This window comes from Mesoplodon bidens, assembly GCF_964165515.1.
Source record: "Mesoplodon bidens genome assembly, chromosome: X".
Lineage (NCBI taxonomy): Eukaryota > Metazoa > Chordata > Mammalia > Artiodactyla > Ziphiidae > Mesoplodon > Mesoplodon bidens.
This window is the reverse complement of record NC_138163.1, coordinates 106,875,811-107,019,989: the sequence shown is the minus strand read 5'-3', so window position 1 is coordinate 107,019,989 and position 144,179 is coordinate 106,875,811. Positions and strand designations below refer to the sequence as shown.

Below are 144,179 nucleotides of genomic sequence, written 5' to 3'. Positions count from 1 at the left end.
GACATAAAGTTTATGCAATCTGGTTAATTTCCCAAAGGGGTCAGATTTATTCTTTCTTTTCTAGTTTCATTATTACCTACTCAGGAAGGGCTCAGGTTTAAAATTTTGTGACTTAGCAATTTGTTCCTTTCGAATGTCTGAAAATAAGCTTGGATGGCCAGGACGAAGGATTTCACCCACCGTGTTCGCATATTTCAAACCTATATTCCTTATCACTCACCTGTTATGCACAATTACTTCATATTTGGCATACAATTCCAGTTTTATTACCATGTTCGCTCAAGGGTAGGAGTCTGTGTGTGATGGATATGAGACAAAATTTACTGAGCATTTATTATATATAGAATACTGTTGTATCAATTGTTGGGGGTTAGACGGTTGACAAGAAAGAATAGAAAGTGTCTCTATGCAGAAGGAGCTCAAGCTAGCTAGAAACATGGCATCCACAGTGTAGGATCACAAACAGAGGACCTCCATTAACCGGTTTCAAATTGATTAATACTTGATGCTGAGCCTCTAAGATCCAAAAGGGTATAGCACAATGGGATGATAAGCAAGCACCAGGTCAATCAAGAAAGAATGTTTTTTGGAGAGAAATTTTCAAGTGTGCGGATGAACCACACTTTAAAAGACACTTTCTATATTTGCAAATGAAGCAACTGACAAAAGATTAATCTCCAAAATACACAAGCAGCTCAATATCAAAAAACGAAACAACCCAATCCAAAAATGGGTGGAAGACCTAAATAGACATTTCCCCAAAGAAGGCATAGAGATTGTCAACAAACACATGAAAAGATGCTCAACATCGCTAATCATTAGAGAAATACAAATCAAAACCACAATGAGGTATCACCTCACACCAGTCAGAATGGCCATCACCAAAATATCTAAGAAACAACAAATGCTGGAGAGGGTGTGGAGAAAGGGGAACCCTCCTGCACTGTTGGTGGGAATGTAAATTGATACAGCCACTATGGACAGCAGTATGGAGGTTCCTTAAAAAACTAAAAGTAGGGCTTCCCTGGTGGCACAGTGGTTGAGAGTCCGCCCGCTGATGCAGGAGACACGGGTTTGTGCCCCGGTCCGGGAAGATCCCACGTGCGGCGGAGCAGCTGGGCCCGTGAGCCATGGCCGCTGAGCCTGTGCGTCCGGAGCCTGTGCTCCGCAATGGGAGAGGCCACAACAGTGAGAGGCCCGCATACCACAAAAAAAATAAAATAAAAAAATAAATAAAACTAAAAGTAGAACTACCATATGACCCAGCAATCCCACTACTGGGCATATACCCTGAGAAAACCATAATTCAAAAAGAGTCATGTACCAAAATGTTCATTGCAGCTCTATTTACAATAGCCAGGACATGGAAGCAACCTAAGTGTCCATCAACAGATGAATGGATAAAGAAGATGTGGCACATATATACAATGGAATATTACTCAGCCATAAAAAGAAACGACATTGAGCTATTTGTAATGAGGTGGATAGACCTAGAGACTGTCATACAGAGTGAAGTAAGTCAGAAAGAGAAAAACAAATACCGTATGCTAACACATATATATGGAATCTAAAATCTTTACCTCTCAATAAAATGTTTGCATTCCTGTGTCTCAGAGTCTGCCTCTCAGAAGACCCAACTAACACAGTGGGGCTCTTTAGCTTTACCCCTTCTGTCCGTCTGTCTGTCTCTCTCTCTCTCTCTCTCCCCCGCCACCCCAAAGATTCACCCTCTCTCACAAACTCCCTGTGATAAGTTCCCCAGGAATGATTTCCCCCTGCAAGTGGGAGGCTGCGTTCTCAGACATGCTGTCAGGAAGGGAGGTTCTGGCGGACTCATTATGGCCATATGTTCCGTTTCATTGTACAATTCAGTCTTAGAGTGACAAAGCTGATATTTTTCTCTCTTATCTATTTGATTCTTGTGTCTTATGTTTCAACTGGTTTTTGGCTCAAGAGGGAAACAAAGAGCTGATTTATTTATTCCCTTGACTCCAGCATGAATAGAAAAAAAATTCTTACCTGTAACTTGGAATACTTGAATGATTTCCTGGAGGCCATATAGGGCATTTCTTCTACTCCTTTGTAATGAATTCATTAAAGAAAAACTCATCAAAGGCATGGTCTTAAAAGGTGATGAATATTTAGCAGGGTGACAGATGGAACTGGGTACATCTCCAATTTCCTCACTCTCTTGGAGGAATGATTCTGCAGCATGATCCTCAGTCTCTCAGAGGGTCCCTCGGAGAACTGAGCTCCATAGCAATAACTCACTTATTAACACCTCTTTTATTGAATTTCCTCCCTTTCCTCTCTGTGCTTCCTGTTTTCACTCCAAAAGTATACTACTTGCATCCAACACTTTTCTTAGCATACACTTTGGGTAGAACTCAAACTAAGACACCACCACCCTGGTCCTACTACACTTTCTTCAGGAAATTAGAAGAATGAGCAAGTTGATGAGAAAACAGGAAGAAGCAGACATGGGGAGTGCAGTCAAATCACAGAAATTGTGGAGCTTTCATGTGAAGGGCCAGGAACTCCTATAGTGACTGTTTCCAAAAAGACCTTGACTACAGAACCCCTCTCTAGTTCCAGCTCCCACGAGGCTCAGTCCCATGTCCATGAGTTCACCTGCTGCTAATTTAAGTATGTTTCTGTTCCTTGCAGGTTAAATAGCTTTGACTCAACCGCAAGGCCACATAAATTCAAGCTTGCTCCAAATATGTCTCTTCAGGTCAAGGTTATTCTCATGTGCAGTGCAGAAACTGAGGTTGCTAGCAGGTCCCTCATAAATGACAGTCCTTTTTAACCATCATATTCTAAAATGTCGGAGAAGCTCCAGTCCCAACAGCAATTCATTATTAAATCATTTTGAAGTTGGGAAGGTAAGCCTGGCAACATTTCTGCAGAGAGCTGCTTGGTTATTTTGTTTTGATTACTGTTAGTTTCTGATCAGCCCCTCAAGAAGGGAGAGTATCCGATTTGAAGGTCCACAGTCCCATATAATATCACCTTTCTTAGACAGCCCAGTGATCACTGATCAAGAATGAATACTTCTTGATAAAATATTCAAGTCAAAACTTCTTAAACGTTATTCCAGCTTAGTAAGAGGAAGGGCAGGGCATTGGAGTGGGTAGCAGGTAGGACCTACGTCACAGAGAGGATGCTCCTCTGAGGAAGACAATCACAACCGTGTTTGTGAAGATCCCTTTTCTTCAGCTAATTACCTCAGCAGAGGAGAGCGTGAAGGAACTGAGTGGGGAAAGGAGGTCCCTGCAACCACAGGCACAGCTTTGGGAAAGACATTCCTTGTAGTCGTTATCATTGCCCATTTCATAAATAAGCCCAAGGAGGTAAAGTCAGCCTTGTTAACCAAACATCTCTACAACCAATCAATAAAGGGCTCAGGTGATGCAGACCATATTGTTTCACCCAGCTCGTGTAGTTTTGGATTTTGAGATAATGCTTTGTGAGTTCCCTTCCGCTAAAGAGATATCTATGTAGTGTGGCTTCCTAGGAAAGAGACTCAGCAGGCCCCATCAGGGGTTGCCATGTTAGTGCCGCAGACTGTAGGGTTTGGCAGAAGGAGGCCTGGAGAAACTATACAAGTTGAAACCTTTGGTCCCTTGGCTGCAGGGCTAAATCACACTGGCCAACGCTACAAGGAACCATACTTAACCCCAGCTCTTGCCAAGTTTTTATCTAGTCCAGGTCACAGAGGGATTTTAGGTACCTCCTGCTGTGCAAACTTTCTTGATCCTCATGCTGTGCTGAAAATGTCCTAAGAAAACTGGAAGACCCCACTTAACCAAGTGTCAAAGATGTTATTACCAACAGCAGATAAACCAACATCGTGTGCCTCCTGATGTGATGCTCGAAGAAGGACACAAAGCTACTTATGTAGCGCTTCTGCCAGAAGAGTACATAAACCAAATCTAATCACGTGGAAACATCAGACAAACCCAAACTGAGAGACTCCTCCACAACAGCCAGCCTATATTCCCTAAGCATATCTGTGTCATGAAAGACAGAGGCCAAGAGCTAGTCCATATTAAAGGAGATTAGAGAGACAGGACAGTTAAATGCAATATACATAAACCTGGATTAGATCTAGGGGGAAAAAAGAGAATTGCCAGGACGGCATCGTCGGGACAATTGGTGAAAATTGGATGTGGACTCTATATAAAAAATAGCATTGTATCAAAGTTAGATTTCCTGAATTTGATATTTATACTATGGTTTTGTAAGAGAACTGCTTGTTCTTAGGTGATATTAGCTACACCCAACTACCTCTTCAACTTGAAATAATTAAGTACATGTGTATACACACAAACGCACAAGGTGGGAAAATGTTAACAACTGACATATCTAGATAAAAGGTAAAGTTAGGGAGTTATGTGTATGATACATGCAATTCTTCTGTAAGTTTTAAGTTATTTCTCAATACAAAATTTTAAAGGCCAACTTTATGAATATTCTTTTATTAAAAATAAATAACATAGAGAAAGGTTTTTTAAATACCTTGATGCCACAGTAAAGTGGAAAGAGAATGGGCCTGAGGAGCCTGAGAATTCATTACTCTGAGCTCCACCAACAAATAACCGAGCATTTTGGTAGAAAGTCACTAAATCGTTCTGAGACTCAGTTTTCTATAAAATGAAAGAGCTGGTCTAGATAATCTCTAGGATGAGTTCTTGTCCTCACACTTTACAGGACTCCTCTTTCCACATCTTCCCTCTAACAACACCACGTCACGAACTCTTTTTCGAGTATATTTATTCTTTATTAAGTATAGCAGCCTTCTTCCTGAAAGCAAAGCCACAAACCGGCAACAATGACCGGTTTCAATATAAATGGTCTGCAAATGCAATTTAATGCATATTTAAATAGAAGTGCACTCACAGGCAGTATAATTAATTCAGAGGCATTCTTCCCCAGGATTTTGGTATAGGTTCATTTCATCCATAGACTCAAGAGAACATAACTGAGGTATATAGAGCATCAGCACATTTGACACATTTTAATAGGGAAGATACAGTTGGTATCCTAAGGAAATAAAGAAATGACCAAAAAATGAATAGTCTCATCGACAGATTATGACATTATCTGCTGGCAATATTAGTCTGACTCCTACTGATGCAATATAAGTCTGACAGCCAGCTATAAGAGTAATGAATCTGAGCAAAAACTGATTGCGAAATGTTCTTGGCTTAAACCTGGAGTAACCATCCTGCTGACCTAAGAGAAATCCATGCAGTAAATCGCTTCAGGAGGCATAAGGATCCAGAAAACTCTGCCTGTAAAGGGTAAAGCATCATTTTCATTTTGAGACCTACTTTTAGGTACTAAATTCAATTTTAGATGGCCTCAGCTTTTTTTTCCTGTCTCTAAAAGACCCAACTCACAAATTTGTCATGCTTTCAGTTTCAGAAAGCTGGCAATGGTAGTCTTTTCTCAGATGAATTTCAAGGCTTGTTCAGCTTGGTGAGTTAATTACAGTCCATTATGAAAAATACCAGGTCACCTTACTTCCATTTTTTGCAGAAGAGAGCAAGGTGTGAATGTTTAGCCTGGTCATTTAGTATTCAGCAACTAACGCTGGCTTTATACTGCTTGGCGGTGACATTGGTAGAGGTCAACTGCAAAGCACTGAGCAGGCAGGATAGAGTAACAGGTCAGGAATGTGACAACTGCATAGTGTTACAGCACTGTTTTTCCCTTCAACACAAATGCACTGAGCCACTGCCTCACCCCCAATGCTGTCATCTTGGAAAAATGACCTGACTTCTCTGTCCCCAAAATGTTCTATCTGTAAAATGGGGATATGATTTTATTTCTTGAAGATCAAGGGCTGCACTCTCTCCTTAGGAGAACAAAGAGGTCCTACTTCAGAAGGAACTTTGAAGCTGGTAATCTAGGACCTTCCTTTGTTCCTTCCCAAAGCTCCATTGAAACAACAAGAAATGGAATTTTTTAAAGATAGAAACCTGAAAGGATAAGTACAATAGAAGATAAGACAACAGTTCCCGAACAAAATTTGGAAACTGGAAAGCAGTAAATGATTTAGAAAACCTGGGAAATCTGAATCCTAAACTGGCAGCAGGGAAAGCTGAGAACCCATCTGATATACCCAGCCAGCACCTTGAAAAGCTTGAGACTGGGGGTGAGGGTGGGCCTAAAAGCAGGAGGATCTGGTGAAATTCTTTCTATGAAGACTTTAGATTCCAGATCCCCTACTTCACTATGTGCAGCATTTGATTGCACTGTCTGTACTCTGGCACTGACTGGGGGTTGGTCTTTGGAGAGGATAGGAGACTTCTGGCCTGGAGAACACCAGCTACAGCTGAACTCAGGAATACCGTATGAAAAATAGGGGATTAAGTCAAAAAGTACACACTGAATTTGATATGCTACTTCTCTTAGCCCTCTTCTTCCACTCAGACCCTGCAGCAATGGCAGCCAGACTTGTGCCTCCCAGGCAGGTTACTGAATAATACTTTTTTGTGGATGTAGACATCAAATGTCCCCCAAGGGAATATGCCAGTCATGTCACCACGTTACCATGTCACCCACGTTCAACAAGACCCACCTACTCCCATAGAGCTTCCAGTCAGCTTTTAAGTACTTCATTCTCAAGTATGAACTGAAGAGAGCAACCTTCTAAGGAGAGCCTCTAACCTGAAAGACTGAAGCTGAACAGAACAAAATGAAACCTACAAACAGAAAAAGGAGTGTGGTGGGGGAACTGAAATTGCAGGGAGAAGAAAACTTTAAGGAAGAGAATTCCGTTAATATCCCTAAAGAGAAAAGAGAATATTGCATCCATGAAATAAGAAGAGGGTGCTAGTAAAGGAACATTCAGAGAACCAAAAAAAAAGACAGGTATTATAGAGATGAAAATTATGATAAGAGAAATAAAATGTTTGGTGTATAAAGTTGAAGGAATCTTCCATAAAGTAAAGCAAGAAGACAAAGAGATAGTATGGAAAAGATAAGAAAATTAAAGGACCAATCCAGATGGTTCAACAGCCAATTAATAAGAATTACAGAAAAACAGAACAAAGAAAATGGAGAGAAATAAATTATTAAAGAACAAGTAATAAAATGCCCCACAACTGAAGGACCAAAGGTTTTAAAGGGCCTATTAAGCACTCAGCAAAATTTATAAAAATAGACCTACACCAAGACATATCATCACGAATTTTCAGAACCCTAGGGAAAAAAGAGAGGATCCTACTTGCTTCCAGAGAGAGGAATAAACTGTTTCTATTCAAAAGGCCAAAGATTAGAATGACTTCAGTCCTCTCAACAACAGCACAGTACCTAAGAAAGCAATGGGGAAATGTCTTCAAGATTCTGAAGGAAAATGACTCTCAAGCTAGAATTCTATTTAATTACCAATGAAGTTTCAGAGGGCAATGAAAATATTTTTGAACAAGTAAAGTCCCCCCAAATTTGCTTCTTTAAAGCCCCTTCCCAGGAACCTACTAGAGATGAGCTTCATTATAATGAGGGAATAAATAAAGGAAAAGGGAGGTAAGGAAGCCAGGCAACTGTGGATGCAACTAAAGAAGCCACAGAAATTCACAGGCTGAAGGGTGAGGAGAGATCACAGCATGGCAGCTGTGCCCAGGAGTAGAGACCCAGCAGTCCAGGTTGGAGGTGGTCAGAAGACTTTAGCTTTACTATTCAAGATGTTGAAATGGAGAGAATACCTGACGTATCAAAATTGTTAAGAGGAGATTTAGACAACTAATGGAGAGCTGGGGGGGTTGAATTGGTAATACGAATGTAGAAAATTAAACAAGCAAATAAACATTGGTGATCATCAACTCCAGGTAAAAGAAAAAGTTGTGCAAAAATAGAAAAATAACCATAGTATTGTATGGGGCTCAGTTGTGAATAGAATTTACATAGTCAATGAAAATACAATACTGAACTCACCATAATTATACTATAACTAGATGAAGATCTCAGATGATGAGTGCATGGGGGGGCGGAACTGGAAGGGTGAAAGGGAGCTAATCCTCTTCATTAGCAATGGAAAGTCAATAGATAAGGCTGAAAACTGAAAACAAGAAAGGGGGAAGCAAGTTATTTAAAGATATCAAACTAATAAGCTAAAATAATTGAAAACTGTTGCCATTAGAAGGGGAAATGCAGAAGTGATTTGACTTTTTATACTCTGTGCAAACAGAACTTCGCTATAAATAAAAACTCAATTATAAGAAAGATGGTATCAATAAGAAAAGCAACAATAATTAAAGCACATCAAATATGTTTAAAATTATGTAAGGAAAACAAATTTTTTTTTTTTTACTTTTATATATGTTGGAAATTTTCTATAGTAAAAGAAAGCTGGAAAGTTTTGAAAGCTGGAAAATAGCCTTTCCTATACACACTGTATGGCAAAGTAACCAAACAGTTGATGAAAGAAATTTTCTGTTTTAGAAGTATCCCAGCAAGAAATGAAGAAATGATAGAGTTAGAATATTACCATTTTGTGACTCTAGTGAAATAATGGATCTGGAATGTGATCATCAGTGTCTGCTAACTACACAAAAAGCAAGAAAATATTATGAGCCTCATGATGGAAGTACACAACCCACATATGATGTATTGCCAAAAATTCAAATTAAGCAAAACAAACCTTTAGAGAAATCTGAACACTGACTGATGATATGAAAGAATTGTTATTTAATCATGTCAATGATATTGAGATTATTTTTCCTAAGTGTTCTTATGTTTTAGTAGAGGGGTTCTCAAACTTGAATGTACATCAGCAAGATTAATTTAAAAAACAGGAGGTGAATTAAAAAACAGATGGCTGAAGCCCCATCCCCAGAGTTTTTGATTCGGTGGATCTTTGGGAGAGCCTCAGAATTTGCATTTATGACTAGTTCCCAGATGATGCTGAAGCTGCTGATATGGGGACCACAAATTGAGAACCACTGTTTCAGAGATACATGGTAAAGTATTTACAGATGTAATTATATAATGTTTGAGATTTGTTTCAAATAATCTGGGAAGGAGAGAAAGGAGTAGGTAGGGGGTAATGCACTGTAAATATTAACCATGAGTTGGCAATTGTGGATACTGGAAGATTAAAACATGAAGGTTCATTATACTTTTCTGTTTAGTTTTATTTATGTTGGAAATTTTTTATAGTAAAAGTTTTTGTTTTTTTTTTAAGGAAGGAAGAAAGAAAGGTAAGAAGACAACCAAAATGAAATAAACTAAATAAGGCAAAATGTTTACAAGGATTTTCTTCGGGTGCTTTCAGATTTTTTAAAGAATGACCATGTACTACATTTAGTATTCAGAAAAATTATTAAAATTTATTCACATCTTAAAAATGTTATTGATCTGATATATTATTAGAATGAATAAAAGAGAGTTCAGCAAGGTTTCTGGATGTATGGGCAATACACAAAAATCAATTGCATTCTTACACACCAGCAATAAAGAGTTAGAAAAGGTAATTTCCAAGAAGGACTATCAATATTACAATTAAAATATAAAGTTCCTTGGGAGGGATAAATCTAACAGAAGTTGAGTAAAACTTCTATGCCAAAAATTTAAAAACTACTCAAAGATGATAAAGGTCTAAGTAAATGTAGAGATAAATCGTATCAATGGATAAGAACACTTAATATTTTAAAGATATCCAGTCCACATATTAATCAATAAATTCTATGCAATTCCAGTGAGAATTTCAACCACATTTTCTTGGGACTTTAGAAGTTGATTTTAAAATTAACATGGAAGAACAAAGGACCAAGAATAGCCAGGCTTATTTTGAAAAGTGCTAGAGAGAAAGCCTTGCTTTGTCAGATATCAAGGCTTATTAGAAAGCTATAGTATCTAATACACAGTGGCATTGGTTCAGAGATAGATAGACAAATGGAACTGAGCAGAAAGAGTTCAGAAACAGACCTGTGTGTATATAGAAACCTTATATATGATAGAAGTAGTACTGCAATTCAGTAGGGAAAGGAAAAATGGCTTAATAAATGGTATGGGGCAATAGGTTAACAACAGATAAAAAATTGAATCCATACCCCATGGCATACGCCAAAAACAATTTTGGTAGATTGTGGTATTTAAATGTAAAAAGTAAAACTTTAAAATTTTTAGAAGGAAACTAGAAGATAATAATTTTTTATGATTTCAGGGAAGGGGTTCTTAAACAGACATTAAAAGTATCAACCGGGCTTCCCTGGTGGCGCAGTGGTTGAGAGTCTGCCTGCCGATGCAGGGGACACGGGTTCGTGCCCCGGTCCGGGAAGATCCCACATGCCGCGGAGCGGCTGGGCCCGTGAGCCGTGGCCGCTGAGCCTGTGCGTCCGGAGCCTGTGCTCCGCAATGGGAGAGGCTACAACAGTGAGAGGCCCGCGTACCGCACCAAAAAAAAAAAAGTATCAACCATAATGGAAAAGATTAGTAAGTTGGAAAAGTTTAACTATATTAAAATTAAAAATGTCTATGCATTGAAAGATACCACAAAACAATGACCAGACAAGACACAAATTGTGAGATTTTTATAATTACATATAACTGACAGGATTAGTTATCAGAATATATAAAAAGCTACTATAAATAAATATAAGAAAGACAACCCAATCAAAAGTGGGCAAAAGATGTGAACAAGCAATTCATAGACTAGGAAAACTCATTGACCAATGAATAGAGTAATGATGCAATAATGTGGGAGATCATGAGATACCATTTTATACCCATCATATTGACAAAAATTAAAAAGTCTGATAATACCATGGGTTGATGAGGATGTAAACCACTGCAACCTCTCAGTTATTGCTTATAAAGATTGTAAGTTGCCTCAACCATTTTGTTTAAAATTCGGCATTATCTAGTAAAATATATGACATGCGTATCTTATGACCCAGCAATTCCAATCCTATGTATAGTCCCTAAAGAAACTCTAACACAAAGAAATGATTAGACATTTACAGCATTATTTTAGTAGGAAAAAGAGTGAAACAGCTCTAATATTCATCAGTGTAAAATGGATAACTATATTATGGTATAGCATGGTCATACAATGAAATATCAATAGCATACAGCAATGAAAATCAATGAACTAGAACTACATGTATCAATAGAGATAGATCTCAAAAACCTATGTTGATCAAAAAAGTAAGGTACAGAGGGTATGTACAAAATGATACCATCTGTGTACAGTTTATCAACATGTATATATACATATATAAATTATCTATAGGGCATAAAGTATACAAAGATATGAATAAAAATAAAAAATAGCAAATTTAGGATTGTGGTAAACTCTATAGTGGGAGGATACATAGTGTCCAATAAGGATATAGTTTTAATATCATCCAACTAAAAATAATAGTAACAGAATGATTATAATACCATTTTCAAAATCTCACCACTGATTACTTTATGTACATTAAGTATTCAGGGAATTTTAGTTAAGTGATAAAGTCACCAAGTTCTAGCCTGAGTAAATTGTAAAAAGCCATCACTAGCACCCTATGAAACTAAACAATGAGAAATACTGTTCAATCATTGCTACAATAAGAAAGATGACAATTCCTCCTTCAGACAACTCAGAGCAAACCTGATTGCACCTTCTCTGCCAAGGCTATTTCCATCCGTTGGCTTGACCTATTTTAAGTATCTGTCCAGTCTTGAGCAATTTCTACATATCTCTTTGGCAGCAGTCCCAACATCCAAATTAGCAACTAGATGTATGAATAACCAAGCAAGATAAGAAATTGCTGTGTGCTAAGCCCCATTTGTCCAAAGGGAAAGTAAAATCCAACCTATTAACAATAACAAAAAGTATTCCTGTATCATAACTTAGTTGTGCTGCCAGTTATAGTTATATAATTTTCATATTGAGACTTCACTATAGGTCTTTGCTTTTAGAAATGAGAGTGTGAAAAAATAAATAAAATAGAAATGAGAGAGTATGGATCCAACCCATTAACAATAACAAAAAGTATTCCTGTATCATAACTTAGTTGTGCTGCCATTTATAGAGTTATATAATTTTCACATTGAGACTTCACTATAGGTCTTTGCTTTTAGAAATGAGAGTGTGAAAAAATAAATAAAATAGAAATGAGAGAGTATGGCAGTCTAGTAAAACATTTAATTTAGTTATTTAAGTACTGCGGTGATATATACTATGATGAACCACTCTGCCAAATAAGGGGAAAGGATATTATGTCCCATACTGACTTACAAAAAATAATTAAATACTAGATAAACAACAGTCTATGAATGTAGCCATTAAAATTATATTTTAAGGTACTTTTTTTTTTTTTTTTTTTTTTTTTTTTGCGGTACGCGGGCCTCTCACTGTTGTGGCCTCTCCCGTTGCGGAGCACAGGCTCCGGACGTGCAGGCCCAGCGGCCATGGCTCACGGGCCCAGCTGCTCCGCGGAATGTGGGATCTTCCCAGACCGGGGCACGAACCCGTGTCCCCTGCATCGGCAGGCGGATTTTCAACCACTGCGCCACCAGGGAAGCCCTAAGGTACTTTTAATAGAAAATACAGCACTTTCACAGTTTAAAAAAATCAAGACAGCTGTGTAAATGCATAAAATTTATGAAAGGAATATATGAAAATGTTATATTTCCCTAGGTGTTGGGTTATGGGTTATATTTTTCAAATTTCCTACCATGAGCACATATTGCTCTTCTAAGCGGAAAAATATTTTTACTGAGAATTCAGTATTATAATGTATGTAAGTATTTAAAGGACATATTTTCAATCCTAACTGCTGAGTTATTAATAGAAAGCCTGAATGATTGACTATTGCAATATGAAACTTCATTTGCATGTCTTGGTAATTTTTGTTCAAATATGTTAAGTGTTCTATTCCAATCAGAAGCAATGGTTCTTCCATTTTCCAAAATCATCTCTTAACAAATTTTTTTCTCCTCTGAATGGTACTTTCTCTACATGCCAGAAATTCCCCTTAGTCATTTGCCTATGCAGTTATAACTAACTGTGGTGGCTCTCAATTTGTGCTGCTTATTGGAACCACCTTGGGAATTCTAAAAAAATTCTAATGCTCAGGCCACACCCCTGACACATTAAATCAGAATTTATGTGGGTGGAATCCAGGCAGTATTAGTTTGAAGAGCTTCCCAAGTAATTCCAATGTACAGCCACTGCTGAGAATTAGTGAACTGGCCTTATTACTCAAAGTATGGTCCATGGACCAGAAGCATTGGCATTACCTAAGAACATTTTTTTAAAAAATAAATTTATTTATTTATTTTTGGCTGCCTTGGGTCTTCGTTGCTGTGCGCAGGCTTTCTCTAGTTGCATCGAGCAGGGGCTACTCTTTGTTGTGGTGTGTGGGCTTCTCATTGCAGTGGCTTCTCTTGTTGAGGAACACGGGCTTCAGTAGTTGTAGCTAGTGGGCTCTAGAGCACAGGCTTAGCTGCTCTGCGGCATGTGGGATCTTCCCGGACCAGGGCTCGGACCCGTGTCCCCTGCATTGGCAGGCGGATTCTTAACCACTGCGCCACCAGGGAAGCCCTAAGAACTTATTAGAAGTACAGAATATTTGACCCCAACCCAAACATACTAAATCAGAATCTGCATTTTAAGAAGAGCCTTAGATTATTTACATGCGTGTTAAAGGTTGAAAGAGGTGTTCTAGAGTCCTCAAATTAGTGACCGAGATTAATAAAAGCAAGGTCATGAGTGTAACCCATGTTCTACTCAGTAGTTTGGCTGTGTTTGAGATAGGTAATCCCTGGCATTTCTGTTTAATATTCTCTGATTTTAGGGTCATGTGAGTGGATAGTCTTTTGTGTCCACTGGTAGATGCATGATTGTAATGACTTCCCAAAGTAAAGGATTTTCTGTTCCTTGTTAGGAGATCCTTATTAAGCCAGTGAAACCGAGCAGGACCATGTGGGGCCCTCCTGGGTCCTAATCCTTTCTGTGTCCCCCATTTCTTCTTTATAGGAAGAAGGCTTCAGCCTCCTAGGCCTTCTCTGAGTTCCAAAGGGCAGAGTCAAACAGTTGCTAATCAGGGAAGTAAAGGAATGCAGAAACAAAGGAGGAGCAATCAAGAAAACAATAGTGCACCATTAAAGCAGGATCCTGGTTCCTGCTGAAGGAATATATCAATACATAATATCTTTGAGTTCTTCTGCTGGAACTAAGGCTCCCACCCAGGTGGAGGATGACAACTTCAGGCTGAGCACAAGAGTCCTGGAGCACCGCCCTGTTACCCCACAATCAGAAGAAAGTCACACGCCCTGCAGCCCTCACCCCAAGTTTTGCCTATCAAAATTTCTACGTCCAAACCATCGGGGAGTTCAGAGGTTTCTGAGCATGAGCCACCCCTTTCCTTGCGTGGCCCTGCCATAAACCTTTCTCTGCTCCAAACTCTAACGTTTCAGTTTGTTTGGCCTCACTGTGCGTCGGGCACATGGACTTGCGTTCAGTGACAACAGGAAATCAATGATTTAATTACTCTGACAACATTTATGAATCTCATCACACAAGACGTTTCACCATCAGATTCTACCTCCTCAGTTACATTCCTGCTGGACCCCCAAACTCTTTCACCATGTTGATTTACAGTGCTAGGCACAGAGGAAGCCCTCAATAAACGTTAGCTAGATATTATTGTTATTCCTGCCTTCACATGGCCAATATCCCTGACTAGAATATCCACTTCCCTCCTTCCTCTCCTGGTATATGCAAACTTAGCATACAAATACCAACACAGACATCCTGTGTAGCATCCCCCTAACGCCTCTAGTAAAGAGACTCTCCTGTGTGTGTGGCCTTCTGCGATTATAATTCATCTGCAGTGAGGCTGTAGCTCCTCCTACTCTGTGTGCTCCTTCAGGGGCGGGACCAGATGTCCTTGAACTCCTAGGGTTCCTAGGCCTATAACCGAGCAGGACCCCATGCGGGGCTTCCCGGGGACAGGGCTTCCCCCATATCCTCTGCTTTAGCTCCTCTCTGAAGCACCTAGATAATAGTATTTGATGCACATTTCCTGAGTTGTTTTGCAGATGTGAAAACCCCACCACCAAATGGAAGATGTTAACTACTTGACAACCATGAGCACATAGCCCCAGGCCTCCTGGAGCCTAAGGACTGGTCATGTTAACCCCTGTGACACCACCCTGTTACCTCACCATCAGCCAATCAGAGAATTGTGCACAAGCTGATCACATACCCTGTGACCCTCCCCTCCCTCACCTGGCTTTTAAAAGTGCTTTGCAGAAAGCCTTAGGGGATTTCGGGGCTTTTAGGGCAGGCGCCGCCCTGGCTCCTTGCATGGCTCTGCAAAAAACCCTTCTCTGCTCCAAACTCCGATGTTTCAGTTTGTATGGCTTCACTGTGCGTCAGGCACATGAACTTGTGTTAACAGGCCCTCCACAAATGCGTACATAATGAATCAATAATTAAAAGATAGAACCATCTTCCCTCACAGAGATTTGCCAAGTGCATGGCAGAGGTTCTATGCAGGCAGAATAGAAAACCACTAGAAAGCATCTGGTTTTGAAAATGATAGGGTTATGAGATGTATTTTTTAGGAGGTATTTATTGCTTAAAGGAAAAATTTTAAATATTGCATTCTTTAAGTCTTGAACAATCAATAGTCTCTTATTTCATGTACAGGGCTTCAAAGGAAGCCTGAAAATTTTCCAAGGAAAATTTTATGTTATGAGACTTGGATTTTTATCTGCTCCTTGTCCATTGATTGATTGATTCATTCATTCAACAGTAAGTCATTTTAAATATCTACTCTAAAGCATTATATGTTTTAATTGTCTACAGAAGGGCATAACAATATGAATGTATCACCCCTTAGCAGGATTTATTATCATCATATCATAATATCTTACAATAGGAGATGATGTATATTTTACAGTTAGGCAAAACATCCCACACTTCCTGTAGAAGGCACAATGATCCCTTTTTATGGATTTTTGTGTGTCTCTGACTCAACTTTGGTGTGCTTTCAACAGCCAGACCAATACCTGCAGCTCTTCTTCTGGAAGGAGACTCCCCTCAGGCTACTGGAACTGCTTTGCAATGATTGTGGATGTGGAAGTATGAAAACAATCAAGTTGGCATGATTCTGAAGTGTAACTTACACTCCAGAGTTCCTTCATGAAAACAGGAAAACCCTCTATGAAATTTGGCCTAAAATGGAACCCTTACTTGGCTTTCTCTCTTTTCCCTTTATACTTCTCCCACTCCCATTACTGGAGCCTTCCCCCAGCTCCCCTACTTCATCCCCCACTCTGCCATGGGAACAGGTCCTTAATAAATCACTTGCACGCAAATCCTCTTCTCACGGTCTGCTTCTGAGAATCATGACCTAAGGCAGTTTTTTTATGCTGTATTCCTATATAAAAACACACACACAGAGTTTAATACACTCAGCACTCTTTAGCCTATATTTTATTCTGCCTTTATCAATTAGTCATTTATATTATTTATATATCTGTACTTCTCTCTGGGTCCTTGAGAATGTGAAATGCTTTATTCCCTGTGTCCCTTTATCTCTTCCCTCCCTACCCCGACAATATGTCACAGACCACCCATACAGAATACGTGATCAATAATGTTGTTTGTGTTTTTTCAAACCAGATGGGATTCACATACATTTTATAGACATGTACATTAAGAATAGTCCAAAAAAACTTAAACCATATGTTATTAAAGGATTCTTTTTCTAGGCAGGCAGAACATATATTTTTAAAAGTCTTATGACTTAAAAATAACCAAGGGAATTTTTCTTTAAAATGAATTCATCATCAAAAGGGATTTAAAGTAAGAAATGGTGAAAATAATTACACCACTACAGAATCTGTCTTTTGGACCATTTTATGATTAATTCCTGCTAAAATTACTCAAATATAATCTGACACAAATTTTTCAAAAAGCCATAATTAGAAACGAAAGAGGGGATAAAAGGTTTCATCAAGTCTCTTTTGCCATACAATCCAGTCCTACCCAATGCTTTTTCCCTAACACCCTGCAGCTAAGCCCATTTGGGACACTCACATGCAAAATCCTCTCAGCAGGCAAATGAGCTCAGCAACCTGGCTGCCCTGCAAAACACCCCTTCTTGTCATCTCCCAGAAACGACAGTCCCCAGAACAAGGGAAGCGGCCCTTCCTAAGTCTGTTTGCTTTAACTCAGTTACCTATAATGCCTTGGAATGTTCCTTCCATCAAGCAGTTGTACATTAAATTTCAGAAGTCATCTTATTAGAGAGAAAATTGATCTCCAGCTTCAACCAATTTCCATGTAAATTAGGCTTGGCTAAACATGTAGCCTGGAAAAAAAAGCTGTTGCAAAAATTCCGAAAACCTGAAGTATTTTTCATCACTTTGGCACATGTAATAAACAAGTCATTTTTCCATGGGCTTCCCCATGGCTGAGTTGCTGCCTCATGCCAGCTCTTTACAAAAGTCCACAATTGTTTCAATGTGGCTGTTGTTATTTTAATCCTGTAGTTCTTCATTCATTGTCATGGTTGGCCCTTATTGCCAAAGTACCAGAAAATGTTGCTGAAGGAGAACATATTTCCTAGCATTAGGGCATGTGGATAGAGGTATGAAATTCTAAGCCAAGGCCAAAAATGATGGTGCCTCTGTGCAGACAAAAGTGCTTCTCAATTTCTTTTCTTTTTTTTTTTTTTTTTTGCGGTACGCGGGCCTCTCACTGTTGTGGCCTCTCCCGCTGCGGAGCACAGGCTCCGGACGCACAGGCTCAGCGGCCATGGCTCACGGGCCCAGCCACTCCGCGGCATGTGGGATCTTCCCGGACAGGGGCACGAACCCACGTCCCCTGCATCAGCAGGCGGACTCTCAACCACTGCGCCACCAGGGAAGCCCGTTTCTCAATTTCTTTCAAGGATATCCCATGCTCTTGGAATGGAAGAATTAATATTGTTAAAATGGCCATACTACCCAAAGCAATCTACAGATTTAATGTGATCCCTATCAAATTACCCATGACCTTTTTCACAGAAATAGAACAAGTAATCCTAAAATTCATATGGAACCAGAAAAGACCCAGAATTGCCAAAGCAATCCTGAGGAAACAGAACAAAGCAGGAGGCATAACCCTTTCAGACTTCACACGATACTACAAAGCTACAGTAATCAAAGCAGTGTGGTATTGGCACAAAAACAGACATATGGATCAATGAAACAGAATAGAGAGCCCAGAAGTAAACTCATACACCTATGGTCAATTAATCTTCAACAAAGGAGGCAAGGATATAAAACAGGAAAAAGACAGTCTCTTCAGCAAGTGGTGCTGGGAAAGTTGGAGAGCTGCCTGTAAATCAGTGAAGTTAGAACACACTCACACCATGCACAAAAATAAACTCAAAATGACTTAAAGACTTAAATATAAGACAAGACACCGTAAAACTCCTAGAAGAGAACATAGGCAAAACATTCTCTGACATAAATCATACCAATGTTTTCTCAGGTCAGTCTCCCAAGGCAACAGAAATAAAAACAAAAATAAACAAATGGGACCTAATAAAACCTACAAGCTTTTGCACAGCAAAGGAAACCATAAAAAATACGAAAAGACAACCTATGGAATGGGAGAAAATATTGGCAAATGATGTGACCGACAAGGGCTTAACTTCCAAAATATACAAACAGCTCATAAAACTCAACAACAACAAAAAAACAAACAACCCAAGTGAAAAATGGGCAGGAGACCTAAACAGACATTTCTCTAAAGAAGACATACAGATGGCCAATAGGCACATGAAAAGATGCTCAACATTGCCAGTTATTAGAGAAATGCCAATCAAAACTACAATGAGGTACCATCTCACACCAATCGGAATGGCCATTATTTAAAAGTCTACAAATAACAAATGCTGGAGAGGGTGTGGAGAAAAGCGAACCCTCCTACACTGTTGGTGGATATGGAAGTTAGTGCAGCCACTGCAGAAAACAGCATGGAGGTTCCTCAGAAAACTAAAACTAGAGCTACCATATGATCCAGCAATCCCACTCCTGGGCATATATCTAGACAAAATTATAATTCAAAAAGATACATGCACCCCTATGTTCACAGAAGCACTATTCACAATAGCCAAGACATGGAACAACCTAAATGTCCATCGACAGACGAATGGATAAAGAAGATGTGGTACATGTATACAATGGAATACTACACAGCCATAAAAAAGAATGAAATAATGCCACTTGCAGCAATATGGATACAACTAGAGATTATCATACTAAGTGAAGTAAGTCAGACAGAGAAAGGCAAATACCATACAGTATCACTTATATGTGGAATCTAAAAAAAAATGATAGAAATCAACTTATTTACAAAACATAAAGAGTCACAGACATAGAGAACAGACTTGTGGTTACCAAGGGGGAGGGTGGTGAGGAAAGGATGGACTGGGAGTTTGGAGTTAGTAGATGCAAACTATTACATAGAGAGTGGATAAACAACAAGGTCCTACTGTATAGCCCAGGGGACTATATTCAGTATCCTGGGGTAAGCCATAATGGAAAAGAATATTAAAAAAGATTGTGTGTATTTGGATATGAGTCACTTTGCTGTGCATCAGAAATTAACACAACACTGTAAATCAACTATACTTCAATAAAAAATAAATTTTAAAAAAAGAACCACCTAAATCAGAATCAGTTGGTAAAGCACATTGAAAATGCAAATTTCCAGGATCCACCTTTTGAATCCTAACTTCTAGAGATAGGGCCCTCCCTTTTATCAAGCTCCACCTGACCAACACTGATTGGCCCAGGAGTGAGCCCATCACTCAGAGCCAATCAGAGCTCTTCCTCAGAATGTTAAATTTGGGGCCCCTGGACTAGAAGTTCCACGAGGAGCAGAAGCTGTTTTGTTCTCTGATGTATACCTAGCATTTCAAATAGTATTGGTACATAGTAGGAGCTTATTAAGAGTCTCAGTTTCCCTTTGATGGTGAACATTGTGAGCTGTGAGGTTGCCATATTCCCCTAAGTTTGAAAGAAGTATAGAGACAGAATGAGATTGTCCTAGAAATACTCAAGTCCCTAATTCCAGTTGTCCCTGAAGTCTAACTATCTCCCTGTCCTTCCCTTAGTTTTGTGAGCCAATAAATTGCCTGAATTTATTGTCCAAATTTGCTTGATTTGGGTTTCTGTCACTTGCAACCAAAAATATTCTAATAAGTACAACCAGGATCTTAGAGTCTATTAATTTTATTTTAATTATTTTTATTATTGGTGGAGTTGGGTCTTCATTGCTGCGCGCAGGTTTTCTCTAGTTGTGGCCAGCAGGGCCTACTCTTCGTTGCGGTGCATGGGCTTCTCCTTGCAGTGGCTTCTCTTGTTGCAGAGCACAGGCTCTAGGCGTGCAGGCTTCAGTAGTTGTGGTGCATGGGCTCGGTAGTTGTGGCTCATAGGCTCTGGAGCTCAGGCTCAGTAGTTGTGGCACACGGGGTTAGTTGCTCCGCGGCATGTGGGATCTTCCCGGACCAGGGATCAAACCCGTGTCCCCTGCATCGGCAGGCGGATTCATAGCCACTGTGCCACCAGGGAAGTCCCTAGAGTCTCTTATTTGTAAATTATTTTATGATATTTTACCACACTTTAGTCTAAAGCAACCTCTGAAATAGATTTTAAAAATTGAGATACAAACAGGTTGAGAAGACTCACCTAAGGTTATATGCTAGTGTGTGGCAAAACCAGGACTAAGATTTGTATTGATGCTTCCTTCCTGGTGGAAAAGAAGAGATAAAACTTGGGAGAGATTGAGAGCCTTGAATTGTTTTTACCTCTAATGCTTTCCAATTAACTTAATATTATAGCATAACTGGTTCAGTGAAGAGGGAGAGTTTCAGCCACCAGGTACTTTCAGAAATCTCATTCTACTACACATGAAATATCTGATAAATTCTTATTTAGCCCCAGTGAAAGTTTCATCTGTCAATGGAGAGTGAGGGTAACAAGGGAACTGTTGCTTTTGATTTAATTCTAATCACAAGGAAGAATTGGCTGGTGATGGTGGTGCTGTAGAAGTGTTAGGAATCTGAAGAATATTGCCTTGTTGTTTTAGAAATTGTCTGACTTAGATGACCCTGGATATATCTGTCTCGATATTTGGTAAGCAGAGATTTCAAAATTTTAACAGAAGAAAAACAGGAATAAACTCTTTTGACAGTTGTGTTATAAGTGTGGGGGTGAAAGACTAAGAGATTGGGATGGTTTTTTTGGCCGGCATCCCTCTTCCTTTGCTGTGACATCAACAAACAGCCTATTATATATATATATATATATACACACACACACACACACACACACACACACACACATAAATACATATTATTTGGTCATACATATGACCAAAGTCTGAACAATCAGATTTGTTCTGGAATGTGACCCAAATCAGGCCAAAGAGAGCCAAAACTTTGAGAGAAGCACTTTTTTTTTTTGGCTGAGCCACACGGCTTGTGGGATCTTAGCTCCCTGACCAGGGATCGAACCTGGGCCCTCTGCAGTGGAAGCATGGAGTCCTAACCACTGGACTGCCAGGGAAGTCCCCAGGAAGCACTTTTATTAGGGTGTTAATTTGTACCACTTAAGCCTGTCTCCACTGTCTGATGGTGGCTATTTTGTCAGTGTAAGAAAAGAGCCTGCTTAAGAAGGGATCCAACATGGGGAGTGGAGAGGGTGAGAGACGGGGAGGGAGGGGGAGGAAGGGGCAGAGAGAGAGGAGGTATCTTAACATCATTATTTTAGCACTTGGTTCCAGCCATGCCAGGATATTTTGGTTCTGAGACTTTTGGCAAAGCCCAGGTAGAAAGGTTGAGCTGAGTTCTGCCTAATTCAGAGGCATCTAAAGAATCCAATGTAGTTGCACAGTGCATTTGCTGAGCAACGAATATTTTAGAAAGACAAAGACACGATGGAGCAACTAAACAAACATGAATATGGAGGAGTAGCATGAAGGTCTAAGGGAGGCATCAGGAAGACACAGAGAGAGTTTAGGTCATTAAGTAAGTGTGCAAAAATAAGATACAATCCTTTTTTAAAAATTATTTTCTCAGCAAGAAGATATAGGAAACTATAGGAGTATTTGTTGGGTCATAACAGATGATAGAAGGAAAGTTAAAACTATTCCACTTCTGTTTCTATTGTTTTTCCACTGAGGAAAATTATTCTCAAATTGAAAATGTCAGAACAACAAAGATCAGGAGAAAATGAAAACCAGGAACACTTACAGAGACTGGAGGTTATTTCAGTTGAAAACTTTGGCTGATTTGAACAGAAAAGTGATTTATTAACAGGAAATTGGGTAGCTCATAGAAACTCTGGAAGGGGTGGAAAGCTAGGCTCAGAGACTAAAGGCAGGGACACTGACCTAAATGACCTGACAGAACAGCCTACTGAGGACTCAGCTGTCACAATTTCTGAGCAGTGGATACTATAGTTTGTGCCACAGCTACCACAGTATCGGACATTACATGCTGCCACTAGGATCCTGTCTCTGCTGCCCTGAGATCTCTATCTTGACACAACCATACTTTCTACCCAAGATAAATCTCCACAGCTACGGATTTTGTGCATGGCTGACTTCAATCCAAAGTCTGAATGGACTGACAAATGTATCTGAGTAACAGAATGTAGTTATGTACTTACATCCTAGCTGCAAGGGATGTTGGGAAAAATCTGAGTGTGGTATTTTTTTATTCTATAAGAGGAGGTAGATTCTGCCTCTCACTAAAGCTCACAAAATGTGAATTCCTCAAGCTTTTCATATATAGCTGTTAATGTGTTGATGTAAATTCCTTCTATATTTACCTTGTTCAGAATTTTTATCATGAAAGGGTGTTGTATTCTGTAAAATGCTTTCTCGGCATATATTGAGGTAACCATGTGATTTGTATCCTTAAGTCTGTTAATGCTGTATCACATTTATGGATTTGGGTATGTTGAACCATCCTTACATCCCAGGGATAAATACCACCTGATCATAGTGTGTGATCCTTTTAATGTGCTGTTGAATTCAGCTTCCTAGTATTTTGTTGAGAATTTTTGAATCTATGTTCATCACAGATATTGACCTGTAGTTTTCTTGAACTGTCTTTTTCTGGTTTTGTTAGCAGGGTAATGCTGGTCTCATAAAAAGAGTTTGGAAGTCTCCCCTCCTCTTCAATTTTCTGGAGGAGTTTGAGAAGGATTGGCATTATTTGTTCTTTAAATTGTTTGGCAGAATTCACTCATGAAGCCATCTGATCCTGGGCTTTTCTTTATTAGGAAGTTTTTGATTACTCATTTAATCTTCTTACTAGTTGTAGGTTTATTCAGATTTTTTATTTCTTCATAATTCAGTTTTTTGTAAGTTATATGTTTCCAGGAATTTATCCATTTCTTCCAGGTTATCCAAGTTCTTGGTGTATACTTGTTCTCAGTAGTCTCATAACCCATTTTATTTCTGTGGCATTGGTTCTAAGGTCTTCTCTTTAATTTCTGATTTTGAGTCCTCTCTGTTTCTTAGTTTAGCTAAAGGTTTGTCAATTTTGTTGTTCTTTTCAAAAGACCAAATCTTATTTTGTTTTTTTCTATTCGTTTTCTATTCTCTGTTTGATTTATTTTTGCTCTAATCTTTATAATTTCCTTCCTTCTGGTATTTTTTGGGCTTAGTTTCATAACTGAGCAGGACTCCATGGGGCCTTCCTGGGAAAGAACCTCCCATGTCCTCTGCCTGCCTCTTGTTTGTAGAAAAACTTTACCCCCTAGGCCTTCCCCAAATTCCAACAGATAAATTTAATCAGAGGAGTAAGAAAGTACAGAAACAAAGGAAAACAAACAAGACAAAATAATAGTTTAGCCATTAAACAAAGTCAAGGACCTTTAGTTCCTCCTCAAGGGCTATAGATAATATTCTGAGCCAAATCCTTTGAACTGTTTTGAAGAGACTGAAACCCCCACCAGGTGGAAGAAGTTAACTATGTGCTGACCACAAGCACATAGACTTTAGACGAGTTGGAACCAGAAGGTTGATGATGTTGACTCCTGATTACCTCACCAACAACCAATCAGAAGAATGTCCATAAACTGATTATACGCCCTGAAACTCTCCCCCTTCCCCCTTTTTTTTAAAATTAATTTATTTATTTTCGGCTGCATTGTGTCTTCCTTGCTGCACGCGGGCTTTCTCTAGTTGCTGCGAGCAGGGGCTACTCTTTGTTGCGGTGTACGGGCTTCTCATTGCAGTGGCTTCTCTTGCTGCAGAGCATGGGCTCTAGGTGCGTGGGCTTCAGTAGTTGTGGCACGTGGGCTCAGTAGTTGTGGCTTGCTGGCTCTAGAGCGCAGGCTCAGTAGTTGTGGCGCACGGGCTTAGTTGCTCTGTGGCATGTGGGATCTTCCCCAACCAGGGCTCGAATCCATGTCCCCTACATTGGCAAGTGGATTCTTAACCACTGCGCCACCAGGGAAGCCCCTCCACCATCTTTTAAAACCTTTCCCTGAAGGACTTCAGGGAGTTCAGGCCTTTAAGCATTAGTCACCTTTACTCCTTGCTTGGTGTCCCATAGTAAATGTTGCACTTTCCTTCACCACAACCCGGTGTTAGTAAATTGACTTTACTGCATGTAAGCAAACTGACATTTGTTATTTGTAGACCTTTTTGATGATAGCCATTCTGACAGGTACGAGGTGATACCTCCTTGTAGTTTTGATTTGCATTTCTCTAATAATTAGTGATGTTGGGCGTCTTTTCAAGTGCCTGTTAGCTGTCTGTATGTCTATTTTGGAAAAATGTTTTTTCTCGTCTTCTGCCCATTTTTTGATTGGGTTCTTTGTTTTTTGATATTGATTTGTATGAGCTATTTATATATTTTGGATATTAACTCCTTGTCAGTTATATCATTTGCAAATATTTTCTCCCATTCTGTGGGTTGTCTTTTCATTCTGTCAATAGTTTACCATACAAAAGCTTTTAAGTTTAATTAGGTCCCATTTGTTTATTTTTGCTTTTATTTCTTTCGCCTTAGGAGACAGATCCAAAAAAAGTATTGCTGTGATTTATGTCAAAGAGTGTTCTGCCTATATTCTCTTCTAGGAGTTTTACGGTTTCAAGTCTTACATTTAGAACTTTAATCCGTTTTGAGTTTATTTTTGTATATGATGTGAAGAAATATTCTAATCTCATTATTTTACAGGTAGCTGTCGTTTTCCCAGCACCACTTGTTGAAAAGACTGTCTTTTCTACATTGTATACTCCTGCCTCCTTTGTCACAGATTAATTGACCATAATGTGCATTTCTGGGCTCTCAATTCTGTTCCATTGATCTATGTGTCTGTTTTTGTGCTAGTACCATAATATCTTAATTATTGTAGTTTTGTAGTATAGTCTGAAGTCTGGGAGGGTGATACTTCTAGCTTTGTCCTTTTCTCTCAAGACCACTTTGGAAATTTTGGGATTTTTGTGGTTCCATATGAATTTGGATTATTTGTTCCAGTTCTGTGAAAATGTCATGGGTGTTTTGATAGGAATTGGATTAAATTCCTATCAAAATAGATTAGATTGCTTTGGGTGGTAATGCCATTTTAATAATATTAATTCCTCCAATTCAAGAGCTAAAGGTATCTTTCCATTTCTTTTTATCATCTTAAATTTCCTTCAGTAATGTTGTTGTTTTTTTTTTTTTTTGCGATACGCGGGCCTCTCACTGTTGTGGCCTCTCCCACCGCGGAGCACAGGCTCCGGACACACAGGCTCAGCAGCCATGGCTCATGGGCCCAGCCGCTCCATGGCATGTGGGATCTTCCCGGACCGGGGCACGAACCTGTGTCCCCTGCATCGGCAGGTGGACTCTCAACCACTGCGCCACCAGGGAAGCCCCTCCTTCAGTAATGTTTTATAGTTTTCAGAGTATAGGTCTTTCACCGCTTTGGTTAAGTTTATTCCTAGGGGTTTTTGTTTTTTTTTTGGGGGGGGGCCATGCCACATGACTTGGGGGATCTTAGTTCCCCAACCAGGGATTGAACCCATGCCCCCTACAGTGGAAGTGCAAGTCCTATCCACTGAACTGCCAGGAAATTCCCCCTAGGTATTTTCCCCCCCTGGGTATTTTATTTTTACTTTTTGATGTGATTTTAAACAGATTTTTTTTTTTTACTTTCTCTAATAGTTCATTGTTAGTATATAGAAAAATAACATATTTCTGCATATTAATCTTGTATCCTGCAACTTTGCTGAATTCATTTATTAATTCTAACAGTTTTTGTGTAAAGACTTTAGGCTTTTCTATATAATGTATCATGTCACTTGCAAATAGCGACAGTTTTACCTCTTCCTTTCCAATTTGGATGCCTTTCATTTCTTTTTCTTGTCTGACTATACAGGGAAGTATAACCATCATTTCTTTAAATAAGCTTTCTGCCTCTTTCTCTCTCCTCCTTCTGGGACTCTCATAATGCATATATTGGTCCTCTTTTTGATGTCCCATAATTTCCTTGGGCTTTTGTCACTATTTTTCCATCTTTTGTCTTTTTGTTCCTTTGAGTGGATAATCTCAAATGGCCTTTTCTTCAACTTTGCTGATTCTTTCTTACGCTTGTTCATGTCTGGTTCCTCTAAGGAATTTTTTAATTCAGTTATTGCATGCTCCAGCACCAAAATTTGTTTTTTCTTTTTTATATTTTCTCTTTGTTGAAATTCTCATTTTGTTCATGAATACTTTTCCTGAGATGCTTGAGCATCTTTATGATAGTTATTTTGAATTCTTTGCCAGGTAATTCATATACCCCTGTTTCTTTAAGGTTGATTTCTGGAGATTTATTTGTTCCTATGACTGGGCCACTTTTCCTTGTTTGTGTTCTTTGAAATTTTGTGTTGGTATCTACACAATTGAAAAAACAGTCAACTCTCCCAGTCTTTATAGACCAACATCATACAGGGAAAAACTTTCACCAATCAGCCTAGTTAGAGATTCTGGGGGCCTCTCAAACCTTTTCTGTAGATGTCTCTTCTCTAAACTTGGGCATGTAAACCGCTAATTAGAGGGATTTGCTGGTTTCTTTTTTCAGTAGTTTGTAATCTCTTGCTCCCTCTGTTGTCTGTCTGCTGTACTGCGGGCTCTCTGAAGCAGCAGCATGCTGGCCAGCTCTTTTTTTGTTCTCAGCGGGCCCCCAAGCAGTACAGAATGCCAGTTCCTGTTTATGCTCTGAGACAGGTGAGACAGAAGCTAGTCCTTGCATAGCCCCCTGAAAAGCCAGAATGTTGGATGCACACTCCACTCCTTTCCCCCTGAGGGAGAGGCCACCAAGCTGTATCAGCCTTTGTCTACTGTGGTTCCCCTGGAGCTCTAGCATGCCATCCAGCTCAGCAACTCCAGGCATCTAGAGTGTGCTAGTTCACATAAGTGTTCCAAGACAGGTGAAACAGAAACCAGTACTTTGGGCAGCCCCCTAAAAGTCAGAACATTGAAAGTAAGGTCTAGTCTTCTCTTTCACTCCCCAGGGAAAAGCCAGGAGCTAGGAGTTTGATCCAAGATTGCATAGCACCATAGCAGGGAAAGAGACTACAGCAAGAGATTGTCACAAATTTTCCTATGGACTTCAGTGTGACCAGTTGCATGCGTGAATCAGTATTTCCTTGGGAGGAAGGAAGCTCTGGGGCTTCTATTCTGCCATATTGCTGACATTACTCTCTATACCTTTGACTTTTTTTTTCAATAGGAGAGAGAAATAAACTTCTACTGTACTTAGAATTTTCTCAAATATATTTTTTCTTTATAAGCAGCTAAATATAATTTGAATGGATGCAGATAGATGCCTGCTTTGGATGGTAGGTAATACTAGATGAAGTCTTAAAACTCTACAAATCTAGGATGATCCAAATCTAAGATTCCAATTATTTTTCTTCTCCCAAATATTTTATGAAAAAGAGGAAATTTTAAGAAATGATGAAAATGAGAACAAACAAAACCTAAAGTCAACAGAAGGAAGGAAATAATAAAGATCAGAGAGGAAATAAATTTTAAAAAGAGATTAAAAAACAATAGAAAAAGTTAATAAAACCAAGATCTAGTTCTCTGAAAAAATAAATAAGATTGACAAGCCTCTGGCCAGGCTCACCAAGAAGAAAAGAGAGAGAACCCAAATAAACAAAATAAGAAATGAAAAAGGAGACATAACAACTGATACTACAGAAGTACAAAAAAACCATAAGGGAATACTATGAACAATTATATGCCAACAAATTTGACAACCTAGAAGAAATGGACAAGTTTCTAGAAACATACAGCCCACCAAAATTGAATCAAGAGAAACAGATAATTTGAACAGACCAATCGCTAGAACTGAAATAGAATTTGTAATTTAAAAACTCCCTACAAAAAAAAGTCGAGGACCAGCTGGCTTCACAGGTGAATTCTACTAAACATAACTTATACCAATCCTTCTCAAACTCTTCCAAACAACTGAAGAGGAGGGAATACTCCCAAGGACATTCTATGAAGCCACCATCACCCTGATAACAAAACCAGAAAGACACCACCAAAAAAGAAAATTACAGGCCAATATATTTGATGAATATAGATGTGAAAATTCTCAACAAAATATTAGCAAACTGGATCCAACAATACATAAGAAAGATCATACACCAAAACCAATGGGATTCATCCCAAGTTCACAAGGATGGTTCAACATATGCAAATCGATCAATGTGATACACCACATAAACAAAAGAAAGGACAAATACCACATGATCATCTCAATAGATGCAGAAAAAGCATTTGAAAAAATTCAATATCCATTCATGATAAACTCTTACCAAAGTGGGTATAGAGGAAATATATATCAAAATAGTAAAAGCTATTTATGACAAATCCACAGCCAATATAATACTCAATGGTGAAAAGTTGAAAGCCTTCCCACTAAAATCTGGAACAAGACAAGGATTCCCACTCTCCCAGCCTCTCTTCAACACAGAATTGGAAGTCCTAGCCACAGCAATCAGACAAGGAAAAGAAATAAAATGTAACCAAATTGGAAGGGAAGAGGTAAAACTGTCATTATATGCAGATAAGATACTATACATAGAAAACCCTAAAGACTCCACACAAAAACTACTAGAACTGATAAACAAATTCAGCACAGCAGCAGGATACAAGGTTTACAGAAATTGGTTGCATTTCTTTACACCAACAATGAAATATCAGAAAGGGAATGTAAAAAAACAATACCTTTTAAAATCGCAACCCCCAAAATAAAATACTTAAGAATAAACCTCACCAAGGAGGTGAAAGACTTATATGCTGAGAACTATAAGATATTAATAAAGGAAACTGAAGATGATTCAAAGAAATGGAAAGATACCCCATGCTCTTGGATTGGAAAAATTGATATTGTTAAAATGGCCATACTACCCAAAGCAATCTACAGATTTAATGTGATCCCTATCGAATTACCCATGACCTTTTTCACAGAACTAGAACAAATAATCCTAAAATTTATATGGAACAATAAAAGACCCAGAATTGCCAAAACAATCCTGAAGAAAAAGAACAAAGGAGGAGGCATAACCATCCCAGACTTCAGACAATACTAAAAAGCTACAGTAATCAAAGCAGCATGATAATGGCACAAAAACAGACATATGGATCAATGGAACAGAATAGAGAGCCCACAAATAAACCCACACACCCATGGTCAATTAATCTTCGACAAAGGAGACAAGAATATACAATGGGTAAAAGACAGTCTCTTCAGCAAGTGGTGTTGGGAAAATTGGACAGCTGCATGTAAATCAATGAAGTTAGAACATGTCCTCTTACCATATAGAAAAATAAACTCAAAATGGCTTAAAGACTTAAACTAAGACATGGCACCATAAAACTCCTAGAAGAGAACATAGGCAAAACATTCTCTGACATAAATCATACCAATGTTTTCTTAGGTCAGTCTCCCAAGGCAATAGAAATAAAAACAAAAATAAACAAATTAGACCTAATCAAACTTACAAGCTTTTGCACAGCAAAGAAAACCATAAAAAATACGAAAAGCCTACCTATGAAATGGGAGAAAATATTTGCAAACGATGCGACCGACAAGGGCTTAACTTCCAAAATACACAAACAGCTCACACAATTCAACAACAACAAAACAAACAACCCAATCGAGAAATGGGCAGGAGACCTAAATAGATATTTCTCCAGAGAAGAAATACAGATGGCCAATAGGCACATGAAAAGATGCTCAACGTCACTAACTATTAGAGAAATGAAAATCAAAACTACAGTGAGGTACCACCTCACACCAGTCAGAATGGCCATCATTAAAAAATCTACAAACAACAAATGCTAGAGAGGGAGTGGAGAAAAGGGAACCCTCCTACACTGCTGGTGGGAATGTAAGTTAGTGCAGCCACTGTGGGAAACAGTATGGAGGTTCCTCAGAAAACTAAAAAATAGAATTACTATATGTTCCAGCAATCCCATTCTTGGACATATATCCAGAGAAAACTATAATTCAAAAAGATACATGCACCCCTATGTTCATAGCAGCACTATTCACAATAGCCAAGACATGGAAACAACCTAAATGTCCATCAACAGATGAATGGATATAGAAGAGGTGGTACATATATACAGTGGAATACTACTCAGCCATAAAAAAGAAGGAAATAATGCCATTTGCAGAACCATGATGCAACTAGAGATTGCACCAATGCAACTAGAGATTATCATACTAAGTGAAGTAAGTCTGGAAGAGAAAGACAAATACCATATGATATCACTAATATATGTAATCTAAAATATGACACAGATGAACCTATCTATGAAACAGAAACAGAAACAGGGACATACAGAATAGACTGGTGGTTGCCAAGGGGAAGGGGGGTGAGAGAGGGTTGGATTGGGAGTCTGGGATTAGCAGATGCAAACTGGTATATATAGAATTGATAAACAACAAGGTCCTACTGTATAGCACAGGGAACTATATTCAATATCCTGTGATAAACCATAAGGGAAAAGAATATGAAAAAGAATGCATATATATGTATGACTGAATCACTTTGCTATACAGCAGTAATTAACACAACATTGTAAGTCAACTATACCTCAATAAAAAACTTTTAAAAAGAAATGATGAAAATGCATAAAAGTGTAGTTCCCAGGGAAGCAAGTCCTCCTCTTTGATTTTTTTGTTGTTTTTACCCATAGGAAAATAATGGCTTTCATGCTGTTTTGGTTAATTAGGAAGAACAGAACAGACATCCAGATGTTAATCCCTCATACTCCACATCTTTCTTTGGTGTGGAAACTGTCTGCATCAGAAACCCAAGTCAGCTTGTATTAAATAAATGGTCTCATTTTATTTATATTTAACCAGTTGGTAAACGAAATAAAGCCATTAGAAAAGATAATAGACCTCAGATTTAAAAATAAACGTTGAGACGAGATAAATATCTCTGCTTTTCCATGACATTTATCTGGCAGCAGGAACCTATTAGACTGTCATGATATTCTATTCCACTGACTTATTGCCAGGCTCCCTTTTACAGAAGGCCAATCTTTCAGATGCTTTTACACTCCTCATTTATATATACTTACCTATTTATCTCTTTTGCATTTGCTAGTACTCTATATCTGAATTCCAATTTTGTATATCTCATGCGAAACTTAAAGTCCAAATGTACGGTGTTCTTGACAGAAAAAAGGCTAAATGTCCCCATCTGAATAAAAACCAATTTTACTGAGTAGTGGTGGCCTGAAGGTTCAGTTATGTGGAGGTTCTAATTGTGAATTTCAAGTGACCATGTAGGAGCCACTCTCACCCGCATGTTCAACAGAAAGAGAATATTGACAGTTTTCTAGAACATTTAATTGAAAGAGAAAATATAATTAAAGACTGAAAATACTGATTTCTTTTCTTAACTAAGTTTGTCTTGTACAACTTCCAGCCAATAATAAAACCAAATTTCTCTATCAATCTTTCCAGAAGCAGCTCAAATAACCCAAAAACCCAAAGATATCTTGCAGGTTTTCTTTTAAAAGTTGTGAGACAGGGCTTCCCTGGTGGCGCAGTGGTTGAGAGTCCGCCTGCTGATTCAGGGGACACGGGTTCGTGCCCCGGTCCGGGAAGATCCCACATGCCGCGGAGCATCTGGACCCGTGAGCCATGGCCGCTGGGCCTGCGCGTCCAGAGCCTGTGCTCCGCAACGGGAGAGGCCACAACAGTGAGAGGCCCACATACTGCAAAAACAAAACAAAACAAAACAAACAAAAAAAAAAGTTGTGAGACAGTGATAAAGTAAGGAGAAATGGTGGAAATCTTCCATTGTATTTAAAAGATCGAAAACCACTGAGTCAAATATCCCCCTCATGTAGTGCCCGCCTACCCCTCTTTGCAGACATGCTCACCAGCATGGCTTTATGTCACATGTTTTTACTTTCCTGCCCACTCGTACCACTGTAGAAACAGAAAACCTCGAAAAAGATTAATTTTATTCTGTCTTATGCATTAGCAACAAAATTTGTCAACTTGAATCTTTATTACCGGCAATCACATCAAAGCTGAAAAACACAGCATAATCTCTCTTTTCACCTTAGAAGGTGAATTTGTCGCACTAAAAAAAAAATTCTTTAAGCTTGTAAATGGAACATGTTTGATTTAGGAATCACTGAGAAAGAATAAGCAAAACAACCCCCCACCCCTGCCCCATGACTCTCTTCTAAGGAGAACCAATTTAGAAAAAGACAAAGATACAAGAGGTTAGGTGGTAAGCAGGCAGTGGGAATTCACTTTTTGAAGCAACTACATGCAGAATATTAATGACTGTGGACAAATGCTAACATTTACTCAGTGTTAGACAACAAGTTATACCCTTTATAAGCTTTATCCTAACCATTTTGTGAGGCAGATTCTATTATCACTACCAATTTCTAGATGAGAAAACTGAGGTTTAGGAAGGTTAAATAACTTTCCCAAGGTCACACAGTTAGATTTGGCGGGGCAGGAATTTGACATCAGGTCTCAAATGTAACACCTCCACTAATTCATTTCTCAAGAGCTGTTCTCAAAAAGCTCTTATTCTCAATCATCTCCTCCAACATGACTTCTACAACTGTTTCAAACATTTTCCCTTGCTCCTCTCCCTACCTACCCAGCTCCTCTAAACAAATCACGGCAAACTACTTTAAATGATCAAAAACCCGAATCAGTCCAGACCTCTTTCTTTTGCAAATGACAGTCACCCGCTTGAGCAAAAGAAAAAAATGTACTGGGCCTTATAACTGAATAGTCCTTCAGATAAGGCCAGGTACAGGCATGCCAACAATGTCATCAGGTCACACTTTTTGTCCATTCCTCAGTTCTGCTTCCCACTGTGTGGCTTATCCTCGGCTTGATAGGATGGCCACCAGAAGCAGTAAGTTTAATCCTTTTACTTTAGCAATGCCAGCTTTCCCAACGTTTCTAGCAGAGAAAGCTCAGAATTACTTCTCCTAGAGCAGGCCTGGGATATATGCTTCCCCTTGGGGACATGGAAATCGTTTCGCTCCACTCAAATCACACGTTATGGTTATGGGGGATGGTTGTCTTTCAAAGGAAACTCAAGATATTATTGATAGAATGTAATGGAAGCTGGGTTGGCAAGCACAGCAGACCTCGTTCTGACGTCTAGCTGCACGCCTTTTCCCATATTATCACTATATTATCCCATTTCCAAAGCTTACCTCCATCAGCCTCCTTTAGTCAGTCTTACTGAATTTTGAGTGCATCTTCAGGACTTAAGTGCTGAAATTTTATATCTATATATCTCCCATAAAAAGACTATAAAGTCATACTCAACAGTTTCAAAACTGTATTAGCCATTGTCCTTCCCCTCCTGCCCCATACCTATTCTACTACCTGTATCCTTTGGCTTGGTGTATAGCACCTCCATTGGCCCAATTGTCCAGAGCAGAAAACAGCCATAATCTCTGACTCTTATCCTACATTACTCCCACATCTAGTTGGTCATCAAGCCCTGTAAATCCTATCTGCATAATATCTCTTGACCCGTTCTAAGTCCCTCCATATTTCCTGCTACAGACCTAGCTCAGATTTCCTCATTTCTTGACTGTTCTACTTACCATCCCAATACATCTTACTCCTTTCACATATGTTGTCCAATTTTCCAGAAAAATAATCTTTCTAAATCACAGATATGATCCCATCACTCTCCTCTTTACAACCATTCAGTGACTCCCTGTTGTATGACTGCCAGGGATCTCAGTTTCCTTATTGTTAAAGGAAAGGATTAAATTAATGATCTCTTGGATCCTTCCAGCTCCATAATTCTTTTAATCTTTGCCAACCTAAAGCAGTTATTTTTCTTTGGCCATCTGGTAATGGCTTTTTCTGCCTTTTGGATTATGGGCTAAGACTCTGGTTCTTTCTGGGTATCACTCCTTACTGCACCTCATAGGGACGCTGGGTCAAGCTATCTTGAGAAGTCATCTCACATTGAGAACAGCTGGAAAAGTGTAAGCATGGGCATTGCAGAGTCAAAATCAATATAAATTATTTGAGACATATCTGATTCTTTAACTACCACCACTTACATTCATGAAAATGTCTAGAGACTGACTGTATCCGAGAATAAACTATGTTATATTTCTGATATTGGAACTTCTTGCAACAATGAGAACTATATAGATGCAGAAGTAGAAATATTGGTTTATCATAAGATGAAGAGCAGAAATGTTAATGCATTATTCATTACTACGTTATTATTTGACATCTGTTGAACTATATACCACCATAGAGATCTTTAAGCACTCCTTTCCTCCTAATATCCTGAATATTGGAGAAAACCTTGGAAATGACTACATGTAGGAAACCATTATAAATGTCAAGTTAAAAGAATTTACTCTAACCAAATGAACACCTCCATCTCCACTTGCCAATTTAAGGTAACAACACAGATTCATCAATTTAAAATAGAGGCATACAGGGACTTCCCTCGCAGTCCAGTGGTTAAGATTTTGCCTTCCAGTGCAGGGGGTGTGGGTTTGATCCCTGGTCGGGGAGCTAAGATCCCACATGCCTCGTGGCCAGAAAACCAAAACATAAAATAAAAGCAATATTGGAACAAATTCAATAAAGACTTAAAAAAATAATAGAGGCATAAATTTGCTGTACACCTGAAACCAACAAAACACTGTAAATCAACTATACTCCAATATAAAATAGAAATTAAAAATAAAATAGAGGCATACCTGTTTTAGCACTGTCCCATACAGCAATGATTTACTATATTACATTCAAATCTTATATACATACACACACATTACAGTACCCATAGAAAAGCAGCAAATATATTTTTCTCACATCCAGTACAGTAGGGTGTGCATTATTACTTGCTCTTGGACAATGTGACTGATCAAACTGGGCTGCCTCTCCTTCAGATGGAGCAATGAGTGCCAGTCCACTTACTTATTGCACCTGGTTTCTAATTCTGCCATTACAGTGTGTGATTATGTTTGACTTATAATGGCTAAAAAAAAGCTTCAAATTGATAATACTGGAGGTACAGAAAAAGAGACAAGAATCAAATCCTATGTTAAAAATGCACGTTTTTATGGCTGCCTGTGCAGAGGAGCACAATCAGGAAACTGGTCAAGAAAGCAGACAACAAAGCTCAGCCATCAGTTAGGGATCGGTGGAAGGTTTTGATATTATCAAGGGTATCACAGACATCAATAAATATCTACTGAGCGAATATTCTGTGCCAGGCATTAATCTAGATGCTGGGGATAAAGCAGGGAACAAGAGAGATGAAGATTCCTGCCCTCATGGGGATGACATTCTAGTGCAGGGAGACAGAAAAGAAAAAACATAAATCAGTAAAAATTTTTGGACACTAAGTAAATGCCTTTTAGACACTAATGGTTGGGGGAAGGGTTGTAATTTAAAATAAGAAGTCCGGGGACTTCCCTGGTGGCGCAGTGGATAGGAATCTGCCTGCCAATGCAGGAGACACGGGTTTGATCCCTGGCCCAGGAATATCCCACATGCCACAGAACAACTAAGCCCATGTGCCACAACTACTGAGCCTGCACTCTACAGCCCGTGAACCACAACTACTGAGCCCATGCACCACAACTACTGAAGTCCACATGCCTAGAGCCCGTGCTCCACAACAAGAGAAGCCACTGCAAGGAGAAGCCCATGCACCGCAACAAAGATTAGCTCCCACTCACCACAACTAGAGAAAGCCTGTGCACAGCAATGAAGACCCAATGCAGCCAAAAATAAATAAAAGTTTTAAAAAATGTTAATTATCCATTCTGTGTAGCAAAATTTTTAAAAATAAATAAAATAAAATAAAATAGGAAGTCGGGGAATACTTCACTGAGAGAGATTTGAAGGGGCAAGACATGAGTATATCTTTTGAAGAGTATATCAGGAAGAGAAAACTGCAAAGGAAACTCTCTAAGTTAAGGCTATGACTAATAGGTTTGAGGAACATCAAGGCAGCCAGTGTGGCTAGAACTGAAAGAGCAGGGGGAAGAGGAAAAAGAGGAGAAGTTGGGGAAGTGATGAGGCCATCCTATGGACTCTGAATTTAGGCCATCCTATGGACTCTGAATTTTAGGCCATCCTATGGACTCTGAATTTTACTTTGAGGGACATGTGAAACATTGATGTCATCAGTTAGAAGATGATATGGCTTATATCATTCTGGCTGCTATTTTGAGAAGAGCCTATAGAGGATGAAAGAGCAGAAGCAGGAGAAATCTCCAATTAGGTTGCTGAGCTAAAAAATCAGAGATGTGGCACCCGATTTGGGCTGGGGAGGCAGCCCCAAGGCCCCAGCTGGGCTGTCCCAGGCGGCAGCTGTTGGTGTGCCATGGGAGAACTGAGAACGGTAAGGTGGCTGCACCACACTCCTTGGCTCTTAGACGCCAGAAGATGCAGATCTGAACAAACCACTTGACCAGAGGGTGGAGACAAGATGCGGAGTGAGCTCATCCCCCATGATGAAAACACCAAAATCACTACTAACTGCTGAACAACTATTGATTAAAAAAAATGCTGAAACCTATCGAAAAAGATATCCTACATCCAAAGACAAAGAAGAAGCCACAATGAGACAGTAGGAGGGGTGCAAACACGATAAAATCACATCTCATACCTGCTGGGTGGGCAACTCACAAACTGGAAAGTAATTATATTGCAGAGGTTCTCCCACAGGAGTGAAAGTTCTGAGCCCCACGTCAGGCTCCCCAGCCTGGGGGTCTGGCATTGGGAGGAGGAGGCCACAGAGCATCTGGCTTTGAAGATAAGTGGGGTTTGATCACAGGAATTCCACAGGACTGGGGGAAACAGAAACTCCACTCTTGGAGGGCACATACAAGGTCTCGTGCACACCAGGACACAGAGGAAAAAGCAGCTGCCTCCTAAGAGCCTGGGCCAGACCTACCTGTTGGTATTGAAAGGTCTCCTGCAGAGGCAGGGGGTGGCTGTGGCTCACTATGGGGGCAAGTAAACTGGCAGCGGCAGTTCTGGTGAGTACTCATGAGAGTGAGCCCTCTTAGAGGCCGCCATTTTCTCCCCAAGACCTGGTCCTACCAGACAGCCTGTAGGCTCCAGTGCTGGGACACCTCAGGCCAAACAACCAGCAGGGTGGGAACACAGCTCCACCCATCAGCAGACAGGCTGTTTAAAGTCTTCTGAATAAACAGCTGCCTGATAAACACATCCCCTGACATGGCCCTGCCCATCAGAGGGACAAGACCCAGTTCCACCCGCCAGTGGGCAGGAACCAGTCCCTCCCACCAGGAAGCCTGCACAAGTCTCTTAGACCAGCCTCACCCACCAGGTGGCAGACAGCAAAAGCAAGATGATTACAATCACAGAAAGTTAGACGAGATGGCAGAAGAATACGTACTAGAGGAAGGAACAAGATAAAACCCCAGAAGAACAGCTAAGTGAAGTGGAGATAGGCGATCTACCTAAAAAAGAACTCAGAGTAATGATAGTAAAGATGATCCAAGATCTCGGAAGAAGAATGGAGACACAGACCGAGAAGATACAAGAAATGCTTAAGAAAGAGCTAGAAGATCTAAAGAACAAACAGATGAACAATACAATAACTGAAATGAAAAATACACTAGAAGGAATCAATAGCAGAAAAAATGAGGCAGAAGAACGGATAGGTGAGCTGGAAGACAGAATGGTGGAAATCACTGCCGCAGAACAGAATAAAGAAAAAAGAATGAAAAGAAATGAGGACAGTCACAGAGAACTCTGGGACAATATTAAACACACCAACATTCGCATTATATGGGTCCCAGAAGGAGAAGAGAGGGAGAAAGGACCTGAGAAAATATTGGAAGAGACAATAGCTGAAAAATTCCCTAACCTGGGAAAGGAAACAGTCACTGAAGTACAGGAAGCCCAGAGAGTCCCATACATGATAACACCAAGCAGGAACATGCTAAGACACATATTAATGAAACTGACAAAAAAGTAAATACAAAGAAAAAATATTAAATGCAACAAGGGAAAAGCAACAATTAACATACAAGGGAATCGCCATAAAGTTATCAGCTGATTTTTCAGCAGAAATTCTGCAGGCCAGTAGGGAGTGGTATAATATATTTAAAGTGATGAAAGGGAAGAACCTACTAGAATACTCTACCCAGCAATGCTCTCATTCAGATATGATGGAGAAATCAAAAGCTTTACAGACAAGCAAAAGCTAACAGAATTCAGCACCACCAGACCAGCTTGCCAACAAATGCTAAAGGAACTTCTCTAGATGGAAAAGAAAAGACCACACTAGAAACAAGAAAATTATGAATTGAAAAGCTCATCAACAAAGGCAAACATAAAGTAAAGGTAGGAAATCATCCACACACAAATATGATATCAAAACCAGGAATCGTGAGAAGAGGAGAGTACAAATGCAGGATACTGGAAATGCATTTGAAATGAAAAGACCAGTAAATTAAAACAATCTTGTTTATATATAGACTACTATGTCAAAACCTCACAGTAACCACAAACCAAAAATCTACAATAGATACACACACAAAAAAGAAAAAGGAATCCAAACACAACAGTAAAGTTAGTTGTCAAATCACAAGAGAACAAAAGATGAAGGGAAGAAAAAAAGACCTTGAAAAACAAATCCAAAACAATTAACAAAATGGCGGGAATTCCCTGGTAGTCCAGTGGTTAGGACTCTGTACTTTCACTGCTGAGGGCATAGGTTCGATCCCTGGGCCTTTGCACAGCAAAGGAAACCATAAACAAAATGAAAAGACAGCCCACAGAATAGGAGAAAATATTTGCACATGATGCAACCAACAAGGGATTCATCTCCAAAATATACAAACAGCTCATACAGCTCAATATCAAAAAAATAAACAACCCAATCAAAAAATGGGCAGAAGACCTAAATAGACATTTCTTCAAAGAAGACACACAGATGGCCAAAAAGCACATGAAAAGATGCTCAACATCACTAATTATCAGAGAAATGCAAATCAAAACTACAGTGAGGTATCACCTCACACCAGTCAGAATGTCCATCAACAAAATGTCTACAAACAATAAATGCTAGAGAGGGTGTGGAGAAAAGAGGACCCTCCTACACTGTTGGTGGGAATGTAAAGTGGTGCAGCCACCATGGAGAACAGTACAGAGGTTCCTTAAAAAACTAAAAACAGAACTACAATATGATAAAGCAATCCCACTCTTGGGCATATATCCAGAGAAAACCATGGTTCGAAAGGATACATGCACCCCAATGTTCACTGCAATGTTGTTTACAATAGCCAAGACATGGAAGCAACCTAAATGTCCATCGCCAGATGAATGGAAAAAGCAGATGTGGTACATATATACCATGGAATATTACTCAGCCATAAAAATGAATGAAATAATGCCATTTGCAGCAACATGGTTTGACCTGGTGATTATCATACTAAGTGAAGTAAGTCAGACAAATATCATAAGATATCCCTTATAAGTGGAATCTAAAAAAATGATACAAATGGACTTATTTATAAAACAGAAACAGACTCACAGACCTAAAACACAAACTTACGGTTACCAAAGGGGAAAGGTGGGGGGAGGGATAAATTGGCAGTTTGAGATTGACATATACACACTACTATATTTAAAATAAATAACCAACAAAGATCTACTGTATAGCACAGTGAATTCTGCTTGATATTCTGTAATAACCTAAATGGGAAAAGAATTTGAAAAAGAATATATATATATATATATATATATACATATACATATATATATGCGTAACTGAGTCACTTTGCCATAAACCTGAAACTAATACAACATTGTAAATCAATTATACTCTAGTATAAAGTAAAATTTTTTTTTAAATCAGAGATGCATCTCCAAAGAGAATGTGCTATAAGGACTGGACATAGCACTGATTCAGTTATCTAAACCATTTTCAAAACACACGCTTTGAGCAAAACTTTGGAAAACTTTCTGAAAGTAATTTTAAGATGGTTTATCCCATAAAATGTACTAAACCTTACATGTTGAGGTTTGACAGTTATACAATGATTTTTTTTTCATATTCACCCTTAGATAGCAATGATTTCCATAAGAGAAGCCCTTTAATTTTAATATGTATTTCCTGGATAGTTTTGCATAATTTTTACATGATTTCCTTGATGAACCCACTAAAACTATTTTCCATCCATAGCTTTGCATGATCTGCATACTAAGGAAATACTGAGGAAGAGCTAGGAACTGGGCAATTCAGCAGGATCACAGAAACCACGTGCTGGGAGCTGCCTGTCAGCAAATGCTGCTAGAGATTCTGTAAATATCAGGAAAAATCTTGCAGGTAAGGGCAAAATAAATGGCTTTGGCAAGTTTTGTATAGGCTGCATATTTCTTGTGGGGTCAGTGCTACTTCTAAAGAGTCCAAGTAGATTATTTTGGAACACAACTTTCTGTGTGCCTGCATACTTGCTGTCTCCCTGCTTAGATTCCTCCATAAAAAGCCTCTTGAGTGCACTATTGATTACAGGGATTTTATGGCATTGGATGATGGGAAGCTAGCAGGATGTTCTAGCTACCATTGCTGAAAAACAAATTATCTTAAAACTTAGTAGCTCAAAACAACTATTTTATTTTGTTCATAATATTGTGGGTCAGGAATTCTGGAAGGGTTTGGGATGGGGTTCTCATGGAGCTGTAGTCATCTGAAGGCTCAACTGGGCTGTATATCCAAGGTGGCTCACTCACATAACTGTCAGTTGATTCTTTCAGCTGGGCTGTTGATCCAAGCACCTACAAATGGCCTCTTCATGTTGTCTGCGCTTCCTCACAAAATGGCAGCCTCTCTTAGATTCTTACAAAGTGGCTCAGTGCTCCAAATATGAGTGTTTCAGCATGTAGCACGGAAGCTGTATCATTTTTTATGACCTAGCCTTGCATGACATGCGGCATCATTTTGATCACATTCCATTGGTTACAAGTAAGTCATAAGCCCACTCAGATTCCCACTCAGATTCTCAGCCCACTCAGGGGGCACATACCTTACCTCCTGATGAGAGGAGTGTCAAGGTCACATTGTAGAGGAGCATGTGGCAGAGCAGATATTGTTGGGGCCGTAGTTGGAAAATATAATCTCCCACACAGGGTTAGTTATTAAAAATAGAATGTGTGAAGTCACTGAATTCAAGGTAGAGTATAGAGGTCACCAGACTTTGTGGAGAAACAAAGTAAGGAGGCAGAAACTGCAGAATGTTTACATCCTCACATTCAAAAGAGCAAAAGGATCCAAGAAAACAGTGGGAGTTTAATCAAGTCAGGCTAAAGTTTCAATAAAGGCTTCACTGCATGCTACACCCCAGGTGACCTTGCTAACGGTTCTCTTAATGGCAATTCATTCATCATTTCACAAACTTTTAGTGAGTGCCTACTACATGTGCCAGGGTCTATTCCAGGCTCTTGGTACAGATCAGTAAATTAATGTAGCAAAAAGCCCTACCCTCACGGAGAGTATATTCTAGTGGAGTCATGATATTAAAATAAACAACACTGCTTGCAAATTAAGTAAATGACAATTAGAGGCGAGGCTTCACATGGTCTAACTAGCTAACTTCGCCCTGAAGAATGTTCTGTGCTGAGATTTTGCCAGGTAATTGTGCAACAAAGTGGCAAGGTCTTTGGGAAAGAAGTTTACAGGTAAAAGGGTTAATTTCTCCTGTGAGTTTAAGAGGGCTTCTAGATACCACTAATTTCTTGCTTCTCCCAAACCAGGCTGTTTCTCATCCATCTTGTGACCTTTGTTCTACTTGTGGGCATCACTGCAGAAAAGAAACCCCTAAGAACCCTAATACTTCACCCCACCCTGTATACACACCCTTTGTCATGTAGCTTTGTTTTTTTTGTTTGTTTTTTTTGTGTGTGTGTGGTACACGGGCCTCTCACCGCTGTGGCCTCTCCCATTGCGGAGCACAGGCTCCGGACGCACAGGCCCAGCGGCCATGGCCCATGGGCCCAGCCACCCCGTGGCATGTGGGATCCTCCCGGACTGGGGCACGAACCCATGTCCCCTGCATTGGCAGGCGGACTCCCAACCACTGCGCCACCAGGGAAGCCCCTGTCATGTAGCTTTGGAGTTACATAAAGACACCCTGTATTTCCTGATGTAACTTGCCAATAGAATAAGGCAGCCAAGAGTGTGTCAGCTCTGAGACCAGACCTAAAGAAGTCTTGCATGTTTCCTCTTGTGCTCTGGCCCCTTCTGCCATTGCCATGCAGTCATGCCAGAGTTGAACTGCTGGAGGATGAGACATGTGGACCAGAGCCCAGTCAACCCAGTCTCCCCAAGCAACAGCCAGCCCACCCCCAGAGCGCAGCCAAGATCCCAGACGCATGAGCAATAAACTTATTATTATATGCTACAAGATTTTGTGATTGTTTGTTATGTAGCATTTTTTGGCGGGAGGTGGGAGGGGAACACAACTGGGAAAAAAGCAGAGCTCCTTCTCTCGGAGACCTGCTTCCATTTTATTTTGAAGGCAATCAGCCCAAGTCCGTTTCATTGCTGCTGGTGCTACCTTGGTGCTGGGCTGTGTGGAAGGATAATCAGAGCCAGAATGAACAGAGTTGCCTGTAGATTCATGACGAGGGTGAGGTGGGGAGGAATAAAGTAGAATAAGGCTGCATTTCTGCTTATGCAGGTTTGCATTTGATGTCTCCTTGCCCAAAGGGGCAAAAATCACTCCTAACGCCTACTACAACTGAGGGATGAGGAAGAAGCCCCAAGGAGAAACAGAACATTCCAGATGCTCCTTTGATACCGTTAGCCCATCACACTCCCTGCCTAAAAGTGGACTTAGCTTTTTATTATTCTAATTAAAAATGAACCTGTTTCGGCACGTTACAGGAGAACGGAGGCCATACCATCTGCTCTATGGATGTGTCAGTCCTGGCGGTCATCTTGGCAAACTGAACTTCTCCAGAATACACCAAGCAAGGACAGAGGGGCAGCCTATTTAATCTCTGCTTCCAAATCATTGCGACAATTAACAATTTTGAGGAAAAAAATTACCTCCAAGCAAAACTGGCCTTTCAAGTAAGTGGAGTTGCTGCTCTCCCAACAAAGTGTCAGAAACTTTTCCATGAATCACTCATTCTTTTGTGCCTTGCACCGTCCCTATCAAAAGGCAAATACCCCTGGGAAAGGTGAGCTCTTTGGCCTTCATTAGTCAACACTTCGGGAAAGGAAGAATTATTTCAAAACAGCTGAGCAAAAGAAAGGCAATTCATTTGTTTAATTGTTCATTTTCTGTCTTTCCCACTGGACTGTAAGCTCCAAGAGGTCTAGGACCATGTCTATTTTGTTTATCCATCTATTTTCAGGGTCCAGGACCCATACGAGACACTCAATACGCCTGCGGCGGGGTGGGGGTGGCGGAGGAGGAGACGGGAAGAAACATGGGAAGGGAAGGAAGGAAAGGAGGGAAGGAAGTAACTAAGGACACACAGAAAAGGGTCAAAACGCCTAATTAGGGCTTCCCTGGTGGCGCAGTGGTTGGGAGTCCGCCTGCCAATGCAGGGGACGCGGGTTCGTGCCCCGGTCTGGGGGGATCCCACGTGCCGCGGAGCGGCTGGGCCCGTGGGCCATGGCCGCTGGGCCTGCGCGTCCGGAGCCTGTGCTCCTTATCGGGAGAGGCCACGGCAGTGAGAGGCCCACGTACGGCAAAAAACCAACCAAACAAAAAAAAACGCCTAATTAAAATTCTCAGCAGCGTTTACCCTTATATTCATTAGTTAATGGCGTCAAGACATTTATGGGGCGCTCACTACGCATGAATGGGGGTCGGGGGTGGTCTCTAGAGTAGGAGAAAGACAGAATCCCCATCCCTTACCTTATCCTGGTGTGGTTCTTTGAACTTTTACTCCTGGATAGTCCAAGAAAAACAACACGACAGCCAAGGCCGAGGAAAAAATTACCCTGTGGGGCATTTCACAGTTTTACTGCACGAAACGTGCGTGATGCATTCAAATCCCTCCGCCTTTGGGATGAAACACTCAGAATGAGAAAGCCAAGTTGACCAAGACGAAAAACAAGTTTCAGGAGGGCGCTCAGTTTTTTCCCAGTAGCCTCTACTAGTTGCGTGGCTTCTCAACCTTTACTGTTCATGAGAATCACCTGGGGATCTTGGTAAACATGCTGATTTTGATTAACTAAGCCTGGGGTGAAGTCTGAGCTGCTCCATTTTTAACATGCTCCCAGGTGATGCTGATCTGCTGACTCGAGGAGGGCCACCCTGGAGTACACGAGGGACTCGAGGTCTTCACCTCCGCCGCCAGGTGTGCGTACGCCCAGCCTCAGCGTTCCGGATCGGTGTCCCGCGCGTTCCTGGCCTTCCGCCGAGAGGGGAGGAGCCGGGGGCGGAGCGAGAGGAGTGGCGCGGCCCCCGCGTGGGTCCTGCCGGAGATTACCTCGGCCCCTAGGAGAGGCGGTCGAGCTGCGGCGGCGCAGGAGGGGGCGGGTTCGGCAAGGGCGCGGCCTCTGCGAGGGGAGCGCGAGACGCGCATCCCCCGCGCTCGCCGGGGCCACTTGGGAGCCTCGCGGCAATCCGGTGCCCCACTTGGCAATCCGCTCCGCGCTCCTTTCTCGCGCCCGCCTCCTCTTGTCACCTCCCGTCTCAGCCTCCTCGCTCCATTCCGGCCGCATCCACCGCCATCCGAGTGCCTCAAAGAGCGAGAGGTGGTGAGCGGGACCGCAGGGCGCGCCCTTCGGCAGACCCCAGCCAGGCCTTGGGGGGCACGGGCGGCAGCATGGACACCAAGCGCTGCTTCGCCAACCGCTTCGATGACTACCAGGGCAGCCTGCTGGCGGGCCAGTGCGAGGAGGCGGTGGCGCCCTTGGTCACCGCCACCATCGAGCGTATCCTCCAGGAGCTGCCCCCGCTGGGGGGCGACGCTGAGGGCCGGGGGGCGGGGGCGGCGGCCGCGGCCAGCAGTTGCCAGGGAGGGCTGTACGGCGGCGTGGCCGGGGTGGCCTACATGCTCTACCACGTCTCTCAGAGCCCGCTCTTCGCCGGGGCCCGGGAGCGCTACCTGCGCTCGGCCAAGCGCCTCATCGACGCGTGCGCCCGCGCCGAGGAGTGGGGCGAGCCGGACGCCGACACCCGCGCCGCCTTCCTGCTCGGGGGCGCGGGCGTGTACGCCGTGGCCACGCTTGTGTACCACGCCCTGGGCCGGTCCGACTACGTGCAGCCGCTGGGCAAGTTCCGGTCTCTGTGCGCCGTCTGCGCGCCGGTTTCCTTCCTCGAGTGCGGCTCCGACGAGCTGTTCGTGGGCCGCGCGGGCTACCTGTGCGCCGCGCTCGTGCTCAAGCAGAAACTCGCCCAGGAGGTAAGAGGCAGCCCCGGCCGCGAGGCGGCGCTCGCCGCCTGCCCGGCCCTGCCCGGCCGCCGTGCCCCGGACTCGCGGCTCCGGGAACAGAGCCCCTGGCTGTTCTCCACCTCTCTTTGTTACTCTTTGTCTGACATTGTCGTTTCTTGAGTCTCTTGAGGTTTATCTCCTGGTTTTTTCCCTCTCCCTCTTCTCCCCCCACCCACTCTCGGTCTCTCAGTTGGGATTCTGAGCCTTTGCGCTTTGCTCGTGTTTTACGGCGGACATGGCGCCTCCCCAAAAGCCTCTTTGCCCAGTAGTTCTCTGGAGGCCCTTTCAAGTGAGATTTTTTTTAATCCCAAATGAAAGATTTCCCTTCCTTTGACCCTCCTGTCAAAAGCTGAAGCACCCTCGAATGTTAGAGTACTAGAAAATAATAGAAGTTTGGGGGGCTGATTATGCTATTATTGTTCCCATCATTAAGGTGAAGGTAAGTTGCTTCTGCGATCCCCAAGTCTGTAACCCAGAATAACTGCCCAGCTATAGGTCTGATGTGCTTCCTGTGTTGCTTTCTATTCAGTTCATTTCATGGCTCTTATAAAATGCATATCTGATGGGGTGTCCTCTTTTAAATAAATGTAGACAGAATTTTACCCCATTGTAATCGAATGTATTTTTGTTTTTTTCATTTTCAAATGCGTCTTTAGGATTGTCAAGATGACAGCATACTTGACAGGGCAGGTTTTCTTAATGAATAGCTTTCCAGTGTCTCCTTGAAGTGAATTGGATTTCACAACTGCATATGGGGTGGGTCTTTTTTTTTTTCCGGATTCACTTTGAATACAGCCTGTGGATATTAGAAGAGAATGTGCCAGTTCCTATAGAGTAGGAAAAAAACAAATCCTCCAAAGGATCATAGTAACTAGAACTGAAAGAGAGGCACTTTCATTCATAACCCACTGGAGCTAAATATTGTTCTAGGGAGGAAGTGACACATTTAACTTGGCTCTATTTGGGCGAGAGCGGCGTTTGAAGAAAAATTAAAGGCACACAGTGTTTTTAAAGTGTAATTAACTTAGATAACTTCTACAGAGGCAGGCTTGATTTTTGTTTTAACTTATAGCAGGTGAGGTTAATTCAAGTGAGAAAAAAGATTACTAAAGACTGCACTGTGCTAGCAGGGAAGCAAAGGGCTGTGTGACAAAGTTGTCTTGCAATAGTTCACTCTGCTTCTGAGTCACTGTTACCTGCTGGCCGTTTCCCAAGGGCCCTTCCAGTTGTATAAAACCTTTGAGAAGGCCACAGGGCGATTTACATATCATTTGCATTATATTTGCAACTGCTTCTCAGACCTTGCTGTCTGGTGGCAGGCAATTTTCAAATTGTGCGGGTTTCCCCCCCCCCCCCAGTTGTTTTCCTTAAACTTGCTGCTTTCCCTTTCTGTGCTTTTCTCTGGAATGGAATGGCAGAGTGGGAGACCCATCAGGCTACGCAGGTGGCAACAGATCAGAAGGACTCCTTGCCCCAAGACTGGTGGCCCAGGGCCAGTCTGCAATGCTGATCCACAAAGACATTTATTAAGACCTCTCTTTTGCCCTGCTGCCAAACCAGATCTCTCTTTTTATACTAATCAAGTTGAGGTGCTCTGGCCCCTGCTCCCAGGACATAGAACAAGCTCTGAGAGTAAAACAAAAAACAAAACAAAACCCATCTCTTAGCCTGAGCAAATCAGCTAGTCTCAGTGCCAGCCTCAGCTGTGGTAACCCAAAAAGTTCAGGCTTGAAAGGTGCAGGGCAGAGGCTAGGCATGCCAGGCTGGAAGCCCTTTGAGGGGAAAATACAAGTTTTCTGCACCATCCCCACCCCCATGTCCCAGCCTGCATATGGCTTTGCCCTCAGTAGATGATCCATAAACCTTGATTAAATTGAATTGTGAACTTCTGTCATTTCTCTATAAATAATCTGTCATTCTGTCCTGGGTTTCTTTTCCTCCAATGTCATTTATATTCACTTTCCTCTGGCTCGGTTACCACCCTAGTCTAGCTCCGCCCTACCCTACTAGGCACATCTTTGCCACCTCATAAGTAGCTGAATGAATGAATCACCCTATACTGGGATTAGTGCAATATATGTACTCTGAGCTGGCTTCTCTCCCTCAAGCCATTCCATGTATCTCTGAGACACTAGATTTCTTTAAAACACTTTTCATTATGTCACTACCCTGCTCAACATCCTGCAGTGGCTCCCTATTACCTTTTCTCTAGTGGCTTCTCATCTCACTCGCCGTTAGAGCTAAGATCCTTAAAATGGCTGACAAAGCCCCATGTGGTCTGGCCCCTGCTTACCTATTCTACTTTTTGCTCACTCTGCTTCAACCAGACCAGCCTTCTTGCTGTTTCAGGTATTTATTGTCTGAGAGTGTTTGTACTCGCTGTTCCCTCTGCTTGGAATACTCTTCCCCTGGCTATTTTTATGGTTAGCTCCCTGACCTTGTCCAAGTTAGCTCCTCAGTGAGGCCTTCCCTATCCACCCTATTTAAAACTGCCACCTGTCCCCTGACTTATGCCCCTTTCTTACTTCATTTTGCTTATTTTGTTTATGTCTTGTTTTAAAATAACAAAACATACTTTATTTTATTTATTTATTTTTGGCTGTGTTGGGTCTTCATTGTGGTGCATGGGCTTCTCATTTTCGTGGCTTCTCTTGTTGCAGAGCACAGGCTCTAGGCGCCCAGGCTGCAGTAGTTGTGGCACGTGGGCTCAGTAGTTGTGGCTCGCAGGCTCTAGAGTGCAGGCTCAGTAGTTGTGGCGCACGGGCTTAATTGCTCTGTGGCATGTAGGATCTTCCAGGACCAGGGCTCGAACCCGTGTTCCCTGCATTGGCAGGTGGATTTTTAAGCACTGCACCACCAGGGAAGTCCCTGTTTATGTCTTCTTAATTAGAATGTAAGTTCCATAAGAGTAGAGAGTTTTTGGGTTTTTTCTGTACTTAGCATTAAGACAGTGCCTGATATATATTTGGGTACTCAACTTTCCTTGTTTTGGTGGTGGTGCAAATATTGTCTACTCTGTGGCTTGCTTCATCACTCAGTTTTAATGGAATCCCATTTATCAATATCTTCCTTTATGGTGGTGCTTTTGGTGTTAATGTTTAAAAAAAATCCTTTCCTATTTCACTAAAAACTTAAAAAAATCCTTTTCTACTGCCAAGATATCAGTAAATATTGGTTGAATGCATGAATAAATGAATACTAGTTTCTTACAAATTTGACCTCAAATCAAACTTAACCACTAGACCAGTGTTTGTTAAACTTTAACATTATAGGCCTCACCTTCAGATCTTGTTAATAAAATACAGATTCTGATTCAGCAGGGCTGGGATTGGGCCTGAGCTTCTGCATTTCTGACAAGTTCCCAGGTGATGCTGATGCTGCTGGTCCAGGGACCACACTTTGACCAGCAAGGCAGTACAGTGCTGCATAGATTTCGGCATTATACCAGCCATGTCTATTAAGACACCGTTTTGTGAAGCTTGATATATTTATTTATAAGGTTTTAGTTTAGAATACTGATCACTACATCCTACCATGCTTTCATTATAAGGATCCACAAGAGGAATTTCTGTCAGGGCTTTGAAACAGGAAGAGTTGTGCTCCTCCTGGAAATTGACTGAATTTTTTAAATCTCCAAGATAAGTTGTGTAACTGATTGTGTTTCTCACTTTATGTTGGCTACTAGGAAGCATATGGCAGAATTGTGGTCCACATAGCTTATGTACAATACCTTATCACGTGTATTTTTGCATACTAAACTTTGCCCTGTGTTTATCTAATTTTTTCGTCTTTCATTTACCGTCTTCTGAATTTTCTTCCTTACATTTGATTTTATTATTTGTATTCGTTTATAAAATTCATACATTAAAAAAAGTGTGTGTATGTAGAGAGAGAGACATACAGACAGACAGAACGAACCACTCTATCCAGATAATATATTTTTGGTTAATTTGGCCCTCCTGGAAGTACTCAAGGGAAATAGCTTAGAGGGTTTGTTAGGCAGATAGCCTTGAGCAATGGAGCGCTAAAGTCTTAAGAAATCACACCATAAAAACTTGCATTGGGTCTATTCTGCTTTCCAGATTGGTGGAAATGTTGCAGGGAAAAGGAAGTTAGAAAGTATGGTGGAGGGATTAAGCGGGAGGCCTAGGGACCACAGTTAAAATAATAACTTTTGCCCCCGGGTGACCTTGGACAAATAATTTAACATCTTGGAGCCTTAATTTCCTCACTTGTAAAATGGATTAATAATAGCTTCCTCCTTCGCTTAGTCTGTCATTCATTCATTCAGTGAATGTCAGCTTTCCACGTGTGCCAGGCACCTTGCTAGATGCCAGGATTGAGCAGTGAACAAAAATCAATATATAGTTATGTTGTCAGAAGGGCTTGGAAGGAGGTAAACAGGAAATAAGTGCAGGTGGGGCGGGAGAGGGGAGGGGTGCTGCCTGGCATACATTAGCGGGGAAGCATTCTCTGAGGAGGTGATGTCCTAGCTCAGCACTGAAGCATGAGAGTGAAGTGGCTGCCTTAAGGTCAGGCATTCCAGGCCTAGGGGACAGCAAGGACAAAGCCCCCGAGGTGGGAAACTGCTTAGAGATTTCGAAGAAAAGGAAGGTGGCCTGCCCAGCTGGAGCAGGGTGCGCAAGGGCTAGAGGGCTAGAGACCAGGTAGGAGCTGTGAGCAGGGGAAGAGCAGATCCTGCAGGGCCGGGGCAGTCCAAATTAGGAGTTCGCATTTGTTTCAGATTGAAACGGGAATGTCTTCATCTTACTCACCTTTCAAAAAAAGATTTCCCTGGTTTTCTGTGTAGATGACGGGTTGACCAGTATTAAGAAGGGTCACAAGGGGGGCTGATTAGAGGGGGTCTAAACCCCTTTTGTGCCAAGGACTCCTTTGTAAATCTTGTGAAACCTACAGTACCTCTTTTTAGAAGAACATTTTTAGATGCATAAAATACACAGGATTACAAAGGAAGCTAATTATATTACCATTCGGTTACCAAAACATTTAAAACATGTGTGATGCAGTAGCGTATGTGCTGCTTGATTAACGCATTCAATAAGGTTTTGCAGCGGGGCCTAAGGATTATTGTACATTTGTATCATCAGGGTCAATGATATTTCAAGACATCTTCGACAACTGCAGTGTGATATGAATATATCTGTGATTTCTATAGGTGGCAAAGTCACAAGTACTCCTGGGTGGTTCGTGGTCTGCATTCATAATGAAAGGAAATGCCAAGTTGTTTAAATAAGATTGGAGAAAATATAGATGTGATTTTCTTTTCCCAAAGGGGACTGTTCTGGAAGTTGCTGCAATGACTCACCCTAGATAAAGTGCCTAGTGTAGTGCTTGGCACAAAGTACCTGCTTAATGAGATCAGTGTTATTTCCCTTTGCACCTACTAACAAAAAATCAAAAGTGATTCTGAACATCACATAGAAAATTATACCCAATACAAGGAATCTATCTTACTGCCATGATTAAAGGAAAACACCTTTTGCCAGATTGTTGGTTGTGTCCTTAGCTCATTCCTAAGGCAGGTGGTTGGCAGCTGTCTAAGCGGGGATGCCTTTAGCTGCAAATAATGGACTGTCCAGTAGAAAGTGATCTAAATCAGGTAACCGGGCCACACAGCGGGGGGTGAGCGGCAGGTGGATGAGAGAGCGAAGCTTCATCTGCTGCTCTCCATCGCTCACATTACCACCTGAACCGTTCCCCCTCCCCCCCCCCCGCCCCGGTCCATGGAGAAATTGTCTTCCACGAAACTGGTCCCTGGCACCAAAAAGGTTTGGGGACTGCTGATCTAAATAATGGGAACACTATTACCTCACTTGACAAGGAGTGTAGCGCTAGGTCATTACAGGATTGGTTCAGCAACTCAGGAAAATCATCAGAACCCAAGCCCTTTCCAACGTTTTTCTCTGCTATTCTGGGTGTGTGAGCTGTATCACTCTTCAAAATTGCAAGATGGCTGCTGCCATTCCAAGCATTGTGTTCCCATACAACTGGGTCTGAGGTTTTTTTCTTTGAATTTTTTTCTTATCGTATGGAACATTCTATCCTTGAAGAATTTCCCTTCTGCCTCATTGCCCAGCACTTGGTCAACAACCCAGCACTGGCCACTTCTGGTTTCTGGGGATGCCAAAAAGGCTAATATCCTTCATTTCTAACCTCTGACCTCTAGCGGATGCAGGTTCTGACAAGAAGAAAGGGGAGGGCAATGGCTGTTGGGTGGTTACCAAAGTGTCTGCCCCTTGGCTCCCTTACCAAGGTCTGTCTCATGACCTCCCACTTGGCTATTGTCAAAAATGCTGCAATGAACATGGGGATGCAGATATCTCCTCCAGATCTTGTTTTCATTTCATTTGGATAAATACCCAGAAGTGGGAATTCTGGATCATATGGTAGTTCTAGTTTTACTTTTTTGAGGAACATCCATACTGTTGTCCATAGTTGTCATAGCAACTTACATTCCTTCCAACAGTGTACAACAGTTCTCTTTCTGCATCCTCACCAATACTTGTTATCTCTTGCCTTTTTGGTGATAGTCATTCTGACAGGTGTGAGGAGACACCTCATCGTGGTTTTGATTTGCATTTCCCTGATAGTGATACTGAACACCTTTTCATCCAACTGTTGGCTGTTTGTATGTCTTCTTTGGAGAGATGTGTATGCAGTTCCTCTGCCCATTTTTTTAATTGAGTTGTTTGTTTTGCTATTGAGTTGTGTGAATTCTTTATACATTTTGAATATTAACCTCTTATGGTTCAGAAATATTTGCTCCTATTCCATAGGTTGCCTTTTCTTTTTGTTAGTAGTTTCTTTTTTCTGTGCAGAAGCTTTTTAGTTTGATGTAGTTCCACTTATTTTTGATTTTGTTGCTTGTGCTATTGGTGTCATATCCAGAAAATCATGGCCAAGACCAGTGTCAAGGAGCTTTTCCCCTATGTTTTTTCCCAGGAGTTTTACATTTTCAGGTCTTACGTTTAAGTCTTTAATCCATTTCAAGCTAATTTTTGTAAGTGGTGTAAGATAGGGGTCCAGTTTCATTTTTCTGCATGTGGTTATCCAGTTTTCTCAATACCATTTATTATTGAGACTATCATTTCCCCATTGAATATTCTTGGCTCCCATGTCAAGTATTAGTTGACCATATACGTGAGGGTTTCTTTATGGGCTCTCGATTCTGTTCCATTGGTCCGTGTGTCTGTTTTTTTGTCAGTACGATACCATTTTGATTACTATAGCTTTGTAATATAGTTTGAAATCAGGAATTATGATGCCTCTAGCTCTGTTCTTTTTTCTCAAGATTGCTTTGGCTACTTGGGGTCTTTTGTGGTTCTGTATGAATTTCAGGACTGTGTTTCTCTTTCTGTGAAAATGCCATTGGAATTTTGATAGCAATTGGATTGAATCTATAGATGGCTTTGGGTAGTATGGACATCTTAATATCAATCCTGATCCACAAACACAGGATGTATTTCCATTTATTTATCTTTAATTTCTTTCATCCAAGTCTTAACAGTTTTCAGTGTATAGATCTTTCACCTCCTTGGTTAAATTTATTTGGAAGTATTTTATTTTTGATATTATTATAATGGGATTTCTTTATTTTTCAGATAGGTTTTTTAGTGTACAGAAGCACAACTGATTTTTGTATGTTGATGCTGTAACCTGCAACTTTACTGAATTCATTTATTCTAGCAGTTTTTTGGTAGACTCTTTAGGACTTTCTATATATATGATTATATCATCTGCAAACAGACAATTTTACTTCTTCCTTTCTGATTTGGATACCTTTTTTTTCTTTTTATTGCCTAATTGCTCTGGCTAAAACTTCAGTACTATGTTGAATAAGAGTGAGAGTGGGCAGCCTTGTCTTTTTCCTGATCTTAGAGTAAAAGCTTTCAACCTTTCACCATTGAGTATGATGTTAGCTGTGGGCTTGTCATATATGGTATTTATTATGTTGAGGTATATCCTGTCTATACCCAATTTGTTCACTTTTTATCATTAAAAGATGTTGAATTTTGTCAGATTCTTTCTTTATCTGCATCTATTGAGATGATCATGATTTTTATCTTTCATTATATTAATGTGATGTATCACGTTTCTAGAGGAAAACATTTTTTTATTTACTCATTCAATTACTTATTGAACAGACTGAGTGCCATGCAGTGTCCTTTGTACTATGTATACATTTTTATTTTCATTTTTTCAGCTGTACTGAGGTATAATGGACAAACAGAATTGTAAGATGTTTACATCTTACATCATGGTAACTTAATATATGTATACATTGTAAAAGGATGCTCACCATATAGTTAATTAACACACCCATCACCTCACATATTTGCATTTGTTGAACCATCCTTGCATCCCAAGGATCAATCCTATTTGATCCTTGGGTATGATCCTATTAATGTGCTCCTGAATTCAGTTTGCTAGTATTTTGTTGAGAATTTTTACATCTATATTCATCAGGAATATTGGCCTGTAGTATTCTTTTCTTGTAGTGTTCCTATCTGGCTTTAGTATGAGAGTAATGCTGGGCTCATAAAATGAAGTCGCACATGTTCCCTCCTTCTTTTGGAAGAGTTTGAGAAGGATTGACATTAATTTTTCTTTCAATGTTTGGTAGTATTCACTAGTGAAACCATCTTGTCCTGGACTTTTCTTTGTTGAGAGGTTTTTGATTGCTGATTTCAATATCCTTAGTCATTATTGGTCTGTTTAGACTTCTATTTCTTCATGATTCAGTCTTGGTAAGGTGTATGTTTGTAGGAATTTATCCATTTCTTCTAGGTTGTCCAATTTGTTGGCATATAATTGTTTATAGTAGTCTCTTATATTTTGTATTTCTGTGATATCAGTTTTAGTGTCTCCTCTTTAATTTCTGATTTTGGGTCTTCTCTCTCTTTTTGTCTTAGTCTAGCTAAAAATTGGTCAATTTTGTTTGTCTTTTCAGAGAACCAATTCTTAATTTCATTGATTCTTGTATATTCCTGTTCTCCATTTCATCTATTTTGGCTCTAATGTTTGTTTATAATTTCCTTCCTTCTGCTCACGTTGGGCTTAGTTTTTTTTCTTTTTCTGGTTCCTAGAGGTGTAAATGTTAGGTTGTTTGAGAGTTTTTTCCCTGAGTTTTTCTTAAAAATTATTACTGTCATACTCACAAGGTAAACACAAACAATAAGAGGATACAGAAAGATATACAGGCATACCTCAAAGATATTGTGGGTTCAGTTCCAAACCACTGCAATGAAGCGAATGTCTCAGTAAAGCAAGTCACATGAAGTTTTTGATTTCCCAGTGCAGATAAGTTATGTTTACTCTTATATTGTAGCCTGTTAAGTGTGCAATAGCATTATGTCTAAAAAAACAATGTACACACCCTAGTTAAAAAATACTTTATTGCTAAAAAGTGCTAACCATCTCAGCCTAACATTAGCGAATCATGATAGTAACATCAGAGATCACAGACCATCATAACAAATATAATAATAATGAAAAAGTTTGAAATAGTGGGAGAATTACCAAAATGTGACTCAGAGGCACAAAGTGAACAAATGGTGTTGGAAAAATGGCTCTGGTACATTTGCTTGACACAGTGCTGCCACAAACCTTCAATTTGTAAAGAAAAAAAAAAGGCAATGTCTGTGAAGCACAATGAAGTGCATAAAACAAGGTATGCATGTTTAAAAAAATGTCTTCTTTGAACATTTTTAAAGAAATATTCTGGATATATAAAATACCTATATTTTTATCCATTTATGTGATATTTTGTGTGTGTGTGTGTGTGTGTGTATGTGAGTGTGTGTGTGTATTGGGTTAGCCAAAAAGTTCGTTTGGGTTTTTCCGTAAGATCTGATGGAAAAACCAAACGAACTTTCTGGCCAACCCAATATATACATACACACACTACAGCTTGTTCTCTTATGTGTCTTGTGCGTCTTTGCACATTACCGTGTAGAGAGATCTCATTCTTTATACTGGTTTGATTTAATAGCTATACCATAATTTAACCATTATTGATGGACATTAAGTTGATTCAAACTTTTTTCCTTTTTCGCTATCAAAATTAATGCTGTAAAGTATACACACTACTACATATAATGTGCATATATACGTATACAACATTTACATATACATACATACATATGTCTGTATATGTATCTTTGCCTTCTGTTACAAGTATATATGTAGGATAAATTTTTAAAACCCAATTGCTGAGTCAAAGTTTATAGATATTTTTCTCTTGATGGAGATTATCAAACTGTTCTCCAAAAAGGTTACATCAGTTTCCATTCCCTCCATGAGCGTTTGGGGGTGCCTGTTTTCCCACATTATTTTCTTTTTTCTTTTTTTTTTTTTTTACATTTTATAATCTAAACTGTTTTTCTGAATTTTATTTATTTTTATGCAGCAGGTTCTTATTATCTATTTTATACATATTAGTTTATACATGTCAATCCCAATCGCCCAATTCATCCCACCCCCACCGCCACCCCCACCGCTTTCCCCCCTTGGTGTCCATACGTTTGTTCTCTACATCTGTGTCTCTATTTCTGCCTTGCAAACCGGTTCATCTGTGCTGTTTTTCTAGATTCCACATATATGCGCTAATATACGATATATTTTTTTCTCTTTCTGACTTCACTCTGTATGACAGACACTAGGTCCATCCACCTCACTACAAATAACTCAATTTCGTTCCTTTTTATGGCTGAGTAATATTCCATTGTATATATGTGCCACATCTTCTTTATCCATTTGTCTGTCAATGGGCATTTAGGTTGCTTCCATGTCCTGGCTATTGGAAACAGTGCTGCACTGAACATTGGAGTGCATGTGTCTTTTTTTTTTTTTTTTTTTTTTTGCCGTACGCAGGCCTCTCACTGTTGTGGGCTTTCCCATTGCGGAGCACAGGCTCCGGACGCGCAGGCTCAGCGGCCATGGCTCACGGGCCCAGCTGCTCCGTGGCATGTGGGATCTTCCCGGACCAGTGCACGAACCCGTGTCCCCTGCATCGGCAGGCAGACTCTCAACCACTGTGCCACCAGGGAAGCCCGCATGTGTCCTTTTGAATTATGGTTTTCTCTGGGTATATGCCCAGGAGTGGGATTGCTGGATCATATGGTAATTCTATTTTTAGTTTTTTAAGGAAACTCCATACTGTTCTCCATAGTGGCTGTATCAATTTACATTCCCACCAACAGTGCAAGAGGGTTCCCTTTTGTCTACACCCTCTCCAGCATTTGTTGTTTGTGGATTTTCTGATGATGCCCATTCTAACTGGTGTGAGGTGATACCTCATTGTAGTTTTGGTTTGCATTTCTCTAATAATTAGTGATGTTGAGCAGCTTTTCATGTGCTTCTTGGCCATCTGTATGTCTTCTTTGGAGAAATGTCTATTTAGGTCTTCTGCCCATTTTTTGATTGGGTTGTTTGTTTTTTTAATATTGAGCTGCATGAGCTGTTTATATATTTTGGAGATTAATCCTTTGTCCGTTGAATCGTTTGCAAATATTTTCTCCCATTCTGAGGGTTGTCTTTTCATCTTGTTTGTTTCCTTTGCTGTACAAAAGCTTTTAAGTTTCATTAGGTCCCATTTGTTTATTTTTGTTTTTATTTCCGTTACTCTAGGAGGTGGATCCAAAAAGATCTTGCAGTGATTTATGTCAAAGAGTGTTCTTCCTATGTTTTCCTCTAAGAGTTTTATAGTGTCCGGTCTTACATTTAGGTCTCTAATCCATTTGGAGTTTATTTTTGTGTATGGTGTTAGGGAGTGTTCTAATTTCATTCTTTTACATGTACCTGTCCAGTTTTCCCAGCACCACTTATTGAAGAGACTGTGTTTTCTCCATTGTATATCCTTGCCTCCTTTGTCATAGATTAGTTGACCATAGGTGTGTGGGTTTATCTCTGGGCTTTCTATCCTGTTCCATTGATCTATATTTCTGTTTTGGGGCCAGTACCATATTGTCTTGATGTCTAGCTTTGTAGTACAGTCTGAAGTCAGGGAGTCTGATTCCTCCAGCTCCATTCTTTTCCCCTCAAGACTGCTTTGGCTATTTGGGGTCTTTTGTGTCTCCATACAAATTTTAAGACTTTTTGTTCTAGTTCTGTAAAAAATGCCCTTGGTAATTTGATAGGGATTGCATTGAATCTGTAGATTGCTTTGGGTAGTATAGTCATTTTCACAATATTGATTCTTCCAGTCCAAGAACACGGGTATATCTCTCCGTTTGTGTCATCTTTGATTTCTTTCACCAGTGTCTTATAGTTTTCTGAATATGGCTCTTTTACCTCCTCAGGTAGGTTTATTCCTAGGTATTTTATTCTTTTTGTTGCAATCCCACATTATCTTCAATACTAGGTTTCATGAGACTTTTTAGTATATGACAAACTGATGGGTAAAAAATGAGGATGGAAATTTCTCAGGTAGGAGATGTGTCCTCTTATCGTTCCATTCAGCACTCACTGAACAAAATGCACATGCAAGATTTCACTCAGTCTGAATTTGAGTGGTCCCTGGTTTGTAAGCAGCTGTGTGTTGTTCATTGCATAAGTAAACCCTGCAGTTTGGCTTGAAATAACAGCAGGTTGGGGAAGCTGGATTTTTGTAAGCTGAGTCCAGTTCCTAATTGCTCGATTATAGACCTATCAGGAAATGGGGCACTTCTGTGGGCTGCATCTTAGATCCTTTGTTACTCTTGATCCAGAACCCTGTGATGGCTAAAAGGACGTAAGAACTAGCACTGCTTGATCCCTTGTTGTGCACACTGTTGTAAGCACTTTACAGATATTATGTCATTTAATACTTATGACCTAGGCTCCAGTACTATCTCCATCCTCCCCAGTGAGGGAACCGAGGCACAGAGAGGCTGTGGAACTTGTTCCAGGTTACACAGCTAGTCAGTGGCAGAGGGGAGGTTCCATCCCCACCGGCTGGTCGCCAAATCTGTGCTTTCAGTGCGCGCTCTTCACACTTTAACGTGCACGCAGATCTCCTGGGGATCCTGGTAAAAATCAGGTTTTGATTCAGCAGGTCTGGGGTGAAGCCCAAGATCCTGCATCTCTAGCAAGCTCCCAAGTGACGCTGCTGCTGCTGGTTCACTGGGAAGATTTGAGTAAAAAGCTTGAAATCACTATATTTTTTTCAATTTCATGGGATTGCCTGTCAACAGATTTGACTGATCCCCCCTACCCGCCTCCGCCAAACTTCATGATTTTCATCATTTTGGCCTTTGTACTGAAAATGATTTCTCCCACAAATGCCAGAATATCCGCTTTCCAATTCATGGGTGATGCTGAAGGAAAGAATCACTGCCTGGCACATCTTCTTGCAGGTTTAGGAACTCCGAGTGACTACATGGATTTCTTTTTTTCTGATAAATGTAATTTTGCACTATATACACAAGGATTTTGTTGTTGTTGTTGTTTGTTTTTTACATTTCTTTAAAGGCCCAAATAGACCATGCTCCAGCAGTTTTAAATCCTTTCATAATAAGAGACACTATCATTCCCAGATCAGATCGAAAACATGATGCTCATAGAAATACTCCCATTTTAGAATCATTCAATTAAATTTACCTGTGTGACATAAAGGAGTGCTGCCCCAACTCTAAATTAAATTGAAGATGCGTAGACTTTCTTCCTTTTTTTTTTTCTGATACAGTGATTTAACGCAGAATAATCTGGATTTCCTTAGAGATAACTTGTTCACCCCTTTTAATTAATCTACTAATATACATTCCACTAAAACCTAAACTTATCATTTGTATTGTAATTATTTGGAGAGAGCATGGTTCATAATTTTCTTATTACTGAAGAAGTAAATTGGGGAACTGTGCATAGTAAAAATTATTATTTTTTTGCTGCACCTCATGGCAGGCGGAACCTCCCCAACCAGGGATCGAACCTGTGCCCCCTGCATTGTAAATGCAGAGTCTTAACCACTGGCCCACCAGGGAAGTCCCTAAATTATTTTAAATGTACTGAATTATTTGTTTTGCCAATAACCTGACCTCCCAGTGTTCCATGAGAAGGTGGTTTTAATGGAATTTCACTATATTTATTGACTTCTGAATGTGAAAATGATAGATTGTATTAATTTCTTATTAACTTGGCTAATTTCCTCTTTGCTGGTTAATGAGAGATGTTTGTCACTTGACTGGCTCCTACCAAACACACAGTGGATTTCCTCCATGTGTGGAGGGGGTCCTTTAATATCCCCATGGTCTCTTGGTAAACTTGCCAACAGTCCATGATGTGTCCAAATAAGCATTTCTTTTCGTGATTCACTTTTACTGATTACTCTCTGACCTACATTCACTAATTAAGTACAGTGCCTTGGACGTTGGATGTTTGGTTTGTCTCAAAGAAAAACATGTTGTTCTCATGCGTTATTTATATATATCTAAGTACCTCTTATCTTTTCCTAGTTACTTTCTTTATGGATTTAGCTACTAAGGAAACCTACCAAGTTAACAGACTCATTATTCTTGGGGTGCTAGCCACTTGGACAGATGGAATTTTCAAGAAGTCATTTGATCCATTCTTTTTTTTTTTTTTGCGGTACGGGGGCCTCTCACTGTTGTGGCCTCTCCCGTTGCGGAGCACAGGCTCCGGACACGCAGGCTCAGCGGCCATGGCTCACGGGCCCAGCCGCTCCGCAGCATGTGGGATCTTCCCGGACCGGGGCACGAACCCGTGTCCCCTGCATCAGCAGGCGGACTCTCAACCACTGCACCACCTGGGAAGCCCCTTTTAAGTACTTACTTACTTACTTACTTACTTACTTACTTACTTACTTATTTTGGCTGCATTGGGTCTTCGTTGTTGCACGTGGCCTTTCTTTAGTTGTGGCGAGTTATCTAATTTTTGGCATACAATTTTTTTTTTTTTTTTTTTGCGATACGCGGGCCTCTCACTGTTGTGGCCTCTCCCGTTGCAGAGCACAGGCTCCGGACGGGCAGACTCAGCGGCCATGGCTCACGGGCCCAGCCACTCCGCGGCATGTGGGATCCTCCCGGACCGGGGCATGAACCCGTGTCCCCTGCATCGGCAGGCGGACTCTCAGCCACTGCACCACCAGGGAAGCCCCTGATCCATTCTTTCTTTTAGCAAGCTGAACAAAGAAGTGTTTTGTGTAAGGTCACATTTCCTTTTCTGAATAGCTTTACACATTCAACAACCCAGACAAATGAATGCCTTTGACACTGTGAAGTGTGAGCACTGCTACCTGGGCCATAAAGAAGCTGTTTCCCAGATGAGAGTCAGTCTTACAGACTTCATGGGTGAGAACATCATCTGAATGAGAGGTGGCAAAACAAATATTGGTCATAGCATTATGTGCAGTTAGCTGTTACTGTACCCATCTACTGGCTCCATTGCTTTGCATGGAATGGATTCCCCGTGCTCAGTGGTGTATTGAAGTCTGGTGTCCATGGCAACCGAAACATCACCAATCTCAAAGCAAATACTATGGGGACCAGCTGAATCTCCACTCCTACAATGACTTTAGGAGAGAGCCACATTCTTAACAAACTTTACAGCTATCTAAGGCTGAAGAGAACCAGTGCTCAACCAGAAAGGAGGTATTGTTCTCATGCACATTTCAGTAACATAATTTTGCTATTTAAAATGTTTCCTCTTTCCTTGTAAGGCGAAGAATTGCACGTGTATCACCAGTTGCAGCTGTTGAAATAGGTTAGCGTCTCAATGAAGGCATTAAAAGATGATGGTTAAGAATAGGGCTTTTGGGACTTCCCTGGTGGTCCAGTGGGTAAGACTCTGCACTCCCAATGCAGGAGGCCTGGGTTCCATCCCTGGTCCGGGAACTAGATCCTGCACACATGCCGCAAATAAGAAGTCCACAGGCGGCAGCTAAGAAGCCCAGGGCCGCATACCGCAACTAAAGATCTGTGTGCTGCAACTGAGACCCATTGCAGCCGAAATTAAATAAATAAATTCGTTTTTTTTTCTTTTTTGCGGTATGCGGGCCTCTCACCGCCGCGGCCTCTCCTGCCACGGAGCACAGGCTCTGGACGCGCAGGCTCAGTGGCCATGGCTCACGGGCCCAGCCGCTCTGTGGCATGCGGGATCCCCCCAGACCGGGGCACAAACCCGCGTCCCCTGCATCAGCAGGCGGACTCTCAACCACTGCGCCACCAGTGAAGCCCTAACTTAGTACTTTTTTAAAAAAAGAGATTATTTTAAAAGAACAGGGCTTTTAGTCATATAGCCTTGGGATTGAATCGTGGCTCCATCACAGTAGCTGGTTGACCTCAGCCATGTTACTTAGCATCTGTCAGGCTTGATTTCCTCATCTGCAAAATGTAACACAAGCAGCACCCACTTCATAGGTGTGGTATGAAGATCCACTGAGAATGTGCATGAAACATGCTTAGCAGAGGGTCTGCTAGGCACAGAGTAAAGACTCTGTATAAGTCAGTCCTTGTTTTATTAGTATTTTGAGTATTATTGTCATTAATGTAAGTGAGACCCTGTGTTGACTAAATAATACAAGTATGCTTTTTGGACATTCAGCCCATCTAATATTCCCTGTGGTGTTAGTCAGAGCTGCCCTGCCCCTGATCACATCAGCAAAGCTTTGAGATCTTCAAACAGAGGCCATAAAGGGCTGGAGGGAAATATCCTCTGTTCTGCCACACAGGAGATTAAGCTGAGCAGCTCACAGAGATTGTGTCAAGGTAAATTGAGTGGCTGGTCATCACCCCCGAAACCCGAAGCCATGCAAGTTACCCTTTGCACTTTGCTTCCTCCAGGAGGGTGTTCTTTTCTCTTTCTAAAATTTCAGGCTCCTTGAAGACTTAATCTAGGAATTGGCTTTCCTGTGTCTGATTTGTACTCCTCAGAGTAAATCACCTAATTGGCTTTATCGGCAGTAAATTGCTATGCAGGTGATGTTGGAATGTTTGGTTTTTGCTCTCTTCCCCCAGAACCTGAGTGGTACATTCAAGGACCTCTTTCCTGCTCTTAAGTTCTCTTCTTTGCTTCTAAAGATCATTTGCTTGCATGGCGCCAATTCAGAATTTCAGACAAATTTCAGACAGATTTCAGTAGTTGTGCCTCTGGCGAAATGACAACTTCAAATGAGCTTTCCTCGGCAAATGTTCCAGATCATGTACAGTCGGTAGCTTGTTTCAGAAAAGGATTAATACAATTAAGGATTCTTCCAAGTGTTTCTTCAGCTTCTGGGCCCAGAAATTATGTTTTTCTTGCATTAATGCACTTTTCTATTTGCATTTCAAGGCTATGTCATACAGACTCGCTGTCAATTTTACAAACTTAAATCTATGTTTTACTCTTTAGCTGCTATTCATATTCATTTATGACATGATGATCTTGATATGTATAAACTATACTACTCTATTAGTAGAGGCATCATTGAGTTCTTATCCCTAATCATTTAGGTGTCATGTATAATCATTAGTTCTGCTTACAATCTTCAGTGCCATACCACGTGGTTCTAGGTCTGTGGCCTTCATCTCCATGGGGGTCTATTATATCTTTCTCTGATCTGTGGCCTTAGGTCAGTGTTTCGCACACTTGAGGGTGTATTAGAGTCCCTTGGAGGGCTTGTTCCATCCCCAGAGTTTCTGATTCAGTAGTTCTGGAGTCGGGCCTGAGACTTTGCACTGTTAACAAGTTCCACTGATACTGCTGCTCGCCTGGAGACTACTTTTTTAGAACCACTGCCTTAGACCATACCCTTAACCTTGGCCAAGCATCTCTGAAATGGGGGAACTGGGTGAAGGCATGTGGTGGTAGTACCACAAACTTATCACCACCACCAGAAAAGAACTCAAAAGACAGGACTCAGATTTTCCTGGTGGTGCAGTGGTTAAGAATCTGCCTGCCAATGCAGGGGACACGGGTTCGAGCCCTGGTCCGGGAAGATCCCACATGCTGCAGAGCAACTAAGCCTGTGCGCCACAACTACTGAGCCTGCGCTCTAGAGCCCATGAGCCACAACTACTGAGTCCGCACACCACAATTAGTGAGGCTGTGCTCTAGAGCCTGTGAGCCACAAGTACTGAGCCCATTCGCCACAACCAGTGAAGCCCGTGTGCCTAGAGCCCGTGCTCCGCAACAAGAGAAGCCACTGCAATGAGAAGCCCACGCACCGCAACGAAGAGTAGCCCCTGCTCGCCGCAACTAGAGAAAGCCCACGCAGCAACGAACACCCAACGCAGCCAAAAATAAATAAAAATAAAATAATTTTTTTTAAAGGAAATTATTAACTTGTGCGAGGGGGCACGGGGAGAAAGGAAATGGTAATCACTGCACACGGCTTTGTTTAATGGATATTGATTTCACCTCATACTTGGGAAAAAAAGTGATATAACTGTTTTGGGTATTTGGGAAAGGAAATGTATGTGTGGAGAGATTATAAGAGAGCAAAGTCTTCATCTTCCATGTTAGGAGATTAATAGATAACACCTTTGATGGAAAAGTCAAGAAATAGCTGTACAAGCATCTCATCTAGAAATATGAAGATAAGTAGCTAGAAAAAAATGCCCAAAACAATGTCTTCAGTTTTTGCCTTGGAGGAGTCAGCATGTGGATGGGGAGGGGTGGGGCGGGAGCCTGCTATTATTTTAAAGAACTGTTCACTTTTTAAGTTATGCACATGTATTTCTTTGAGAAATATAAATGCCAAGAAAATAGGAACTATTTTTCTTAATCTCGCCTGTGCTTTTTAGCTGTGATTTCTCCATATTCTCTTCTTCACATATATCTTATTCCTGCTCGATGATTGTTCCCAGAGAACATCTCTGGAATGTTCCTAATAATAGAATTGATGTCATATATAGATAAACTTTGTCAACAGATATTTCCCCATCAAAAATATAGCTGGATATATGCGTTTTATTCTTATAAATAATACTAAATTAGGATCTAATGATATTTTATTAGTTTGAATGGTCCAATAGTGTCAATTAAAATCTTCATATGGTTTAATTTAAATAGTTGTGCCTTCCTTAATAAAGTATTGAGTAAAATAATGAGGATCAGAGCTATATTTATTAAGCTGCTACCCAAGAAGAAGAAGGAGAGAGCCCAGTTAATTAAAAGTGAAAAGATAGATGGTTAGAATACAATGAAGACTGGTGGAACCACTTACGTAAAGCAGAATAAGAATAAGTTTTTTTTCCGAGGCAATAGCTCTAAGACACTCCAAGATTCTAAAATGCTTCCAAGTCATTGCAGCCAGTGGTAACTAATTATTATATAGAACATTAAGTCAGCTGAGTACTTTTTACGTAAGCTGTCCCATTTAATTCTCACAATATCTCTTCGAGTTACATATTATTACTACTACCATTTTCTGAACAGAAAATAGAAAGCATTGCAGAGAGGTTGAGTAACTTTCCCGAGGACGTAGGGTTGAGAGTAGGATAATAACATTTATTGCCCAAGCAGGATACTTTTGGTAGGAACCAGCCAGTTGAGAATCTAAGACAAGAGAGAGAAACCAAGACTTACAGTCCCCAATTGATAAGGGGTTAAATCTAGTCTAGAACTCAAGTTCTTCTGCAAACTCATGCTCTTTCTGCTACCTTGGGCTGGTGGTACCCTTAGTGTTAAACAAAGTTCCCCATTCCCTAAATATACCGATGAATGTTGACTGATAAATGGCAAATAATTGTTTCTGTTGAGGGAACCCTCGAGGGAGTAGGTGGAGCTTCTGAATCAGTTCTGGGGCTTCAGGACCAAATTAGTTGATCACCCTCACCCCAGATTCCACATAGTAGCTTGAAAACTCAAAGAGAGGAGGTGTCTGGAAGGCATTCAGTTACAGGTGACAAGTTCCCAAACAGAACATGGTAAAAAAAAACTGGGGGTGTGATATTGGAGCCAAGCATGGATGATTAAGTGTGGGGATTGAAAGTGGATGGCAAACTGTGAGAGAAAGGATGCTCAGCAGGAAGTGCCTAACACCACCTGAGTTTCTTTTGTTACCTTCCTTTTTTTAAAAATTATTTATTTTGGCTGTGTTGGGTCTTCATCGTTGGGTCTTCGTTGCTGTGCGTGGCCTTTCTCTAGTTGCAGTGAGCGGGGGCTCCTCTTCGTTGCTGTGCGAGGGCTTCTCATTGCGGTGGCTTCTCTTGTTGCGGAGCTCGGGCTCTAGGCGCACGGGCTTCAGTAGTTGTGGTGCACAGGCTTACTTGCTCCGCAGCATGTAGGATCTTTTGTTATTTTTCTCACAAGCCTTTTTTCTCAATCGATCCCTTTCCCCGGCACCTCTGGCTGCCTGTTTTGGATGTACTGTTCAATGCACATATCGTGTTTGTTTCCATCCTACATGTTTCCTAGGGAGCCTTGCCTGCAGCATGACTGGGGCAGCTCTAAGCTCTTCATCTCCACTCTGTTTTTACTACTACTGAGCTGAATAATAGGCAGACTCCCGGCAAACAGAAGATTCTTAATACATATTCACGGAAGGAAGGAAGGAATGAAGATGAACTGTTTTTAATTTCATGAAACTAAATAATCCCCTTTATTTGAGGCTCAAGAAGGGACAACCCACATTTTAAAAGGAGCTCCTATTGAAATGTGTTTTAGCTTTTATGGGTCTGACAGCAGAGCCACATAGGATGAAATACCTGATGGACAGGATAGTTGATTGGTCGTGAATATTGTCATATTTTCATTTGCAGTCAGCCTTGTAACAGCCAAGGGATGGTAAAATTCTACCGCTTTTACATTACAAAATGAGAAGAGTGCCCAGCTTGTGACAGGTCAAAATGATCCACTTATGCATTTCTGTGCTGACACAGAACTCTCTGATTGTTAACATTTAATAGACTTTTTAGGAAACTCTAAGTCTGGACTTGTACAGTACGTGACATCTAAAAAGGCTTTTGTTTTTAAAATAATCTGTTACTTTTATATTCATGCGGGTGATAAAAACTTGCGTGTGTTTCTCAACCTTTATCTCTCTCTCTCATTAAAACTTGCATTCACTCTTGATAAATTAACCATTGACAGATGTAGACACATAATCAGCTGTTAGAATTTCTTTTTTGTTTGTTTGGAAGGACTTATGCTTTTCCAGCAAAGGAGAACTGAATGTAGAAAACTATCCCTTTAATTGCATAGCGAAATACCGTTCCTCAAACAACTGTTAAAGTAAATATTTATGAATAAGAATATGTAGGGGCATAGAAGAATCAAAGCCAGTCTTCAGTAAGTATACTTTTACTACAGCTAAGAAATGAATAGCTCATCACGTCCATCGCATAGTGAATAAACAGATACCTGAAGAGATAACTAAATCAGAAATTAGAAGGAAAAATGAACCCTCAGCATTTTTCTACAGCATACTGTGACTTAATATTTCTCTTCATCTTAGATAGCATGAGCTTTTAATTAGCAAGGCAGTACCCTGTATGGCACAGCTATTTCTGATTTATACTATTGAATATTGACCAACACATAACTAACTCCGCATCAGTATTTTTAGCAGCCAGAGAAAAGTCCCCAGTTCTTCTTGGTGCAGGTGACTTCTTAGAGATTCTAACTAAAACTGTGTAAAATGGCTTTTGACATTTAGCTTTCAAGCTTGAGGCATTCTTTTTTCTTTAGGCAAGCCGTGTTCCTGGCCAAATGTGAATCAAAGACAGAACAATAATACTCTTTTGATTTCTGTTACTGCCTAGTGTTTTGTTTTTTCTAGAGATTTCAGGCCAAAGGTGCTACCTTCTGAGTAGTCTCTTCTCCTGATGTTCTGGCAGTTAAGGTGCTATGATGCTCTCAATGTGTTCACAATGCCCTCTGAATTTTGATTGCCAGGGATTTCCTTGTTTTGGGCTATCTGCAGTTTCACCATAGTGTATCTAGAGTAGATTTCATGTTAATAACCCTCCTTGTTATAGGTTGTGCTTCTTATATTTATGGATTTGTGTCTTTAATCAGTTCTGGCAATTTCTCAGTCATTGGCCCTTCAAATATCACCTCTTCATTTTTTAACAATTTTACTGAGATGTAACAATTCACACATTCAAAGTATACAATTCAGTGGTTTTAATGTGTCCATAGGGTTGTCCACAATTGATTTTATTTATTTTTTAACATCTTTATTGGAATATAATTGCTTTACAGTGGTGTGTTAGTTTCTGCTGTATAACAAAGTGAATCAGCTATACGTATACCACAATCAATTTTAGAAGATTTTCATCACCCCAGAAGGAAACCCTGATGCCGTTAGCAGTCACTCCTCTATTCCACCCAACCCCTCTTCCTATTCCCACTGCTCTAGGCAACCACTAATCTACTTCTTTGTCTTTATGGATTTGCCTGTTCTGGACATTTCATAGAAATGGAACAATACCCTATGTGGTCTTTTGTGATTGGCTGCTTTCACTTAGCAAAATGTTTTCAAAGTCCATCCATGTTAGAGCATGTATCAGTACTTCATTCCTTTTTATTACCAAATATATTTAATTGTATGGATATATCACATTTTATTCATCCTGTTCTGTGTTGATGGACATTTGAGTAATTAAAAGTTATTGGCTACTATGAAAAATGCTTCTGTGAACATTCTTGTGTAGGTTTTTGCTGTGGACATCTGTTTGCAATGTTTTCACTTCTCTAGGAATGGAATTGCTGGGTCATATGGTAATTTTATGTTTTGAGAAACTGTCAGACTGTTTTCCAAAACAGCTGTGCCATTTTCCATCAACACCAGCAACATACAAGGGTTCTAGTTTCTCCACACCCTCACCAACACTTACTATTATCAGACTTTTTGATTATAGCCATAAGCGGGTGTAAAGTGGTATATAATTGTACTTTGATGTGTATTTTCTTGATGACTAATGATGTTGAGCATCTTTTCATGTACTTATTGGCACATCTTTGGAGAAATGTCTTTTTAGATCCTTTGCCCTTAATTAAGTTATTTGTTTTTTATTAGTGAGTTGTAAAATTTCTTTATATATTCTGGATACAGATCTCTTATCAGAAATATGATTTACAAATATGTTGTACCATTGTGTAGGTTATCTTTTAACTGTATTGATGTTTCCTTTGAAGCACAAAATTTTTATTTTTATAAAGCCTTATTTATCTACTTTTTCTTTTGCCAGATGTGCTTTTGGCATCACTTCTAAGAAGAGTGACTAAATCAAGTTAGTGATCTTCGCCATGTTTTTTTTTTTATATTAGTGCTTCTCTACCTTGGCTGCACATTAGAATCCCCTGAAGAGCTTTAAAAATTCTGAAGCCCAGGCCATGCTCTAGAACAATTAAATCAGAATGTCCTGGGTGGGACCTAGTCATCAATAGTTTTATAGCTCCACAAGTGCAACCAAGGTAGAGAACCCCTGCTCTACATCCTTCTGAGATCCAGATGCACATATATTCCATCTTTGTATCACTTCATATTGCTTATCCTCTCTTGTATGTATGTTCTCCATTTACTTATTTCTTTGTGCTGCATTCTAGGTAACTTCATTAGATCTATCTTCCAGTTCACCAGTTCTCCCTTGAGCCATGTTTCACCTGCCGTTAAACCCATCTGTTGAGTTTTACATCTATCAGCTTTTTCTTTTCTGTAAGTTCCAGCTGAGCTTTTCTCATGGTTTCATATTGCTTGTTAAGTTTTGTGATTTGACCTTTTTGGGGGAACATTTAATGCATTTTGGGGGGGTACTTAATATCTGGTAATACAAATGTTGGAAGTCCTTGATGGTGTCATTTACTTGTTTGTGGTTTCTGCATACTGTCACTTATGGGGACTTGTTTCCTTGGGTCCTTGATCTTCTACCATGCACATATAGTTGGTTGATTTTAATATGTGGTGTCTAAATTGAGGATGCTTCTTTGCAGAGATCTGTGTTCGCTGCTTCTGGGATTCAGGGATGCTGCCAGCCTGGAACCATTTTAGCCTTTTTCCTTGGTGTCCCCAGCTTGATGCAGGAGAATGCAACATTTGCCCTCAGGGCGACCTTGCCTGGCTTATCACATATGGTTCTGCTCAAGTTTTTTGTTTTGTTTTGCTTCTTTAGGGGGACTTGGGGCTTCCCCTTGCTGTATTTGAGCCTAACTATATACTGGTAAATAAGTCTCATGAAGGATATGCGGTATTTAATCAATTACAAGATTCTGCCAAATTAAGATGCATTTTTTATGTACCAGTAAGAAAGAAAAAAAAGGTCCATTAAACTGACATAATACTTCTTTTTTTTTTTTTTTTTTTTTTTTTTTTTTTTTTTGTTGGGGGTAGGAGTTTATTAATTTAATTTATTTATTTTTGCTGTGTTGCATCTTCGTTTCTGTGCGAGGGCTTTCTCTAGTTGTGGCAAGCGGGGGCCACTCTTCATCGCGGTGCGCAGGCCTCTCACTATGGCGGCCTCTTGTTGCAGAGCACAGGCTCCAGACGCACAGGCTCAGTAGTTGTGGCTCACGGGCCCAGCTGCTCCGTGGCATGTGGGATCTTCCCAGACCAAGGCTCGAACCCGTGTCCCCTGCATTAGCAGGCAGATTCTCAACCACTGCGCCACCAGGGAAGCCCTGACATAATACTTCTTATCACTAGCATTTTACACTTATTGAAAGAGCTCGTTTAGAGTTATTTAGACAGTGATTTTTATCATATATCACTCTTGTGTATACCTAGAAGGAAAATATAAGCAAAATAAATTGGTTCATGATATTCACAACACTTTCTTACATTCATACTCCAACAGGCTTTAATTACTTTCTCCTTAGAGTCGCTAGCATCTGTGATTTTTCTGAAAAATATCATCCTCTGTGCTGTCAAAAGCACTGGTGATGCAGCATTTCTTTAAAAAGTGTTCCACTTTGTCTCTGGCATTTTTCCAAATGCTTGACATCCATTTTGGAGGTTTTGATGCACCATGAACAGACCAGGAGAGCTAAGTCCTACCGCCTCTGGGCAGATAGTGATTTTGAGATACATTTTAATTACAGAGATATTAAAATTTTAAAAAATGGTGCATCTTAGAATCAATAAAATTATGCAGTTCCTCTGTTATAGGGAAAGACCTTTCTGAGTATCCAGATGAGTGCTACTGAAAGTGTGGCTTGCAGGCCACTGCCATTCTGCAAATTTGTTCCTGGTCTAAAAGGATATAAGTACAGAAATGGAGAGTTAGGCATTTAGGAACTTTTTTAGTAATTATACCGAGTAATTGTTTTGTCAGTTGGATCTAGTAAAAAAAATTGGGACTCATATTTCATATGTCTTTTTCATTTCATTTTCTGGCAATATATCAGTATGTTATTTTACAGAAACATCAGCCCATGATGTATTAGAAATAAACAAAATTGGTCTTTCACCAATGATAGTTGGTAGATAGCCTTGATCTAAATGGGTCTCAAAGTTTAACTTCCGGCAGAATCACCTGGAGGGCTCATTAAACAGGTTTTACGTGGGTCTGAGATAGAGTGTGAGAATTTGCATCTCTAACAGGTTCCCAGATGATGCTGATGCTGCTGTCTTAGGGACCACAGTTCCAGAGCCCTAGACTGCCGTATTGCTGGAAGCAGAAATCTTATTGCCAAGGATTTCCGGCTTGGTTTGTAGGACAAGAAATCCTGATGCTCTCTTGGAAAGTTTCTGCTTCCGGTGATCACTATTTTTTTTTTTAATGAATTTAGAATAACTTCTTTAAACTTCAGTTTGTTTCATCTCCATTCCTTGGTACACCGTTCAGAACACCACTGACTTTCAGGGCTGTCACAATCAATGTAGGCTACAAGGTATATGCGATCGTATTTGGTTAGATGTTCACAATCTCCTTAGAAGAGCAAAATGTGCATTTTATTTTTTCAGTGAATTGATGCCATGGTTGGGTGTAAATAAGCTCCCAGTTCTTTTTTTTTTTTTGCGGTACGTGGGCCTTTCACTGCTGTGGCCTCTCCCGTTGCAGAGCACAGGCTCTGGACGCGCAGGCTCAGCGGCCATGGCTCACGGGCCCAGCTGCTCCGCAGCATGTGGGATCCTCCTAGACCGGGGCACGAACCCATGTCCCCTGCATCGGCAGGCGGACTCTCAACCACTGTGCCACCAGGGAAGCCCACTCCCAGTTCTTTTGATAATGCCATGGACAATCCATTGACAGCATTCTAGGGTCTGGTCAAATAGCACCAATGCCCAAGATAACCCTTTCCAGTGGTATAAACCAGACCACACACCAGACTTCTGAGCTATTTGTGTTGCTTTGTTGAGGTGACAGGAGGAAGCATCTTCATGAAAAATTGGTATTGCACATCCACTGTATAGTTCCCAGCAACAACTCTTGTTACCACTGTCATCTTGAAGAATATATATTAACCTCAGAAACTTTGATAAATGACCCTTTAGGGGAAAACTAATATCTTTAGGTGAGTCAAATATATTAATCATTGGTGCCACGGGCAGAATAAATTTCCTTCTTGCTGCCATGGCAAGTGCTGTAAATCCTTGCAAGGTCCACAGGCAACATTTATGGCCCTCTGAATATTGGGCAATGCCTGCCATTCGCTGGGGTGGGAGTAATTAACATCTCCTGATTTCAGGTGTTATAGCATGTTAGGAACATTTTTAGTGTTCTAAACCAGTGCTTCTCAAACTTTAATGTATCTGAATCACCTGGAGAATCTATTAAAGCTCTGGGATGGGGCCTGAGATTCTGCATTTCTTAGAAGCTCCTAGGTGATGCCAGTGTTCCACTGAGTGGTCCTTTGCTGGACACTTTTGAACAGTGTGCTTTCGTAGAGTACCCCTTCTTGCAAACTAGCAAGTGGGGTACTGGTATAGCTCTTCACCCAGAAGCTCAGCCTGGTCACCTAAAGGCATTACCTGCTTCTTTATGTTCATTTAGTAAAAAAACATTCTGCTTACTCCGTGGACAGTATTCACATTAGCAACTACTGCTTTTATGTCTGTGTCCTTTAAGAACTTTTTACCTTGGTCATTAGAAAGGTCAACTTTATTTTCATCAGAAAGTGCTGTTGGGAGACTTCCTGGTGGTCCAGTGGTTAGGACTCCACGTTTCCACTGCAGGGGGCACAGGTTCGATCCCTAGTCAGGGGACTAAGATCCTGCAAGCAGCACCGCACAGCCAAAAAAAAAAAATTCTGTTGAGGGAAGAGTTGTCATGAATGTCATATTGAAGGTAATTCCATAGCATTGTAGCAGAAGAAAACCCCAAATCCCAAGGAGAGAGATACAATGCAGACTCTGTGCTGTGCCATTTAATGATGTCCTCAGAAGGGCACAGCTTTCCTTTGTAAACTTCAGCATGTGATCAGTGGTGCAGGAGACCGAGTATTGCTTTAATAAAATGGTTTCATTGCTTGCTTTGGTCTTGGGTGACACAGGAGTGATGAGAGATATTATTAGAGCCTGTGTGCGGCCATTGCTAACTGCGAGGCGCTCATATGTTTCTATTCCCAAGGAGCAAATTACCATAACCTAACAGGGATTATTTCAAACAACAAAATCTACTCAGATCTGAGGGTGGAAGATGGATTCCTTTCCTGGCCAGATGTATCACTTACCAGTGGTTTTAGCTGTAGGTGACAGAAAACCTGACTACGGTGGCTTAAACAGATTAGGCTTATTATTCTAACATGTAAAGAGGTCTGGCATTAGATGGCTGCTGGTATTTGTAAAATGAGTTGGTGCTGTCAGGGTCTTTCCCAGGTCATAGTTGCAGAATCTGTGGGGAAGCTCCAGACACCATGATTATATTCAAGGCAGGAAGCAGAGGGAAGGCTGTACTAAGTATGTCTGAACTGACCAGGGAAGCAAAAGCTGTCCAAGACATCACCAAATTTCTCCTTGTATCTGCTGAGCAGGGCGGTTGCATGGCCACACAAGGGAGACTGGGAAAGCTTTCATTTATCTGGGCCACCTTGAAAACTGCTGGGTTTCTGTTAGGAAGAAAGAAGGGATAAATGGATATTGGGTAAGCAACTAACTATACGCCACACCTAAAGTAACTGAAGTAAAATGTCCCTGCCTCTGTGATTCAACTGTTCTTAGCAGAATCCAATATTCACTACTAGGAGAGAGAGCCAGTGTCTGCTGGGGGTAGGGGGTGGGTTTGGTAGAGTGAAGAAGCAAAGGTCAAACAGCCTTTCAACATCCAAACTCCGTTTCCTCCGAGTGAGATAAATAAACATATTGGGTTTTTTTTCTTTTTTCTTTTTTTTATGGCTGTGTTGGCCCTTCGTTTCTGTGAGAGGGCTTTCTCTAGTTGCGTCAAGTGGGGGCCACTCTTCATCGCGGTGCGCGGGCCTCTCACTATCGCGGCCTCTCTTGTTGCGGAGCACAGGCTCCAGACGCGCAGGCTCAGTAATTGTGGCTCATGGGGCTAGTTGCTCCGCGGCATGTGGGATCTTCCCAGACCAGGGCTGGAACCCGTGTCCCCTGCATTGGCAGGCAGATTCTCAACCACTGCGCCACCAGGGAAGCCCTACATATTGGGTTTTGAAGGCACAAATTACACCTAAAATCAAAAGGAAAGGTAATGGACATCACACTGTACACACAGAGTAGTTTGGAAATTCAACAACAGAATTTCCAAAGTCATAAATATGGTGGTACCCCTTATCCTGCAATTTTATTAGACAGTTCAGGTATTAAACAGCTTCTGTTGTCAGCTTAATGAATCCCTAAAGATTTTGAAAAAAAACCTTGTACTATTAATTATAATTAGACTGCCTCTTGGGACACTTCAAGATTCAGTTCTTGATAAGGAGCAGTCAATAAGGTCTTTTGATAAAGAATGAAGCAGCATGGAACATGAACATCTTGGGGGGTATTATATTCCTTTTAGAAACATTCTTTGGACATTGATTCTTAAATAATGACTGTCTTTCCAAGGATGTTACTGTATATTTTCTGTTGATTTTTAGATGACCTTTTGCATCAATTAGAGTTAATTAGACCTGCATTCGATTAGGGTTTTGCCCACCGTGGAGCTGGGTAACTGCTTTTTAAATTTTTCTTCATTTAACCTTATTAAAATAATTTAGTTGCTAGGAGTTCACTCTTATTTTGAAGATGAAGGAAAATACGGTTTGGTGGGGGAGAGGGTGATGTATTTCTCCTTCTTGATTAAAAACAGTGTGTGTATGTGGTCAAGATCAGGCCTTTCAGCTTGGCTTTGTAACATTTTGAAGGTGATTGCCTTGTTGAATCCTCTCTCTCTGTGCTTTCTGGCTCTGAATTAGCTCATACATTTTTATCTGTAGCCTGGTCACTGGGTGAGAGGGAATGATGATTTGTGTGGTGCAGGTTTTAGAATTTGGAGGAGAAAAGTGCAATAAAAGACAACTTTTCATTTTGTTTCATTCGTCTAAAGGCTATAGAAGTGTTTCACAGATTCCCATAGAAAGTCTGGCAGGAGATGGAGATTGGGAAGAGAGATGGGTGCGCTTCTTTTGCTCTGTCTTGAATCAGGAGATTAGTTCTTAAGCAGACTTCCCATTCCTGCTTTCCAAAGAGAATGCGGAATAGCTTGTGTCAGGGTCTAAAGGCCCGTTGGGATCCTGGTGGGATTGTGTGGCAGAGATAAGACAAAGTAGAGTTTTAGGGCTTTCCGTGTGTACCTCCAAGTGGATGGCCTGAACTCACACACCCTGGGAGAGGTGAACGTTGGAGTGCTGTGCTCTGATTTCACATCGGTGCCTCCGCCCTTACTGACAGACCTGTAAGCATGACTCCCTCTTTTGTGTTTGCCTGGAACCTGGAACCTGCTCCTATCATAGCACTTGGCACTTTGTGTCCAGAGCTCTGCCAGGGCAGAGGGCTCTTTGAGGCTAGACCCAAGGCCTCAGACTCCAAAGGGCAAGGAGTGTGTCCGGTCTTGCTCCTCACCATGCATGGTACCAAGTAAACAGACGCAGGATTGAAGCAGCCCACTGTTACGCTTCGATTTGAGTTCATCTCTCATCTTATGATCCCCATTTTCATGGGAACGTTATGGCTGCTTTCAGTGTACTCCTTCAACTCATGTTGAGAGAGTTCTTGGTGTGACTTCAAAAGGCACTCAAAATATCTTGACCTTTTCTTCTCAGAGCACAATGATTAGAAGGGGATACCTGGTGCAGCAGTCAAGCCCAAAAAAAAAAAAAAGTGGGGAGTTGAGGAGAATGAAAAAAGCATGGAGGTTGATGGGCATGGATACATTCAGGTTTTCAATTAACTTGACATGTCGCTGCCCAAGAAGCATACAGTGAAGTGGGCAGCTCTGTTTTTCTTGGGAGATGAGAATATTCTCTGAGCTCTACAAAATGAGGCTGTGATATTGAAATGCTGCCAGTCTCCCTGCTGGGCAGCTTGCCTGCATTTCACCCAGGCCTTGAGTTCTTTCTCAGCTGCTCTGGCGTCTGTGCCCTTCCTGCTGTTCCCCGCTTTGCCAAAGGCCAGCCTCCCTGAGCTGTGAGAGAATCTGCCCTTTGTTGTACTTGAGCAGGGACTGTTTCCAACATTTCAATTGCTCTTCTCCTGGGGAGCCAGAGAGAGAGGGAGAGGGAGAAGCCGTGTGACAATTGTTTGATTCTCAAGCCAAAATGTAAGGGTTTTCCCGAAACTAAGCATTCCATCTTTAACGTGAGTGGCCACCCTCCAAGTCCTTCCGGCTTTGAAATGGTTGTCAGACCTGCCTTTGTCCTGAGAGAGCCCGTGAGAGATTCTGCAGTGATTTCAACTTTGAAGCCCCTGTCAGGAGGCATCTGGAAAGCTTTTGCAGAGACATTCAAGCTTGGGCATGTGTCTCAGTTATCTGTTGCTGCCAAAGAACCTTAAAACTTCCTGGCTTCTGTTTTGGTTATGATTTAGTACTTCCGAGTCCATCTAGTGGTTTGGCTGGTCTGGGCCAGGCTTGGCTGATCGTGGCTGGGCTTGCCCACGTGTCTGCACTGAGCGGAAAGGTCAGCTGGAACTGGCTGGTCTGGGGTGGCCTCACTCATATGTCTTTCCATTGGCTAGCTGATGGCTGGCGTGGTTGGGGTGACTGAACTCCAAGAGTGAGGACGGAAGTATGCAAGGCCTCTGGAGGCTTTGGTTCGGAAGTGCTGCATCACCACTTCCGTGCCTGTTGACTGAAGCAAAGTCACGTGGGCAGTCAGTGTCAAAGGGTAGCCAGCCGGCCTCCACCTCTTGATGAGGGGAACTACAAAGTAAAACTGCAAGGGCCTGGATGCAGAGGGGGAGAGACTTTGGCCAGCCTTGCAGTCTGTCAGTGTGTGATGTCAGAGGCAGCCTGAAGTCGTGTGTTGGGTGTGGATGTGTGTTCTCAGGGTTCTAGGCTTTGGGGAGGTGTGGGGAGACAGGTGTGCTGGAGAGGGGTTGGGGCAGGTGCTGAGGAGCTTTCCACATCCCCTTGCCTTTAGCATCTCTCATTACGGCTGCCGAAAACAGTCCCCAACAGCTTCCTTCACCTCACGGGTATCATAGACCCTTTGTCCTCCTGCCCTTCCCAGAAGGTATTAAATGTATATAACTACAGAGTGAGGCCAGAACAGTGTGGTGGTGTTCAGTAATGTGCTCTTGCCGTTTGCTGTTCACATGAAGAGCCGAAAATGGATAGTGATTATTTAACCCAATTATTAAGCAATTACAGTTGACCCTTGAACAGCGTGGGGATTGGGGGCAGTGAGCTTCTGCACAGCTGAAACTCGGCATTATGACTTTACAGTCAGCTCTCCATATCCATAGTTCCACCTCCATGGGGTCAGGCAACCTCGGATCATGTAGTACTGTGGTACATATTTATTGGGAAAAAATCTGCGTATAAGTGGACCCGTGCAGTTCAAACCCATGTCGTTCAAGGGTCAAACCAGTATGGTTGCTTTTGCCATAGTTCTTGCCTTAAGATTGAAATACAATGACTCAACACCTGAGATTTTTTTCCCCCTCAGACCAACACAAATATACAGCCTACTTACCAACTATGAAGGTCCATGGTGTACATAATTTTGTGTATTTACCCCACCCTTGACTTCATCTTAGTTATCCTGCTCATTTTTATTTCTTGTTATCTTCATGGTGGCCTACAAGATCCTATATGTTGGGCATCCTCCCTTCCTGGCCTCACCTGTCTGACCTCATCTCCTGCCTGTCTCCCCCTGGCTCTCACTGCTGCAGACACACCGGCCTCCTTATACTGTTCCTTAAACATACAGATACCCTCCCGCGTTAGGGCCTTTGCATGAGTTGTGCCCTCTGCCTAGAAAACTCTTCCCTCACACATCACTTTGGCTAGTGTCCTCACCTCTTTCAGGTCTTTGATCAGATGGCGCCTTTTCTACGAAACGTGCCCTCACCCTCCTGTTTAATACAGAATACCGTACCTCTCCCCACAACCTCCCAACCCTCCTTCCCCGCTCTACATTCTCTTCTCTCCTTAATGCTTATCACCTTTTAGTATACTAGACACTCATTTATCATATTAATTGCATGTTTTCTGAACCTCTTCCTCCTGTGTTTTGGGGGTCCCCAAGACCACCCCAGGATTGATGATGCACTCAGAGAACTCAAAGGACTCAACACACTGTCCTAACCATGGTTATGATTTACTACAGCGACAGGACACAAAGCAAAATCAGCGAAGGGAAGAGGTGCCGGGAGTGAAATCTGGGGGAAAACCAGGCACTGGCTTCCAAGGGTCCTCTCCCTGCAGAGTCAGAAAGGACACGCTTCATTCCCCTGGCAGCTAGTTGTGACAACACATGGGAGATGTGGTTTCCCAGGGAAGCCCATTGGAGACTCAGCACCCCGGGTCTTTACTAGGGGCTGGTCATGTAGGCGCCCTCTGCCCAGCACGTATCAAAATTCTAGACTCCCAGAAGGAAAGCAGGTGTTCAGAATAAACTATATTGTTTGCACAAACCGTTGAGGCACACCTTTACTAGTCCTGGGCATGGTTGTCTAGAAATCCCAGTTCTCAAATGCCAGCCAAGGCCAGCCTTGCAAACAGGCCTCTCTAAGAATGGCAGCCTCGGGCCTGCTGTGATAATTTTTTTCCCCATACCATGCAGGAATCTAAGCTCCTTGAGGACAGAGATCTTTGTTTTGTGCCAACATGCGCCCCCTAGAGCAGTGTCTGACACATAGTAAGTGCTCTAAGTCCTTAACAAATATTTATTGAATGAAGAGGGGGAATATAGGCCCTTGGGTGGACTACTCCCTGTGGCAGAAATACCTCACAAAGGAGGAGTAGTCTCCTGATTTACCCCTACGGGGCTTTACCTGAAGCAGCAGGCCCATATATGTACGACTCCCATCCAGACAGCGCCTGTCCAGGGGACCTGAAACAAGCCTGGCCTCCACACCCTCACAAGTCCATTTGTCCAGGGGCAATGTGTTCAGAGTAGTTGCTTGGTGAGGATCCAGGTCTTTTGATCCTGGTTTTCCTCTTCCCATGTTTGTTTTTTGCCATCCTACAGTGCCGAGGGTTGGAATGAAAACTGGCCTAGTTGTGGACCATTTGACTTGACCTGCATCTGGTTGTGACATTTATGCAAGCAATGTCTTAGTGTCTTCTTCTAGTGTTTATTTTTAAAGGCAAAAGGGCCATGTGAAAGGACTTTTCCCTCACACGATATACATTTCCTCCTTCTCTCTTTCCAGATCCTGAACCATTTTTCACTGTGACTCTGTAAGCTCTGTAGTTTTCCTACGATCAGTGACTCTTCAGGGTAAAAACCTCAGTTTTTCATTCCCCGTTCCCTCAGTAATTGAAAGATTAAGCTAATTTCAAAACTACTTGTGTCAGGATTTCATCCCATCTGGAAAGTCTGTTTCGTAAAAGGCTTGCTTGTCTCATTCTGAAGTTTGACAAATTGATGGAATGAATCATTTGTTGAAATTCAGCAAAGAGCGCCCAGCCCCATATTCTATGTCTCAGCTTAAGATTGGTCTCAACTCAAAAATACTGAATTGCATTTATCAGCAGGGAAAAAAATGAAAGGTTTTTAAAATGCATATCGTAGTACCATCTGAGAATATAAATCTCATGTAACATTTGTCATCAAAATTAAGGTTTAATATTATTGCAAGAATGTGTTGACCCATCATTCCTACCAATAGAATAGGCTAGGTTGGCATATTAATAACAATTCTAACTAATGCTGAGTCACTTTTGTATAGGGAGAATATTCTTCTGAATGGAAGGAATTATGAATCTACTCGTAGGGCAAATAAAAAATAATTGCCCATCAAGATTGCCGGACTGATCAGTTGAATTAATATTTCTGGCTGAGAAATGGTAATTCTGAGGGAGAAAACTGTCAGGCAGCATTCACCAGCGCCTTTTTTTTTTTTTGCGGTGCACGGGCCTCTCACTGTTGTGGTCTCTCCCGTTGCGGAGCACAGGCTCCGGACGCGCAGGCTCAGCGGCCATGGCTCACGGGCCCAGCCGCTCCACGGCATGTGGCATCTTCCCAGACCAGGGCACGAACCCGTGTCCCCTGCATCGGCAGGCGGACTCTCAACCACTGCGCCACCAGGGAAGCCCCTCACCAGCGACTTTAACAAATGACTTGGTCTTGACAGAAACGTTTTAAATACAGCTTCTAGATGTTTAAAGTATTTAGTCATCTTGACAAGATTGGGTTAGCCTTTCCTGAAACTTAAAAATAAAAAAAAAAAACTGACATGTTAGAAAAAAGGGAATCATATGGCAGGATATTACAGTACTCGTCCAGTGCTCTTGAGGACAATGACTTTGTTACTTTCTGGAGCTGGTAAGGACCTAAAAAAATTTCTGATCCATGTCCTTCATTTTATAGATGAGAAAACTGAGGTCCAGAGAGGTGCAGTGACTTGATGACAGCCACACAGTAAACTCAAGCAGAGCACAGAACAGAACTCAGGTTCTTTCACTTTCAGGTTGCTGTGCCATTCTGATCCAATGATATGATCTAAGGCAGGGGTCCCCAACCCCCGGGCCACAGACTGATACCAGTCCGCAGCCTGTTAGGAACCGGGCCGCACAGTAGGAGGGGAGAGGCGGGCGAGCGAGCGAAGCTGCTGCATCTGCCGCTCCCCATCACTCACATTACCGCCTGAAACACCACCACCACCACACCCCTGCCCCCGTCCGAGGAAAAACTGTCTTCCATGAAACTCGTCCCTGGTGCCTAAAAGGTTGGGGACTGCTGGTCTAAGGCAGTGGTTCTCAAAATCTAGGGGCATCAGAATCACCTGGAGAGCTTGTTAATACACAGCTTCCTGGGTCCTACTTCAGAGTTTGTTTCCATAGGTCTGGGATAGGGACAGGGAATTTGCATTTCTCTCAAGTTCCCAGGTGATGCTATTGGTCCTGGTCCAGTGACCACACTTGGAGAACCCCTGGGCTAAGGGTTGGAAGGGATAGTGAGGAAACAGAATAAGTGTGGAATTTTCTGCAGGGGAAGAGGGAATGACTGATTGACTGATTTTAGCTACTCCTGAGTATCTTCATACTCAGAGAATAGAAGGTCTGTTAGTAATTTTACTTTTCCTATTGTACTTGTACTTATTGTTAAATAAGGTTTCTACTGTTAGTCCAAGTGGTAAATTTCTTTCCTGACTCAGAATTATGACCCATTGCGGGACTGGATAATGGGTAAAGGGGACTACAGCAAATCAGTGCCAAGGAAAAGAAAATCCCTAAGAAGTATTTTAAAATATGGAATAATGGTTGATTGTAGACACCTCTTCAGAATCAAAATCATTACCAAGAAATCATCGAGTTGCCTTTACTCATCTTGAGCATTCCCATTAACATAGGAAAAAAGAGAGCCAGAAATGATGACTGCAGACAAAAAAATTGGTTAATTGAGTTGACAAAGAGAATTGAACTTAAAGCAGGAATTTTATCCCTCCAAATTTTGTTTTTCTGGGCCAATTAACAAATTTGTTGCCAGAAATGTGCTTTACATTTTCGTTGGTGCTACAGAATGTGAACACTTTCTGATAGTAAGATGATGTCTAAAAACCAAGTTCTCATGGTAGATTCTAAGCACATCTTTTCATTAACATAAAGTTTATCTTTATTTCTTCTTTTAATCTTTTGGTCGGTATTCATTAGCTAGTTAGATTGAAATGGATGCTTTATAATATATTGAGACAAAATCAAAATTGTTGGTCGCAATCTTTCCTCCTGCCTCTTTTCAGAAATCTCCTACCTGCTAAAAAGAAACCCATATTTGCCTGCTCAGAATCCCTCTAAATTGTCCCCTTCACCTTCCTAGAGTTGGAAGAAATTATTCCTTGCTGACCTAGAGACTAAATCAAAGTTTTGGGAGAAGGGGAGAGAAGACAGACTGGAGGAAAAGAACCCAAAAGGATTCTGGGGCTCAAGAGATCATTTGTGTGTAAAAGGTTCCAAAGCAACTGTGAGGGACAAAGGAACTAGTGATTGGGGAAGGGGTTGAGAAAGTGTTATGTGGGTTATGAAGGGATCTCTATTACTATGTTTTGAAAGACAAGGAAAAGAGGTGCTTTTTCGATGGTCTGTAGCTACTAAAAGAGACACTGCTCCAAGATTAGACCACATGCCTCCTTGGATTTATTGTTTACTCAAAGTACCTACGATTCAGTCTTTGCTCTAATAAAATTTGTTTGCAAGAGGGAGTCAAGGGAATCCATGGAAAATTAGGTTTCCAAGGAAACCAGCCTGGATGGGATAAGAGGAACATTATGCCTATCTATCAATTAACAGATATTTACAGTCACGTGAGGGCTCTTGCTGTTGGTGAGAAGGGAAACATTCTGCACTGCTCCGGTGGAAGTAGTGAAAGAAATAGGGCATGGAGGTACAGGGGAGAACTTGAGACTACAGGCCTCAAAAAGGGAAAAATATACTGTGGTTTCAGGAAAAAAAAAAAAAAGGTTCTAGTAAAAACTCTTGAGTCACCTTTCCATTCTGGGGAAACTGCGTGTATCAGTTACGTATTGCTGCGTGACAAACTGCCTCAAAACCCAGTAGTTCAAAATAACAATCTTTTATTTGCTCAGAAATGTGCAATTTGGATATGGTTCAGCAGGGAGGGCTTGTTTTTTCTTCTGCTTTTGTCTGCTGGGAGGGCTCAACTTGAGGCTAGAGTAATTGTTTTCAAGATGGCTCACTCACATGGGTGGCAAGTTGGTGCCGGTTCTCTACTGGGAGCTCATCTGGACTCGGAGCCTTGGTTTCTCTCCCCATTGGCCTTTCCATGGACTGCTTGGGCTTCCTTACAGTATGGTGGCTGGATTAAGTGAGCATCCTAAGAGAATATGACAAAAGTGCATGGCATTTCATGCCCTAGCCTCGGGTGTCATATACTGTCACTTCTGAAGTACTCTGGTCAAAACAAATCACGGTGTCCTTTGAGGCTCAAGGAGAAGGGGAATGGAAAGGCCCTGGAAAAGCATGTGGATGGACATTTTTGGGTGATCTGCCACGCAGGGAAACCTAAGGCATGGTCTAGGCTTTGAATTGGTGTTTACAAAAGTCAAACACATGTCTCAGTGCTTCTCACCTTGCTTCTTTTCCTCCTTTTACTCCTGTAGACAGAATGCTTAGCCCTTTCTAGAAGTCCAGTCCTAGAAGCAGCAACCCTAATCTTCTCCCATCTTTTTTTAAGGGGACAATTTGGGCCATTTTTAAACATTTCAGGTCACAGAGCTGGGAAGGAGAGAGTCAAAAAGAATTACACAGGAGAAGCGGAAGTTGCAAGTGTTAATCAGCAGCCTTTCCAACCAGCAGTGGCCCTGCCTAACACACTAAGAGATTCACCGATTCTGGAACTTCACCTGTAGCGGGCACTATGTTAATTGTGTATACTCCTTGTCTTAGTTTGGGTTTCACTAAAGTGCACCCTGGGACAAGGATTTGGGAGCAAGTAGTTTAGTCAGGAGACGATCTCAGGAAGCACAGTGAGGGAGTAGAAAGTTGAGGGAGTAGAAAGTAAGGGAGGGAAGGGAGGAAAGCCAACGAAGTGTATGATACTGAGCCGCTTCCCCCGTGGGCTTCTGGGGCACAGTCCCATGGGGACTTCTGATAGACGGTGTAGAACACACCCCAGAGCTGTCCCTTAGGAGGAATGAGGAGAGTGGAGTGTTTATCCACCAGTTCCTGTCCCTTGTTTGTTGGGGGCATTAACCCTGACACTTGTAGCCTGCCCCGTGCCCAGACCAAACACACTCACGAAGCCAAAGGAAGGCTTCAGGCAGACAGTACCCATCTTGACATTGTCTCCCACGTGAGGCTGTGCTTCAGCCCGAGACAGAAAAGTAAAGTGCTGAATGCCGACTAGCTTTCTCTCCCCGCTTCCCACGCAGCACCCCCAGCCCTTGTGCATCTCCTCTGGTCCACGGCTCTGGTGGTTTCCTTTTTTTTTTTAAATTTTTTGTCTCCCATCCCAAACCATGGTTAGAAGGATGCCTTTGCTTACCTATCTCACCATGGTTTGTGTCATATTCCATCCTTCTCATGGAGGCAGGCCTAGTCATCCTCTCATTTTTTTTTTTTTTGTACGGGTTTATTAATTAATTAATTTATTTTTGCTGTGTTGGGTCTTCGTTTCTGTGCGAGGGCTTTCTCTAGTTGTGGCAAGCGGGGGCCACTCTTCATCGCCGTGCGCGGGCCTCTCACCGTCGCGGCCTCTCTTGTTGCGGAGCACAGGCTCCAGACGCGCAGGCTCAGTAGTTGTGGCTCACGGGCCCAGTTGCTCTGCGGCATGTGGGATCCTCCCAGACCAGGGCTCGAACCCGTGTCCCCTGCATTAGCAGGCAGATTCTCAACCACTGCGCCACCAGGGAAGCCCCATCCTCTCATTTTTTAAAAAATTTTTATTGGGGTATAGTTGATTTCCAATGCTGTGTTAGTTTCAGGTGTACAGCAAAGTGAATCAGCTATACATAGCCACATATCCACTCTTTTTTAGATTCCTTTCCCATATAGGCCATTACAGAGTATTGAGTAGAGTTCCCTGTGCTATACAGTAGGTCCTTGTTAGTTATCTATTTTGTATATAGTAGTGTGTATGTGTCAGTCCCAGTCTGCCAATTTATCTCTCCCTCCCCCCCTTTCCTCCCTGGTAACCATAAGTTTGTCTTCTACATCTGAGTCATCCTCTCATTTAAAACAAAGAGGACAGGGCCTGTCTGCCCGTTCTGATGTGGGAAATGGAAGGGTCCCTTGAATGGCCAGGGTCAAGGTCATAGTAATTATAGCTAGAGGATGAAGGAATTGAAGACGACTGATACAGGCCAGTGTTCTTAAAGTGACACTCCTCCAGCACCAATATACCTGGCCTGCTTGATGTGAATACATGTCGGGTGGCAACAGACTGGGGTGCTTCTGAGCTTTGGGTCCAGTTGCCTGAGTTTGAATCCCAGCTGTATGACCCTGGGCAAGTTACCTGAGCCTTGTGTGCCTCATTTTCCTCATCTATAAAGGGTGTCATATGATTGTTTTGTGGATTAGATAGGAGAGAACATGAAATGCATATAGAATGACGCCTGGCAATTACTTAGTGCTCAGTGATGCTTGTTGTTGTTTTTATTATCATTCTTTTTTTTTTTTTTTTTTTTCTTTTTTTTTTCTTTTTGCAGTATGCGGGCCTCTCACTGTTGTGGCCTCTCCCGTTGCGGAGCACAGGCTCCGGATGCGCAGGCCCAGCGGCCATGGCTCACGGGCCCAGCCGCTCCGCGGCATATGGGATCCTCCCAGACCGGGGCACGAACCCGTATCCCCTGCATCGGCAGGCGGACTCTCAACCACTGCGCCACCAGGGAGGCCCTATTATCATTCTTGTCCATATCCCAGACCTAGTGAATCATAATCACCAAAGATAGAGCCTGGAAACCTTCATTTCAAACCAGCCCCTCATGTGTGATTCATATACATCCTGAAGTTTGAACACCACTTCTCCAGGCTGAGAGACGGAGAGAGCTATGAGGTGATGTCAAGGCAAGATTGATTAGCCCAGGAGCATCTCATTTCCCAGCAACTTCGGGAAATGGGGAGTTTCCTGTAAGTCCGTTGCCCAGATGTCTGGAGCTTTTCTCTTGTTTTAAACACCCAGTCATAAAAGTTAAAACTTGATGTATTATTCATCCTGAAGTCTAAATTCTAGTACACGCTTGCACAGAGGATTCTGGAAATAGTAGTGCTGTTAGCAGTATTTTGGGAGGAGACAGTCATGCAGATAGTAAATTATTTATAGACTGCCTCGCTGTGTCCCCTTAGTGTGGTAGGTGCTGAGGATACAGTGACAAACAGGACCAAAACGCTGCCTTCAAGATGCTCACCGTCTAGTGAAGGAAAGGCCAGGAAATGGTGCTGATGCACCAAGAGGGGTGATAGGACAGAGGCGGTGTTGAGCTTTGTCGCAGGGATGTCCTAAAGGCTATGGAAGCGGGAGCGGGGGGTATGTGGCCCTCATGCTGGGCCCTCTGCGTGCGTCCTTCCCTGGCTGTCAGTTGACACTCCTTGCTTCTGTCAATTCGCCTGCGTTCAAATGACATTCCTGTCCTCATCTCATGCACTGCTTCTAATCTGCTGTGGGCTGGAAACTGGATACCCTGACCTTGCTGGAACGTTGCCCTCTCAGAAAGGCCTTCTCTGACCTTGCCGTCTAAGATAGTGTGCCCCCCTCCCCCCATCACGGTCTGCAGCCCCTTACCCTGATTGACTTTCCTTCGTGGCATTTGTCACCTCCTGATGACACATTACATGTATGCATTTATGTTCGATGGTCTGCCTTCTTCCCTAGGATGTAAGTGCCAAGAGGGCAGCTTAGTCCACCTCTGCATCCAGCACCTGGAACCTGACCGGGCTCAGAATAGGTTTTTAACAAATATTGAGTGAGTAATAATAATAGCAGATAAATTTCTTTTTTCTCTCTCTCTTTTTTGTCAGGGTATAACTTGCACTCAGTAAAATGCACCCATCTTACGTGTTCAACTCAAGGAACAGGTGTACGTGCATGCACACGTTGTAACCCCACCCAGAGCAGGATACAGTGCCTTTCTGGCACCCACCCAGCAGGTCCCTCAGACCCCTCCCAGTCAGCACCTCCTCCAGAAGGTACCCACTCTTCTGACTTCCACCACCATTGATTAGTTTTGCTCATTCTTGAATTTCATGTAAATGTAACCATGTAGTCTGTGTTCTTATGTGTCAGCCTTCTCAACACTATGCCTATGAGATTCATCCATGCTGTTCAGTGTAGCGGCACCTCATGCTGTATTTCATTACTCGAAATGTTCTGAGTGAATTTATTGCGATATATTTAACCCATTCTGCTCACATGTGGATTGTTTCCAGGTCTGGCTGATAAGGAAAATAAGTTTTGAGAATGGTCCTGCAAGCCTCTGTGAGTTAGAGGGCATGAATGTCATGGCAACTTTTTTGGGTGGTTTACTCTTACCCCATTTTCTCAGTCCTCCGTTTCTGGAACTCTACCCCTCCTCCTGTTTTGTCAGGGTTCTTTTTTTTTTTTTTTTTTTGCGGTACGCGGGCCTCTCACTGCTGTGGCCTCTCCCGTCGCGGAGCACAGGCTCCGGACGCGCAAGCTCAGCGGCCATGGCTCACGGGCCCAGCCGCTCCGCGGCATGTGGGATCTTCCCGGACCGGGGCACGAACCCGTGTCCCCTGCATCGGCAGGCGGACTCTCAACCACTGCGCCACCAGGGAAGCCCTTGTCAGGGTTCTGATTATGCTTGGACCTGTGATGTCTGCCTGGAACTCAGTCAAATTTACAAAACCCCTACTTGGCCTGGTAGAGCAAAGCCACATTCCTGGTGGTTCATTCCCAAGACATAGAAGCAAAACGCTATTAGCTATCCCTCCTGGTGGCCTTCCCTTCTGTTCCTCTTTTGTCCTTGATTCTTGTTCACTTTCTGCTAATTCCCTCCACTAACTGGGGGCCCCTTTAGGCCTCATGTGTGTTATAACAGGGGTTCTCAACCACGGCTGCACATTACAATCACTTGGGGAACCTTGAACACCACCATGCCTGAGCCCCACTCCAAAGCAATTAAATCAGTGTCTCTGGAGGGGTGGTGCCTGGGTATCAGTGTTTTACATATGCTTCCCAGATGATTCTAATAGCCAGCCAAGTTTGAGAACCATTAGAGGACACATCTTATCATAGGAAATGGTGCAGATGTGTAGAATCAGCTCAGCCCCTTTCCCCCCATCAGACAGAATCAACTTGTTTCTACAGGACTTACTAGATAGGGCTCGTTTGCATGTTGTCAGCGTTATAAATTGCAGTGAGCAGTTTATATTAGAACTGCTTAAAATGAGGAAGTCAAGGAATGTGGCTTTTTCTTCCACCATATTAGTCACTCCATGGTGTGTAGAGCAGTATTAATTCAAGTTTGGTTCATGTATTACAATTGAGATCCATCATTTAAACTCCAGGCTGTGGCAGAGACGCCTTGAGTACCATTGGATGGGTACTTCTGAAATACTGTTACTTGTTTTTGTTTGTTTTTAAATTTACATTATTGAAGTATAGTTGATTTACAATGTTGTGTTGATTTCTGCTGTGTGGCAGAGTGATTCACTTATACATAGATATTCATTCTTTTTCATATTCTTTTCTATTAAGGTTTATCATAGGATATTGAATATAGTTCCCTGTGCTATACAGTAGGACCTTGCTGTTTGTCCATCCTACATATACCAGTTTGCATCTGCTAATCCCAAACTCCCCGTCCTTCCCTCCCCCACCCCCCTCTGCCTCGGCAACCACCAGTCTGTTCTCTATGTCTGTGAGTCTGTTTCGGATTTGTGGATAGGTTCATCTGTGTTGTATTTTAGGTTCCACATGTAAGTGATATCATATGTTATTTGTCTGAAAGACTGTTATTTGTGATTATTTTTATTTTTAAGTGGGCACCACATGTAAACAGAATTAGTACCACCAGGTCAGAAGTGTCATGAGGTCAGGGTCTATTTTTTAATCATCTGTTTCCTGACAATACCCAACAGTATTTTGTCCACTGCAGCTAACATTTGTTATTTACTGCACTCGGCGTTTAAAACTTAATTAATCCTCAACTGTAACAACAGCCTTTCTGAATACTTATGCACTGTCCCCTTTTCTAAGCTCTTTGCATGCATTCATTCATCTACTCTACTCAACAGCCCTATGAGTTGAGTTTTTATTATTATCTCCATCTTATGGGTTAAGAAACTGAGGCACAGATTGGTTCAGTTATGTACCAAGGGCTCACAGCTGGTAACTGGTAGAGCCAGGCTTCAAGAAATTTGGGCTCAGAGGCTGTTTCCTTATCATCTACCCAGTGCTTCTCAAATTTTAATGCATGTAGAAATCACCTGGGGATCTTGTTAAAAATGCAGATTCTGGCTCACTAGACCTGGGGTAGGACCCAAGATTTTGCATTTCGAACAAGCTTTCAGGTGGTGTCGATGCTATAGGTTCATAGTCCACGTTTTAAGTAAGAAGGACATGCCGTGTGAGATCGTTTCTATTTCTGTCCCCACTTTCAGGTGAGTACTCTGAGGCTCAGAGAGGAGAGTGGTTTCACCAGCTTCTCGCAGAAAATACACAATGAAGCTATAATTAGAATTCATGCAATGGGGTCTCAAAGGTGGTGGTTTAACCAATATGCTTGGGTCCTTGGTATACAGCTACTGAGTGAGTAAGTAAAGGTATAACTTGCACTCAGTAAAATGCACCCATAAGTAAGCATTGGGTGCTGGGTCTAACAGATCACCACTGTGTAGCCAGAGGTTGGAATATAATGAATAGAACCCAGGTAATCACATATCTTTCGCCGGTACTTTTTACACCTTGGAACTGAATCCACTATCAGCTTTTACCTTGACCAAATTTTCTTCCCATGGCCTAAGCAGGTCATTGCACCTTTGCTGTTGATAGAACATAAATAAAACAGCTCAGCAAGTATTCGTTGGGGTTACCTTTCCGTGTGTCTGTTTCTTTGGAAAAAGTGGCACAGATCTGGCATCCTGCTGACATGAATATTTCTTACTAAACTGAACAGCAGTATCAGTAGATGTAGAAGCAATATTCATTTGGAAATAATGCCACTATTTAAGCTTTCGTCATCAGCAAAGAGATTGTTTTCCACTTTTTGGAGGAAAGAAAATATTTCCACGAATAGCCTTGACCCCCGCCCCCAATTGCACAGGAGGCCCAGTTCAATTGTGCGGTGGATGAGATTCAAGCTCTCATCGGCCACTCTGTCCTGATAATAGAGATTTACTCCCTGAGGGGCCTCCTGAGAGCAAGGCCATCGGAACAAAATAAGAATGAAATTTCATGTTCCTTGCAACAATTCAACAGTTATAGGTTCCGGGAAGAGCTCTCTGTGCACTCCCACCACCCTGGACAATGTTTTCCAGCTAGATAATGCATCCAGTCAGCCCTACGTATCCGTGGGCTCCATGTCTGCTGATAAGGAGGGCTGACTGTCGGTAAGGGACTTGAGCATCCTCGGATTTTGGTAGCTGTGGGAGGTCCTGGAATCAATTCCCTGTGAATAGCGAGGGATGACTGTATATGTGACAAAGAGGCTTTGCCTGGAAGAAAATTTATTTACTTATTAGGTTATTTTAAGAGGCACTTCTTGGCTCAGAACTGGAGGGAACAAACTGTGTAATAGAAAATATGTGACTTATAAAAAATATGTGATTTCATGCAACAGAAATCAGGGGTGAAATCCCAGCATCTCTACATTGTAATGGGGTCCAGTGTTAAGCAAAGGACTCTTGGCTGTATTTTATTGACTAGAATTCTGAAGCTGTTATTCTGTCTGCAGAAATGTCAGTTGAGGTACTAGTTGTCTCATATTAGTCACTGCTGGGAATGAGAAATTAGACCTGAAGATTAGCGGCTGTACTCACTTCACTCACTCACTCACTCATTCATTCATTCATTCATTTCATTCAGTTACTCAATAAAAGTTGTTGAGTGCCACTGTGTTAGGTACTCTGAAGGTCCCAAGGGACATAAAACATGGTGCCTGCCCTCAAGGCGTTCACAGAATTACTGAGGATACTGTACAAAAAGGAAAGAGGTTAACAGCAAGAGCTAGTGTGTGACAAGGATAATACAAAAGGTACACAGTGTCACAGAGCAGTGTTTCCTCAAAGAATGGCCCTGGACTATGCATCAGCATCATCTGGGAGCTTGCTTGAGATACAGTTCTTGGGCCCCACCCCACGCCCACTGAATCAGAACCTCTGTGGTTGGGACCCAGGGATCTGTATTTTAAGCAAGATCCTAAGGTAATTTGTAGGCACATTGAAGTTTTAGAGCACTGTTTTAGAAGATCACTTGTATCAGAGGAAGAACACACTAAGGTCTTGTCCTCAAGGGTCTGCAATTTAAAGGAAAAAGTGCAATCTGAATATGAATAATCGAATGTGATAAGAAGGAACATTAACAGATGTGACTGTGGGAGCGAAGAGGGACGGGCGGTAGCAAAATTTTGCTTGACGGCAGGTGGGGAAATCTGTTTCCTGGAGAGGGCCTCGGAGGATAGGAAATGTATTGGCTAGGCAGGCCCTGGGCTGTCAGTCACAAAACCTGACTGAGAGTGAGTTAAGGAAGAGGGGTGGTTCTTTCTTACAGAAGAAGTAGCCTGGAGGTAGGTGGCCTCCAGCGCTGATTCAGGTACGGAAGGATGTCTGCCCTCTTTTTTTTTCCCCTTAGGGTCACAAGATGACTGTGGCAAGCTAGGAATCCCATCCTCACCCTACTGTATTCAGATGTAAGACGCAGAGGGCCCTAGGGCCAAAGGATTCTCCTTCTGCTTTCTTATCAAGGAGGCAGCTGTTTCCTAGAGGCCTCCTAGCAAACTCCCCCCTCGCCCTATTGACTAGGACTGGGGCATATGACCACAAGGGGCTGGTCTACCCTCCAGGGCTTCTAGGAATCCTAACCCAATACTTATGTCGAATTGGGCTTGTTTCAAGCAGGGAATAAGTATTTGTAAGTGGCAGAGCTTTGGAGTAATCCACCAACACTGTATGGCACAGGAGGACTTCAGTGGGTGAAATCAGGAGTAAGGGCGTTCCCGGGAGAGGGAGAGGCATTAACAAAAGCACGGAGAGTGGAGGGTGTGTGAAGAATAGTTACCAGATGAGTTTGACTGAAGTGTAGGGGTCTTACAAAGGAATTTCCAGACATTTATTTTTATTCTGTGGAAGCCCAATTCACAGAGGAGAGGAGAGCATAGCTGCTTTGATCAGAAGTAGGATGGGAGGCCTGGAGCTGGCCTGCTCAGCCTCTGGCCTACCCCAGCTGAAAGACGGCTGCTGCTGCTTCCCCCCACCCCAGTTTTATTGAGATATAATTGACATACAGCACTGTTTGAGGTATCCAGCATAATGATTAGATTTACATATATTGTGAAATGAATACCACCATAGGTTTAGTTAACATCCATCACCTCGTATAGTTACAAAAAAAAAAAAATTGTTTCCTTGTGATGAGAACTTTTGGGATTCTCCTCTCGTAGAAACTTTCAAATATACCATACGGCGGTGTTAACTATAGTCACTGTGTTGTACCAAAAGGGCCTCTTGAAGGCCAGACTGAAAAACGATGCCCCAGGCCCCGCTCCTTTGACCCTGCCACGCCCGAGGTTCCTTGGGGCCCTCTCCTCGCAGGAGACCATGAGGTACAATTAGCAAGGTCCCTCATCTGGCCTCAAACTGGAACTTCACAGCTATGTATGGGAAATATAATGATCCAGCCTGGGTCCACGTGCTTGTTTTTTGGGGGGGGGAGGTTTTGTTTGTTTTTTTTACGGTACACAGGCCTCTCACTGTTGTGGCCTCTCCCGTTGCGGAGCACAGGCTCCGGACGCGCAGGCTCAGCGGCCATGGCTCACGGGCCCAGCCGCTCCGCGGCATGTGGGATCTTCCCGGACTGGGGCACGAACCTGCGTCCCCTGCATCGGCAGGCAGACTCAACCACTGCGCCACCAGGGAAGCCCACACGTGCTTGTTTTTATGGTGGTGGACTTTGAAAATGCCACATGGGGCCCCGCACCTCTCAATTCTCTTCCTGACCCTGAATCACTAAAACAGGAACTGAGGAGAGCCTCGTGAGGAAACGGCCAGAGGAAGGGGAGCTGTGTTCCTTGCAGGAAGTGGCTTGCCTCCTCGCCTCCTGCCCTCACCAGCCTGTATTAGTTTCCCAGGGCTGATATAACAAAATGCCACAAACTTGGTGGCTTAAACCACAGAAATGTATTGTCTCACCATTCTGGAGGTCAGAAGTCCAAGACCAAGGTGTGGGCAGGACTGGGTCCTTCTGAGGACTGAGAAGGAGAGTCTGTTCCAGGCCTCTCCCCTAGCTCCTGGTGGTTTCCTGGCGGTCTTTGGCACTCCCTGGCTTGTGGATCTCTGCCTTCATCTTCACGTGGCGTATTCCCTCTATGCCTTCACGTTGTCTTCCCTGTGTGTGTGTCCATCTGTGTGTGAATTTCCACTTTTTAAAAGCATTTTATTGGAGTCGAGTTGATTTAGAATGTTGTGTTAGTTTCAGGTGTACAGCAAAGTGATTCAGTTATACGTGTACATATACTCATTCTTTTTCAGATTCTTTTCCCATATAGGTTATTACAGAGCACTCAGTAGAGTTCCCTGTGCTATACAGTAGGTCCTTGTTGGGTATCTATTTTATGTATAGTAGTGCGTGTATGTTAATCCCAACCTCCTAATTTATCCCTCCCCCCGCCACATTTCCCCTTTGGTAACCATAAGTTTGTTTTTGAAATCTGTGGGTCTGTTTCTGTTTTGTAAATCACTTCATTTATATCATTTTTTTAAATTAGATTCTACATATGAGTGATATCGTATATTGGTCTTTCTCTGTCTGACTTACTTTGCTTAGTATGAAAACCTCTAGGTCCATCCATGTCGCTGCAGTTGGCATTATTTCATTCTTTTTATGGCTGAGTAGTATTCCACTCTGTATATATGCCACATCTTCTTGATCCATTCCTCTGTTGATGGACATTTATGTTGCTTCCATGTCTTGGCTATTGTGAATAGTGCTTCAATGACGAGTTTCCACTTTTTATAAGGACACAGTCACATGGGATTAAAGCCCACCATAATGACCTCAACTTAACCATCAGTTTCTAAATAAGGTCACACCCACGGGTATTGGAGGTTAGGACTTCAACATCTCTTTTTTGGAGCAATATAATTTAGTCCATAACACATCCCATATTCCAAACCCCCACTTCCCTTTCTCTGGATCCTTCCCCTCCCACTCTTGTTCCCAGTGGTCACAGTCTAGTCACTTAACTCTTACACCAGTGGAATTTAGTGGGGGAACGTGGGTGATTTCAAGGAATATTTCAACCTGACTATTCTGTTTGAAGGGATGATTGTGTAGAATAGTGTATTAAAAGAAACTCTGGACTAAATTATATACCCATATTCAATCTTGTGCATGGGATCCTAAGTTTGAAGAAAAAAGAATGGAATCAAAAGACTGAATAATAATTATTATAATTTTACCACTATTATCATTTGTATAGCGCTTTCACACAGACTCTCATTTGGAAACACGTTCCTTTTTTTGCCAGTGGTCAAGATCCCTTGTTCCCTTCCCCTTTTACCTCATAATAAGTTCTCCTTGAGGATGTTTTCTGACAGGATTGTCTGCAGAAAACCCTTTACTTAGAGATGTAACCGGATCTTCCTAAATTTAGCAGAGTTCATGCCACACTGAGCTGAAACCCAAGTAAGGGAAGATGGAGAGAGACAGTAAATGAGACACTGAAGAAATGTGAAATAGAATTTATAGAAAAACACCTTTTTTTTTTGGTAAGGGCACTGACAAAGGTGGGGTCAAAATTTGGTTAAGCCAAGTTATTTTAGGTTATATGGTCCTAATTTGGTGACATGCTTTATTTTTTAAACTTGGAAACTTGCTAATTAAATACTAGTTACTAGTGACGAAAATCTGCCCTTGATCAAGGAAGCAAAAAGGGGAAGTTACGACACTGGCTTTGGTCTCTCCACTTTCTTGCGTTTGACCAGTTGTCAGATGTTACGATCATTTCCTGTTACTCAGTGGAAATTTCCTCTTACCCCATTTTCTCTGCAAATGAAAAACAGCTGCACAGAACCTCCATTCAGCCCTCCCTGTACTCAGAGATTCTTATTCATGTCATCACGTCTTCTCTCCCCTTTATCCCAGTCCATCAACAAGCTCCATTCATTTCTCCTCATCAGAGCACTTTGACGAGTGACACCAAACCATTGCTTACACTGTCATGCCTACCTAGAATGCTTTTCCTTCTGAATTTTCTGCCAAAATCTCTCCTTTTTTCATTGAATACTTAGCCGAGGAAAGAGTTCTGGAGCACATCTAGGAAGGCATAAAATGGGGAAGCCCCCAGAAAGGCAGGTAAACAGATCCTGAGGTGACACAGCTTGGCTTCCTCATCTCTCCCTGTAGCCCTCCTAATTGGTCACGCCTCAAGTGCTCATTGTTATCGACCAGTTGGGGTTTTCTGGATCTCTACTTTCCTAAAACCCAGCTAACTTCTAGGATGAAATGCAGTGTGTGGGAGTCTCCAGAGAAAGAGGGCCCAAGGCGAAAGAGCGGGTAACTCTTGAGGTCTCAGACATGGGAAGACAACTACAACCAACAGGGCACACTTGGAGGTTTGGGTACCACTTGGCTGCTGAAGGATGAAACCTCTCCTAAAGAAGAAAAGGAGGCAGATATTCAGACCTGTGATAGAGTCAGTGAATTTCATCTACCCAGTTCCTATCAGGTCCAGGGAAACAGGGACCAGCTCCAGAGTCTGTGTGGTCTTACAGAAGCTGGGGCAAGTTGCAGAGAAGTTCCAAGGACTTAAGTGCAGTGTAGCCTGGATTTGGGTACCACTGGAACACAAACTCTTCCCTGCCCATGCAGTTCTTAATTGCTGGTGGGCCCACGTCCAGAACCAGAGATCCCAGCATGCCTATGGCCATTTTGCATCCAAGTGCCGCAGGGCACTTGCAAATGGGGCCAAGACTGTAGAACTAACCATGAGACTATGGCCAGGACTGAGGAGTTCAGCTATATTCTTCAACACCTTCACACCCTTGATAGCAACTGTTGAAAACTGATAAATGAGATCTTGTCTCCAGTACAGTCATTTGGATCCTTGGCTGTCCTTTAATGTTGAACCCCACATGCCCGACTTAAAGGAGTGTCCTTGCCAGAGACGCTTGAGATGCCCTTGCCATCACACGAGTTCTTCTAAAGCACTCCTGGAATGACCTAAAAGGGCCGGTGAAGTGGCACCGACCCTTAGCTTACAACTTCTCGACGCTGATTCCCACAGATCACATCCTAGTTTCTGTCACATCAATAGCTCCCCTGTCTCAGTTAAATTCAAATGAAGAAAATCTTAATACAAGATTTCATCGTTTCCAGATTGGACCAGGCCGGCTTTGGGTATCTCAGTAACAAGTACCTTTGTCCTTTTCAGTCCATTATTTTGCTCCTGAGGCAGTGTCTACAGCTCTGGTGGGTAGTACCGTATTTGTGTAGCCCTGCCCCTTTTGTCGAATTACACATACTTTGAGGTCATGCACTGTGTCTTTTATTAGTTTTTCAGATTCTACGCAGAGCTTGACACAGTATTTGCCAGACACAGACATACTATTGCATAACATGTAAATTCAAGGTGTTTGGTTGATTCTGAACAAGATCAATTATGTAGTCTTTCTCTAGCTGTAGGCATTAAGTTCCAGAAAACCCAGAGGCTAAAGGAAATCCTGGTTGAAGGTCATCTTTACGGCAGACGGTAAGGGTGGGTGGATCAGTGGGAACCCATTACAGATATTTTCACATTCACTGAAACAAAACATTAAAACGGGCATTCTAAATAGACTATTAATAACATTTTATCACCTTCAGTTAGTATTTGGTGATTTTTTTTTTATTTTCCTCAGCTCGCGTGAGAATTATGTCTTCTCTCCAATTGCAAGAAAATGATTTGCTTTCTTGCAGAAAATATTTGTGTGTGAAAAGCCGGTTCTGGCCTGTGTCTGGTCCTATGTCCAGCATTTCAGTCCTTCTGATTTTAGGACTTGAACTTGCTGACCTTGAACTTCAAGTGGTCCACCTTAGCGAGCCACCGTATCCCAGGGATGTGGAGGCCCTTGGAAGCTTGAGATGGAAAAAGCTCTGTTGGGGTGGATCTAGCTCAGCTTCTGCCTCCAGCCCCTTAACTGGTGGGATCCCTTCACCCCCCCCACCCCCACAAGCCCAAGCCAGAGCACCTTCCATCAGCTCCTCTCACACGCATCTCTCTCCGGTGCCCCCAAGGAGAGTTTCCAGTTCTGAGGTCAAGGCTGATCTCATCTTCCTTTGTCTTTCCCAAGACATCATTGCCAGAGCCCCTGCTGCTCTTCACCATCTGTTTTACCTCCTAATTCTCAGCTCCCTCTTTATTCTAAGAGCCACACCCCTCCCAGGATGGACCTCCCACATGGCATCTCACCAGTTCTTAGGGTGGTGAAAAGGCGTTAGGATTGTACGTACGTGAGAGGGGAACTCAAGTTGGGGAGAAATTTGGGTACTCCTCATGCCTTTTTACCCACCTGCATACTTTTACCCTTAGGCACAGCTTATGTTCCAAATCCCGTGTGAAGCCTTCTCCAGCCCTCCAACTGCCAATACGCTTTGTCTCCAGTCCTGCACCAAGTGAAGGCCTAATTCTCTCCCAGCAATGAAACTGTACATTCCCATCAGGCATGACCGTATCACATCCAACTGCACTGTTTCTCCTTCGCTTCTTTTGAGGATGTAAACAACGCACTAACCACCTCTTCGTTGACTGATGGATAGCAAGCTACCATACAAAGTGGCACCTTTTGATCTGCAGTTTTGGGGGCATGGAGTGTGGTTTCCTTAACCAGGTACAGTTCAGTTCTTCCTGAGAATGCAGCTACCCTGCGTTTACCTCCACGAAAGCCTAGCATACTTATTTCTACTTTCTTTTAAGGAGAGAATGAATGTTATGGGGGTTTTCCCCCTGATTTAACAGAAGTGACAGCTTAGAAATTTCATAATGGCTCAGTGCCTAAGAAACACTTCAGTTCTCCCTGGACCAGTCATACCACAGTGGTAACTTGAGGGTCTTGTTCCTTCCACCTCTCTGCAGTAGAACTTGAGCCATGACGATAATGCAGACATTATCTTTCATGTGTCCTCAGAGTTATGTAAATGACCCTACCTTCCTTACTGACTGAAAAACTGTCATTAGTTTGCTTTTCAGGTCATTCTCTGTCTACTGAATGAAATTCAATAGTCCTTGGGAATTCAACCTTCTGCAGTCTAATCACTAGATCAAAAAAAAAAAAAGGTTATCCTTTTAAATGCATCCGTTTTTCTAGAGTAATAGAAAGGCAGTTAGGTTTTGTTTTTGTTTTTCCTGTACACCTTTAGGGACTGTTCAGTTTTTACTTTTATTAACTACATTTTCATTTTTAACAGTATTGCATGTACTTGGTAAACACACACATCCAAGTGTACAAAGGGTACACATTGGGCCCTCCGTATCTGCAGGTTTCTCGTCCACGGATTTGCAGATCGGTTGGTTGTATCCGGGGATGGGAAACCCAGGGATACAGAGGGCCGGCTGTATTTTTTGTACTACACCATTTTATATAAGGATCTTGAGCATCTGAGGATTTTGGTATCTGTGGGGTCCTGGAACCGGTCCGCTGCAGATACGAGGGACGACTACATAAAATGAGAAGTTAGTCCTCCTCTCACCTCAGATTCTCAGGCTCCAGTTATCCCCATGAGTGAACAATTTTACCTGTTCCTTGTAAATCTTCCCAGGAATATTTTAACATTCCACCACACACATGCACGTGTGAGTGGAACATGCTACAAACACTGTTATACTCTCTACTTTTTTTTAATCCAACCAGATAAGTTGGAGAACTTTCCATATCAGCACACATAGATCTACTTTATACCTTTCATTACTGAATAATATTTCATTGACTGGGTGGTACCACACTTCATTTAACTAGTACCCTGGTAACAGGCATTTTGGTTGTTTCTAGTCTCTTGCCATTGTATATAACACTGCAGTGCATTATACATATATCTTCGTACACCTGGAAATGAATATTTGTTGAAATTGCTAAGACAATTTTTGATCAGTGTTCTGAAGTTCCTTCCCAAGTGACAACACCTATTTACTTTCCCCCTTAATAGTGTATGAGTGTTTCCCCACAAGTTGCCTGTGCTACAGATTTTACTTACCCGTTTCTGCCCCTCTGCTAGATTAAACATGGTATTTAATTTTAATTTGCATTTCTCTAATTATGTGCAAAGATGATCTTTGCATAAGTTTTATTAAGTTTTTTTGCATATCATTATATGCAGATTCTTTGTTCATGTCCTTTTCCTTTTTCCTTTGAATTGTTACTCTTTCTCTGACTGGTTTGTGAAATTTTAAATGTTAATATCGTCTGTCATATATTTTGCCAACATATGTAAAATCATTCCTAACGTGTGTTCTTCTGCAACTTTTCTGATTACTTTTTAAATGTTGTCTAAATATTTTATCCATCTGGAAATTATTTTATTATACTAAATGATCGTGAGTTCCGTAGGAATAGAGACCAAGTTTTAAATTAGCCGTTGTATATCTCACACATTATTTTAGTACCAGTTGTGGCCAAGATACAATGGGTAGCACATTTCTGGCATTTTCTTTGCTCTTTTTACCAACTTTCTCTCAAAAGATTCTCTGACCTGAAATTTGGGAGGGATAAGCCATACCATACCACACTTTACTGAAGTAGCAGCAGTTGGGCAACAGCGGTGGAGGTGATGGTAATGGTTAAGGAGTCGACCTCCACCCTGACCTCCATCACTTCCTCCTCATGATGGGCCTTGGGTAGCACCCAGAAGTGTATCGCCCCACATTCAGCACTTTCCTGGCACTCCCATGTGAGATTTGGTCACCTTCAACTGTCTCTGAGTGGAAGAAAACTCACAGTACTGTATACCAGTCAAACTGAGGGCAGTGGGGAGAGGGGGATGTCCTAGAAGATTCTTTGGAATGTGCTTTGACTAAGGTAGCTACATGCACTGCCATGTGCAGACTCCCCTGGGTGGTTATGCATCGGAGCTTACCTCTACCATTAGTTTGGAGTCTGGAATTGATAGCAAGGTGGGGCTGAGTGAACTTCAAAATATTGTTACCGTTTTAAAATTTCTTATAAACACCCCTAAATCTCAGTGGCTTACAATGACAAACATTTATTTTTCCTCACTCCTGGGGCAGCTCCGTGTGGGTTCAAGTTGGCTCCATGTGTGTCCTCGTTCTCCTTGGGCTGTCAGTTACCTGGAGGATGTTCTTCTCATGGCAAGTGCAAAAGGACGGGCGGGCCAAGTCACATTACCATATTGAGCTCACTAAGGTCAAGTTGAAGGGATTTCCAAGTAGCTTCTGCCTACCTCTGACAGAACACAATATAGGGAACTGGTGAAGATAATGGACATTGGAGCCTGACAACACTGGGATGGCAGACACTGTTGAACGCCTGCTGAAAAACTATCTCCTCTTCCTTCCATGCTGGTGGACACTAGTCCCCACATTACGCGCTTATAACGCCAGATACTTTTCTAGCCTCTCTTGCAGCTGTAGGTAGACATGTTACACAGTTTTGGCCAGTGAGACATCAGGAGAACCCTGCTGGGTGCCCATGGGAAATTATTTTCCTATTTGAGTAATCCACTTAATTCCTTAACTCCTCCATATTCTTATCTGCAAGTTGGGGCTAGATATATTTCACAGTGTTGTTGTATTAGTCCGATTCGCTTTGTAACAAACAATCCCACATCTCGCTAACTTACAGTAACTAACATATACTGATTTTTCTTGCTAATGGTCTGCAGGTTATCTGGAGGGGGTGGGGTGGCTCTGCTTCAGGCCGTGAGTAGGGTTTAGCCCCACTTCATGTGTTTCAGAACAAGACAAACTATGCAAGCATGTTTAGAGCTTCTACTTATGTCACTAACATTCCTCTGACCAAAGCAGTTCACATGGCCAAGACCATCAATAAATAAGGCAGCAAAGTATGCTGTGCTCACAATGGGAAGTACTGCAGTTATGTGACAAAGGTGTGGGTGTATAATCCTGTAAAAGTAGAATGAAGATTTAGAATAAGAATCCAACCTCTCGCACTTGCTAGACGTGTGAGCGTAAACAAATCACTAGCTTCTTAGAACCTTCGTTTCCTCATCTTCCAGATGGCGCAGGGCTCTTTGCTCTGGATTGGTATGAAGATTAAACATAGACCATGTACCGTAGGTGGCCCTCCCCTGCCCCCACAACCAAATTCTGATTGTTCCCTAATGAGTTCCTCCCCCAAGTCAGGTGCGGCGTGTGATTTAATGTTGGCTTCCCCTGAGGTAGATGAGTGGATTGAGAAGTCAACATCAAGGCTCCCTGTGGGAGGAGGCAATCCGTTTATTCACTGAACACCGGAAACCATCATTTCAAGGTCATTGTCATGCTCTCATGCTTCAATAAACCGTAACTTTTTTTTTTCTTTTTTTGGCACATGACACTTAATTCAGTCTGACAAGAGCATACAAACACTGGTATTTTAGGACTGATGCTTGGCTGTTTCATAGGCTCCCTCTGCTGGAGTAAAACATCAGGTTTTGTCCTCAAGACTTGAACATCCTTTCCCTTTAACTGAAAGCAAATGTAATCAAAAATTTGCTGCATGGCTAGACTGGCTTTTCACACAGTCTTTCTGCTGCCACATCCTAAATTTCCCTGCCACAGAGCTGTAATACCAACCGGCACTCTTGCCTTTTCAAAACAGAGCCTTACCAAAGAGACTGACTTTAAAGAATTTGCCAGAATTGTGAATTGTTAATAATAGGCAGGTTCTTGTTTCCTGTGAGTAATGCCCTTGCTACTTCAATTCTAACCTTCTCAGTTTTAGGACATCTGGGAGTATTATGGGAAGGCCGTGACAGGCCTGTTTAGAGGCTAAAAGGAAATTAGCCTGAGTCACCAGGTTTGTTATGTTATGGAGGTAGACTATGATTTTGTGTAGAAAAAGTGAGGATTGCTGCAAAGCCAGCACTGGCCCCTGCCAGGGGCGGGAGCCACCCTTTCTCAGGACACACATGTTTCCAGGGCCATCCAGAGGAGATTTCATGTGAATTTATTTTTTTTTTTATAAAGCCACTGTTCACTGCTTAATGTTTATGGAGTTCCCCTTTATTTCTGGCTTGGCAGGGTGCCAAATATGTCGTCTTCTCCTTTTTCACTTCTCTATCTTTTGGGAGTCCCGTTTTGGATTTAAATGACTTAGAAGGGTATTCAGTGAATTGTGAATCAGTGGACTCAAAGAAGCTTCTGTGTGATGGTATGTAGAGTAGAGGGGAATCTCACAGTAATGCTGACTCCAAGGTATGTGTGGTAGTGTTGGTACCTCCATTTCTGCCACAGCCAAGAACAGTCTCCTCCGACAGTTCTGGAGCTCCAAGTATGGTCTGAACCAGCACCACTGGCATCACCTGTGAACTTGTTAGAAATGCAGAAAATTCAGGCCTCAGTCCAGACCTACTGAATCTGACTCTACACGTTCACAAGACCCGCAGGGAATCCAGATGCATGTTAAAATGCGAGAAGCGTTGGTCTGGAGTAAGGGGAATCACACAGTAATGCCAAGCCTGAGGTACGTGAGAGAGTACGGGCACCTCAGAAGCTGCCATGGGCAGGAACACCTTACTCCTGCCCTCATCTGAGGTCTGTGACTAACACCCATGGGCCCGGGGCCAGCTCCACCCATCAGCTTTATAATGCCAGGCAATGAGCCCATAATCCCTGCCCAGCAATCAGTGTTTACGTTCCTTGTTGACTGGCGCTTGCCAACTTTGACCTCGTGGACTCTGACTTCCTGGGCCTATACCTGTCTGCTCTCCACCGACTTAGCTGACTCAGATGACTCCCGGAGTCTATTTAACAGCTGGTCTTCTTTGGCCCAGATGCCTAAGTTCTGGTCCTGTCCAGCTGGGATGTAGCCAGGCCTAAGCGATGACACACCTTACTGTTGAGACAGTATTAAAAGAGCTTGTGTATGTTCAGCAACTCAAGCCTTAAATTAGTCGTAACTTAAAAAGTCTCAGACGATGGAAATTCAAGTTGAAGTAGCTTAATTCTAAAAGGGTAGAGGTGGGCACCAGTATGGATCAAATATCATGACATCACTTCTGGGAGCTTTCTGCCCCCAATACATAAGTTGAATCTGATCATGAGGAACACTGTACACATCCAGATGGAGGGCATCCCATAAAATAAGTTGCCCGTACTCTTCTAAAATGTCAAAGTCAAGAAAGACAAAGGCAGGCTGAGGGTCTGTTCTAGATTAATGAAGTCTAAAGGGCATGACAGCTAAATGCAATGTGTGATTCTGGATTGGATCCTATAACAGAAAACACACACACACACATATGTATATGTGTGTGTGTGTGTGTGTGTGTGTATATGTATCTTTCAGGGGCATTAGTGGGATTATTGGAAAATTTTAAATATGGACTATAGATTACATAATAATATTTGTATCAATGTTGAATTTCCTGATTTTTGATAATTACACTGTAGTTAGGTAAGAGGATGTCCTTGTTTGTAAGAAATATACACTGAAGTATTTGGGGGTAAAGGGGCATCCTGTCTGCAACTTACTCTAAAATTCCCCCTTCGAAAATAAGCAATGATAAAGCAAATGTGACAAAATGTTAACAAAAGATGACTATGGGTAAATGGTATATGGGAAATTTTGCATCATTCTTATAATCCTTTGGAATTCTATACTGAACATTTACAAAAATAAAATTAAAAGGGAGTTTTATTAACAGAACCCTGGGGAACTTCACAGAATTAAATGAAGAGATGTCAGACTCAGGGCAGCATGGGGACCTTGGGAACTTGAAGTGAAGCCACCAGAGCAAACTCTGACCTTGGTAAATTTCTTTAACGAAATGATAGAAACCTGGAAATTTAGAGCAAGAAAGGGCTCTTAAGGTCCTCTCATGTCTCCATTTCATGGATGAAAAAACTGAGATCCGGACAGCAAAAGTGATTTGCCCGGGGAATCACAGATAATTACTTCAGTTTCCAGCTGTAGAGGTTTAGAATTCCTCTTCATATTGGTTTATAAATGGATCCCCAAAGTTTATTCTTTTCCTTAAACTTTGAAGTTAGGATATGAGTTGAAGTAAGAAGAAGATTAACATATATAAGTATGCAGTAACATAAATGTAGGTTTTATGAACAATTATCTAAACAAGATTCCCCCCCATGATTAACATGGTTCTCCCCCAATTTTGTCATTCAATGTATATATGATAAATACAATATTTCAACATAAAAAGCAGTGTCATTGTCTTTGAAGACAATTCTATTTGTACGTGAAAATCAGCTAGAAGATTTGAATTTCTCCACTCGCCCTGTGGGTAGGTACACTCTGTCCTTTCCCATGCCCCTTTCTCACCTCATAGAATACATTGTCTGTCGGTGGAAAGGTAACGCTAATCGACACTTGATTCTTGGAGATGTCCCTAGTGGTTTGGAGAGACTGTGATTGCTGACCATTTAGAAAGCGTAATATCAGGCATGTAGGGACTCCTAGAAGTCATCTAGTCCCATCCATTCCTCTGAAAGGTGAGCCTGCCTGCGGTTGGCTACTCACTCCCACCTCAACTCCTACCCCTGTTTCACACTAAGGAGCAGATTTAAAATGGAATAGGATCTATTTGCATATACAGAAATAATTATCTTTGAGATCACTTCTGAAATAGTATAATTAGAGAAAGCAGAGCTCCTTTAATCATGCTTCCTATAATCCTGTATTGTCTTTTGGTGTCGAAAAGGCATATGTGTAGCGCTTGGACCGTTAGACTGGGAGCTGATAAACCTGCCTTGACCAATTACGTGCCTTGACAGCTTTTGAGAGAGAATGCAAATCCTAGCCAAAGGATCCTAAGTGGTGGAGTGCAAAATCGAGTGGCTTAGCGTCTGGTGAGAAGCAGTGAATTTTTTTAAAAAAGGAATTAAGTGTGCTTTCCATCACCTGTGTTCAGACATGATCATGAATGGCTAACATAAATTTTTCAGAGAATGTGGATTCCTATAGTTCATTCGGGTGCCAGACACTGCTGCCTGCCAGATATTCATTTTCCACGTTGTCTTTACTAACAAAAGCCTAATCTTGTTTGGCATAGCAATGTTCTCAGATAATTATTTGGTTTTCCAACTTCTCTGTCGGGGTGGCTGTGTCAAACAGTACTAGCTAATGACTTGTCAATATAAGTCTGCTCGGGAGTTTGGGGAAACCTTTTGCTTTCCTGAGAAAATGAACATGACTGGCGCTGGCTTCCACATTTCTTCCTGCCTTGAATATAAACATGACGCCTGGAGTTACAGCAGCCATTTTGTGCCTATGGGCCAATATGAGGGAAGGAAGAGAGAACTGTGACATCCTGGCTGTGACATCACAAACCAGTAAACATTATCAGCAGTCAGCCACTTCTAGACTTTCTTTAATGTGAGAAAATAACCTTTTATTTGATTAAGCCACTGGAAGTCGGATTTTCTAGTAGTTTAAGAGTGTAGTAGACCCTTTTAGGGAAGTCTGCCTAGCTCAGAATAATCCCAGTTCTTTGTGAAACACCATCCTCCTCCCTCTCTGGGTGGATTTTTGCACCCATATTGATGCAGTTGGGGTGAATGCACCTGACCGAGGCTGAGCCAATCAGATTCTGTCTCAGGGATTTGAAATTAGGTTTCAGAGGTTCTAGTTGATTCTGAAGTGTGACTAAACCTGAGGGACACTATAAGACTTGCAAGCTGGTGTGTATCATGGTGTGATGGAGGTCACCTTCAGCCATAGAGAAGGAGAGAAAATGGGTCTGTAGAAGTTGAAAGAGAGAGGCAGAGACCAGTGTCACCAAAAGAGAGAACACTGCCTGGGATCTGGCAGCTTTCTGGCTTCCAGTGTGACTCCCTTCTCAGCCCTGGCTGCCCTCAGATCCCTAGCTTCCTTCCAGAGAGCTGGGCAGCCCTGTGTGATTGGCAGGGTTGTGCCCTGCACAAGGGCACCTGGCCAAAACGGCGAGGGAAGTGAAATCCAGCCTCAGTGTTCTGGTCACTAAGCCTTGGCCTGGGGCTGCATCAGCCCAGAGGTAATGTGCCACTTTATGCAATTCATCTGCCCAGAAGGGAGACCACCTTTTTTTTTTTTTAATTTCACACAAGATTTAGGAAGGCCCTTCTTCAGGATACCTAGGAAAGTTGGTGTCTTCCGACCAAAGGACCTTGACATTCAGACAAAATGTATTAATGAACAGCTAAACCATTTGTTCTATCATTTGATAGATAAGCTGTTCAATACCTTGATTTATTTTGCTTTTTAAAATTGAAGTATAGTTTACATATAGCAAAATGTATGAATCTTAAATGCATAGTTCAATGATTTCACTGTGACTCATATATTTATTACCCAGATTAAGAAAAAAAACATTTACATCATCCCAGAAAGTCCCTTTATCCCAGTTAGTACCACTTGCCTCACACACACACACACACAAAAGATACTGGAGGAGGGACTTCCCTGGTGGTGTGGAGGTTACGAATCTCCCTGCCAATGCAGGGGATTCGGGTTCGAGCCCTGGGCCGGGAAGATCCCACATGCCGCGGAGCAACTAAGCCCGTGCACCACAAGTACTGAGCCTGTGCTGTAGAGCCCGCGAGCCACAACTACTGAGCCTGTTTGCCTAGAGCCCGTGCTCCGCAACAAGAGAAGCCACCGCAATGAGAAGCCCGCGCACCGCAACGAAGAGTAGCCCCCACTCACCGCAACTAAAGAAAGCCCGCGCGCAGCAACAAAGACCCAACACAGCCAAAAATAATTATTTATTTATTTATTTATTTATTTGCTGTACGTGGGCCTCTCACTGTTGTGGCCTCTCCCACTGCGGAGCGCAGGCTCAGCAGCCATGGCTCACGGGCCTAGCCGCTCTGCGGCATGTGGGATCTTCCCGGACCGGGGCACGAACCCGTGTCCCCTGCATCGGCAGGCGGACTCTCAACCACTGCGCCACCAGGGAAGCCCTAATTAATTAATTTTTTAAAAAAGATACTGGAGTTCACCACTCTTCTGATCTCTATCACCATAGCTTGATTTTGCCTATTCTTGACCTTCATATAAATGGAATCATATAGCAAGTACTCTTCTGTGCCTGGCTCCTTTAGTTCTGCATGTTCATGAGATCCACTCCCTGTTGTATGTATCAGTAATTTGTTCTCTTTATTGTTGAGTAATATGCCATTGTGTGAATATTCCAAATTTATTCATTCTCCTGTCGATGGACATTGAGGATGTTTCCAGGTCTCATGAATAAAGCTTATGAATTAAGCTGCCGTGGACATTCTTATACTAGTGGACCTAGCTACTTCTTTCCTTTGGATGCTGATGTACTGTAGGAGAAGTCCAAATTATACATCTTTCACAGTAAATCTATTTATCTCACATGCATTTATCACGTGGATCAGTTTTGTCTGGAGTTGTTCTGTCATCGTGTAGTTGGGAGACCTTATTCTGTAAGTGCCTCTTCATAACTAATTCTATATTTAATGTATGTCCCCGCTTTACATATTAAACATGGGGCTCCTCTCTCAGTATCATGGAGATACGTGCTTTTGAAAAATTGGTAAATGGTCAGTAGTATTTTGTGTCACAACTAATGAAGCAGATTTATAGAGATGGTTCCTGGCATCAAGCTTATAATTAAGAGTCTAGTCCGTGACCAGGAATAGCAACAGCACAGCTTACGTGAACCACATAAGATTAAGCTGAGGTCCTTGTTCCAACCACCTGTGCTATTTGCAATACTAAATCATGCTGGATTTGCAGTGTAAAGCAATGTCTGTGTCCCAGCATCCTGAGTGGAGCTTTTTTTAAAAAAAAAGGTGAGTGTTCAGTCCTACCTCCTATAAAATCTTGGTATAGACTGGGAGCTCTGTTTTTAAACCTTTCCATGTAATTATCTGCTATAGCAACTGGCCAGCTGGCCATTTCTGTCCTATGTACATCCTTACACTTTTGGTGATTACTCTCAGTTGAACATCGGAGCCTGTGAATGGATTTCATCTCCTGTTAAATTTTCCCCAGGCAACCTGAGATGTGGCACACAATTTACTTAACACTGATTGCTTTATGAAGACAGCCCCATTAAAATAATAACAAATTATGGAAAGTGGCCGCATAAGACATATTGGGGGCAATAAAATATGGAGCACAATATGCATTTATTCAGACTGGAATGTCATCTCCACAATGGCAGAGGTTTTTCTCTCTTTTGTTGACAGACGTTCTCTGAGTGAGCTATAGTAGGGCTCGATTAACATTTACAGGACAAACCTCATATAAGACAAAGACCTTAGTTACTAATTTACGAGGTTGTAAATCCTGCTTTGCTTAGTACTGGTTATATAACCCGGTGGTTCACCCCAGCCTTTGTAAGGACCAGGACGAAGCCTCCCTAGCTGTGTTCATTCCACAGCAACCACGTGGAGCTTGTGGATACTGAAATCTAAGGAAGCAGCTTTGGGGAGTTTCGTGTCCTTAACAGAGCAAAGGTGTCGATTTACTTCACTCTTCTCTCCCCTTCAGCCACAGAGCCAGCTCCTCCTGAGACCCTCTCTTCTCCTCCTTCCCCTAGGCCTAAAATGAAAATTGAAAGCAGCCACAGAGACGCTTTTGTTCATCCTGGCTGCCTGGTCCCTAAGGGGGTGGGGTGGGGGGAGGGTGGGGGGTGGCCACTCCCTTCAGCGTACCTGCATGTCCAGGTCACCTCAAATCTCCTTTTTGGATATGTTGTTTATATAGAAAGCGATTCTTTCGGAATCTTATAACCTAGCTCTCCTAAAGACCCCTGGCTACAACTGTTTCTGAAAAGAAACCAGAAAACAAAAAACCAGAATCATTTTCCCTTCGAAGTTCCTGAAAGCACGGTGTCACCATAACGAAACTACTTTGGACAGGATCACACAGAGGATTCCCTCCAATGCCTCGATGAATACAAGAGGAGGAAGGAAAGTTAGATACATACTTATAAACCATCATGAACCAGAAAGGTCTCAGGAAGTTACTTGGTCACCTACCTCATTTTACCAATGAAGACTGTGAAGGCAGAGAGGTTACATCACTTGTTCAGGGCCATATAATGACAAAGCCAGAAATTTCAAATTTCCTAGCCACGGTCACCCAGTCCACCCCACCACCCCAATAGGTTTAGGTTTTATTTTGCATGCAGAGAGGGTACTATTCAGGGCCTTAGCTTCCTTTAGCCCCAAGGAACACTTTTTTTTTTTAATTGGAGTATAGTTGGCGTTACACTGCTGTGTCAGTTTCTGCAGTGCAGCAAAGTGAATCGGCCATACGTATACATATATCCCCTCTTTTTTGGATTTCCTTCCCATCTAGGTCACCACAGAGCACTGAGTAGAGTTCCCTGTGCTATACAGTAGGTTCTCATTAGTTATCTATTTTATACATAGTAGTGTATATATGTCAATCCCAATCTCCCAGTTCATCCCACCCCCCCAGGAGCACATTTATTAAAATGTATTTTAAGGTACTGGGGGAAAAAAGAAGACAAAAAGATGTAAGCCGTTTTAAAGAATCTCTGCCTTCTCTCCCCCACTTGTGACCTTCAGGGCACCCATCAATCCCACAGGCCCATGGCAAAGAAACCCTCCTAGCTTATTTTGTCAAAAATATCTAGGTGAAAGAGTTATTGAGCCTTAAAACGTCACAAATGGTTCAGATATTGTTCTTCTAGGACCATTTTCGTGACTAGCTCTCTCAAGGGACAGGGCAGGTAGTACATAATACTGTCACTTAAGTTGAGGGGACAGCGGTTCCTGGTAAGGAAGATGATTGCTTCACAGCACTTGTTGCTGAGGCTCCCGCAAGTCTCCTCTCTGTCTCCCCAAATCGACTTTGAGGATTGGAGGACATACTGTCCTGGGGGCAGATTTAGGAAGGCCCTTCTTCAGGATACCTAGGAAAGTTGGTGTCTTCCGACCAAAGGACCTTGACATTCAGACAAAATGTATTAATGAACAGCTAAACCATTTGTTCTATCATTTGATAGATAAGCTGTTCAATACCTTGATTTATTTTGCTTTTTAAAATTGAAGTATAGTTTACATATAGCAAAATGTATGAATCTTAAATGCATAGTTCAATGATTTCACTGTGACTCATATATTTATTACCCAGATTAAGAAAAAAAACATTTACATCATCCCAGAAAGTCCCTTTATCCCAGTTAGTACCACTTGCCTCACACACACACACACACAAAAGATACTGGAGGAGGGACTTCCCTGGTGGTGTAGGAAGGTCACCCAGGGCGATGGCAGCAAGGCGACAGTGTGTTTGCCAGGCTTTGTCTCCGGGCTCTAGGATAGCACTTAACAAGAAAAATCGATCACAACCTTGTGAGTACAGCCCGCACTGAAAACTGCATTTGAATTTGTCCACTCAGGCAGTCAGCCTCACTTTAAAGAGCTCTGGAGCTAAAGGTTTCCATGGAAACAGAAATATGTGGGCAAAAATTGCTTTACAGGAAAATGAATACTAGCAGTGCTGTTAGGTTGGCACTTTACAGCTGCCCGGTTGATGTGAGTTTGTAAGTAATCCAATGAACAGTGACTCTAAAAAAGGAAGTACTTTTTCTCTCATAACAAGGGTCTGGAGATAGGTGCTCCTCGTTGTGGTACAGATGCCCAACGATGTCCACAACCCCCAGGATCTTTTTCCTCTTTCATTCTGTGAATGTTGGTGCTTCATCCACAAGCTTATTGCCTCAGGATGTAAAGTGGATGCTACAGCTCCAGGCCTCACATAAACATTCAAGGCACCAAAAAGACAAAAGGCAGGTAACAGCCAAGTCTGTCCAGTTTATTTCCATTTATCATGAAATCAAAAGCTTTCCAAGAAGCTCCCACCTCAGCAGATTCCTCCATTGATCAAAGTGAGGTCACATAGCCAACTCGAGCTTCAAGGAAGGCTGAGAACTGAATATCTGGCAAGGGACAATAGGATTGACATGACTGGCTGAAGCTCATATTCACTATCTGTCACCTGGAGTTGAACACAATTGTCAGCCTAATAAAATTGAGATCCAGTTAGCAAGGAGTAAGGGGAGAATGGATGTTGACTGGCTAACTAATAGTATAAGCCACAAGTATGTAATCAGAATTGACCTTTCCAAGTAAGAAAGGCATTTACTCGATACCTGACTATACACAACTACTCACCTCTATATTCCTGTAGTCTCTAGCCCAGTGTCATGCACGCAGCAAGCACTTGAAAAATGTCTGTTGAACCATGGTTTGAGACTAGTGTAATGACATAACCGTGGCTTAGAGGAAGGTCTGACGTGAAATGGTCAGTTACGCATCAGGCCTTAATGACGTAGTCATTCGCTTTGGAGGCATCGGGAGACAAAGACTCCAGAGAGTCAAGTAACCAATGCCAAGAGGCTAAAACAACTTCTAGGTCCCTAAGCTTTCTACTAGGAAGAAAGCACGTAAGAGAACATGCATCTTTTTTTTTTAGTAAGAAGTTATGACTTTTTTATTGAAGTATAGTTGATTTACAATGTGTTAATTTCTGCTGTACAGCAAAGTGATTCAGTTATACATATATATACATTCTTTTTTGTATTCTTTTCCATTATGGTTTATCACAGCATATTGAATATAGTTCCCTGTGCTATACAGTATGTCCTTGTTGTTTGTCTATTTTATACATAGTAATATATATCTGTTAATCCCAAATTCCCAATTTATCCCTCCCCGCTTTTCCCTTTCGTAACCATAAGTTTGTTTTCTATGTCAGTGAGTCTACTTCTGTTTTGTAAATAAGTTCATTTGTACACTCTTTTTAGATTCCACATATAAGTGATATCATATGATATTTGTCTTTCTCTGTGACTTACTTCACTTCGTATGATAATCTCTAGGTCCATCCATGTTGCTGCAAATGGCATTATTTCATTCTTTTTTATGGCTGAGTAATATTCCATTGTATATATGTACCACATCTGCTTTATCCATTCATCTGTACCTGGACATTTGGGTTGTTTCCATATCTTGGCTATTGTGAATAGTGCTGCTATGAACATAGGAGTGCATGTATCTTTTTGAATTATAGTTTTGTCTGGATATATGCCCAGGGGTGGGATTGCTGGATCACACGGGAGAATATGCATCTTCATAAAATAAAATGCCTAGAATAGAGGTCAAGTTAAACATGCACTGTAATCTCATTGCAAAGGGCTTTTTGCCTAGCCTGTACAGAATGAAACCACTGAAACATACCATCCCGTCCACATCCCAGAATTAATGCCCAAATAAGTATTTATAGATTTGTAAAATGGTTGTCATAAAGTGTTGAATCACAAAATGACAAAATACTATTGCTGAAAGACACATTAAAGACCACCTCAGCTTAACTCCTTGTTTTTTCAGGTGAGGAAACTGAGGACCAGAGAGGTTACGTGATTGGTCTAAAGTAACAAAGTTAGTGACAGAGACTTGTCTAGAAACCAGGTAAACTTGAGAAGTAGTTTTGAAAGAGCAAAGCAATGTGGTTTGGAGATAGTGGGACAGTGAAACGCCTGAAGTGTGGTGTTGAGGAAAGAAAAGTAAATACACAGACATGAAGAGCCATACGTTACTAATCTATGACTTACAAGTTACGGTGCCTTAGGAATGCAAGCTGACACAAGCTGGTCCTTGGATGGAAGATGGGGTGCGGGAGGTGAGTAACAACAGCAGGGTTATTTTATGAGGGAGATTCTGAGCACAGACCTCCAAGGCCTGTGGTGCTGAATGGTGGGGTTGAGTCACTGCTGGACTTGCAACGTCTATCTTAACCCCAGCTTACTGCATTGCGCACGTGCTTCATGGCAGGAATTGTGCTAAGTGTCTTATATGGAATCCTCATAACAATCCAGTGAGATAGGGAGGTCTTATTATCGATACTTTTTACAAATGAGTAAAGTGAGGCTTAGAAAGTATAAGTAACTTGCCTAAATCCACACTGCTAGAAAGTGGTGAAGCGAAGTTTCTCAGTGATTCTCAAACTTGACCGCACTCTGGAATCACCTGGAGAGTTTTCATAAATACTGATGCCTATGTTCCACACCCTGAGAGGCTGATGTCATCGATTTGGGGTGTGGTCAGAGACTAAATTCATGTTGTTTCTAGCCACCAAGTTTAAGCAGCAATAGAAAACCAATATAAAAGTTAACAAGAAAGTACTTCTTTTTTTTTTTACTGAAGTATAGTTGTTTCACGATGTTGTGTTAATTTCTGCTGTATAGCAAAGTGATTCAGTTACACATATATATACATTCTTTGTCATATTCTTTTCCACTATGGTTTATCACAGGATATTGAATACAGTTCCCTGTGCTATATAGCAGGACCTTGTTGTTTATCCATCCTATACATACTAGTTTGCATCTGCTAATTCCAAACGGGAACTGCTTTTTTAGTAATAGTCTCACCGTCACCTGAGGAGGTAGGTGGGGCAAGTCATTGTGATCCCCCTTTTGTAGATAAGGAAACTCAGGCTCTGAGACATTTCGTGTCTTGCAAGAAATAGAACAGGAAATCATCTAGTGACGCTTGGTGCAGACTGGGTTACCAGGTACTTGTAATAAATCTTTCAAGCCAGCAAGAATGGGGTAAAACCTGTTTTTCTTTTCTAGTTTCCATTGTTTTCTTGGCTTGGGTTTCTTGACATGAGAAGGGAAAAGAAACAACTTTGAAATGGCATCTGGGACCAAGTGTTTATAAGTGAAATTCTCTGTTGAATCCCTCTATAAGATTGGAAGATAACCATTAAGTAGAGCAACCCCCTTCCGATTGCTCATCGCCCAGCATAATGGTGGTCAGGGAGCATCAGGAGAGCCAGATGGAAGGGACTTGCTCATTCTGCACCAGCACATGCGCCCCATTTGGAGACTAATTAAGAAAATAAACCTGGCCACATTGGCTAAGAGAGCTCCCCACTGGGTTTTGCAGATTCAGACACACTTTTCCTACGCATGGCATATTGGAAGAGAATTTCCCATTGTTGCCCCTTCTCTTTTCTGGGTAATCTGACCATTGAAATTATGGTGTGCAGTGTTCTTGCCCGGTGCTCCCTCTTGCTTCCTTGAATGTCTTTGGGAACTTCCTACAGTTCCTTCCAAGTTCTCACCCTTCCCAAGAGAAATCCTCTGCTGCAACCAGCCTCTGTGCGCCCATAATCCCATCGCTTGCTACTTCAGGTGTGGTCCTGGGATCAGCAGCAGCCTCGCCTGGGAGCTTGTTAGAACTGTATTCTCCTGGTCCCGTCCCTGACCTACTGAATCAGAATCTGCATTTTTAACAAGAGCACCAGGTGATTTGTGTGCACATTGCAGCATGAGAAGCATTGCCCTAATACACAGGGTTTTCCCCATCATCCCGCAGCTTAAAATACCCTCTCTCCCTCCCACCCCCCGCCACTTGCATTTATCCACTTCCTCATTGTCCTTCAAAGCTTAAGCTCATGTCCCTCTCCCTCTGTGAAGCCCTGAATATTCACTCCCTCCACCTTACCCCTATAGATCATAACTTTGAGAATTTAAACAAATGTGAAATATTTCATTATTTAAATGATTCAGCTCTTAAGTCTATTTGTTAAAATGATCTCTTCTCTCAAAGTGCCTGGCACAGGCCTGGCACATAATATGAATTGTCTGATTCATCAAGATCTGTTTCCTATTTGAAAGCCTTCCCTTAGCCCTCCTTTATCTCTTTAAGCTTCTTCTGCATCAAAGCAGCTCCCCTGAGTTTTTGTCTTCTCAACACCTGAAGTACATCTCCACCCACTCCAGAGATTTCCTGAAGGCCTGGCTCTTAGCTGTAACCTAGTGGCTTCCAACTGAATCAAAGCCCCAAACAGGCCTCAAAAGTAAAACTCTAACCATATGTTTATATTGACTTTTTACCCAAAAAGTTTCCCTAACTTTTAAATTTGGGTAGTGAATTTTTTTAGAAAAATTTACTTTAGGGTATGGGATGTTTTTCTGCTCCACCATGGTACCCACAGGAAACTCAGGATTGTCTCTGGCTCTCTTGTGGACATGCCGTGCAGCAGTATCTCTGTCACTGGTCCCAGACCCTGAGGCAAGAGCCACATCTTTGAGGCTGCCATCTCCCCAATTCCAGGTGGGAGTGGGGGACACACATCCTAACTACCTATAGATCCCCAAACCTTTTCGGGGGTTTATAGGATCTCTCCTAATGCTTAGCGCAAGGGAGCGGAGCTAGGAGAGCAGGAACTCCACACTGACTTTCAGTTTCCTGGTTTCGCCTCTTTCCACCTTGAACAGCTTTAGCTCCATCCTGACTCTACATATCCTTCAAGTCTGTTGTTTGTATTCTCAACTTCAAGTACTAAAATACCCAGTTTCTACAACTCCACAGCCTTTTTTCCTCAGAGCTATTATCTCCATGGGTCTCAAAAAAAGAATGAATATATGTATATGTATCACTGAATCACTTTGCTGTACACCTGAAAGTAACACAACATTGTACATCAACTATACTCCAATAAGTTTTTTTTAAAAGTTAACCTAAAAAAAAGTCATTTTGATGTTCATTGGTCATCAAATGGCTTTTTTCTCTCTCAGGCAGAAGCTTGTGCTACCACCAGAATGGCGGGGCAAAGGAGTGGATGAAATAAATTGCTGGAGGAAATCACCTAAGTTAATGTCAGATTCTTGCTCTGTTACATATGTGTTTGGCATGATATTGGAGTGACCTTCTGCATTCCATCTGGATGGGCAGTCACATACTTTGGGCATTTTGGACTGCTGCTTGCTAATGCTGGCAGTGGTTGATATCAAGCTAGCAAAGACTGCCACTTCAGAGGGCCTGTGGGCGGGACACTTAACCCTGGAAAGGGGTCTGTGGTGAGGCAGGCTTTCTGTGGCTTGGCCCATTTCACTCATTTCCTTAACAAAGGTCCTCTCTCCTCAGCAGGGAGTTGGTTCCAACAGAGCACAACCTTTAGGCGGGGCCCGGAAGCATAGAATGGGCTTTATTGCTCTCTCGTCTCTTCATACTCAGAGCCCAGCCCAATGGGACTATTTCACAGCAAACACCTCTGTTCAAGGATCAGCGAAGGGAATCGATTAAACTAATGAAAATATTTACACCAAACCACCAGAGACTTGCTTTGTATTTTTGAGATATCTTAATTTATTTCAATCCAGTGTAAAAACCAATTTTTATTTAAAGAACCAAATCCAAATACCATATGATATCACTTCTATGTGGAATCTAGTGAGGTGGATGGACCTAGAGTCTGTCATACAGAGTGAAATAAGTCAGAAAGAGAAAAACAAATACCGTATTGCTAACACATATATATGGAATCTAAAACAAAAAATGGTTCTGATGAACCTAGGGGCAGGACAGGAATAAAGATACAGACGTAGATAAACAACAAGTTCCTACTGTATAGCACAGGGAACTGTATTCAATATCCTGGGATACACCATAATGGAAAAGAATATTAAAAAAAAATGTATATATGTGTATAACTGAGTCACTTTGCTGTACAGCTGAAATTAACACAACATTGTCAATCAACTATACTTTAATTAAAAAAAAATTTTTTTTTAAAAGAACCAAATCCATCCAAGACATCAACACACGCATAGCCTTATGTGCTACAGATACAGGAGAGGGAATTTGGGTTTGTCCTGATAAAGGCCTAATGCGCAGGGAGCCACTCTCTGCCATCCCCAGTCACTTTTTTCCCCGGTGGAAATGCCATTTCCTCCTTCCCAAGGCCTCAGGGTGTTTCAGCAGCACGGAGGCTGTCTTCTTGGAATTGTGTGCGCTCGTGTGTTCCTCTGTGCTGGGAGTGCGGCCTGGAGGGATGTCTGAGAGGGCGGACAAATGAGAGAACATGAAGCAGCCCCTGCCCCGTGTCTCATCTCTTTCTTCCTAACGTACTGTGTGTTGGGCGGGGACCAGTACCCTCTTCTTCAGTGCTCTCCTCTGCACACTTCTCATGTACACTGTTTTTCCCCTTTTTACTTGCTGATCAATAAAGCCAAGGGTAGGTCTTGTCTGTTCCCAGCGATAAAGAACTGCACGCATAACTGGTCTTTATCCGGCCCGACAAGCGCCGTTTCTCTTTGTTTTTCACAGTGTTTCTGTGAGATAAGAGGAAACCACCCAGACATGATGCATGACCGGGGAAGTTTTGAAATATTTTATAAACTCATTCTCTATTCTGAGCTGTGGATCAGGGATGGAAAGAAAGAGGGCACCACATAGAACCAAAGTTGATTTTCCTTTTCTGGGTTAAAAACAAGCAGGTGGGGCGGGGAGAGAAAGGAGACATGAATAAATGTTCAGCTGAGGAAAGAATAATCCAGTTTTCAATTATCAGCACAGAAGTCAAATAGGGAGAATTCTAGTCATTCAAATGAGTACGTACCCTGAAAATCCAGTGGCCTTTTCCTATCACAAAAACTGCCTCTGTCACATGGATTCAAGACCAATAGTGGCATACAGGACCTCAGTTCAGGTGAAGAGCCAGATATATTCCCAGGAAATTATGGGATGGGACCAGGATAGACTCCTCTTAAGTTCATGCCCTTTGAGGCTCTTGGCAGGTTTCTGAGAGTAAGCCAGGATGGAGGGGGGTCGATATGAGGCTGATGATGCAAGATATTACATCGAGTAAGACTAAATGTGAGGTCAGTTGGTGCTGATAAAGGTACAGAGAGAGTAAGATGTGGTCAGTGGCAAATGAAATTTTGGTAACAATTCGAACGGATGCAGAGGAGGAAATCATTTAGGAGAAGTGTGCCATCCAGCTAAGGGAAAGACCCGAGGCTGAGCCCTGAAATGACGGTGGGAAGGCATGGGAAGATAGGGTCTTTAGGATTTCTAGGCAGAAAGGAGGAGTAAACCCCAGAGGCAAAGATAGGTACCTAATAAAAGGGAAACTTAAGTTGGAACCCATGACGTAATTGTTTCTGAGCAACCAGATGGAAAATGAGGAGATGAAGTCTTAGTGAAGCTGATGTGTTAAATATTCTGCATTACTGTTTCTTTCCACCCCTGCCTGGGTTCATGAACTTTTTTTTTTAATTAACAAAATTTTTTTTAATTGAAGTATAGTTGATTTACAGTATTTCAAGTGTACAGCAAAGTGGTTCAGTTACATATATATATATGTGTGTGTGTGTATATATATATATATTTATATATATATATATATATATTCCTTTTCAGATTCTTTTCCCTTATAGGTTATTACAAGATATTGAATATAGTTCCCTGTGCTATACAGTAGGTCCTTGTTGTTTATCTATTTTATATATAGTAGTGTGTATCTGTTAATGCCAAATTCCCAATTTAATCCCTCCCCCCCTTTCCCCTTTGGTAACCACAAGTTTTTTTCTATGTCAGTGAGTCTATTTCTCTTTTGTAAATAAGCTCATTTATATCATTTTTTTAGATTCCACATATAAGTCATATCATATGATATTTGTCTTTCTCTGTCTGACTTACTTCACTTAGTGTGATAATCTCTAGGTCCATCCATGTTGCTGCAAATGGCATTATTTCATTCTTTTTTATGGGTGACTAATATTCCATTGTGTATATGTGCCACATCATCTTTATTCATTCATCTGTCAATGGACACTTAGGTTGCTTGCATGTCCTGGCTATTGTAAATAGAGCTGCAGTGAACATTGTGGTACATGTCTCTTTTTGAATTATGGTTTTCTCAGGGTATATGCCCAGTAGTAGGATTGCTGGGTTGTATGGTAGTTCTATTTTTAGTTTTTTAAGGAACCTCCATCCTGTTCTCCATAGTGGCTGTATCGATTTTCATTCCCACCAACAGTGCAAGAGGGTTCCCTTTTCTCTACACCCTCTCCAGTATTTATTGTTTGTAGACTTTTTGATGATGGCCATTCTGACTGGTGTGAGGTGGGCTCATGAACTTTAATCACTCTGTTGTAGACTTTTGTCTATGTCTATCTCCAGTGCTGGATAGTAAGTTCCTTGTAGGAAAAAAAATGTGTCCTAGGCTTTCTAGAGTTTCCCCCACAATACCTACTAGAGGGCCTCACTGGAATAGTAGCTCAGTAATGTTAACTGGCAGAATTAATTAATGAACAACTTCCTCTTTATGTGATTATTTTTCCAAATTAAATGCTGAATTTGAAGGGGCCACAACCTGGATTATATTTTGCCCTTCTAATGTTGCATAAATCGCAGGAGCAAGTTATGACTTAAGAAATCATTAGTTATTTCAAAAGGAATGGGTGAGTCTAATGGCAGATATCAGGTAGGAAAATTTGATGTGTGAGTCTTCGGAGAAAGGCCAAAATCCAATAGATTGTTCCTTGATCCCAGATTCATCTAGTCAGGTCAAGGCTGAACTTTTAGCTGATTTCTTCTTTTTTTGGTTACTCTGGCTAGTACTTTTCCTGTGTAGGTCTGCCTTTTTGGAAGGTTGGCTTCACGAGAGCAAAGGTCTTGTCGTGTTGTTCACTGTTGTGTCTCCAGCGTCTAGAACAGGCTTTCCTGCTTATAGTAAGGGCTTAAGAAATAATTGTGGAAGGAAAGGGAAGAGGGAGGGAGGGGGCGAATAAAGAAAAGAGGAGAGGGCTTCCCTGGTGGCACAGTGGTTGAGAGTCCGCCTGCCGATGCAGGGGACACGGGTCCGTGCCCCGGTCCGGGAAGATCCCACATGCCGCAGAGCAGCTGGGCCCGTGAGCTATGGCCGCTGAGCCTGCGCGTCCGGAGCCTGTGCTCCGCAACGGGAGAGGCCACGACAGTGAGAGGCCCGCATACCGAAAAAAAAAAAAAAAAAGAGGAGAGGGGGGCTCTGCTTTTCATGGCAGTCCACCTGGCACTTGCTCGCTCATCAGTTACCAAAGGCCCCCTCGGGCTCAGAGTCAGGAACCAAGGATACCAAAATGATGAGACATCACAGTCTTTGCATCTGATCATCCAGTAGAGAGAGACAGAGAGAATGCAACAGGTGACAAGTGCTGTGCCAAAGGGAGCATCCAGTGTGCCCCGAGGCAGAGTGGCAGACAGAGAACATTGCAAACGTGAGCAGAACCCTAATAAATGCAATGATGCTATGTAGGCTTGAGAACATTTTAACCTGTATGGCCCTAAAACTGACGGTACCTAGATTAAATAAAATATGGGAGATGGCCTTTTAGTCATTCTCTATTCAGCATCATTTTGATAGTAAAAGTTCTTTTGCCTTGGTCTTTATTGGACTTTGGTTTCCTTCATGGACTGCAGAAGGCTCCAGCGGGTCTGTCATGCAGCAGCTTGTCATAGAATTGTGGCTTTATAAGCACAGTCGAAATGACACAAACTGAAGGCCCATTGTCTGAGCCAGACCCGCGCCATACATCAGAAGTAACAGCTTTGCTAAGCATGGTCGCTTAGGACCAGTCTTTGTTCTTTCCTGAGCAACTTCTTGTTCCTGTGACAAGGATTAATGATATAACAACAGCTGTTAGGTGGTCTCTGCCATTTATAAAAACCTATGGCAGTAAAGGTGTGTGTTTCCCATCAGAACTGCAAATTTTCTGAAAAGGGGAGATAAACTTGACAACAAAGAGAGAATCAGTGGTTTTAAAAAAAAAAGGTATGGTGGGCTGAGCTTATTTACAAATAGGAAAAGGCCTGGGGGGATACGCTGATGCACTTTTTAAGCAAGAAAATCCAGTGTCTGAGGAATAATGAAGAGTCTGACTTGACTTCTGCTTCTTTTCCTTACTCAGGTGCTGACCCCAGCACAGATCAAATCAATTTGCCAGGCAATCCTGGACTCCGGGAAGCAATATGCCATGAAAAAGAGGAAACCATTCCCACTGATGTATTCTTACTATGGAACCGAATACTTGGGTGAGTAAGGGTGTTGGCAAAGGCCTGGAGGAAGAAGGCAGTCTCTAACAGCAGCATTGACTAAAGACTGGAAGATTTTGTTTTTGACATAGGTCATGACTATTGCTTTCACTGAGAACCCTTTGAAAGGCCATTTAAAAACAAATATTGATGGATACTACAAAGCACAATTTCATATTTGTTTTCAGAGTCTACCTGTCAGAAATGGAGCTATTTGGGTGGGAGGGAGATGCAAGAGGGAGGGGATATGGGGATATATGTATACATATAGCCGATTCACTTTGTTATACAGCAGAAACTAACATGACATTGTAAAGCAATTATACTCCAATAAAGATGTTAAAACAAAAAAGAAATGGAGCGGGCTTCCCTGGTGGCGCAGCGGTTGAGAATCTGCCTGCTAATGCAGGGGACACGGGTTCGAGCCCTGGTCCGGGAAGATCCCACATGCCACGGAGCAACTAGGCCCGTGAGCCACGACTACTGAGCCTGCACGTCTGGAGCCTGTGCTCCGCAACAAGAGGCCGTGATAGTGAGAGGCCCGCACACCGCAATGAAGAGTGGCCCCCGCTTGCCACAACTAGAGAAAGCCCTAGCACAGAAACGAAGACCCAACACAACCAAAATAAATTAATTAATTAATAAACTCCTACCCCCAACATCTTAAAAAAAAAAAAAAAAAAAAAGAAATGGAGCTATTTTAACAATGACTTTCACTAAAGACTAAAATCCTTTATTCTTGATTGTGAATTCACTGGCCTAATTTTGCTGAAAATTAACAGCTTATATGCTCACTGCCAATAGTACGTCTGCACAGGGAAGCAGGATTCAGCTGCTGACAGTTTCAAGTTTTTAATATTAGTGGATTAATAACAGACTACTGAATCACAATGACTACTTCTGAGCTATGAGGCTTGTAAAGTGAAAGTTAGTTACTACCCCTCTGAATCCTTCAGTGGCTCCCCATCACTCCCTGCAAGCATGACTTGCAAGCCCCTTTGTAGATCGCCTGCCTCCCTCTCCAAACTCAAGCTTTATCTCTCCCTTCCCTGGTTCTGTCCAGCGTAGTCTCCAGCAGGCAAAGTGTTCTCATACCTTTGTAACCTTTGTGCCTGTTCCTTTTGCCTAGAATGCCTGGCTTTCCCCAACCCCTTCATCAATCTGTAATACTTACGCCAGACTTCAAACTGGTTCTCCTCCCAATTATGTGAATTCATGATGCTTTGCTTGTCTATATAGGAGCAGCTCATGGCCTGTCGTCCATCCTCCAGATGCTTCTTTCTTACCATGAGCACCTTAAGCCCTCGGATCAGGAGCTGGTATGGCAGAGCGTGGACTTCCTTATGGAGCAGGAGCAGAACTGCAACTGGCCACCTGAGCTCGGCGAGGCCATCGAGAGGGAGAACGAGCTGGTGCACTGGTGCCACGGCGCCCCAGGTCTCACTCATGTTATTATCTGATAGCATTGCCTTTCATTGGGCTTAGCCAAAGACGGGTGCCTTTTCTGAGAAGTGAGGGTGTTTCTCATCTTATGCCATTACCATGGGAGATGAAAAGGTCAAGATGAAACTTTTCAAAGCCAAGAAAGTCTCCATCAGTAAAGGATGTCCAGAAATGATCCTGTGTTTAAAAAATATATGATCTTTATCTACAATATTTGTATGCAAATTAAACTAGTACTGTCCAACAAAATATAATACGAGCCACATATGAAATTAACTTTCTGGTAACCCTGTTAAAAACATAGAAAGAAACAGGCAAAATGAATTTTAATAATAGATCTACCCCAATATACACGAAATATTATTTCAACATGCAACCAATTTAAAAATCGAGTGACTTCATATTTTTTAAATATCCAGTCTTTGAAATCCCGTGTCTCTGTTATACTTACATCCCATCCTGATACAGACTAGCCACGTTGCAAGCGCTCAGTAACTTCATGGGACAGTGCAGATCTGGAACCTGGCAGTTCAAAACGTGGTCCCTGGACTAGTGGCACGGGAGTTTGTTAGATATCCAGAATCTCAGGCCCCACCCCAGCCCCACTGAATCCAAATCTGCACTTCAACAAGATCCCTAGGTGATTTGTACGCACATTAAGGTTGAAGATGGACTATTCTGTAATTCTTCTCCAAATGACGGTTTCCATTATCACCTAATGAAAAGTCTAGAGAAATGAGAAGCCGTTTGCAGTGAACTCTCTGGAATCGAGCCTGGAAACTTATCAGACCCCATCTTTTCCTTTTTTTTCAATCCCATTACACTGCTAATTAGGCCTTAGAGAAGGGGCAATTCAAAAAAGACAGTGCATTTTGGTCGATTGGCCAGAGGAGAGACTTAAAATACCAAAATAACACACACATTTTTTTTTATAAATTTATTTTATTTATTTATTTTTGGCTGTGTTGAGTCTTCATTGCTGTGCATGGACTTTCTCTAGTTGTGGTGAGCAGGGACCACTCCTCGCTGCAACGCACAGGCCTCTCACTGCGGTGGCCTCCTTTCTTGCGGAGCACAGGCTCCAGGCGCGCAGGCCTCAGCAGCTGTGGCACACGGGCTCAGTTGCTCCGCAGCATGTGGGATGCTCCCAGACCAGGGCTCGAACCCGTGTCCCCTGCATTGGCAGGCGGATTCCCAACCACTGCGCCACCAGGGAAGCCCAACACGCACATTTTTGATTAGGAGTGTTATTTAATTTTCAAGGCTATGCTTCAGTGCCATGAGTACAGCTTTAAAATATGTTTGATTTCTCTTTCATCTGTTACCTGATTTTTATTACTTCCTTTCCCCTCCTTACCTAATTAATGTTCTTTAATCCAACCGGAATTTCATTTTTTCTTCAGTACAGTTTGAGGTGACGAATAATAGAAGTCTTAGTCCATTGGCCATATTTTCTCTGCCTGCCAGTTTTACTTAAGGAAGGACTTCAAAGGCTCCCGTGTGTGCTTGTACCAGCGCCAGGGCATTGTGCATTATGTCCAGGCTAATTCCCACCAGTGATCATTTGAGCCCACCTTTTTCTTGCTTTGAACTTTCTAAAGAAAAGCAGCAGCTATTTACCATTCTGGAAATGATATCTCTTCATGTTACGCTCAACACTCCCATTTCCTATTCCCTTTAATCATTTTCAGTGAAGGCCTTTGGGTATCCTCCAAGCACCCCAGGATCCTTGAATTTTGGAGATGTTCCAAATTAAATACAGCCTATTTTGAAAGGATTCAATGTATAGTAAAAGCCCTGTGAAGAGTGGGAAGATAATATACTAAAATGAGTGGCTGGGTCACTTAATTGATGTGGGGTTCTTGAAGGGCGGTTATTCCATTCTCTCTGTACATCACATCCCATCTGTCTTTGTAAATCATGGGCCATAATAGTACAGCATAGCATTCATCACCTTGGGTACTTTATTTATCCTCATTTATCGTTCATGTTCAGTATCTTGGTTAGATTAAACGCAGGTTGCAGGGTAAAATCATTCAATCCTCATATTCACTGGACTGCCAAAAATAAACGAATTCACAAATGAATAAAGAACCAAATGGAGCCCATTATGTCTGCCAACCCGCACTTCCATCTCAAGGGTATTGGTCTTCCTTTTAAGAGATGTGCTAAAAATAGCATCAAGAGTGATTATAAATATGGTAAGTGCAGGTTAAAGCCCATGAAGATGCCTCTGAAGTTGGCAACAGTAAGCTCTCCAAAAATTCTAAAACAAGAGATGACCTAGAAAAATAATTCTCACTTATGTGAGAAGATTTTTTGAGAGTAGATTTATGAACAGTGCAGACGGTTTGGGGCGGCAGACTGATTCTGTGATTAAAAACCTGCCAGAAATAATCCACAGTGTGGAACTTCATCAATGATACCTTATCTTCATCAGTGATACTATAATTGTTTCCTACTGACTTTCCTTCAACCCACCTCTACAGGTGACAGCCTTAGTTATCGTTTATGCGCTGTGAATATACTTCTGGACTCTTAAGTTAATAACTCTGGGTTCTAATTATAGTTCCGACACTAACCAGCTAAGTAACCTTGAGAAAACCACTTTGTTTCTTTTGTGCCTTTGTTCATCTGTGGAAGGAGTGCATTGAGGGGGAGCAGTGAAACTCAGTCTTTTTTTCACCACAGACCCCTTTAATCCTGTGGACCCTTACCGTTTGTGAGGGATATGGCCCAAAAGATTTGCAGACACCCACATTTATAAATACCCAGTGCGGCGTAGAGTTTTTCTCACTAAATACAATGAAGTATAGCAGGCAGATTCACCTGACCCCTTCCTAGCCTTAAAGATTCTGTAATACAGGTCAAAAGTCATTTACAAAATCATTAAAACAAATACTGTGGCTAAAAGAAACTCTAGATCGCATTATGTTACATCATTACTGTGGTCACACTGACAGCACATTTCCTTTACTCTGGGTGAAACACAGGTGTAGCTATATTTTTTTTTAATTATTTCATTAGGCCTCCTGGGTAGGTGACTTTGAATAGAGAACAGTAAGTACTTGTACAGTGCAGGTGTCTTTGGTCACTAAGCTTTGTAGTGCACACCGTACAATGCGTGCTTCGGTGAAATTCCGGATCCCAGAATGGACCTGTGCGCTGATTCTCTAGGATGTTGAAACGAAACGTGCCAAGTCTGGCTATCACGAGGCTCTGCTGGATCACATGTTTCTAAGATTTAGCCTCTCACACCATACTTCTTAAGTAATAATTCATTTTCCCATTTGTATTTGACAAAGACATATATCATTGCTGCCTCCGGGTTTCATGTCAATGCACAATAATCAGTGTTCCCAGGGTGAAATGACACCGTTCCCAGAAAATGCAAAGAAATCCAACGTCCTTTCCTTTTAGGTTAAGCCACCTTATTGTGGATTTCATTAGGTTAAGTAAGGAGACAATAGGTGTAGAAGTTTTTCAAGGTCCTGTCCATGTACCATTCCATGAGCCAGGCTGCAGGAAGAGGCCCTTTGTCTCTGGCCAGAACCATAGGATCAATACCCATTAAGCTGCCTGGGGCTAATGGCCTGGTTTAGCAATTAGACCATCTCAGCCCGTCTTCCTTCCACATCTTTCATCTCCGCTTCAGCATCGGCCTGCGCTGGGGTGAGAAATGGGACTTTATAGGGTCAACAGACATTTGTGGAGGCCTTGCCATGTGTCAAACACCATGCCGCAGATCGGGGAGCAAAAATGAACAATACAGAGTACCTGCCCTTGGGTAGCTGGCACAATACTAGGGACGGCAGCCATGAAAACAAGTAATTTCAACAGACTTACAGATATAGAAAACAAACCAGTGGGTACCAGTGGGTAGCAGTGGGGAGAAGGAAGGGAGGAGGGGCAAGATGTGGGTAGGAGATTAAGAAATACACACTACTATGTATAAAATAGATAAGCAACAAGGATATATTGTATAGCACAGGGAATTATAGTCATCTTGTAATAACTTTTAATGGAGTTAATCTGTAAAAATACTGAATCACTATCCGGTACACCTGAAACGAATATAATATTACAAATCAACTATACTTCAATTTAAAAATTATTTATATTAAAAAACAGGTAATGGGCTTCCCTGGTGGCGCAGTGGTTGAGAGTCCGCTTGCTGATGCAGGGGACACGGGTTCGTGCCCCGGTCCGGGAAGATCCCACATGCCACAGAGTGGCTGGGCCCGTGAGCCATGGCTGCTGAGCCTGCGCATCCGGAGCCTGTGCTCCGCAACGGGAGAGGCCACAAAAGTGAGAGGCCCACGTACCACAAAAAAAAAAAAAAAAAAAAAAAAAAAAAAAACAGGTAATTTTAATATGATACTGTGTGAGTGCTAAGGTTTGTATAAGGAGTGATGGGAGCTCAAAGGAGGGATTTCTGGTCCTCCTCCAGGTTCTGGGAAGGCTTCCTGGAGGAGATGATGCCTGAGATAAGTTAGACTAAGAAAGGTGGGAAGTTTGTTCCAAGAAAAGTCAGTCAGAGGCATGGAACCGCATGGTGAAGGAAGGGGAACTGTGGGGTGGTTTGGTTTCACTGAAGTAAACGCTTCATGGAGGGCATGGGGGAGAAGTGGCAGGAGGACAGAGTAGGAGCTGGGTGGCAAAGGGCTCTCTGTGTCTCACCTGGAGAGTAGCTTCACCTGCATTCTGGGTGGCGGGGAAGCTAAGAAGCACAGATGGCACCACAGAGTTGCTCTGTCTTGAGGCAGCCAATCATTGGCCGAAGCCTGCTGGGGGAGGTGCATAGCATAGCCACCCCTTTGGCTAAGGCCATATCTCCCAAGAAGAGGGCAGCAGTGAGCTTTGTCAGCAATCAACTCACAGCCGCTGGGGGATGGGGCACCTGCCAGTAAAGTAAAGGGATCCGATAGAGCACCAAGGGCTTCCAGTTCACCTGGCCTGTTCCTCCTCCTCCTCTGGCACCCAGGTTAGATGGTGTCATTTCACCAGTGGGCCTTTCCTACCTCCAAGTGTCGGTTAGGAGCCTTCCTCTGTGCTTCCTCAACGCCCCTCTGTCCCCTCACGTAGCCTAATGAATGCCCCAGTTAGGTTGTAAAGACTGATGAAGGCAGGGGCTTTTATTTATTTATTTTTTAAACCATCTGCTTCTCTTTTTCTAATTTAAATTTATTTATTCATTTATTTAATTTTTGGCTGCGTTGGGTCTTCGTTGCTGCACGCGGGCTTTCTCTAGTTGTGGGGAGCGGGGGCTACTCTTCGTTGCGGTGCACAGGCTTCTCACTGCAGTGGCTTCTCTTCCTGTGGAGCACGGGCTCTAGGCGCACAGGCTTCAGTAGTTGTGGCTCATGGGCTCTAGAGTGCAGGCTTCAGCAGTTGTGGCTCGCAGGCTCTAAAGCGCAGGCTCAGTAGTTGTGGCGCACGGGCTTAGTTGCTCCACGGCATGTGGGATCTTCCCGGACCAGGGCTCAAACCCATGTCCCCTGCATTGGCAGGAGGATTCTTAACCACTGCGCCACCAGGGAAGCCCTGGCAGGGGCTTTTAAAAACCTTAGCACCTACTACTGTCCTGGTATGTAGTAGATGCTCAATTAATATCTAAACAGCCATCCATTCTGTGAGCTGTCTCTTTCATTAGCCGATGTGCCATCTTTCTGCTGACACGATCAGCTCATAGCTACCCTATTACCCTTCTTTCAGTCTTCGTTGACCCCACAGTGGGGCATTTTGTCTATAATACTAATCACATCATTAAAAATATAAACCAACCAATTCACAACAAAACACTCCCACTGGTTCCCTACTGTGCATGAATACCGTCCAAGCTGCCCAACTGGACTTGTAAAATCATCCAAAATGTGAGCCCAATCTACCCTTCCAGCCCATGGTCCTGTTGCTTAGAACACTGCCCCACTGGTCTTCATGTGACTTGTTTATTGTGGCTTAGAAACTTTGCCCTTGCTGATTTGATGCCTGGAATGCTCTCTCTCCATCTCCTCAGGCCTGCAGTTTCCTATGCATCCTACACAGTCCTGAAGAAAGCCTTGCTTCCATCAAAGCTTCCCCTGACTGTCTCCCTCAGGGAACTTCCACTTTTCTGATCCCTCTAGTATTATTTTCAGGGCCATTCATTTTATGTCCCCACAGCATCATGAACTACATGTCTTATTATGTATCAGTCAAAAGTACATATTTTTCTCTCCCTTTCTAGGCAGTGCCTTCCTGAAGGGCAGGAATCGTGTTTAGCATTTATTTTGTATCACCCAGGGCCAGAACTGGCGACAGAATTTGGGGGACCCAGTACAAAATAAACATGCAGACCCCTTTTAAAAAAATGATTAAGAATTTCAAGATGGCAACAACAGAGCATTCAATCCACGGTGGGGCCCTTCTGGAGGCCCTTTGTGAGGCTGTACGGGTCACACGCCCATGAAGCTGGCCCTGCCTAAGGCTGTGCATACAGCAGATCATCAATGAGCACTTTCAAATGAATGGATACAGTGAATGAATGAATGTGTAATTAACTGAGTTCAATTCTTTTAAAAATCATTCTTTGTGGGAATGACACTTCCTTCCTAAAACTGAAGGAGGACAGTGCTATAGGTGACCATTGTCAGTGGTTGACTGGGAAGCACTGGCTGAGGAGAGCCCGTTGTTATGTGTTCGTCATAGGGAGTGTTAAAGGATACATTTTTAAAAGAGAATAAAATCATGACTCTCATACAAACATAAACATATGTCAACAATTTTAACTCATAAATGAATGAGGGAACCACAAAGGTATTACAACTGGTTCAAAGGAAAATCCAAAGAGTGGACATATTTCTAGGCTATTAGGAACACTGACATGAATTTACTTAATAGATGCAGAAACTAGCTGCTTCCACGAAGACTGAGGGAAGTCAATGCAGCATCCACCATACAGAATGTGAGTTTCTAGAGACAGGTATTATTTACATTACTGTCAGTTTTCTACAAGGTAATTTCTGTCTTTACACAATTGTAAAATAGGCTAGTCAAAGACAAAGGCAGAGATACCCTTGATGGATGAGCTAGTCAAAATATCTACTAAATTCCAGTCTTTCCCACTTTTCTATACTAGAAGGGTAGGTGAGGCAGGAAAGAAAGTGATCTTGTGTTATTAATCTCCTCTCTGAATATGAGCACCTGGAATGTGGAGGAAATTGTTTCTATTAATAGCTGTCACTTGTCTTGTTTCCATTCCTGCCTGTGTAATTGAGATTGCCTTGGCTGAGGAGTTTTGAAGGAACGTGTCTTTCCTTAGAACAATCAAGTGGGGAGGGCCTCACTTCACAGCTGAAGCCAGAGTCTTGGCCAGGTTACTTGGGATCATTGTTGTTTTTGGAAGGACTCCCAGTTTGGCTCTTAAGAAAAGGTGTGTAGTTGTAAGTACTTTAACATTACAAATTCTGAACATCCATGGGGGAATGGGCAAACTGTGTAACCATTTAGCCATTCCAAATAGCCAGATATGCATAATGCTTACCAGGGTATGTGTCATCGAATATTAGCCCATTTGTAAATTATGAATTTTATCAATCTAGATAATTGTTGCTCTTTCTCTCAGGGCCAGTATCACCATACAATTCAAACAACTTAAACTAAATCTCACAGGTAAAATAAGATTCCCTTGGAGAAGATCCTATAGCCTTGCTACTCAAAATGTGGTCCCCGGAAGGGCTGTCGTTAGAAATGCAGTATCTCTGGGCCCACCTTAGACCTACTAGATTAGAGTGGATATTTTACCAATACATTGGTGATCTGTGAGCCTCTTAGAGTTTGAGAAGTTCAGCTCTATAGTATTAAGCCCTGAAAATCACCTCTAATGTCTTTGATGTTTTCACAGGAATTGCCTATCTGTTTGCAAAAGCTTATCTGGTTTCCAAGAAACCACAGTACCTGGACACATGTATCCGGTGTGGGGAACTCACGTGGCAGAAGGGCCTGCTAAAGAAGGGGCCAGGGATTTGCCACGGGGTAGCTGGCAGTGCCTATGTCTTCCTGCTGCTATACCGGCTCACGGGAAACTCTAAATACATCTACCGAGCCCAAAGGTCAGCCTTTCTTTGCATGTTTTTTTTTTTCTCCAAATGTTAATACAATTAATGTTCTGAACAGGTAATAGAGTCACATAGTTTTAAAGTGTAAAAAGAAATACTTCCACTGTGCACTATAGCAATTTAGTTCACTTCCCAGGAGACAGTTACCAGTCTCTTAGTTATCTTCTCAGGGATATACATATCTGTATATATACACAAGCAGATAGGCATATATGTAATATTTTGTCCCTCTTTTTGTTACAAATGGAAGTACTTCACTATCTTAACGATCACCCTAAATCAGTAAATAAAGGACTTTTCATTTTTATTGCTGCATAGTATTACATCTTCTGAATGAGCCATAGTTTATTTAACCAGTCCCATATGGAGGGCAATTTGGATTCTTTCCAATATTTTGCATTACCTATAATGCTATGATGAAAAACATTGTACATATATCATTTTTGTTCACGTATGGGTACATCTGCAAGTAAATCCCTAGAAGTGGAATTACTGGGCCAAAAGATATGTGTATTTGTGATTTTTTTTTATTGTGGTGAGAACACTTAATATGAGATCTATTCTCTTAGCATATTTTAAAATGTACAGTAATATCTTGTTAGCTGTAGGCACAATGTTGGACAGCAGATCTCTAGAACTTATTCACCTTCAGTAACAAACTTTATACCCATTGAGCAAAAACTCCCCATTTCCCCTCCCCCACCCCAGCCTTTGGCAGCCCTCATTGTATTCTCTGCTTCTATGAGCTTGACTGACTGTTGTACATTCCTCATGCAAGTGTTATCATGGAGTATTTGTCTTTTTGTGACTGGCTTATTTCACTTAGCATAATGGCCTCATTTATCATTTAGAACAGTGACTGGCACGTAGTAACTGCAATGTAAGTGTTCACTGTTATTATCACTAACAATTTGAGTTATATCATTCTAGACATTTCTCTATGCATGAATGTATGTTCCTATATATATATATATATATATATATATGTATTATACGTACATATTAATAAAATCCAACAATTATGTATGTGTAACAGTACTACACACACTGTTTGCAGTTTATAATTTTAAATAAACAATTTTTAAGGGACATCCTTTATTTCAGTTTGTATAGATCTATCTCATTGTTTTAATGACTATATAGTTATTTATTATAGTTGTACCATGATTAATTTAACCAATCTTTAAGTAATGGACACTTGGTATATGTGCAATCTTTACTAACACAAACAAAATTGTCCCAAATATCCAATACATACCTTTCTGTGCACTATGAGAAAAAATTTTTAAATTGAAGTCGTTAAATCCAGAGGTATTTTAAACTGTCTTTGTCTTTTGCCCATTTTTTCCTATTGTGATGCTTATTTTGAGGACTGTAACTCTTTGTCAATATATGCTGTAAATATTTTTCTACTTTGCCATTTTTCTTTCAACTTAGTTCATGGTCTTTTGCCAGACAAAAATTTTAAGTATTTTTCTTGATAAAGTTGTCAAACTTTCAAGATTTCTGGACTTTGTGTTATAGTTAAAAAGACCTTTCCCACTCTAAGATTATAAAAATATTAATTTACATTGACTTTTAATACTTTTATGATTTTATTTTCATTTTTAAAATAAATTTGTACCCCTTCACCCATTTCTCCCACCAATTTAGAAGTTACTTTAACTTTTAAATCATTGATTAGTTTAGAGCTTACTTTTTAAAATAGTGTCAGATGGATATCTGTCTTTGTGTTTTTTAATGAAAAAACAAAACTTTCCCATAACATCTGTTGGCCAATTACCCCAATCATCTGAAATTCCAGTTTTATCATAAACTGAATTTATATAAATGTCTGGGTTTGCTTCTGGACTTTCTATATTTCATTATTCATTTATTTCTAGTTTTTCTTAGCTGTTCTCTCTCGTTTATTCTTCCAATTGTATTTTAGAGTCAATTGTTCAAAAATTAAAAAATCCTACGGACATTTTATTGGAATTTCAATGAATTTATATGTTACTTAGTGAGAATTCACATTTTTAGAATACTGAGTTTTTCCATCCAAGAGTATGGTATGTTTTCCCTTTATTTAAGTTTGTAAAAATGTCATTTGGTAAAGTTTTGATCTTATGAAGAAGGGCTTGTATGTTTCTTATTAATTTTATTACTATGTATTTTATGTTTCCAGGATTGTGAGTGGAATCTTTTCCTCCCTTATGTTTTCAGGTCATTTATTACTGGCATTTATGAAGACTTTAAAAAACGTACATATTATTTCAGTTTAGCAATCTAAGACGCCCTTCTCTCACATAAATCTGCATTGTATCTTACAAACGTCTTAGTTTTGATAAATATCAAAATGATATATCTGGCCACCTTACTGAACTCCATTAATCTTTCTATTAGATTCCATTGGGTTTTCTAAGTAGGCACATATATTATCTGCAAATAATTATAATTTTGTTACTTCCATTCTCAACTATATACTTTTTTTTCGTTTCCTATCTCATGGGTCAGAATCTCCATAACAATGTTCAACAAAAATAAGGATAATAAACATCCTTGCCTTTATGCTGATTTCATTAAGAGTGAGTCTGTATTTCACCGTGATTTTTTTTTTTTTTTGCGGTACGCGGGCCTCTCACTGCTGTGGCCTCTCCTGTTGCGGAGCACAGACTCCGGACGCACAGGCTTAGCGGCCCTGGCTCACGGGCCCAGCTGCTCCATGGTATGTGGGATCTTCCCGGACCGGGGCACGAACCCGCATCCCCTGCATCAGCAGGCGGACTCTCAACCACTGCGCCACCAGGGAAGCCCTCACCGTGATCTTTTAAATTTGCTTCTTATAATGTGTATCATGTCGGATTATGACACTCCTCTGTTCAGGATAATCTGATGGCTTCCCACATGAATCAGAGTAAAAGCCAAAGTCAGTTCTCTGAACAAAAAGCCCTCCAGGATCTTGCCTCCCATTACGTCTCTGATATCATGCCCTACTTGTCTTGCTCCTGGTTCTTTGCACCACAGTGGCTTCCTTGTGACTCTGTTAAGATACCAGGTACAATCTCTACCTCAAGGCCTTTGAAGTTTTTGTCTCCTTCACCTGTGATGTTCACTTTCTACGTATGTGTCCCAGTTCTCTCACTTCATTCAGACCATCACTCAAAAGTCATTTTGTCAGAGAGGTCTTCCCAAGGCAATTTTTCTAATATTCAATCTTTAAAAAAAACATAAAATACCCTTTATGATATTTGCATGTATGCACAGGAGGAAAAATACTAACATATGTGAGTCCCCCATTTGTAGCTCCATTGTTTTGGAAGTCTGTTAATATATTTTGATTCATGGCTCCCTAATCTGTTTAGGTTGCAACCTGACCCTTTATTTCCCAAATATAGGGGGAAAAAGTCATTTGGGATCTTACTTAGGCTAATGTGATATCACCTTTGGAATAAATTTCATCGGGGTTGTCATTCTCTAGAAAGCCTATTTAAAAAAATCAGAACAACCCCTCTATTTTTCTGGGAGACTGGTCCTAGCTTACAGAGTCTTAATTATAAGTCTGGGATTACAGGGCCCTTCAGGCAACTTAAATTTCTCACTTACAGGTAAGGACTGAAAATGTGCAGGTTATATCTGAATATTGTTTGGGCATTGCATTTAATTGTTTAGTGTACTGAAATTTCCACTTCATCATAACTCAAAGTTAAATATGGTGTGGTCCAAATTGGGGAGACTTCCTTTGGCCGTTCCTAAAACAGTAAAGTCAAACAATATGTACCTTCCTGGAATAAACATTACTTGGTCATCACTTACTACTCTTTTAACACAGAGTTGGAATTTATGGTTCCAGAAAAATATTTGACCACCTTTTCAGTTTCCTCTATGATTATTTAATTATTCAGGTTTTCTACCTCTTTTTGAATTATTTTTGGTAGTGAATAAACTACTATAAAAGCATCTAGTTCATATGTATTTTCGAATGTTTGACATAAAGTTCTAACAGTATAGTTCCATGATATTTAAAATTTCCCATGTCTGTGATTACATGCCATTTCACATTCCTAATGGTTTTTCTTTTTGGCCAGACACACCAGCATTTTGTCTATGTTGCTTATCCTTTCAAGGAACTGGCTTTTGGTTTTTATTAATTATTTTTGTTTTTCTCTTTTGCTTCCTAATTCATTGTTTTCTGCCTTTATTTTTGATTTTCCAGTGTTCCTTCCCTTTATTTTGTTATTTTCTACAGTTTTTAAAAAGTGCTTAATTAGAATACCTTCCATCTTTATAACATCAACAACAACAACAACTCAGATCAATGAATTTTCCTCTGAGTTCAGTTTTGGTCATAGTTAATAGGTTTTGATATGTAATGTTATCAGTGTCTGTAATTCTTTTTAGTTCCATAATTACCATTCTGACTTCTATTTTGACAGAGCTTTTTAGAAAAATGAATTTGTTTGTTTGAATTTTGCACCATTGGGTAAATTTTGGAAACAATCATTTTCACTTTAGTATGATAACATGTTGTGTAGGTCAGAATACAATGAAACTGCTACTCTCACACATTGCGGGTACTCTTGTAAATTGCTATATATCATTTAGAAGTTATTTTGAAAAGCACAAAAAATGTTTATCATATTACTTTTAAATAAAAAAATGTAGGATAATAAATATTATACAGACTATGATTTCAATAATGTAATAAATAAATCTAACTCTAGGGGGGAAAAAGGTCAAAGGAGGGAGCAAAATTAACTGTGGATTTCTCTTAAAATATGGTGGGATGGTTGTCTCTATTTTACAAATGTTCTGCTATACTATGTTTTTGTGAAAAAAATTCTGTTTACCATGTATGGAATGCTTGCCCTTTGCTCGGAGCCCTAATATATGGTATCTTTGATCTTTACAGATAATCTTATGCAATTCTGCAACTTCACCGTTTTAAAGTCAGATTAAGAAATTTGCCAAAGGTCATCTAACTTGAAATTATCAGAGTTGCATATTGCAACCCCAAAGCCCTTCCTCTTCCTGCTACACCAGGACTTCGCAATCTAGGATTAGTGAATTTACTTGAGAAAAGTATTACATTTCAAGCTGAAATGTAGCATTTCCTTCAATTCTGAATTCGCAGTAGCTGTGACTCTGTCACCAATAGATGTCATAGATATTCTTATGTTATTAGTCTTGTTGCAGATATTGTGAAATGTATTTTACTCCCCTCACTACTTAGAAATGTCAGCAGTTATTAGACCCACTACTAGATCTTGTTATTTAATGTGTTAATAAAGAATCCATATATCACTGTATCACAAATTCGGTTGAAAACTTTTTACTAACCATGCTTTAATAGAATTAATTTCCTTGGGAATCCTGTGTATTTTTCTTTACATATTTGAAGACTTTTTTTTTTTTCTGAGAAGGAGTCCAGGCTGCCAAATGGTCCATAGCACTAAAACAGTTAAGACTCCTTGAAGCTATACCACGAAGTTTCAGTGTGTAATTACAAATTTTGAATTAACTCTTAAGATGCATCATTATTCTACTGTTTCAAATTTTGACTTCCATTAAAAATTGTTGCATATTCAGGAAAACCGGTGAGAGAAAAATTGTCCCAGACAGAATTGCAGTATGTTTCCTGCTGATTTATTTTAAGCTACTGTCAATTCTAAGAGCCCTAAAAAGATCAAACAAGTAATTACTCTTCATAGGACCCCCTATGTAGTAGCAATAATCTAAATTTATGGCAGAAGCAGCTGTCAGGCCTTTTCAACCTGTGAGCTCTAGCCTCTGAAGTGGTGATTATTTTTGTTGTTCATGGGAATGGATAGAGGAAGTCTGTAAGGGGGTGACGGCACTTTAAAACCTGTAAGCTACTAAAAATGTGACTCGTTATAAATGGTTTGAATAGGCTTTGTGGCAAATACAGGTAAAAGAAAACAAGATCTCTCATAGAGAATTTAGAGGTCAGTGGTTTTTTTTTTTTTTTTTTTTTTTTTATAAATTTAGCTATTTATTTTTGGCTGTGTTGGGTCTTCGTTTGTGTGTGAGAGCTTTCTCTAGTTGTGGCAAGCGGGGGCCACTCTTCATCGTGGTGCGCGGGCCTCTCACTGTCGTGGCCTCTCTTGTTGCAGAGCACAGGCTCCAGATGCGCAGGCTCAGTAGTTGTGGCTCACGGGCCCAGTTGCTCGGCGGCATGTGGGATCTTCCCAGATCAGGGCTCGAACCCATGTCCCCTGCACTGGCAGGCAGACTCTCAACCACTGCGCCACCAGGGAAGCCCCCAGTGGTTTATTTTTAAGGCAGGTGTCCGAAAAGTAATCTATCTTGTAGCTGAGTTTGCCGTTTGATGTCATGATTATAAAATGTTGCTTGCCTTTTCCCATTCATCTTATTCTTTGGTTTGCCCAAAGCACAGATTGTATAAAACCTTGCCCATTTATTTTCAGTCTCTGCTCTCTGTCACATATAAATGAAACCTAGCTCAGAAATAATATGCCTGCAGAAACACAGCATATTTACTGTTTTTAAAGGCAGACGCCTATCTCAGCTTGCTTCTATTCAAGATAAATAAAAGTATGGCTATTTATCTGTCTTTTTTACTTTTAATTATCGGATGACAGAAGGAATGAAATCCTCAGAAACTGCTTTGCTTTGCAAATGCTGAAAATAGTTGAATTTGCTTGCCAATATGATCTGTTGTGAAACATACACAATGGCATAATGGCTTCTCCGTTTTTTAACAGGGAAGAAAGCTTCCTGAAGATATTATACACATCTGGAAAGAGAATGATGCTAAAACTTGAACTTAGCGGAGAGGAGGAAGAAGCAACCCAGGGCCAATAATATGGAAACACTCATGTGAAAACTGTTCATATTTTCTCCTTCTCTTAGGTTTGCTGAATTTTTGTTTACCGAGGAATTCAAGGCTGGTTCCCGGGTCCTTGAAAGTATATACAGCTTGTATGAAGGCTTCTCCGGGACGGTGTGCTTTCTGATTGATCTGCTGCAGCCCAACCAGGCTGAGTTCCCTCTCTTCAGCATCTTTGTTTAGAAGGCTCCGTGTCCCACCGTGGCCCTGCAGAAGGTTCCTGAGATTTCCTGAGCTTACTACATGGCAGTTTCCACATAAGCCACATTCAATGGTATCAAAACCATGAGCCTTAACATTGCTGTCGGAAGGGAGGGAGCAAGCAGGTGAAGGCAACATGATACCTGATTGAAGGGAGAACAGTGTGAGAACCTGCAAACATAAAGACACCACAACTCTTCTAAAACCCCTAGAGATGGAATAGTTCAGGGAATAGATGTGAGACCAGAGATCAGAGGAAAAAGGGAAAGAGAAATCATCTGGCTTTCACTTGCGGGATAGAAAACAAAATTGAAATGTGGACTATGGCAATGAAATGCCAAAAATACCTTTGCAGTTGGAGAGAGAATCTGACCATTTGTGGGTGCCTTCCACCCCTAAATTCAGAAAAAAAGACGATCAGAAAACTAAAGTAATTGCCCAGCTCAAACTGCTAGGAGGGACGTGTCAGGTTGCCGAAGGGCAAAAAGGGAAACTCTTGGTTGTCCTTTGCCTTTACTTATTGAAATTCATGATTTTTAATGAATGGAGAAATTTGCATATGAATCTCTATTTTTTATCATTACCCTGGGCACTTTAAAGAGGTCATATCATAACTTAGTTTAACCCCCCAAATTCCAAGTTCCCTTAGGTCTTAGAGCGTCTCTCTTCCTGGCTTCCTTTTTCTTTCCGAAGGCTCAATTAGAATAGCAAAACTCACAGGCTAACAAATACTGTAGCAAGTGTTATACTGTCAAGTGTTTTTCTCAATTTGAAGCATAAGCTGTGTACTGTCTATTGTGAGTAATTTTTTGAATGCTTATGTAATCCCTATGAAGCTATTAGCTGAACTGTAAAATATACTCGTGGAAAAAATCACTCATCTCAAAGATCAGGGTAACCACCATGAAGGTGGGTCATTTCCGCTTTGGATGGAATACTGTGTCCCCTGGGACAGGCACACAGTGGCCTAGAAAGGGACCAGGGATTATGAAAAGAACGCTGCTCAATTTTATACTGTAAGATTAAGAGATGCGTGAACTCCCTGGCTGATCACCTTACCCTCCAAGACACAGGCTCCACTAGAATTTGTCTACAATACCCAGTGAGCCAAGTTGTCCTATTAAATTCAGCCCTGCCATAAACACATAGAAGCTGTAAAACTACTTCAAGTAAATAGTGTTTCCAGAACATTGTGGGAGCATCTGTCAGTTCAATACTCAGAACATGAGTTTATCCATTTTCTAGAATTTGGTCGGTGTCAATTACATATATCAGAGTGAGGAGGAAATTGCATACTGTATAATATTTCACAATTATTTAAATAGTCATTAAATATTTGGATATACGTGATAGATGTAGAATATGTATCATTAAGTGCTTAGGTTTACATCAGGATGTATATATATCTAGATATGTATCTAGATAGATAGATAGATACCTAAGCGCTTATTCAGTTCAGTAGTTCCTAACTTCTTGATTCATAGATGAACTTTGGGAGGAGTTGGGGAATATTTTGTTGCCTAAAAATGTGTGTGTGTGTGTGTATGTGTGTGTGTGTGTATGCACGCTCTTTTTTCTGGAAAGAGGATCTCTAGCATTCACAAGATTCTCGAAGAATCTGGGGCTGAAGAAAGGTAAGAACTGTCTGGATATTTTCTGACTTTCTTTATGTTTGCACTCATCAGAACAAACTAGGACAAAGTGGTTTTGAAAAGCATGTATGTTTGTAGCTCATTGTTTCATTTTCACATCCTCAGATATAAGTGTATAAAATTGGCCTCAATTGTTCATCTTTGAACATACTCAGATTGGGGCAATACCCCATAAATAGCAGCTTTCAAGTGACTCCCAAAGTTGGGTTCTACAAGTTCTTTCATGAAAGATCAAGGACCTCTCAGAAAGCCTTAAGACAAAATGCCTTCTACAAAGTAGTCTCCTTTTGAAATGATAGTGGTAGCTGCTTTCCACCATCTGGATTTAAATTCATTTCATCTGACCCCTATAGGCTGACGGTAATAAACATTCAATGTACAGGGCTTTACAGAACGCATGCGTTTTTCATCATCCAGCAACCCTTCAAGGTGATTTACGTAATTGATCCAAAGTCTCACAGTTAGGAAGGGGCAGAATGAGGATTCAGACCCAGGGTTTCACTTCCCACGTGTATGTATTTGGTAGTCTAGACTAGAACCTGGGGATACAGCAGTGAACAAAATACCCTAGGAAGTTAGCTTCTGTTTCTGTTTGCTGATCCTTCCACCATTCATCCTTAAGACCTAAGCACTAAGAAGTGATCATCTAGCTCAACATACCAGTTTCATCTCTAGGAACTTCAGAAAAACTGGACTCATTTCTGCTCACCTGCCCTTCTAAGGTCCAGTATGGTAACTATCATGTTGTTGTGCTAATCGTTGTGAAAAGGCAACCATTTTGTCAAATCCAAGAAAAGGCCATGTTTGTGTCTTTATGAATTGACACCTCAGTAAATTAGAAACAAGGGTAAGCTTGTTTAGCACTTGAACATGTTGAATGTTTTTATTTTCCTGAGAGAGTAGAATTACAAGTTTGGGTAGGTCTTCTTCTATCTTGTTTTCCCAAGAAGTGGGAAAAAGACCCTTTAGTGTTGCTGTAGAAAAGTGTGGCATGTCACTTCTTGTTTAATTAACCAACCTGTTCCCTTCAATGTAATATTCTTTTTTGAATAGCGCTGAAGTGTGTTGCCTTTTGAGGGTATTTTCACCACCACTAGTATAACTTTAATGTTATTTACTATATGTGATACGAACAATTATAAACCTGAAGGTAACAGTGGAAATTGGAGGATAGATTGAAAGGATCTCTCAACAATGGGGGAGACTGCCTTATACTTGGAGAACAGGAAGTTTTGGAAAGTATTACAACTCCGTGTATTTTGTTTCATTAACACAATTATGTACCTTCTCTTTCATGTACCCCCCCCCCACCATGTATCTTGATTTTGCCTAATCCCATTTCAGTCATCAGATTTTACTTTTTTATTCCATTTGTAACCTGGTAACTGAGAACAGAGGTTTGAGAGCATATATTCCCCTGTGCTTCTTTAGGTAATTGACTACACTATTAAGATAATTGTATTCACTTTCTGATAACTCTGAGAAACAGAGTCATTTTCTTGGCCTGTGATAAATTGGAACTTTTCCATGGCAATTTGTATCTTTAACTTTCTTTGACACACTTAATATTTTAATCAAGACAGTGTTCAAATTGTTTGAATTTCTGTAGAGAGCAAATCTCAATAATTTCAATGCAACAAATGTAAGTTTGTGATTTATAGCCATGTTCAGGGAACACATGATTAAAAGAAAAAACATTAGTAATGCAAAGAGCCCTGTTTTGGAAATCTCAAATCCTTGCTTGGTGACCTCCATGGGTAGCTATAATCACCATCATCATCACCATCACCCTCTCCACCTCACAGGGTAGTCAGTGATAAAATGGATATAAGAGAGTTTTATAATAGGCAGGTCCTTTATATGTTTAAAATGGAAGCTATATATATATATATATATATATTTTTTTTTTTTTTTTTTTTTTTTTTTTTTTTGCGGTATGTGGGCCGCTCACTGTTGTGGCCTCTCCCGTTGCGGAGCACAGGCTCCGGACGCACAGGCTCAACAGCCATGGCTCACAGGCCCAGCTGCTCCGCGGCATGTGGGATCTTCCCAGACTGGGGCACGAACCCGTGTCCCCTGCATCGGCAGGCGGACTCTCAACCACTGCGCCACCAGGGAAGCCCGGAAGCTATATTTTAAGTACCTATTACGTGCATACAAAACCATGCTCAATTATGACTTCAAGTAGGCATTTCAGCCAAATGGAATCTCCCTGTCTGGATGCAGAGCTGGGAGTCTGGATCACTTGATGGGTAAAAACAAAGTATGTCCTTTATATTCTAGAACCAATCCTGACTATAGCATTTGTGCCTCAGAAAGTTCTGATTCACTGGGGCTGAGTACAAAGGAATAGGCTGGTTCACTGGAGAGCTCCTTTTAATGGAAATATTTATTTTGCTCCCTGGAAACAAAGGATTACAGTGCCAGTAACTTGAGAAAAGGAGCTGCAGGCTAAGTCTGCAGAGAAAACATGAACTGGGAAATAAAGTAATTTGGGGTTGAGTTTGGTCTGCACTTTAATTCAGGCCTCAGAACTGCATGACATAGAGCAATAGAAATATACTCTCCACGGGATATAAGGCCTTCCTTTGGGGACCTGGAAAGAAACAGTGTCCCAAATCGATAGAAAAATGACGAAGCCTCATATTCGCCAAGGCCAGGTGATTTTGGTATAAACTTGGCAAGGAAAGCAAATGATAAGGCAGGCAAGGGGGTGGGTGGAGGAAAGCTTGCCTCAGCACAGCATCTCAGCGTGAGTTGTGGAGGCACGTTTAATGCTGCTAAAAACCAGTCATCTTCTATACTACAAAGCTACAGTAATCAAGACAGTATGGTACTGGCACAAAAACAGAAATATAGATCAATGGAAACGGACAGAAAGCCCAGAGATAAACCCACGCCCACATGGTCACCTTATCTTTGATAAAGGAGGGAAGAATATACAGTGGAGAAAAGACAGCCTCTTCAATAAGTGGTGCTGGGAAAACTGGACAGGTACATGTAAAAGTATGAAATTAGAACACTCCCTAACACCATACACAAGAATAAACTCCAAATGGATTAAAGACCTAAATGTAAGGCCGGACACTATCAAACTCTTAGAGGAAAACATAGGCAAAACACTCTATAACATAAATCACAGCAAGATCCTTTTTGACCCACCTCCTAGAGAAATGGAAATAAAAACAAAAATAAACAAATGGGACCTAATGAAACTTAAAAGCTTTTGCACAGCAAAGGAAACCATAAACAATGCCAAAAGACAACCCTCAGAATGGGAGAAAATATTTGCAAATGAAGCAACTGACAAAGGATTAATCTCCAAAATTTACAAGCAGCTCATGCAGCTCAGTATCAAAAGAACAAACAACCCAATTCCAAAATGGGCAGAAGACCTAAATAGACATTTCTCCAAAGAAGATATACAGATTGCCAACAAACACATGAAAGGATGCTCAACATCCTTAATCATTAGAGAAATGCAAATCAAAACTACAATGAGATATCATCTCACACCGGTCAGAATGGCCATCATCAAAAAATCTAGAAACAATAAATACTGGAGAGGGTGTGGAGAAAAGGGAACCCTCTTGCACTGTTGGTGGGAATGTAAATTGATACAACCACTATGGAGAACAGTATGGAGGTTCCTTAAAAAACTACAAATAGAACTACCATACGACCCAGCAATCCCACTACTGGGCATATACCCTGAGAAAACCATAATTCAAAAAGTCATGTACCAAAATGTTCATTGCAGCTCTATTTACAATAGCCAGGACATGGAAGCAACCTAAGTGTCCATCAACAGATGAATGGATAAAGAAGATGTGGCACAATGGAATATTAGCCATAAAAAGAAATGAAATTGAGTTATTTGTGGTGAGGTGGATGGACCTAGAGTCTGTCATACAGAGTGAAGTAAGTCAGAAAGAGAAAAACAAATACCATATGCTAACACATATGTATGGAATTTAAGGGGAAAAAATGTGAAGATCCTAGGGGTAAGACAGGAATAAAGACACAGACCTACTCGAGAATGGACTTGAGGATATGGGGAGGGGGAAGGGTAAGCTGTGACAAAGCGAGAGAGTGGCATGGACATATATACACTACCAAACATAGAATAGATAGCTAGTGGGAAGCAGCCGCATAACACAGATCAGCTCGGTGTTTTGTGACCACCTAGAGGGGTGGGATAGGGAGGGTGGGAGGGAGGGAGACGCAAGAGGGAAGAGATATGAGAACATATGTATACGTGTAACTGATTCACTTTGTTATAAAGCAGAAACTAACACGCCATTGTAAAGCAATTATACTCCAATAAAGATGTTAAAAAAAGGCATCTTAGTCATGGGTTTATTGCTTCCTGGGACCACTAATCCCAAACCACCCCTGATTCAGCAACTTGTCCTTCTCCTCTTAAATAGTAGGTTCTGATTTTTTTTTTTCCTGTGTCTGCTTAATCATGTGACCTCCTGTCACCTGGGAGGGCAGGCTTTCTCCTTCTCTTCCATCCATGTCAGTTGGTAGCTAAGAGCTCCAGGCTCAGGAAGGCTGGACTCCCCTCTGGGTGGAAGGGCAGATCTCAAGGTCAGCAGCAGCAGGAGTTGGACCCATTCTGCAGTCACATCACAGGTCCAAGACAGGCTAGCCGGGGTGCAGCTGTTCAGGAGAGGAGGACAGCGGCTGCGTTTATCCTGCTTCTCCTCCATAAAGAAACCTGGTCATTTTATTTGTACCGCTGTGGGGAAAATAAAAAAAAAACAAAATTCATGCTACATTAAATATCTGGGCCTCCTGCATTATCATAAATCACATACTGAGGGAGGGTGCCCTCTCTCTCCTTGTTTCTTTAATTGCAAGTGATAATGAATTGAGGCCTGATGGATGACGCCTGTGGGGTGGAAAATATGTTTGCTTTTATTTTCTCAAAGTAC

General features: G+C 41.6%; 1 protein-coding gene across 1 annotated transcript; it reads left to right on the top strand.

The window, feature by feature from the left end:
- The first annotated feature begins 45,197 nt into the window (after window positions 1–45,197).
- On the top strand, window positions 45,198–140,949 carry LANCL3 (LanC like family member 3). The gene is made up of 5 exons (XM_081221840.1): window positions 45,198–45,900; window positions 120,874–120,997; window positions 122,237–122,434; window positions 130,323–130,530; window positions 137,410–140,949. The coding sequence occupies exons 1-5, from the start codon at window positions 45,322–45,324 to the stop codon at window positions 137,567–137,569; spliced, it is 1,269 nt and encodes a 422-aa protein (XP_081077966.1). The 5' UTR covers window positions 45,198–45,321; the 3' UTR covers window positions 137,570–140,949.
- The last annotated feature ends 3,230 nt before the right edge of the window (window positions 140,950–144,179 follow it).

Coding starts and splice junctions, on each gene's coding strand:
- LANCL3 (XM_081221840.1), top strand. CDS start 45,322: ATGGACACCAAGCGCTGCTTCGCCAACCGCTTCGATGACTACCAGGGC. Junction 120,998..122,236: donor CTATGGAACCGAATACTTGG/GTGAGTAAGGGT, acceptor TTGTCTATATAG/GAGCAGCTCATGGCCTGTCG. Junction 122,435..130,322: donor CTGGTGCCACGGCGCCCCAG/GTCTCACTCATG, acceptor ATGTTTTCACAG/GAATTGCCTATCTGTTTGCA.